Below are 137,011 nucleotides of genomic sequence, written 5' to 3'. Positions count from 1 at the left end.
GGAGTAATAATATCAGAGGATGGAAAGCTAGATCTAGAAATCTCATACAGGGCGAAAAAAGCAAATAATCTATGCACTAAATAAAACAATATTTGGAAAGGAAGAAATAGATAAAGAAATAAAACTGAAGGTATACAATGCAATATCTGTACCAACTTTAACATAAATATGCAAGTGAGATATGGGTAAACAATGCAAAAATAGACAGTACAATAAACGCAGCGGAGATGAAGCAGCTGAGAAAAATAGCAGGAAAAACGAAATTGGACAGAATAAGAAATGAAGATATTAGACAAAGCCCTGAGGGGCATAAGGAGTTTCGAGAAAGAAGAGAAGAAGAATGTGAGTGTTTATTATATCAGGATAAACTAGTTTGGCCTGAAGTGTGTCTATTTATATCAGGATAAACTAGTTTGGCCTAGGACAAAGTAGTTTGGCCTAGGCCATACTAGTTTATCCTAACGTGCTTAGGACAAACTAGTTTGTCCTGAAATCGGGTTTGGCCGGTAACATATACAGGGTGAGTCACCTCTAACGGGACGGAAGATTACAGCGAAATGGTAAAAGGTTTGAAAAAAATTTTAAATTAGTAGTTTGTAAGTTGATAAAATCTACATTTTAAAATTATTTTGAAATATACAGGGTGTCCCAATAAATGGCGGCGTATCAAAGTTATATTTTTTCTTATGGATTACCCTGTATTTTATTACATTTTTTAATTTTCCGCAAAAAATAAGATATAGTTTCATAAGGCTTCCCTATACCTATGTACAGAGTGTTCTGAGTTATGGTGACTTTTCTACAATTGTGAAGGTTTAAAATAAGGCTTATTGTCAAGTTATTTAAGAAATTATGAAAAAAATACTTTTACATCTAAATAGTTGGATATTGGTTAAATGTATTCCATGATTAATTATTACACAATTATTTACAGGGTGTTCAACTTTACAGTTTCATTATTGGATTATTCCATGTGTCATATGATGCTTATTTTAAATAGAACACCATGTATATTAATACACCATTATACTAAACGGAGTCACCTATTTCGAATGGTATATGGATGTCCTATACCTAGGTCTAATAGTTTTTGCGTAATTTACAATTATTTAAATTCTTAATCTGTAAATCGAGTTTAAAACAAAAGATGTATCTCATTGTATGACATCGTCATTTTATGACAGTACGATCCGGTAATTATCAAAAATATAAACATCCATGTATGATATTCAAATTTAATTATTCCTAAAAATGAATAATCACGTTATTTACGAAGGAGTAGACATGGTACTTTGCATTGGGGAGTGTTTGCAAAATTGTATCTTACCTTCTTAAGTTTAGGCTCAAAAGTATCCTGATAGAAGACACCCAAAAAAGGACGTTTTTGAGAGATTTCAATACCCATATTAAGCTGCACCCCCCACCATCGAGAATAAAGTTCGGACTAGGCAAAAAATTTAGTGCTATTTATGTGCTAATTAGTTGCTCTATTCACAATTTTGTTGCTCAAACCGTTTACAAGGAAATCGCGTTGAAAGTGGGGGGGTGCAGGTTAATGTAAAGCTGCACCCACCCACACCGAAAAAAGCTCAAACTTCTTGATTTTTTTTGGTGATAAGTTTAGTGCTATTTATGTGCTAATTAGTTGCTCTATTCCGAAATTTGTTGCTCAAACCGTTTACCAGGAAATCGCGTTGAAAGTGGGGGGGTGCACGTTAATGGCAAACTGCACCCACCCACACCGAAAAAAGCTCAAACTTCTTGATTTTTTTTTTGGTGATGAATTTAGTGCTATTTATGTGCTAATTAGTTGCTCTAATCCGAATTTTGTTGCTCAAACCGTTGACCAAGAAATCGCGTTGAAAGTGGGGGGTGCAAGTTAATGGCAAGTTGCACCCACCCACACCGAAAAAAGCTCAAACTTCTTGATTTTTTTGGTGAAAATTTAGTGCTATTTATGTGCTAATTAGTTCCTCTATTCCGAATTTTGTTGCTCAAACCGTTGACCAGGAAATCGCGTTCAAATTGGGGGGGTCCAGCTTAATGGCAAGCTGCACCCGCTCACACCGAAAAAAGTTCAAACTTATTGATTTTTTCCGCAAAAAATAAGATATAGTTTCATAAGGCTTCCCTATACCTATGTACAGAGTGTTCTGAGTTATGGTGACTTTTCTACAATTGTGAAGGTTTAAAATAAGGCTTATTGTCAAGTTATTTAAGAAATTATGAAAAAAATACTTTTACATCTAAATAGTTGGATATTGGTTAAATGTATTCCATGATTAATTATTACACAATTATTTACAGGGTGTTCAACTTTACAGTTTCATTATTGGATTATTCCATGTGTCATATGATGCTTATTTTAAATAGAACACCATGTATATTAATACACCATTATACTAAACGGAGTCACCTATTTCGAATGGTATATGGATGTCCTATACCTAGGTCTAATAGTTTTTGCGTAATTTACAATTATTTAAATTCTTAATCTGTAAATCGAGTTTAAAACAAAAGATGTATCTCATTGTATGACATCGTCATTTTATGACAGTACGATCCGGTAATTATCAAAAATATAAACATCCATGTATGATATTCAAATTTAATTATTCCTAAAAAAGAATAATCACGTTATTTACGAAGGAGTAGACATGGTACTTTGCATTGGGGAGTGTTTGCAAAATTGTATCTTACCTTCTTAAGTTTAGGCTCAAAAGTATCCTGATAGAAGACACCCAAAAAAGGACGTTTTTGAGAGATTTCAATACCCATATTAAGCTGCACCCCCCACCATCGCGAATAAAGTTCGGACTAGGCAAAAAATTTAGTGCTATTTATGTGCTAATTAGTTGCTCTATTCACAATTTTGTTGCTCAAACCGTTTACAAGGAAATCGCGTTGAAAGTGGGGGGGTGCAGGTTAATGTAAAGCTGCACCCACCCACACCGAAAAAAGCTCAAACTTCTTGATTTTTTTTGGTGATAAGTTTAGTGCTATTTATGTGCTAATTAGTTGCTCTATTCCGAAATTTGTTGCTCAAACCGTTTACCAGGAAATCGCGTTGAAAGTGGGGGGGTGCACGTTAATGGCAAACTGCACCCACCCACACCGAAAAAAGCTCAAACTTCTTGATTTTTTTTGGTGATAAATTTAGTGCTATTTATGTGCTAATTAGTTGCTCTAATCCGAATTTTGTTGCTCAAACCGTTGACCAAGAAATCGCGTTGAAAGTGGGGGGTGCAAGTTAATGGCAAGTTGCACCCACCCACACCGAAAAAAGCTCAAACTTCTTGATTTTTTTAGTGAAAATTTAGTGCTATTTATGTGCTAATTAGTTCCTCTATTCCGAATTTTGTTGCTCAAACCGTTGACCAGGAAATCGCGTTCAAATTGGGGGGGTCCAGCTTAATGGCAAGCTGCACCCGCTCACACCGAAAAAAGTTCAAACTTATTGATTTTTTTTGTGATAAATTTAGTGCTATTTATGTGATAATTAGTTGCTCTAATCCGAATTTTGTTGCTCAAACCGTTGACCAAGAAATCGCGTTGAAAATGGGGGGGGTGCAAGTTAATGGCAAGTTGCACCCACCCACACCGAAAAAAGCTCAAACTTCTTGATTTTTTTGGTGAAAAATTTAGTGCTATTTATGTGCTAATTACTTGCTCTATTCCGAATTTTGTTGCTCAAACCGTTGATCAGGAAATCGCGTTCAAATTGGGGGGGGGGTCCAGCTTAATGGCAAGCTGCACCCGCTCACACCGAAAAAAGTTCAAACTTATTGATTTTTTCTGTGATAAATTTAGTGCTATTTATGTGATAATTAGTTGCTATAATCCGAATTTTGTTGCTCAAACCGTTGACCAAGAAATCGCGTTGAAAGTGGGGCGGTGCAAGTTAATGGCAAGTTGCACCCACCCACACCGAAAAAAGCTCAAACTTCTTGATTTTTTTGGTGAAAAATTTAGTGCTATTTATGTGCTAATTACTTGCTCTATTCCGAATTTTGTTGCTCAAACCGTTGACCAGGAAATCGCGTTCAAAGTGGGGGGTCCAGCTTAATGGCAAGCTGCACCCACTCACACCGAAAAAAGCTCAAACTTCTTGATTTTTTTGGTGAAAAATTTAGTGCTATTTATGTGCTAATTAGTTGCTCTATTCCGAATTTTGTTGCTCAAACCGTTGACCAGGAAATCGCGTTGAAAGTGGGGCGGGGCCAGCTTCTCATTAGATGCACAACGAAACACTTGTATGTTCACTAAAACAATGAGCAATAAAATCAGATAGTGGTATAATTCGATGGTACGTGTTCCCTAAATTATTTTAGTACAAAATAATATGTACGAGTAACTTATTATTTAACATACAACAGAGACACATATAGCATATAGCGCGGAGTAAGGTCGGGTGGGATAAACTAATGAATTTGCAAGTTCTACGGTTAGCAACAAAATCGGATACCGATATATTTCGATAGTACGTATCATCATCATCATCATCCAACCCTTTTCGTTCAATGCTGGACATAGGCCTCCCTCATTTTTGTCCATTGTGCTCTATTTTGAGCACTTTGCATCCAATTTCTTGACATTTTCTTGAGCTCATCAGTCCAATGAGTAGGTGGTCTTCCTCTACTTCTTTTGTCTAATCTCGGCCTCCACTCAAGTAATCTCTTCGTCCACCCCCATCACTGATTCGGGCGACGTGTCCGGCCCAGTTCCATTTCAGGGTGGCAATTCGGGAAATTACATCGGTAACTCCTGTTCTTCGCCTTAAGTCTTCATTTCTAACTCGGTCACGAAGCGATATACTCAGCATTGACCTTTCCATTTTCCTCTGGGCTATTTGCAGCATTTTAGAAGTTGTAGCTGTCAATGTAAAAGTTTCGGCACCATAAGTCATCATAGGCAACACAAATTGGTCAAATGTTTTACGTTTTAGAGAAATTGGTATATCGCTTTTAAAGATTTCTTTTAGATTTCCATAGGCTGCCCATGGTAGGTTTATTCTTCTTCGTAGTTCGCATGTTTGGTTGTCTCTTGTGATCTTTATTTCGTGTCCAAGGTATATGTATTTTTTCACTAGCTCTACATCGTTGTCTCCAGTATTGATATTTTCGCTAGGTACTAGGTTTGTCATGAATTTTGTTTTGGAGATGTTTATTTTAAGACCTACACTGGCATACACTAACTGAAGTTCATGTAGCATTGTACATATCTTCTTGAGGTTGTCAGAGAATAAAACTATGTCGTCTACGAATTGCAAATTTGTTAATCTTCTACCGTCAATATTCAGGTTGTCAGAGAATAAAACTATGTCGTCTACGAATTGCAAATTTGTTAATCTTCTACCGTCAATATTCAGGTCTGGCTCTTCCCAGTTAAGTTTTATTCAAGCCTATTCTAGTACTGCGGTAAACAGTTTAGGCGATAAGTTATCGCCCTGTCAGACTCCTCTGCCGATTAGGATATGGTCCGTGTTTTTATGTAGTTTCACCGACATAGTTGCGTTCTTGTATGTATTGTAAATTAACCTTGTGTATCGGTAGTCAATGCGGCATGCTTGTAGTGCTTTCAGAATTTTGTCAAATTCTACCATGTCAAAGGCTTTATGGAAATCTACAAAAACCAAACGAGTGGTCGATTTTATTCGATAGTCTTTTCTATTACCGTTTTAATGCTCTGTAGGTGATCATTTGTTCCAAATGCGGTACGAAATCCCGCTTGCTCCATTGGCTGGTAGAAATCAAGATTTTCTCTTACCTTATCTTAATGTATACTCGCATTTGTTCTATGTAAACTTTTGAAATTTCTATACATATTCGTCTATAGTTCATTTATTATATTATACTATCATTTATTACATTAACACTTTTTAATCGCATTATTAATTGATGCTGAGCTTGTATTTTGTCCCTAAACTCTTTTTCTGTTAGTCATTTTCATTTTCAGTATTACATATTATTAGTCCATGTGGTGAGACCGCTCCCGTCGGGAATAATTTCTGATTCGGTTTCTTTGTGGATTCCTATTCAAGAATGTCCCCTTTAAACAAATCTGAAGGGTGCCGGGTGGAATTTTTGGGCAGATATTGTTTAAACAATTTAAAATACATACAAAAGATCACGTTTTTTTGCCCTAAAACATATATTTTTAGGTTTTTTGGCTCATTCTAAACAAGAAAGTTATCTTGTAACTTTTCTTAAAAATTGATAGTTTTCGAGCAGCTGCTTCACAAGCAGAGTGAAACTTAGTCTTCAATATCTCACTTCCTTTAATTTTACTGGAAATACTGCGTAATTTTATTATAACTGTACGTAAGGCAGAAATGTTTAGTGCTTATTCTTCATCCTCCTCAGTTTGGTCTTTATGTTCTTCATACTGCTGCTCTCGTCCATGATTGCCAGTTTCACTGTGTAATAAGGTCTTTAATAAATCTTGTACATCAAGGTTCAAAATGTGAGCAAAGCACCTAAAATGTTGATTGTCTGAATCGAAGTGTGGCAGCTGTTTGCCCAATTCATGCATATTTACATTTGGTACTTGCAGTTGCGTTGTCGACCGTGATACGCTGTATTTTATCAATTATAGTCCGTCCGCTATAACTTTTCCCATGCGGTACGATTCATTTTCAATCAAAACAGAAAGTGAAACGTACGCCGATGTGTGTAGTATATAGTATACAGTATACAAAATGTATATACACACCGACGTTCATTTCAATTTATGTTTTAACTTAATTTGATTGAAAATGAATCGTACCGCATGGGAAAAGTTATAGCGGACGGACTATAATTGATAAAATACAGCGTATCACGGTCGACAACGCAACTGCAAGTACCAAATGTAAATATGTATGAATTGGGCAAACAGCTGCCACACTTCGATTCAGACAATCAACATTTTAGGTGCTTTGCTCACATTTTGAACCTTGATGTACAAGATTTAATAAAGACCTTATTACACAGTGAAACTGGCAATCATGGACGAGAACAGCAGTATGAAGAACATAAAGACCAAACTGAGGAGGATGAAGAATAAGCACTAAACATTTCTGCCTTACGTACAGTTATAATAAAATTACGCAGTATTTCCAGTAAAATTAAAGGAACTGAGATATTGAAGACTAAGTTTCACTCTGTTTGTGAAGCAGCTGCTCGAAAACTATCAATTTTTAAGAAAAATTACAAGATAACTTTCTTGTTTAGAATGAGCCAAAAAACCTAAAAATATATGTTTTAGGGCAAAAAAACGTGATCTTTTGTATTTTTTTTAAATTGTTTAAACAATTTCTGCCCAAAAATTCCACCCGGCCCCCTTCAGATTTGTTTAAAGGGGACATTCTTGAATAGGAATCCACAAAGAAACCGAATCAGAAATTATTCCAGACAGGAGCGGTCTCACTACATGGACTAATAATATGTAATACTGAAAATGAAAAGACTAACAGAAAAAGAGTTTAGGGACAAAATACAAGCTCAGCATCAATTAATAATGCGATTAAAAAGTGTTAATGTAATAAATGATAGTATAATATAATAAATGAACTATAGACGAATATGTATAGAAATTTCAAAAGTTTACATAGAACAAATGCGAGTATACATTAAGATAAGGTAAGAGAAAATCTTGATTTCTACCAGCCAATGGAGCAAGCGGGATTTCGTACCGCATTTGGAACAAATGATCACCTACAGAGCATTAAAACGGTAATAGAAAAGACTATCGAATAAAATCGACCACTCGTTTTGGTTTTTGTAGATTTCCATAAAGCCTTTGACACGGTAGAATTTGACAAAATTGTGAAAGCACTACAAGCATGCCGCATTGACTACCGATACACAAGGTTAATTTACAATACATACAAGAATGCAACTATGTCGGTGAAACTACATAAAAACACGGACCATATCCTAATCGGCAGAGGAGTCTGACAGGGCGATAACTTATCGCCTAAACTGTTTACCGCAGTACTAGAATAGGCTTGAATAAAACTTAACTGGGAAGAGCCAGACCTGAATATTGACGGTAGAAGATTAACAAATTTGCAATTCGTAGACGACATAGTTTTATTCTCTGACAACCTCAAGGAGATATGTAAAATGCTACATGAACTTCAGTTAGTGTATGCCAGTGTAGGTCTTAAAATAAACATCTCCAAAACAAAATTCATGACAAACCTAGTACCTAGCGGAAATATCAATACTGGAGACAACGATGTAGAATTAGTGAAAAAATACTTATACCTTGGACACGAAATAAAGATCACAAGAGACAACCAAACATGCGAACTACGAAGAAGAATAAACCTACCATGGGCAGCCTATGGAAATCTAAAAGAAATCTTTAAAAGCAAAATACCAATTTCTCTAAAACGTAAAACATTTGACCAATTTGTGTTGCCTATGATGACTTATGGTGCCGAAACTTTGACATTGACAGCTACAACTTCTAAAATACTGCAAATAGCCCAGAGGAAAATGGAAAGGTCAATGCTGAGTATATCGCTTCGTGACCGAGTTAGAAATGAAGACTTAAGGCGAAGAACAGGAGTTACCGATGTAATTTCCCGAATTGCCACTCTGAAATGGAACTGGGCCGGACACGTCGCCCGAATCAGTGATAGGGGTGGACGAAGAGATTACTTGAATGGAGGCCGAGATTAGACAAAATAAGTAGAGGAAGACCACCTACTCGTTGGACTGATGAGCTCAAGAAAATGTCAAGAAATTGGATGCAAAGTGCTCAAAATAGAGCACAATGGACAAAAATGAGGGAGGCCTATGTCCAGCAGTGAACGAAAATGGTTGGATGATGATGATGATTTTACGTACTATGGAAATATATCGGTATCCGATTTTGTTGCTAACCGTAGAACTTGCAAATGCATTAGTTTATCCCACCCGACCTTACTCCGCGCTATATGTGTCTCTGTTGTATGTTAAATAAATAAGTTACTCGTACATATTATTTTGTACTAAAATAATTTAGGGAACACGTACCATCGAATTATACCGCTATCTGATTTTATTGCTCATTGTTTTAGTGAACATACAAGTGTTTCGTTGTGCGTCTAATGAGAAGCTGGCCCCGCCCCACTTTCAACGCGATTTCCTGGTCAACGGTTTGAGCAACAGAATTTGGAATAGAGCAACTAATTAGCACATAAATAGCACTAAATTTTTCACCAAAAAAATCAAGAAGTTTGAGCTTTTTTCGGTGTGGGTGGGTGCAACTTGCCATTAACTTGCACCCCCCCATTTTCAACACGATTTCTTGGTCAACGGTTTGAGCAACAAAATTCGGATTAGAGCAACTAATTAGCACATAAATAGCACTAAAAAATTTATCATCAAAAGAAATCAATAGGTTTGAACTTTTTTCGGTGTGGGTGGGTGCAGTTTGCCATTTAGCTGGACCCCCCCAATTTGAACGCGATTTCCTGGTAAACGGTTTGAGCAACAAAATTCGGAATAGAGCAACTAATTAGCACATAAATAGCACTAAATTTATCACCAAAAAAATCAAGAAGTTTGAGCTTTTTCGGTGTGGGTGGGTGCAGTTTGTCATTAACCTACACCCCCCCACTTTCAACGCGATTTCCTGGTAAACGGTTTGAGCAACAAAATTCGGAATAGAGCAACTAATTGGCACATAAATAGCACTAAATTTATCACCAAAAAAATCAAGAAGTTTGAGCTTTTTTCGGTGTGGGTGGGTGCAGCTTGCCATTAACCAGCACCCCCCCACTTTCAACGCGATTTCCTGGTAAACGGTTTGAGCAACAAAATTCGGAATAGAGCAACTAATTAGCACGTAAATAGCACTAAATTTATCACCAAAAAAAATCAAGAAGTTTGAGCTTTTCTCGGTGTGGGTGGGTGCAGCTTGCCATTAACCTGCACCCCCCCCCCCCCCCACTTTCAACGCGATTTCCTGATAAACGGTTTGAGCAACAAAATTCGGAATAGAGCAACTAATTAGCACATAAATAGCACTAAATTTATCACCAAAAAAAATCAAGAAGTTTGAGCTTTTTTCGGTGTGGGTGGGTGCAGCTTTACATTAACCTGCACCCCCCACTTTCAACGCGATTTCCTGGTAAACGGTTTGAGCAACAAAATTCGGAATAGAGCAACTAATTAACACATAAATAGCACTAAATTTTTTGCCTAGTCCGAACTTTATTCGCGATGGTGGGGGGTGCAGCTTAATATGGGTGATTTCAATAGATTTCGTGCTACTGGTAATGTTTCATACGGAAAGTTAAATAAAAATAAGCCAGTTATGTCTTGTGATGCGGAATGGGACGTTTCATCGCCGCCGGTTCATCGCCGCCGTTTCGATGCCGCCGGTTCATCGCCAGTCCATTTCATCGCCGGCCGTTTCATCGCCGGTCGTTTCATCGCCGGCCGTTTCATCGCCAGTTAGTCAGTTGATCTTGTATTATGGGAGATGACACGACACGACGTTAAATTCAGTTCAAAACTTATGACAAATAAATAGATAAAGAATATTATTATATTAATTTACTGTTCTATTTCTACTTCCCCTAAATTTGATACTAAACAGTATTAAATTTGTAGTGTTAAATTATATTTTATATTATAAAAGTTTAAAAGTCTATTAAAAGATTAAGTATGGCAACGGAAATGGTCATATCTCGCATTTCCTAGAATTCCTAATTAATACTAAAAATAAATAATAAATGTAACTGTCGAAAATTGGTCGAAAATTCGGAAATATATCAGTTAGCGATTAACTGACTGGCGATGAACCGGCGGCGTCGAAACGGCCGGCGATGAATCGGCCGGCGATGAACTGGCGGCATCGAAACGGCGGCGATGAACTGGCGGCGATGAAACGTCCTAGACCCCTTGTGATGTCCTGCTTTCTGTTACGGAAAACCCAAATACTAGTAAAGAAAAAATTTCGGGTGAATTGTAAATCAGTCAAACGACTGTTAGAATACTTAAGAGAAACCACTATTATCCATATAAAACTCAACGACACCAGTATTAGACCAAACAGGATTATGATAAATATTTAACTTATCGTTTTTGGACTTTAGACTTTATAGAAGATCCTGATTTTTTTAATGTATTGTATACAGACCAATATACCTACTTTTCATAATAATGGTCTAGTTAATAGACATAATTTTCATTTCATTATGATACAGTAAACAAACATTTATTTCGTACAGTTTAAAAATCGAGAGTGACTATAAATATTATTTTTAAAATCAATTTACCGTTTAAAAAAATTGTAAATTACGCAAAAACTATGACTCCTAGTTATAGAACATCCCTATACCATTCTAAAAAGGAACATGTCCTTAGTACAATAATTTATTAATATACATGGTGTTTTATTTTAAATAAGCATCATATGACACATTAAATAATCCAATAATGAAACTGTAAATTTTGAACACCCTGTAAATAAATGTGTAATAATCAATCATGGAATACATTAATTTTAAAATAAAAACCAGACCGTACTGTCATAAGGTGACAATGTCATACAATGCCATTAATTAACTACATCTTTTGTTTTAAAATCGATTTACAGATTAAGAATTTAAATAATTGTAAATTACCCAAAAACTATGAGACATCCATATACCATTCGAAAGAGGTAAAATTGTTTAGTATAATTATTTATTAATATACATGGTGTTCAATTTAAAATAAGAATCATATGACACATTGACTAATCCAATAATGAAACTGTAAATTTTAAACACCCTGTAAATAAATGTGTAATAATTAATCGTGAAATACATTCAGCCAATATACAAATATTTAAGTGTAAAAGTAATTTTTTTATAATTTCTTAAATAACTTGAGAATAAGCCTTCTTTAAAAACTTTACATTTTAAGAAAAGTCAACATAACTCAGAACACTCTGTACATAGGTATAGGGAAGCTTTATGAAACTATGCCTCATTTTTTGCGGACAATTAAAAAATGCAATAAAATATAGGGTGTTCCATAAGAAAAAATATAACTATATTACGCCGCATATTATATATAATATGATACGCCGCCATTTATTGGGACACCCTGTATATTTCAAAATAATTTTAAAATGTAGATTTTATCAACTTACAAACTACTAATTTAAAATTTTTTTCAAATCTTTTACTATTTCGCTGTAATCTTCCGTCCCGTTAGTGGTGACTCACCCTATATATATATATATATATATATATATATATATATATATATATATATATATGAAAGGAAACGGCGATTGCATTTTATTTCACTTCGACCACCACCGATATTCTACACGACGTGTTTCGAGTTCATGTCAAGCTCTCGTCAGGAACGAGTGGATGGTCGAGGTGTAACAAAATGCATTTGGCCTTTCTGGTAATAATAAAATAACCAGACTTCAGTACACTTGGTACGACATCTATATGAATTAAACGAAAAGATTTCTCTGGTATACAGAAGAAATCTTTTCCGTAGCGGACGCGAAAATGTAAATTTCAAAGTCTTCATAAAAGACGATGAACGACAAAAGACACCTCTTTGTGTCACAGATTTGTCTACAAAGCCACGTTATTCGCTACACATTCGTCAATAACGGAGAAACCGTGATATGAAAGGAAACGGCGATTGCATTTTATTTCACTTCGACCACCACCGATATTCTACACAACGTGTTTCGAGCTCAATTTTATTATTACCAGAAAGTCCAAATGCATTTTGTTACACCTCGACCATCAACCTAGATGTTCCTGACGAGAGCTTGACATGAGCTCGAAACACGTCGTGTATAATATCGGTGGTGGTCGAAGTGAAATAAAATGCAATCGCCGTTTCCTTTCATATCACGGTTTCTCCGTTATTGACGAATGTGTAGCGAATAACGTGGCTTTGTAGACAAATCTGTGACACAAAGAGGTGTCTTTTGTCGTTCATCGTCTTTTATGAAGACTTTGAAATTTACATTTTCGCGTCCGCTACGGAAAAGATTTCTTCTGTATACCAGAGAAATCTTTTCGTTTAATTCATATATATATATATATATACATATATATATATATATAGAACTGGATTCGAAATCCGATGTATTTATCGACCGTACAAGTATATTCTATAACACTATAAAACAGTGTTGAAATTATCGGGAATTGCGAATTCAACAGAATTAAATGTAGTTTCAATCTAAGCCACAGACCGCAATTCCCGATAATTTCAACACTGTTTTATAGTTTTATAGAATATCTATATATATATATATATATATATATATATATATATATATATATATATATATATATATATATATAATATATATATATATATATATATATATATATATATATATATAATGATGTTGGATAATCGAGTACAAATATAAAAATAAATAAGCAAAATCATTGGCTAATACTCGTAAAGTGAATGTGAATTTAGTTGGAAATATATAAAATGATGAAGGGTCATCATTCCATACATTTCTGTGCAACTATATAATCCTTTTACAAGTTAACAAACAACTTTTTTAACTTGCTACACTATACTGACGAAGCCCAAATAGGCCGAAACACCGGTGGATATAGTTGCACAGAAATGTATGGAATGATGACCCTTCATCATTTTATATATTTCCAACTAAATTCACATTCACTTTACGAGTATTAGCCAATGATTTTGCTTATTTATTTATATATATATATATATATATATATATATATATATATATATATATATATATATATATATATATATATATATACATCCTTCTTACAAAGTCAGTCCATTAGACAAAACAGTTATCCCGAGCCATCGATTTCTGATAGAGTTAGAGGAGTATATCTTTCAAATTTAAACTTAGGTGATATGTGACGTAATGAATTATGAAATATATACTTGACATAGTTTGCAAATAAAAGATTTGTAGAAAAAAAATATATCACCTAAAAATTTCTAACAATCCTGAGCCGATAGCAGATTCATACAAACCCAGTCCATCTTTATACTACAATAGGTATCCATACGGTAATTCCCGAGCCAGGCAGTGTTGCCGTAATATTAAAACGCGTAAAAAGTGCAGACTTTTAAATCATTTTACATTTGGCCGTTTTCGTCTACAAAATCAACTTCACAGTCTCGTCTACAAATTTCACGCCTAGAAATTTTAAATACAACGTACTTAGTTGAAATGGGAAGTAAAAGTTACGAGATTTAAATTAGAACTTGTTCGAGTTACGAGATTTAAATCATAAATTTACTTTTATATACGGGTCATTCCATTTCAAATCACTCAATTTTGGAGCAAAAAAAATTTTGGACCTCCGATTTGTCTGGAAATTGGTATATAGCTTCTGCGGGACGTAAAAATAAGATATTTAAGGTCAAAAAATCTTCTTCTTTTTTTCTCAAAATGTTATTTTATGCGATTTTACAGTGATTTGATGTTAATTTATACAAATTTGCATTTTTTATCGTAAAGTATCAATGGAAAACATAATATTTTTGATATATTGATTTTCCATATCAATGGAAAACATTATATGGCATTATAACAAGTTACTTTGATTCAAAACAAGCTTTTGATCAAATTTTATAGCGTAGAAAACGTTAAATACCGTTTTTTACATTTTTATCCATTCCCAAAATACATCATAATCGATTTGGCTGAAAATTTGCCAACAGATAGACAAAGCATGAAACTTTAGGTGATGAGAAGGATTTGAATTATATTACAATACCAAAAAAGGCACATGCAATATTATAGTCAAAAATATAGGCTTCTACTGTAAGTACAATTAACTCAAAAATATCGACCTCACGACAAAAATTGTTAAAAAGAAATTGTAATAATTGTAAATACGATTTATTTGGAACAATTTCAGGTCCTCCCATTTTTGTCGAAAAGTTAAAAATGGCGGAGATATTGAGCAAAACAGGTTCTCCTTTAAAATCAAGATGGCGGCTAACGTAACAGAAGAATTCATTCGTGATTTACATTTAGGCTACTATTGACTCTCCTAAAGATCAGAAAAATAAAATTTTGGGCAGCTCGGCATTCAAGGTCAAATGCTATCCCGACTGGACTAATATATACTTTTGAATCTGATATTACTGCATGTAACTTTTTTGGTATTGTAATATAATTCAAATCCTTCTAACCACTTAAAGTCCTATCTTTTGGCTATCCGTGGGCAAATTTTCAGCCAAATCGATGATGATGTATTTTGGGAATGGAGGAAAATGTAAAAACCGGTATTTTAACGTTTTTTACACTATAAAATTTGATCAAAAACTTGTTTTGATTCAAAATAACTTGTTATAATGCCATATAATGACATTTTTGAGTCCTTTCTATTAAAATATTATGTTTTTCATTGATACTTTACGACAGAAAATGCAAATTTGTTTAAATAAACACCAAATCACTGTAAAATCGCATAAAATAACATTTTGAGAAAAAAGAAGAAGAAGATTTTTTGACCTTAAATATCTTATGTTTACGTCCCGCAGAAGCTATATACCAATTTTCAGCCAAATCGGAGATCCAAAATTTTTTGCCTGAGTGATTTGACATGGAATGTACCATACTGATTTTGTGAAGCATACATAGTGTGACCAACTCGAATTCAGTGCAATTCGGGACAAGGCTGAAAAAATACCAGAAATTCGGGACTTTTCAATAAAAATCGGGCCATTTTTTTTGTCAGAACTTCAATATCATCATTTTATTGATTATTTGACATTTTATGTTGTCAATTATATTTTTGATAGGAGCCACAATTGGCTGTAATAATTACATTTTTCTTAGTTTTTTTTTTAAATCCGGAAATCGTTCTCAAAAAAGGAAAGATCAACTGATGTTGAATTTTCATGTAAATAGGTATTATAGCCTTAGGTTAATATAAAAATGTAAGTGTCATACAATTGTGGCTTCTTCTTCTTTTGGTGCCTATCCGTATCAAATATTGGCGATCATTCTGCCTATAATTATTTTATTAACATATGCTTTAAATAGATTAGTTGTTGTGGTAGAGAACCATTTCTTCTGGTTCTTTAACCATGATATTCTTCTTCTCGCTATACCTCGCTTTCCGAATACTTTGCCTTGAAGGATTATTTTCAATAATCTGTATTTATTTCCGTTTCTCATTATGTGTCTGAGATATTCTAACTATCCATTTTTAAATGTAAACATCACTTCTCTTTCTTTCCCCATTCTTCTTAGTATGGTCTCGTTGGTTATCTTGTCCGTCTAAGATATCCTTAGGATTTGCCTGTATAGCCACATCTCAAAGGCTTCAAGTTTTTGATTGTAAATTAATCCCATCAAAATGTAATTGTCAAAAATTCCACAAGAAAACAACTTCAGAACATTTTTGTGTTGATTACTTCTTACTATCATATTTGTCGCACAACTTAATTTGCTTAACAATGAGAAGAAAACCTCTAATTCTTAGAAGAATACATAATGTACTAAAAATTTCAAAATAAAATTATTTTACCAAAACGTTGAAAATTCGGATGGCCCGGAAGCCTTGTCCGGGACGCCGGGACACTACTTCGTAATTCGGGCCATGTCCCGGATTTTTCGGGCTAGTTGGTCACACTAAGCATACATCTATATTCGTTTAAATACATGGTTTTCTTACTTTTTGCAGGAAAAGTACGACTTTGCTCCCTACAATCAGGTCAGAAAAAGTATACTTTCGGTAAAGGTTGAGGGACAATTTTTTTTCATATATTATGTAAAGTTTGCTACCTACTAAATAAACTTAAAAAACACCCTGCTAGTTTTCACAATCATAAACTTGTCAGGATGATAAGTTCCACAATTAAAACTTCTCCTGTTCCAGTGTTCCCATACATCAAAGTTTGTCCGACTAAACACCGTTAAGCTATTAACAAATGTTCAGCATGTTATTAATCAACTTTTTTTTGGCACGCGGGATCCAGGCCTAAAAATTTATTTAAATATAAACAAATACAAGAAAGTCTAACATTGTGGATATTTAAACATCTCGGAAATTATGAAACGTAAGAATAACTGTTTCAATAAATTTTTGTTAATTGTAAATAAGATATGTACCTCCTACCTACAGTTATTTGCTTATTCACATTTTCACAATGGGATTTGTCGGACTGCATTCACTTAAAATTTTACAATAGGTATTATTACCCATGTTTACGATCCCGACTTAGCCATAAAAAATATCGGTACCTATCCTATGAATCACTTCCTTTAGTTTAGTCCTTTAATAATTTCATAGTTGGAATTATTATACATATTGTGTTATTTTGTACCTAAATAGTTTGTTTTTACAATTGGAATAATAAACAAAAGATCAGCATTTCTTATGTTAAATAATGTTAGTATAAGAATACATAAAATACAACCATGAATATCTGAATAAGTCATTCAATAACTTCTAAAAAATTTAATATAATGTGACTAAATATAGTTTTGTCCAATAAATATCTCCCATTATCGTCAAAAGGTACTTTTAAATGTTTTAACTTTATTCTGCGATTTTGCTTCTTCTTCTTTAAGTGCCGTCTACCAATCGGTGCGGTGGTTTTGATATCATCATCATTCTCTTTACTCTATCTACCGCTGCGCTGAAGAGTTCTACAGAACTGCATTTAAACCAGTTCCTTAAAAATTCTTCAACCATGACACTTTCGTTCTTCCAATACTCATTCTGCCTCTTATCTTTTCCTGTAATATCAGTCTTAGCATTTCATATCGCTGTCTCTTCATTACATGTCCCAGATATTATAAATTTCTTATTTTTATTGTGTACATTATTTCGCATTATTTGCCAAATTCTCGCAATACTTCCGTGTTCGTTTTCTTCTGTGTCCATGCTATTCTAGGCATCCTTCTGTAACACCACATTTCAAATGACTGTAGCTTATTTATATGTTCTTGCTTTAATGTTCAACTTTTAAGTCCATATTGCTGTATCGAGAACACGTAGCATCTCAAAGCTCCTACTCTCAGTTCCAATCCAAGGTCTTTGTTGCAGAAAACTGTTTTCATTTTTACAAACGCACTTCTTGCTATTTCTATCCTGGTCCTTATTTCTGTTGTTTGTTGTTTTGTCATTATTCTATAAAATCCAGGTTCCTAGGTATTTGTATGTATCGACCATTTCTTCTTCTTCTAAAAGTGCCTATCTTCTGGAGATGTTGGCGACCACATTGACCCATCGTATTCTATTTACGGCAGCTCGAAATAGATCAGTTGACGTTAGACCAGTCCACTTCCTAAGATTGGCCAGCCAGGATATACGTCTACGTCCAGGGCCTCTCCTGCCCTCAATCTTGCCTTGTAGAATCAACTGCAGCAGTCGGTATTTTTCATTACGCATAATGTGACCGAAGTAAGCCAATTTTCTGTTCTTTACGGTGTTAATTATTTCTTTGTCTTTTCCTAGCCTCTGGAGAATAGTTATATTAGTTGTGTGGTGTATATATGAGACCCTCAACATACGTCGGTAACACCACATTTCAAACGCCTCTAACCGTTTTATGGCATCTTCTGTCAGGCTCCAGCTTTCAACTCCGTATAGGAGGACACTAAAGACGTAACATCTAAGAATTCTTATGCGTATATTGATGTGCCTTTTTCAATACGAGTTTTTATTTCGTAGCTATGATCCCAAGTATCCTTAATGTTGCAGCCCAGGTAGCATATTTTCTGTACTCTCTCTAGGGGTGTATTGTTTACTGTAATTTGGGCGTTTATGTTGGTGTTTTTACTAATGATCATTATTTTTGTCTTCTTACAGTTTAATTTTAGGCCGTATTTGTTACATGCTTCTACAACATTATCCATGATCCTTTGGAGCCCCTGCGCATTATCTGCCAGCAATACTGTATCGTCTGCATATCTAATATTATTTATAAGTTGTCCATTTACTGCAATACCATCTTCTGATTCGTCCAAGGCCTCTCTAAAGATGTTTTCAGAGTATATGTTAAATAATGTTGGTAACAGTATGCAACCCTGTCTGACTCCTTTTTCAACCGTGAAGATTTCGGACAGTTCATTTTCGAATCGAACTGTTGCTTTTTGTTGGAAATATAAGTTTGAAACGAGTCTTATATCCTTACCATCGAGTCGTGATGTTTTTAGGATATCGATTAGTTTTCCATGTGGGACTTTATCAAATGCCTTCTCGAAATCTATGAAACATGCATACACATCGCAATTGACATCCCTGGCTCTCTGTATTAGAACTTGCAAGCTGAAAAGTGCTTCCCTCGTTCCGAGTCCTGATCTGAATCCAAATTGAACTTCACTCAGCTGTTCTTCTAATTTGGTGTATATGCGCGAGTGAATGATACTAAGGAGTACTTTAAGTACAAGGCTCATCAAACTAATTAATCTATGTTCTTCACATTTTCTAGCGTTGGCTTTTTTGGGAAGTGGAATGAATATTGATAGTAGCCAGTCTTTTGGTAAGTAACCAGTCTCGTATATGTTGTTGAATAACTTCGTAAGAGCTGTAATTTGTTGTGCCTCTAATAGCTTTAAAATTCCACCATGCACCTCATCAGGTCCTGGTGATTTCCCATCTTTAATCCGCTTAATGGCCATAGTTACTTCTTCGTTTGTTATTTCTGGGCCGTAGGGATTGTCTATTTTATACGGACCATTTCTATCGGTGCATATCCCAAATGAATGTTTGGTTGTATGTTTTCTTAGTTAGTATCATGTATTTTGTCCTTTTGTATTCATTTTTAGTCCATTTTCTTCACAGAAACTGTTTGTTTTGTTTAGTAGTAGTTGGAGTTGTTCAGCAGAGCTTGCTATGATAATTACAGTATCATCTGCATATCTTATGTTGTTAATAGATCTCCCGTTTGGTATTATTCCTTCACTATGAGAAAGTAATGCTTTTTCAAAAATGGCTTCACTATATACATTAAAGAGTAATGGAGACATAACACATCCCTGCTTAACTTCTCTCCTGATTTCAATTTCTGGACCGGGTTTGTATCTATTACAATTTATGCTCTTTGATTCCTGTAAAGATTTGTTACTATTCGGAAGTCCCTTTGGTCTATGTTTTTTGTCTTTATAATTTGTACTAATTGTTCATGTCTTACTTTTTCAAATGCTTTCTCAAAATCAACGTAACAAACATGCACATCCACATTCATATCTATACATCTTTGAGCTAACACATTAAAAGCAAATAACACCTCTCTGATTCTTAGTCATTATTAGATTATTTATTTTAGATTATTATTTTTAAAAAGACAGCCCTTTATCGAATGTTAATTTGGTTTTACCGACATTTTTGAAAGTAAAAGTAATATCTTGAGTTAAATATGGGTGAGCACAAAAAATACACCCTTGATAAAACTTGCTACTAAAGGTCTCTATATAATTTCTCGTTGGTAGGAACATAAAACTTGAAGCCTTCGAGATGTGGCTATACAGGCGAATCCTAAGGATATCATGGACTGACAAAATAACCAACGAGACCGTATTACGAAGAGTGGGCAAAGAAAGAGAGTTGATGTATACCATTAAAAGGAGAAAGTTAGAATATCTCGGACACATAATGAGAAAGGGCACCAAATACAGATTACTGAAGGTAATCCTTCAAGGTAAAGTATTCGGAAAGCGAGGAATTGGGAGAAAAAGAATATCATGGTTAAAGAACCTGAGGAAATGGTTCTCCACAACAACAACTAATCTTTTTAAAGCATCAGTTAATAAAATAATTAAAGCCAGAATGATTCGAAACGAATAGGCACTAAAAGAAGAAGAAGGAACATAATCCATATAATTATCTACGTATAATTACATAATCGACATAATTATCCGCCAATGAGGAGGCTGAAAAGAATAATGTGGAGAAAATCGACAAATCTGAATTACTGGTTTTTACTCGTATTTTAATTTTGATGTACATTGTAATTTTGTTGTAAGGTTTGTAAATTGTTTATATTAATATTTTAGAAGATGGTGTGTTAATTAAGCATAACATAAGATTCTTAAGTTTAATCCATTTGCAACAACTCTCAATAAATATATTAGCTATTTTCGAGGTGAACATTTTTTACCCACCCTTGGGCATACATGGAACCTAAAAAATGTTGGGCGTTGAAGGGTTAGAGCAAATGCCGTATTGTAGAGTATTGTGTACAAAACGAGCACAGAAACACCCCTCGCATAATATTACACTATCTTCACATTACATATTATAACACAAGGGCTTCACACTATACTGGTTTTGGCCGATAGTAGAAAATACAACGATAGGTATCAAGGAAGACTTTATTAGACTGTAAAATACCGCAAAACAAATAGGCCTCCGAATAAATAAGAATAATACAAAATTTATGGCTATAATACGAACGGAACAGTGAGACAGAATATTAGAGTAAAACGTTACAATGGACCAGTACAACTTTAAAAGGATTCATTATTTTAAACATTTGGGAGCTACGATCAGCTCTGTCAACATCATTACTCATAAACAGATATTAAAGACAAGATACAAAGTGCAAATCGTTGCTGGTTTGCGTTACAAAAAATAATAAAATCCAAAAATGTATCCGGCTGTACAAAATAAGAATCTACCGTTCGGGCCTATAATGACGTATGCCTGTGAAACATGGACAATGACAAAACAATACGAGAACTGCTTAAAAATCACAGAAAGAAGAATTCTTACAGGAATATATGGAGCAGTTAAAGATGACACCAGAGAACTGTACAAAGTGGGAACCTACCAGCACTTATATGACTAACCAGGTATAGTTAAAATAATAAAGTCACAAAGATCGGTCGGACATGACAAGAGACGAGAGCATTGTATCGCCACATTCTCAACATTTTACAAGAATTAATTACTTTTCCAAACTATAATCTACGTTAAAATTAAGACAGCCAATTTGTCTGTAAAAAAGTGACAAAAAACAAAAGAAAATATACCTTATACGACATTATAAAACAAAATAAAAATATCTCAAAATATCTCCACATTAGTTTCTTAATTTTGTTCTCTTTAAAATTTGGAACTCAATTAAAGAATATTGTTCTTTCTACTATAATTTACAATAAATATACATTTTATGAAAATCTGTTATGTATTCCAAATAACCAGAATCCATTTAAACTTAAGAACGACAAATTTATCATTGTATTGTCACTCCCTCGGGTCGACCGTTTCAATAATATCCTTTTTTTACCTGAGGTGACACGAAACGATATTATACTGTATTGATAGTTACAACCAACGCTGTTGCCACTTCTGTTGGTTCGGAATTGCTAATTTTAAGACATATACAGGGTGGTGAATCGGAAAACGGGCCATAGGAAACTCAATGTAAAATTTTAAACTGTTGAATTCCTGCTTCCCTAATTATGTTACATCAAAAGTCATGAGAAGTTATTTGTAGAGGATTGAAATCTGTATTAAAAACAGAAATTACAATTGTTCTACAATTTAAACACATTACAACATTTTGAAAAATGTAATGTATTTACCGCAGTAGGTATGTGTGGGCATGTTAGGCCACACGTTACTATTTAACTGACAGTGAGCACACTATTGACTGACGAAAATATCTTTATTATTAATCCTTTCTTCTTAACTGAGGGTATTTGATCAACTTTATTGTGTTTTAAACAATAAATGATAAAATAAATAAAGAAATTGACAGTTCATATTGTTAATATAATAAATTCATTGTCACCGAATGCAATCTTATACACATTATTGCACTGTGTGTGGCGTAACTTTGGCGTATTTCTCTGAAAATTTTATTATATTTTTACAAAATTTTGAATAATTATTGTTCGTAGAACAATATTAACAGTTGTTTTCAATACAGATTTCAATTCTCTACAAATAGTTTCTTATGACTTTTGATGTAAAATAAATTAGGGAAGCAGGAATTCAACAGTTTAGAATTTTACATTGAGTTTCCTATGGCCCGTGTTCCAATTCACCACCCGGTATACAAATAGATGCAACAGTGCTTGTATATAATTTTAGGCGGAATTAGTTGGAACTAACAAAACAATCCTTCGTACAATGTGGAGCCACTTGACTTCAGTTTTGCCTTGCACTTTTTGACTATATGTGGCTCAAATATAGGCATGTTGGTATCATTTGCAGTAGATAATGCCATACTCTTTCATTTTCTTCCGCAATAGTCAATAAAATATGCAAATTGATGTAGAAAACTGCGAGAAACAATCCGGAGCCACGTATATGGTCTCACATTGTTTCACTGGTCTGACATTGTTCATTCATTTACCTATTACTGGACTGACTTTGTATGGAAGCGGAATATATATATATATATATATATATATATATATATATATATATATATATATATATATATATATATATATATATATATATATATAACTATCATAAAGGAGTACGACCGTCAATTCCAATATAACAAAGGAGCACTCGTAAGTGTAGGGTTTTATCGGTCAAGTGGGTGAAAAAAGAGACAAAGAATTCAGCTACTTCATCTATTTATTGAAGACGTTTCGTCTACTGCTCAGTAGACATCATCAGTTCATCTACAAAAAGAGTGGTATAAGAAACAACATCCAAAAGAGAGGTAAAAAAGCACTAGCGTTACCTTAAAAAGACATGTAGCAAAAGATAAGATGTACATAGTAAAAAAACCTTATCCATGAACCAACGTAATGTAAAAGTATATAACATTTAAGTGTATAGTTAATATTTAAAAAACTTTAGTACAGCCAAAGACAAGACCATGTGGTAACAGTCACATATAAAAAACAAGTGTAAAAAAGCCGGCTTGCTTTTTTAAAGTCAAGAATGAACCAAGAAAAAACCAGATTCACACTTCCAAAAACTTAGTAGTATTTAAACATACTTCATTTTAACTTTAGGTAACATCATTAAATAAGTAGAATGCTAATATGCAACTTTGAAAATTTAAAGTTAAATAGTTACCAGCAGGTCATCCGAGCCCAACTGACACACAAAAGAAAATGGAGTTTGAATTATCAGGTGTAAACTGACATCTCGCCAAGAGGCAGGCAACCTTTAAAAAATTTATAACAAAGAGTGACTGACAACTGCAGTGCAGCGCGGTAAAATTTAAATTGATGTAATTAAAACAGTTATATAAGTGTTTAAAAAGTGAAAGTAATATCAAGAAGTAATCAAGGGATGTACCTTATACCTCGTAGACAAAAATCACAGTTTAATTTAAACAAGTGAGGGCACTTCACACAATTATATGGAAAAGTGCCTACGTTAGTACTGGTAATCCAGTTAACTAACTAATATATTAGATAGTGCAACAGTATAACTCCCATATATCGCAGCTCAAAAAGCAAGAAAAAATATGCAATAATTTAAGAAAATTTATAAATCAGTTTAGCAAAATGTAATTTAAAATTAATATCAATAATGCAAAATTTTATCATATGGAAAATTTTAAATTGTTCAATCTATTAAGTAAACTGTTATTATCAAAAAAAGTGGGAAAAGCTTGAAAAAACCACCAGAAACTTTTTTACAATAAAATAATTTAAGAGTAATAACGTCGACTGATTCCGCAAGATCAATATTAAAGAAGTGGGAAAAGCCTGAAAACCACAAAACTTTTTTACAATATAATAATTTGAGTGTAATAATACCAACTAATTCTGCAAAATCAATGCATGGTATATTTGACTCAAGTTACTGATGTCAGTTCTCTTGTTAAGTACATTAGAGGTTTTTAATATGAAACACATCTCTAAGAACTGTCTTTTCGACAGGTTGCGTTCATTGCAAAGGATCTTGGCTTCATCAAAGTCCACCTTATGTTTTGTATCTATTGCATGTTGGGCTAAGGCACAAGTTGGTTTTTTCAAATTGATATCACTACGGTGTGAAATTAAACGTGATTTTAAAGCTCGCTTTGTCTGCCCTACATAACATGCGTCACATTCAGCACAAGGTATGTGGTAGACCACATTCACTTGTTCCAAAGGGGACAAGGGTGTTTTAGTCTTAGAGAACAAATTTCTGACTGTTCTTGCGTTCTTAATTGCAATCTTAACAGGAATATTATTATTTTTATATAGTTTAATAAGTTTATCAGTAACCTGAGGAAAATAAGGAAGTGAAGAAAACTGGGAAACAGGAGTCCCAAGATTAGTAGTAGGCAGAATTGTGATGTTAACAGTATTATTCGATATTGATCTAAGTTGGTCACCATTGGGTATGTCGTTCAGAGAAGAACCGTAGCTTTGGGAAAAAAGAAATTTATTGATCAGGGAGGAAGGGTAGGAATTATCTACCAATATACTTCTGAGTAGCAGAAGGGATTCCCTTCGATTAACCGGATGTGTCAACCTATGTAGCCTACAGCTTAAAGCTTTAATAAGATTTATTTTATATTTAAAAGGATGACAAGAATGGTAGTTGAGAAACCTATTGGAGGCCATTGGTTTCCTATACCAACTTGTACAAAGTGTGTTATCTCCACTTCTAGTGACACGCATGTCCAAGAAGGGGATACTATGGTTGTTAGGGTCCTCGAGTTCACATGTGAACTGCAAATGAGGATCAAACCCATTAAAGATGGACAAGGTGGCCTGAGTCTTGTCTGGTGGTAAGGCTAGTAATAGGTCGTCCACATAACGTTTAACAAAAGGAACTTGAAAATCTAAATAACCCAGACGGTCAGAAACTAAATCATCCAAAACATAATTCACTAGGATGGGTGAAATCGAGGAACCCATTGGTGTCCCAAAAATTTGTAAATAAAATTTGTCGTTGAAGACCAAAAAATTAGTGTCAAACACTAATTGGAGCAATTCTGCAAACACTTCCCAGGAAACTGGAGAATTAGGTTGGATAATATTCCAATGATTTCTTAGTGAAGTAAGGACACTAGCCAAGGGAAGGTTAGTAAAAAGTGATACTACATCAAAACTCACCAAAATATAACCATGTGGTAGCTTAAAGTCATTAATAAATTCACTAAATTGAAAAGAGTCAACAATGTTGTAATCATTATTGTAATTATAAGATTTTGACAAGATATCAGTCAAAAATTTTGCAATATGTATGTTAGGTGAATTAATTGAGGAAACAATAGGCCTCATGCTCAATGTGGGCTTGTGAATTTTGGGCAGACAATAAAATCTTGGAGCATAACCATCATAATTATGTAATGACTTAGCTAAAGTTTGATCTATGATCTTAATATTTTTTAAGTGAGTAATGAATTTATTAATTTTGTTAGAAAATTTTGAACAGGGGTTTGAAGTAAGAGGTTGGTAGTACCTAACGTCATCTAACAATGATTGACTGAGGCTGATATATTGATCTTTATCCATAAGAACAGTGGCATTGCCTTTGTCACTGGTGAGAACGAGAAGATTAGGGTGGGTTTTTAAAAACGATACCGTTTCCCTATAAATCTTATCAATTTCAGATATGGATTGCCTAGGGCGGTTGGTATAATTCAACAGAATGTTATTAGAAGATGACCTTAGGGAAAGAAGATCAGCATTGTCTGCATGAGACAATATATTTTCTACATCTGCAAGGGTCCTACTGATTGAATAATCTTTGAAGGTAGGTTCCAGACCAAATTTAGGGCCCAATGATAATAGCTTTAGAATATTTTGAGGAACATCCACATTAGAAAGATTCTTTATCCAATTAGGATTAAACGGAATTTTGTGGAAGTCTGGTGCACCCAATTTATCAAGCTTACTCTGTAGATGTAAAATAGTTTTTTTATAAACGAAGTTAAATTTCTTGTGTAAAGAGGTCTCAAACCTATCTAACAAAGATGCAGGTAAAGTGTGATCTAAGAAATCAGTGACATTATTTATTTGACCAAAAATGAATTTAATATCTGAATGAACCTTCGATATATGGAAATTAAGTAATCGTGCCCTCACCTGTCTATTAAGAGCCTGGCTCCTGCGTTGGAGTGTGTGATCGTGGGTTCCTGTGGTAGTAGTAAGTATGTTAGAAGTGGTGTCTGTGATAAATCTTGGAATTTTCTTGGTTCTCCTGCACTCTAGAAGGAAAGTTCTTCTTGCTTCAGCTGTAGCCAGTTTTTCGGTCAGATTGGTCCATCTCTTAAGCTTTTTCACTGGTAGTTCCCCATGGATGCGCCTGGTATTAGCGTAAAAACCCTCTGTAACAGAAGACATCATAAAGGAGTACGACCGTCAATTCCAATATAACAAAGGAGCACTCGTAAGTGTAGGGTTTTATCGGTCAAGTGGGTGAAAAAAGAGACAAAGAATTCAGCTACTTCATCTATTTATTGAAGACGTTTCGTCTACTGCTCAGTAGACATCATCAGTTCATCTACAAAAAGAGTGGTATAAGAAACAACATCCAAAAGAGAGGTAAAAAAGCACTAGCGTTACCTTAAAAAGACATGTAGCAAAAGATAAGATGTACATAGTAAAAAAACCTTATCCATGAACCAACGTAATGTAAAAGTATATAACATTTAAGTGTATAGTTAATATTTAAAAAACTTTAGTACAGCCAAAGACAAGACCATGTGGTAACAGTCACATATAAAAAACAAGTGTAAAAAAGCCGGCTTGCTTTTTTAAAGTCAAGAATGAACCAAGAAAAAACCAGATTCACACTTCCAAAAACTTAGTAGTATTTAAACATACTTCATTTTAACTTTAGGTAACATCATTAAATAAGTAGAATGCTAATATGCAACTTTGAAAATTTAAAGTTAAATAGTTACCAGCAGGTCATCCGAGCCCAACTGACACACAAAAGAAAATGGAGTTTGAATTATCAGGTGTAAACTGACATCTCGCCAAGAGGCAGGCAACCTTTAAAAAATTTATAACAAAGAGTGACTGACAACTGCAGTGCAGCGCGGTAAAATTTAAATTGATGTAATTAAAACAGTTATATAAGTGTTTAAAAAGTGAAAGTAATATCAAGAAGTAATCAAGGGATGTACCTTATACCTCGTAGACAAGAATCACAGTTTAATTTAAACAAGTGAGGGCACTTCACACAATTATATGGAAAAGTGCCTACGTTAGTACTGGTAATCCAGTTAACTAACTAATATATTAGATAGTGCAACAGTATAACTCCCATATATCGCAGCTCAAAAAGCAAGAAAAAATATGCAATAATTTAAGAAAATTTATAAATCAGTTTAGCAAAATGTAATTTAAAATTAATATCAATAATGCAAAATTTTATCATATGGAAAATTTTAAATTGTTCAATCTATTAAGTAAACTGTTATTATCAAAAAAAGTGGGAAAAGCTTGAAAAAACCACCAGAAACTTTTTTACAATAAAATAATTTAAGAGTAATAACGTCGACTGATTCCGCAAGATCAATATTAAAGAAGTGGGAAAAGCCTGAAAACCACAAAACTTTGGGACACCAATGGGTTCCTCGATTTCACCCATCCTAGTGAATTATGTTTTGGATGATTTAGTTTCTGACCGTCTGGGTTATTTAGATTTTCAAGTTCCTTTTGTTAAACGTTATGTGGACGACCTATTACTAGCCTTACCACCAGACAAGACTCAGGCCACCTTGTCCATCTTTAATGGGTTTGATCCTCATTTGCAGTTCACATGTGAACTCGAGGACCCTAACAACCATAGTATCCCCTTCTTGGACATGCGTGTCACTAGAAGTGGAGATAACACACTTTGTACAAGTTGGTATAGGAAACCAATGGCCTCCAATAGGTTTCTCAACTACCATTCTTGTCATCCTTTTAAATATAAAATAAATCTTATTAAAGCTTTAAGCTGTAGGCTACATAGGTTGACACATCCGGTTAATCGAAGGGAATCCCTTCTGCTACTCAGAAGTATATTGGTAGATAATTCCTACCCTTCCTCCCTGATCAATAAATTTCTTTTTTCCCAAAGCTACGGTTCTTCTCTGAACGACATACCCAATGGTGACCAACTTAGATCAATATCGAATAATACTGTTAACATCACAATTCTGCCTACTACTAATCTTGGGACTCCTGTTTCCCAGTTTTCTTCACTTCCTTATTTTCCTCAGGTTACTGATAAACTTATTAAACTATATAAAAATAATAATATTCCTGTTAAGATTGCAATTAAGAACGCAAGAACAGTCAGAAATTTGTTCTCTAAGACTAAAACACCCTTGTCCCCTTTGGAACAAGTGAATGTGGTCTACCACATACCTTGTGCTGAATGTGACGCATGTTATGTAGGGCAGACAAAGCGAGCTTTAAAATCACGTTTAATTTCACACCGTAGTGATATCAATTTGAAAAAACCAACTTGTGCCTTAGCCCAACATGCAATAGATACAAAACATAAGGTGGACTTTGATGAAGCCAAGATCCTTTGCAATGAACGCAACCTGTCGAAAAGACAGTTCTTAGAGATGTGTTTCATATTAAAAACCTCTAATGTACTTAACAAGAGAACTGACATCAGTAACTTGAGTCAAATATACCATGCATTGATTTTGCAGAATTAGTTGGTATTATTACACTCAAATTATTATATTGTAAAAAAGTTTTGTGGTTTTCAGGCTTTTCCCACTTCTTTAATATTGATCTTGCGGAATCAGTCGACGTTATTACTCTTAAATTATTTTATTGTAAAAAAGTTTCTGGTGGTTTTTTCAAGCTTTTCCCACTTTTTTTGATAATAACAGTTTACTTAATAGATTGAACAATTTAAAATTTTCCATATGATAAAATTTTGCATTATTGATATTAATTTTAAATTACATTTTGCTAAACTGATTTATAAATTTTCTTAAATTATTGCATATTTTTTCTTGCTTTTTGAGCTGCGATATATGGGAGTTATACTGTTGCACTATCTAATATATTAGTTAGTTAACTGGATTACCAGTACTAACGTAGGCACTTTTCCATATAATTGTGTGAAGTGCCCTCACTTGTTTAAATTAAACTGTGATTCTTGTCTACGAGGTATAAGGTACATCCCTTGATTACTTCTTGATATTACTTTCACTTTTTAAACACTTATATAACTGTTTTAATTACATCAATTTAAATTTTACCGCGCTGCACTGCAGTTGTCAGTCACTCTATATAACTATCCATATATAATTATTCAACGCGGAGTCAAACCCGGAAAACAACAGAAAGCATATATAATATATATATATATATATATATATATATATATATATATATATATATATATATATATATATATATATATATATATATAAGGTGTCCCAAAAGTAGTGGAACGGTCGAATATTTCGCGAACTAAACATCGTATCGAAAAACTGAAAAATACGTGTTCAATAATTTTCAAAAATCTATCCAATGACACCAAAGACCAGTCCCCATTACACCCCCTGGAAGTGGGGTGGGGGGTAACTTTAAAATCTCAAATGGAAACCCCCAGTTTTTCTTGCAAATTTGGATTCGTTACGTAAAAATAGGCAACTTTTATTCAAGACATTTTTTCGAACTGTGGATAGATGGCGCTATATTTGGGAAAAACGATTTATCCTGATACCATAGGTAAATTATAGAAACGGTCTAATATCTCACGAAATACACTTCCAAATGAGAAACCAAAAAACAGATTTTTAATCTTTCTCGACAACCTCTCGAATAACACCAAACATCACCCTCCAACCCACCCCCTGGAGGTGGGGTGGGGGGTAACTTTAAAATCTTAAATAGCAATCCCCACTTTTTATTGCAGATTCGGATCCATCATAAAAAATTAAGCAACATTTATTCGAAACATTTTTTTAAATTTTTGGATAGATGGCGCTAATAAATCGTATTTTTCCAATTAAAGCGCCATCTATTAACAATTCTAAAAAATGTTTCGAATAAATGTTGCTTAATTTTTCATGACGAATCCGAATCTGTAATAAAAAGTGGGGTTGCTATTTAAGATTTTAAAGTTACCCCCCACCCCACCTCCAGGGGGTGGGTTGGAGGGTCACGTTTGGTGTTATTCGAAAGGTTTTCGAAAAAGATTAAAAATCTGTTTTTTAGTTTCTCATTTGGAAGTGCATTTCGTGAGATACTAGACCGTTTCTATAATTTACCTATGGTATCAGGATAAATCGTTTTTCCCAATTATAGCGCCATCTATCCACAGTTCGAAAAAATGTCTTGAATAAAACTTGCTTACTTTTACGTAACAAATTAAAATCTGTAAGAAAAACTGGGGGTTTCCATTTAAGATTTTAAAGTTACCCCCACCCCAACCCCAGGGGGTGTAGTGGGGGTTGGTATTTGGTGTCATTGGATAGATTTTTGAAAATGATTGAACAGGTATTTTTCAGTTTTTCGATCCGATGTTTAGTTCGCGAAATATTCGATCGTTCCACTACTTTTGGGACACCTTGTATATATTAATGTGATATTCAAAGATCGGTGTGCTCAAAGCACTTGATTAGATAATTAACTAATTAATTAAATTTAATTTTAATGATGCACTTATGATTTAATCACACTATTTAATGCTCTAATCTCAGGGTTTTATATTCTCGTGCTTCAATATCTCCTTTGCTTTACGTATGATAAATAAGGTCAAAGATTAACGGAATAAAACACATATATGGTACAAAAGCATCTATTGAAATAAATTCACCCTCAAAATATCCTCTAAAAATAATATCTCCTATTCTGATTATTGAAATAACCCTACCACTATCTAAAGTACTTATTGAAATTTGCGTTATGAATAATTCTACAAAAAAAATAAAACTGTCTCTCGGATGATGAGTTGTCCAAATTCTTGTCTCTGGTCGCCAACAATTTACTCTTAGCAGCCCCCTATGTAGTCAGCAATCTCGCAACAAATTATTGCAAGCCTATTGTCATTAATGACCCCCTACAGATGCACGTATCTTTCAAAAAACAATGCTAGCCTTTTCTCCTCTCGATAAACTGAATCTATTTCTCGTTCCGGCATGCAACGGTGACTCTTGGAATATAAGTAGAACAATATAACTTACAATGCTTTACGTGATGAGCTTCCGTCAGGACACTTATTTCAACAAACTCACAACTATTCACTTATCTGCCTTACTACTTCAGGAGACTCTTAGAGATCACCACTAGTCGACTTAACGATCATTTAACAACTGACTCTTCTTCCACCCTCTAACATTTCGCTAAACTCCCATTCTTCATACCTAGCCCCTCCTTTTTCCTTCTTCACCAATCCGAGTTCCTCAATTTTATCCCCATCTACCTTTCAGATAACAAACACCAATTTTCCCTACCATTAGAAATTTCCTAAAACTAATTACATGCCAATCGGTTTTTTTTTCCTTTCTTAATATCTAAACAAAGATTACATTCATTTAAATTTCTAAATACAATTGTTCCCTCGCCGCAAAAGTCCATTTGGGAAACCCGGTCTCATTGTCCAAACACATAACCACTTTCTTATCATACTAACTGTACAAAGAAAATACTTAATCCCTATTTAAATTTTGTTTACCTACGGCCATCCAAAGATAATTGACTTTCATTTCTTCGAAATGAATTTTGGTATATTTTTATTATATGTTTTAACTTTTCTAAAATATTAAGATCGAAACCATATTAATTCAAATTTTACATATCTTAACAACTCCCCGCCATTTGATTTGCCGAAAAAATTCTGTTATTTATTTAAATGACACAAGTTTTTTTAGGATCAAATTATTCCATTATGTTACCAAACTCTACTCATGATACTTATAAATGTCGTGAATGTTAAAAATACCCCGTATCTTGCCTGTCTCTATATGCGCTAATTCATAACTATTTACCCCATTTTCCGTATTGACCCTATATGGACCTTCAAATACCGGCATCAATTTAGCACAAATACCATTTTGTAAATTGGACACCCTCAGTGCCCTCACTAAAACTTTATCCCCTTTCTGGAATGTAACCGGCCTTCTTCTTCGGGTCCTCTCTTGCCTTTGGAGATACTTCTCTCCACTTCGTCTCAATCTTCGTTGAACCACCTCGATCACTTCTTCGTATTGTCTGGGGGCGGTGTCTTCCCACGGTCTCGTAGGCATTGTTCCTTTCATTACATATAAAGGCGTCTCCTTGGTAACCGTATTTGGTGCACAGTTCAAATACGTCTCTATTTCAAACACTTTTCTGTCCCAATGTCGATGATGTTCTTCCGCAGCAATTCTTAGAAATTTTGTGACTTCTTGTATAAAACGCTCTGATGGGTTGCTCTGTGGATGTCGGATGCTTACAAATTTTGTATTTATGCCTCTCTCTCTTAATTCCCCTTTAAAACGGTCATTCCTAAAGTATGTCGCATTGTCCAACAAAATATTGTCTGGTCTTCCCACTGTTTCGATAAAATCGTCTATCTTCCGAAGTATTTCAGCTCCTTTCGTGGTTCTACATGGGTACAGTTTTAAATACTTTGAGAAAACATCCACCATAACTAATATGTGTTTATTCCTCTGTGTTGTTGTTATTAAATCGCTCAACATATCAATGGCGACAATATCCAGTTTCTTCCGAGCTATGAAGTTTTTTGTGATGTTTTCGTTTTTGAAATTCTTACTTTTACACTTTTGGCATGTCTCGCAATTTCGAGTCATCTCTTTGGCTATTGTATAGTCCTGTCGACAAATGTAGTTCTCCCTGAACATAAGCCACACCTTCCTGCTTCCAATGTGTCCGTTGTCACAGTGTAATTTTGCTAAAACTTCTTTTGCCATCTGTTCCGTGATTACATATAGTTCTTTACCATCGACCCTCTTAAAATATAAGTTATCTTCTTGTTCGGCCCTTTGCTTTTCTCTTTCATCCAGTTGTTCCTGATTTTCCCTGATCTGAGCCAAAGAAAATAAGCCTGCTTCTTCTCTCAGATGGTTTCTAATTGTTTCTTTGCAGTCGTCAAAATATCTAATATGTTGCAATTTGGTTTTCAAATTTTTAACAAATGGTACTGGGTGTGTTTTTCTAATATCCCCTCCAAATTGTATTTTCGCGTCGCTTGTACCAAGGATAATCATTTCCCTTCTTTCTCCACAATTCTGTTGATTCTTGAGTTCCGCAATTTGTTTTTCGTTTTGCTTAAATTTTTCTTCTATTTCTCGCCTGTCTTCTTGTATTGCATTTTCAAATTTGCTTTCTAACTGTTCTAATTCCATCTTCTGCACAGTCTTAATATTCTTCATTTTAGTTTCTATTTCTTCTCGTTGCATCTTCAGTTTCCTTTCTGTTTCTTCTCTAACTTTTTCTAAACAGGCTTTCACTTCATTTTCATATTTTTCCAAACGCTTTTCCAATTTGCCATCATTCTCTTCCAATTTCTGTTCTATTCTCTGTGATATTTCTCTTTGTGTTTCTTCCATTTTTTGTTGTGTTATTTCCATGGCTCGTTTTGCTTCCTGTTGATTTTTCTCTATTTTTTGTTGTGTTTCTTCCATGGCTCGTTTTGATTCCTGTTGATTTTCTTGCATTGTCCTTTTTGTTTCCTGTTGATTTCTATCCATTTGTTGTGATTGGAGTTGCATCAGTTGCAATAGTTTCTCTATTCCTGTTAATTCCTGTTCTTTTCTCTCCATAATCGTTGTATCTCCTTCATTATCCAATCCTTCTTCAACAATTTTTTCCTCTTCTCTGTTTTCTTGCATTTTGCTTTGCCTCCTTGTGGTCGACATGTTGTTTCTTTTCGTTACTGTTTTCTTTGTCCCCGCCAAATGTGAAATTTTACAACACTCTATAAGTTGCAGAACACGACAAATATTTCTCCCCAAATTTAATAAATTTTCTCCACAAATATCAAATATGCAATCAGTAAATTTCAAAATAAATATCAAATGTACGATTGGTAAAAAAAAATCAAATAATTCAATGGCAGTAAATATCAAATACCTACGATCAATCCATAAATCAAAATTATTTTTACACCTGGAAAAATTGTCAAATTATCTCTGGATCACCTGTAGTTATTCCTTATCTCTTTCCCTACCATCAAATGCAAAGCTGCGATATTTTTAAGCCACCACGTTCTGGGCTCCAGTTAATGTGATATTCAAAGATCGGTGTGCTCAAAGCACTTGATTAGATAATTAACTAATTAATTAAATTTAATTTTAATGATGCACTTATGATTTAATCACACTATTTAATGCTCTAATCTCAGGGTTTTATATTCTCGTGCTTCAATATCTCCTTTGCTTTACATATGATAAATAAGGTCAAAGATTAACGGAATAAAACACATATATGGTACAAAAGCATCTATTGAAATAAATTCACCCTCAAAATATCCTCTAAAAATAATATCTCCTATTCTGATTATTGAAATAACCCTACCACTATCTAAAGTACTTATTGAAATTTGCGTTATGAATAATTCTACAAAAAAAATAAAACTGTCTCTCGGATGATGAGTTGTCCAAATTCTTGTCTCTGGTCGCCAACAATTTACTCTTAGCAGCCCCCTATGTAGTCAGCAATCTCGCAACAAATTATTGCAAGCCTATTGTCATTAATGACCCCCTACAGATGCACGTATCTTTCAAAAAACAATGCTAGCCTTTTCTCCTCTCGATAAACTGAATCTATTTCTCGTTCCGGCATGCAACGGTGACTCTTGGAATATAAGTAGAACAATATAACTTACAATGCTTTACGTGATGAGCTTCCGTCAGGACACTTATTTCAACAAACTCACAACTATTCACTTATCTGCCTTACTACTTCAGGAGACTCTTAGAGATCACCACTAGTCGACTTAACGATCATTTAACAACTGACTCTTCTTCCACCCTCTAACATTTCGCTAAACTCCCATTCTTCATACCTAGCCCCTCCTTTTTCCGTCTTCACCAATCCGAGTTCCTCAATTTTATCCCCATCTACCTTTCAGATAACAAACACCAATTTTCCCTACCATTAGAAATTTCCTAAAACTAATTACATGCCAATCGGTTTTTTTTTCCTTTCTTAATATCTAAACAAAGATTACATTCATTTAAATTTCTAAATACAATTGTTCCCTCGCCGCAAAAGTCCATTTGGGAAACCCGGTCTCATTGTCCAAACACATAACCACTTTCTTATCATACTAACTGTACAAAGAAAATACTTAATCCCTATTTAAATTTTGTTTACCTACGGCCATCCAAAGATAATTGACTTTCATTTCTTCGAAATGAATTTTGGTATATTTTTATTATATGTTTTAACTTTTCTAAAATATTAAGATCGAAACCATATTAATTCAAATTTTACATATCTTAACAATATATATATATACAGGGTGAGTTTTTAGTGCGGGATCGGTCGATAATTCCATTACGGTATAGAATATCGAAAAAAGTTATTTAGAAAAAATGTAGGCAATGATATTCTCCACGCTTGGAAAATATGTCCATTTCTACAGGGTGATCAATAACAGCGTGGTATATCAAACATATATTTTTTTAAATGGGACACCCTATATATTTTTTCATGCTTATATTTCCCTTATAATTCTTGTTCATATAATATAGGGTTTTGCATTATTATACAGAGTATTTAACAAATTATGACCATTTTTATTTCGAAATCCCTATGAGATTAACACCCTGTATATAAAGAAGTAATTCATAGACAATAATTTGTTTTATGTAGTAAGGTAAACAATATACTGTAGTTTTTAAATTAAGTCCAATTGAAATCATTGACGAATGTTTGTATACAGGGTGAACTACAAAACCAAATTACGATTTTCTCTATTTTTTTAAATGGATCACCCTATATTTTATTTTTCAAAAATATTGTATTTATTATACTCTTTCATTTTTATATAGCATTCCCTATATCTAAACTTATTACTTTCGGAGATATTTTTAATTGTCTTCAACTTTCGGGAATACATTCAATTTTTCTAGTAGAAATAAGTTGGTATTGAATGATAATTTAACAAAATTATTTTTATTCAATAAATAACTAACACAAAATATAAACCATAGCAATATGCAATGAATGTATCAATAAATGTGATATTAAGGAATTATCATATTTCCCTAATATACAAGAATCATACAATTCCTACAAAAAAAATAGGTATCTTGTGTATAATAAAATTACAAGCTTATTTTTATTTAATAAACAACTCACACAAAACATAAATCAAAACAATATACAACTAATTTAATAGTTTTTAGATTATTATATCAAAAGCATTCTAAGCCAAGAAGTTTTTAGTAACACATTCCTAATTGCAGATTGTGACCCGCAGTTATTAATAATATAATTTTCATATTAAATTTCATTAATATGCATCAAGAAATCCCTACTTTGTTAACATTCAAACTAGGTGATCTATAAATGTTTAAGGTGATATTGTTAGAGATTATGTGATTGGTCCACATTTTTTGACGGTTGAGGTTTTTATACGACGGTGCTCCAGTTCTTCCAAAATTGATTTTTTTCAAGTGGGGCTATATAAAAAACCTTGTATACCAGAAGCATCCAACAACGCTTGATAATATGAAAAATAGAATAAAAGAAGCTTTTAATAATATTGACTTACAAAAATGTTAGAAATGAGGCTCGGTCATTTGAATATCGGTTACAAAATTGCATAGACGTTGAAAGTGGTCATTTTCAACATTAATTTTAGACTTATATCCTTAACATTACATTAGTTGGTACATTCATTAAATTTTGTTATGGTTTATTATTTTTTTGTTAGTTATTTATTGAATGAAAATATTTGTTATATTATTACATAATACTTATTTGTTAAGTTATTTATATTTTTAAGAATTGAATGTATTCCCGGCAAATGAAGAAAACTAAAAATATCTCAGAAACTAATAAGTTTAGGTATAGGAGAAGCTATATAAAAATGAAAGAGTATTATAAATACAATATTTAAAAAAAATAAAATATAGGGTGATCTATTAAAAAAAATTGAGAAAATCGTAATTTTGTTTTGTAGTTTAAAAGTGCTTATAAAAATTAATGTTCTACTAAAAAATTCTTGGCTTAGAATGCTGTTGATATACCAATCTAAAAACTGTTACATCAGTTGTATATTGTTTTGATTTATGTTTCATGTAAGTTATTTATTCAATAAAAATAATCTTGTTATATTATTATATACAATAAAAAGTTTTTTTTGTAGGAATTTTACGATTCTTTTAAATTAGGGAAATATGATAATTTCTTAATATCACATTTATTGGTATATTCACTGCATATTGCTATGGTTTATATTTTGTGTTAGTTATTTATCTAATAAAAATACTTTTGTTTAATTATCACTCAATACTAACTTATTTCTACAAGAAAAATTGAATGTATTCCCGAAATTTGAAGAAAACTAAAAATATCTCGGAAAGTAATCAGTTTAGATATAGGGAATGCTATATAAAAATGAAAGAGTAAATTAAATACAATAATGTTGAAAAATAAAATATAGGGTGATCCATTTAAAAAAATAGAGAAAATCGTAATTTGGTTTTGTAGTTCACCCTGTATACAAATATTCGTCAATGATGTGAATTGGACTTAATTTAAAAACTACAGTCTATTGTTTATCTTATTACATAAAACAAATTATTGTCTACGAATTACTTCTTTATATACAGGGTATTAATCTCATAGTGATTTCGAAATAAAAATGGTCATAACTTATTAAATACTCTGTATAGTAATGCAAAACCATATATTATATGAACAAGAATTATGAGGGGAATATAAATATGAAAAAATATATAGGGTGTCCCATTTAAAAAATTATATTTTTGATATACCACGCAGTTACTGATCACCCTGTAGAAATGGATATATTTTCCAAGCGTGGAGAATATCATTGCCTACATTTTTTTTAAATAACTTTTCTCGATATTTTATACCATAATGGAGTTATCGACCGATCCCGCACTAAAAACTCACCCTGTATATACATATATATAAATAAGCAAAATCATTGGCTAATACTCGTAAAGTGAATGTGAATTTAGTTGGAAATATATAAAATGATGAAGGGTCATCATTCCATACATTTCTTGTGCAACTATATACACGCCTATTTGGGTCTCGTCAGTATAGTGTAGCAAGTTAAAAAAGTTGTTTGTTAACTTGTAAAAGGATTACTACAGGAGCAAGGTTACCATTTTCGGTCAGATTGTTAGAAGACTCGCAGTCGCAAGGCTACAACTAACATTGCCAAGGAGGTAAGGGTAAGTAACTATGTAACTACGAGGCCCAAATAGGCCGAAACACCGGTGTATATAGTTGCACAAGAAATGTATGGAATGATGACCCTTCATCATTTTATATATTTCTAACTAAATTCACATTCACTTTACGAGTATTAGCCAATGATTTTGCTTATTTATTTTTATATTTGTACTCGATTATCCAAAATCATTATATATATATATATATATATATATATATATATATATATATATATATATATATATATATATATATATATATTATATGTTCACAAAAATATTATCTAAGTACCTAGGTAGCGTACGTGGGGCAGTTCGTAGTCGCTTTTAATCCTACTATAAAACTGAACCCGTTAAAATCTAGGTAGCGTGGGGGAGTTCGTAGTAGCCCAAACAAACTGAATAATTCGAAAAAGGTAAATTTCCAGAGTGCCTAAAGACAGCCATTATTATTCCTCTTCATAAGGGTGGCGAAAAATCTGATGCCTGCAACTATAGACCTATTGCCTTACTACCGGTACTCTCCAAAATTATTGAGAGACTCATTTAAACTCGACTTATGTCCTTTATCGTTGATAACAACATTTTATCACAAAATCAGTTCGGCTTTTTAACAAATAAATGTACCACTGATGCCATGTTTTCTGTACTACATGAGGTTTACCAAGCACTAGACAATAATCTTTATACTGCCACTGTTTTCTGCGACTATGCCAAAGCTTTTGATTGTGTAAATCACGACATCTTGATTACAAAACTAAATTTCTATGGAATTCGAGGTATTTCTTTGAATTGGTTCCAATCCTACTTGAATTATCGGAAACAACTAGTTAGAGCAAATGATACTGACTCTAGTCTCAAAAACATCGTCTGTGGAGTACCACAAGGTTCAGTATTGGGTCCTATACTGTTCCTTATCTTTATAAATGACATTACTAATTTAAAAATCAATGGGAAAATTTTTCTTTTTGCTGATGATACCAGTATCACTTGGAGCAACTCAACTATTGCATCTCTTCATGAAACTATAGCTTCGGATCTACTGACGATAAAGACCTGGTCTGACTCTAATTTACTCTCTTTTAACGTAAATAAAACAGTAGCATTATCCTATAAAGGAGCTCTTCAACCTTTGCCACTTCATAACAGCCAGATCAGTACCGTTGATTCTGTAAAATTTCTTGGTATTTTTTTAGACAGCAACCTCAAATGGTCCCTTCATATCGATTCGTTAAGTAAGAAACTCGCCTCAGCTTGCTATGCAATACGATCTGTCTCAAGGGAACTCAATTTAGCATCTTCTAAAATAACATATTTTTCGTTGTTCGAGTCTCATCTTCGATATGGTCTTCCTTTTTGGGGTTCTAGTACAGCTGCTCAATTTGATGTCATTTTGAGATTGCAAAAAAGAGCAATAAGATATTTGTTTGGCCTCAGAAGATCTACACATTGCAGAAGTTACTTCAGAGATCACGAAATTTTAACACTTCCATCTTTATATATTCTAGAAACGGTTTGTTTAATTCGTAAACACCTTCATGTCTTTCCATCAAGGCCCAATCATCTTTATTCCACCAGAAATTCAATCTTTGATATTTATTTACCGATTCCATCCACTGAGTTAGTAAAGAAATCTATATTATATTCCGCAAAGAAACTGTACAATCATCTTCCGTTACAACTTAAATCTGCAACATCTTTCCCTAAGTTCCGAAAAATGACAAAAGCCTCTCTATCCAAAAGACCATATTATTCAATAGAAGAATTTCTTAATGAATAACTAAGAAAATTGGGTTCCATGCGCAGTAGCATAAACTTGTCAGTTCCTTATGTTGTACCTATTTTATTTTATTTGTTGTATGTTCAATTTGCAATTTATATATGTTTTGCAATAAATTGTTTTTGTCTTGGCTTTTATATCTTATACTGTACATTGTTGACGATTTATCTAATTTTAGTAAATTGTAGTTGTTATTTGTTATTTATATTATGTTTTTCTTTTGACTGTATGTAAGCTTTGTCCATAAAATTGTAAAAATTTTCAGTGGCAATAAAGCATATTTCTATTCTATTCTATTCTATAATTTTAAACGAATTAATGGATCAGTCTCAAATCTCGAGGGTTTGTTAAATATTTCAATGCCCAACTTTGGGTGAAACACCAAAGTTCTAAGTTAGTTTTAGTAAAAGTTATAAACAAACATCAATTTTCACTTAATTTGCAATTTGCGAAACAACAAATTGACTTTTTAACTTTGAAAAATCGGCATTTTGAAGTTTTTTCAATGTTATAAAAAATAAAATTTTGTAATTTTATGTCAACTATTTAGCTTTTTGATGGAGTGCAAAAAATCGAAAAAGTCGCGTTTTTGCACTAAATTCCGAACTCTAGGCAGGAAACTAGTAGGTTTTCTTCTATCTGGATATTTCAGTGTTCTGGGAAAATCCTTATTTCCCCGGACTATACCAAGCAAAATGATTGTTTTATGTGTGGATTTTTCTGTATTTTTCACAGCCTAAAAAGTGTCTTTTGCGGTTTTTAATCACCCACCATTAATTTTTAAATTCACTAACCTGCTAAATTCCCCAACAGAAGCATAAGAACGATTGAATTGTGGTTTAAATACACAATGAATACTGAATACAATCGAAACAGTTCAGTTTGTGAATAATTTGCTTAATAATAATTCCACGCATATAAAAAGATACAATCCTTTATTTAATTTAGATTTCTTATCCCTATGTCAGTTTCTGTTTCATTATCTTCAAAGAATATTCTTTTCCTTCTTCACCCTCTAGCTTGGCCAGTAACATAGCCATTGCTCTACGCTCTACGGCCGCCACTTTTAGAGGATAGGATGTCATTTTTTCAATTCATATTGAAGATAATCGGTAAAATTTATAGAGTTTAAATTAATAGTCTTTGATACTCACCGAAATACATGTTCTCTCTTTGAATTTCTTGTAGTAAAACCCAAGGCACTGAATGATCGAACCATTTTAAACAATTATTATTCTAAACCACAAACTCAAAGCTTAATCAATGTACAGGGTGTTTGGTCGATTTAAGCTAACTTACCTTAGTACAAAAGTTGATAATAACCGAAATACAGGGTGTCAAAGTTAAACTTTTATTTTATTTATTCTTGAATATTTCCTAACAGGTATGGGATAATAACACGAAATTTGATAATCGGGGGTTTTTTGGGAGTAGAAATTTAAATTCACCACCAAAAATGATGTATTGTACAGAGGGCGCCACATACGCCTTTCATCGCTCATTAAATAGGTTCAATTTTTTTATTACCCACTCTACACACATCTTGAATCAAAACTTTTATTCTCTTAATATTTTTACTTAAAAAAGATATACTACATTCATCCCCTTAAACTCAACCGTTTTTGAGATAAACGCAATTTAAATCTGCGGGGCAACATAATTTTTTGCATATTATATCATTGTAGTTACACCCGAAAAATAAATTAAAACCATAAAAATTTTCAAAAATGTATCGCAAATTTCTTCAAATGGAATTTGCAAGAAATTTGCGATGCAATGACATAAATATGAGAACTGGCACAATTATTATGGTTTTCAGTTTATTTTTCGGGTCTAACTACAATGATATTATGCACAAAAATATGTTGTATCGCAGATTTAAAATGCGCTTATCTCGAAAACAGTTGAGTTTAGCGAGATGAATGTAGTATACCTTTTATTAAGTAAAAATATAAAGAGAATAAAAATTTTGATTCATAAAGTATGTATAGAGTGGGGGATAAAAAAACTGAACGTATTAAATGAGCACTGAAAGACGTATATGTGGCGCCCTCTGGGTAATATTGAGTATATATTCTTTATCTATGGGGTAATACATCATTTTTGGTGGCGAATTTAGATTTTTCATTTTCATCCCAAAAAAACCCGCTTACCAAATTTCGTGTTGTTATTCCATGCCTGTCAGAGAAATATTCAAGAATAGATAAAAGTTTAACTTTGACACCGTGTATTTCGGTTATTATCAACTTTTGTCTTTTGTACTAAGGTAAGTTAGCTTTAATCATTGCTTTAATCAAATACTATTGACTGTAATACATCCAACTCCCACAGAAATCTGGAAGCACGTTGCCACTAGCGCCACTGTCGGCTTGAAGTGAAACTACGTTTTGAAAATGTAAAATTTGACGTAAACATTCAAATTTAATTTTATAAATTTTTGAATAACGAGCTAATTTTGCTAAATTAAATTAAAATAAAAATAGTTCAAACACTTATACAAAAACAATAATAAAGCAATTTTATAAATGTAAGGTTAGATTGCTCTGGTTATCACCGCACAACACTAGATGGCGCTATATTGTTTGCTTCCTCAAATGTAATGGGAAATGTCAAGAGCTGTATGTATTACAGCAAATACTATTGACTGTAATACATACAACTCTTGACATTGTCCATTACATTTGAGGAAGCAAACAATATAGCGCCATCTAGTGGTGTGCGGTGATAACCAGAGCGATCTAACCTTACATTTATAAAATTGCTTTATTATTGTTTTTGTATAAGTGTTTGAACTATTTTTATTTTAATTTAATTTAGTAAAATTAGCTCGTTATTAAAAAATTTATAAAATTAAATTTGAACGTTTATGTCAAATTTTACATTTTCAACTTCAAGCCGACTGTGGCGCTAGCGCGCTAGTGGCAACGTGCTTCTAGATTTCTGTGGGGGTTGGATGTATTACAGTCAATAGTATTTTTTAATACCTATTTTAACCTCAGGAATCTAAGGTTAATAAGCTATGGCCCATTCTTTATCAAACACCCAGTATATTACAAAAACTATGTCTTATCTAATTATGATTTAAAAGTACACTCGTATAAGTAAAAATTGTTATTTCTTGCTTAGTTTAAACATTAAAAAATTACTCACAAAATTCAAGGGAAACAACTGAAATTTCAAACTGTTTACATTTTTTGTCCCCTTTATTTGCGCCATCTAGCGGACGACACGCGCACTAAATTTTAAAAAATCCGCTTAAATTATTTTCCTCAAGTTCTTCATCTAATTTATTATTACTACATAAATATATTTTATAGCTTTAACAACATTATATATATATTTTACTGTAAATTATAAACTGGAAAAAGTAGGGTCACGGTCACAGCATAAACCAATAATTATTTTTGCTTTTGCCTTACCACCTTAAGATAAGACCCGTATTATTGGTTGCCTTGCTAGGTTATTGGCTGGTGTTATGAAACCATTTCACCGAATAGGGAGATGTTAATTTTTTTACTTGTATATTATGTTCTCCAATGTTAGTTATTACTTATAAATCAACAAGAAATATATCCAAAGCAAATTATAATTATAATATATGATGTGTCAAAATAATATGACGTGCCACTAATGTCAGAGAAAGCTCACAGACCACAGATTATACAAAATAATCTAAACGTATTTAAACAAAAGTAGAAGAATTTTCCCCCTCTTTTCATGCTTACATCTTTTGGCAAAAAGAGGTGTCCGATTTTACATCAAATTACTTTCTATAATTAATTACTCCTGTTATTAATATACCACCAGAAAACATATAGAGGCAAGGTAGGTCGAAATTTGAAATGCTTCATTCAGAAATCTATTTAAACTGATCACCTGTTGTACATAACCTTAAATAATATTCACGTTTGGTTGATTTTAACAGTGATCCCTTTTTCCAGAAAATGCATCCAGAAGAAGTAAGCAGCGTTTGGTTAAACAGGAGATACTATGAGGATGCCGAAATCGCTCATTATGAAAACTTAACAAAAGTAAGTCGTAAAAACTATTTTTGGTCAAATAGTGACATTTTCTTGTTCATCAAATGTTGGTGCAATCTGAAAAAATTAACAATATGTTCAACATGCCTTTTAATACACTAATTGGTTAGTTATTTTGTACTAATGTCTTTAGATATACTCTTATAGAACTATAGAAGTTACAAAGATAAACAGATGGTAGAATATTCAAGTTGCAGTACCTACATATTGAAGACTATTTCACCTAATCTACAAATAAATTAAACACTTATTATAGATAATTTTGAAAAGTACAAAGTTAAAAATTGCTACGTTTATCCTTTTGCATAATATTCTGAATGATACTGATCATGTAATGACACCAGCTGATTGTAATCAAAGTATGAGCCTTGAATATAATCGAGGCGCTCGGAGCAACAGTGTAGTGATGTTGATTATAGTTACTTTCGAGTATTCATTACAAATCGTTACTTTTGTATAAAGTAATCATTTACAGTATTCGTTACTTTGTTACTTTTGTATTTGAGCCGGTAATCATTTTGTACCAGTAATCATATCGCGAATCGTATTTCTCAGTAGGTAGGTATTTTGTATAGGTATTCTGATATAACAACGACCTTCACCGATCTGTTTAAGGGATCAAAATGATTTGATTACTATGATTACTTTTGTATTTGAGTACCAGTAATCATATCAAGAATCGTATTTCTCAGTAGGTAGATATTTTGTATAGGTATTCCGATATAACGACATTCACCGATCTGTTTAAGGGATAAAAAATTTGATCTTCTTCTTCTTCTTTTGCCCTTTAATTCATCCAATTCTGAACATAGGCTTCCCCCAGTTTCCTCCATTCGCTTCTGTTTAGTGCTTTCTGTTTCCAGCGCGTTCCTCCTATCTTTTTAATGTCGTCTCCCCATCTCATCTGGGGTCATCCTCTTGCTCTCTTTCCTGTCCATGGTCTCCATTGTTGTATCGTGCTATTCCACCTATTGTCCGTTTGTCTAGCGTTATGACCTGCGAAGCTCCATTTTAGCCTGGTTATATGTTGGCCTGCGTCTTTGACTTTTGTTCTATTTTTGACCCAGTTGTTTTGCTTTTTGTCTGTCAATTTTACTCCTAACATTGCTCTCTCCATGGCTCTTTGTGTCTTTATTATTTTATCCATGTTTGCCTTGGTCAAGGTCCATGTTTGGCATGCGATAAAAATTCGATAACACTCGTAAAATACCGGTCCCGTCCATTACTCGCTGGGATACGATTGGTATTTTTTTATAGAAAGTAATCAAGTGTACTGGTTGTAGATACAGTAGTCGTTACTTGCTCTGATACGGTTGAAGTAACGAAGTAATCAAAGTAGATACAATAGTCATTACTCGCTCTGATACGATTGGTATGAAGTAACGAAATAATCAAAGTAGATACAATAGTTGTTACTCGCTCTGATACGATTGGTACGAAGTAATCAGAGTAATCAAAGTAACGATTTGCCTCTCTGTATAGTAATCATTACTTTCGGTATTCGTAAGTAACGAGTACTTTGTAACGAATAGTTACTATTTCAACATCACTACAACAGTGGCCACAATCCACAATTTTATCAAAAGCTTTTATTGCATTAAAGTTATGCCTTATTTAAGTATACAGTAGACTCCCGTAAGTTCGGCCTCGGTTAGTTCGGTCTCCGCTTAGTCCGGCCGGCTCTCTGAGCATTAGTCACACACTTTGCACATCAAAAATCATTAGAAAAGAAAATTCAGAAAAAAATTACTGACTTTTTTAAGTGTTTAAGAAGCCAAACCACCAATGTGCAATAATATTTTTAAATTTATTAGGCCTAGAGTTCTGTAAGTATTGTTTTATAGTATTTTTGTAAGGGTCTATCTTTTCATATATTATGTTAAATATATGTCAGAGTATTCCTCTGTGTTGTCTTCTACTTAATGTACAAGTGTTTTGTTTTTGCTAGATCCATACAAACAATAAATGGGCATATTTTAGATAAGCATCGGTTAGTTCGGCCTAGGGTCCGGTCCCGAGGTGGCCGAACTTACGGGAGTCTACTGTATTGAGATTCAGAGTGAAATATTCAAAAACGCATTAGAAGATGAAGTAGCAGGCATAAAAGTAATTGGCCTACCCATATGTGAAATTAGATATTTTATTTTATTTAGCAACGGGCAAGCCCAATTACAATAATGTTAAACTATAAATTCATAACACTGACTATACCCAGCGCCGGATAAAGGGGCGGGCGAGCCAGGCGACTGCCCGGGGCGCCGAATTTTGAGGGGTGCCGAAATAAAAATAAAATATTTTTTACATTCATTATTTTTTATAACTTTGAGCAATATTCCTAAGACATGATTGAATAATAATTTTAATACAGTAAACTCGCGATTATCAGAGTCTCGGTTATCCGAGCCCCTCGGTTAACCGAGGCAAAAGTCATAACTGATGAGTTACAACTTTCAACCTTAGCGCAACATCGCCTCCTCAAAAAGAGGAATGAAGCTTACGCAAAAATCAATCAAAGACTTTTTTAAACAGTAATATTGATAAGGTAAATGTTTTTATCTTTTATAGACAGTACTGTATTAGTTTTGCCACTAAAATATCCACAGTTATGGTATGGTTATTTATTTACGTGTTTTTCTATCAACACAACCAATCTCAGTGTTAACCGAGTTTTTCCATATCCGAGGTAGTCACGGTCCCAGTTACCTCGGATAATCGCGAGTCTACTGTAATAAGAAAACTATTGCTAGCTATAATCAAAATCAATAACTCAAAAAAAGATTGATAGACAAAAACAAAAATTCTCTTATCAATGTAATGCAACCTAAGAATTTTTATCACCCATACAATATTAATGCAGACTAAAATGTTTTTTACGATCTAAAAAGTTAGTTCAGTTTTTAAAAGGACATTTTTTTCACGTACCTATCACTTATGCTGCCGTGCTTAGCAAAAACGAAGTATCTGCAGAGACATCACATTCGAGTAAAATCGATTTTAGTTTAAGAAGTCGTATACATTTACACAGGATACGGCATAAGACGCAGTGTGTTTAATGTGTTTTCCCTTAACTTAAGTCATTTTTAGTAAGCAAATAAGATAGATATGCACATTTGGGTTAGAAAAAAGTAAAAATTTCATTTTTTCAGATTTTTGCAGTATGGTAACAATTTACATACATACTTAAAACAATTGACAAAGATCAAGTTTATGAATAGTCAGGGATATTATACATAATACTGGCGCTTGTATATTATGTCAGGGCCGGATTTAAGGGGGGGCAGGCTGGGCAGCTGCCCAGGGCCCCCACAAAGCCCCAAACCTAAAAAATCAGCACACTATTCACATAGAATAATTATGTCAATCAATTAACTGTGACATTTCGTTACATGGAAGGTTTCACTCATGTTGAAAGGTTTCTCATATTTTTGCCAAATCACGGCCATAAAGCAGAAGATATATTTAATTATCTAATGACATTCTTGCAAGAAGATGATATTGATTTGAAAAACTGCAGGGGCAATCTTAGGACAACGTGTCAGTTATGAATGGAAAATACAATGGTGTTCAGGCTAAAATTAGATAACATGATATTTTGGCGTTGTTGATTCCGTGTCCGCTTAATCTCTAAATTTAGTTGTAAAAGCTGCACCTGAGTGTTGTCCTGCTGCCATAGCATTCTTTAATTTCTTGGAAGGACTATATGAACTATATGTATTTTTCACTTCCTCTGTATATAGATACAACTTGTTAATCGGATGTTTAAAAGCTGCGTCTTTAAGCGAGAGTAACCCCGGCCGTAGCAGAAATATTATTGTTCCTAAAAGAGTAAATACAACTAGATGGTCATCTAGAATATTGTTTAGAAGCTATTTCTTTGTGGCATTTATGTAATTTACTATTTTAATTGGGAAATAAGCCACAAAGTTGAATTGTGGCTTATTTCCCAATTAGAATAGTAAAAGGTAATCTAGAAGTAACTCCGCAAAAGCACTAGTTAAAGGTTATAATCAAATTAAAGGAGCATTATCCAAAATTTCAGAAGACGATGAGCAACAAGTTAAAACTGGTAGCGATGCAAATGTTTTGTATAATCGAATGTGTTTACTGGAAACAGGAATATTTCAATATTTTGGAATAAAATCTTAGAGGACAAACAGCACAAGTCGTATTCTCCAAGATCCAAATATTGACTTAAATTCAGGAGTGGCGGCACTTAGATCACTTAAAGAATTTATATTATTCTTTTAAGGAATATTTCAGAGACTGAAATAACAACATCAGAGAAATTTAGAAATAAAAAATTGTATCGCTATTATAGATCACTTCATTTTCTCTTTAAGTCAGAAGCTTTCTGCATATTCCATTCATTCCAATTTTGGATTTTTACATTATTTAGAAAATTTAACTCCCAATGAAATTGAAGCTCACTCACTGAAGCTTACCGACATTTATAGCAATGATTTAGATGAAAACCTATGTGTAGAACTGATACAATTTGTAGAATTTTTCAATTCATTTAAAGAGGAAATCGGCTTATCAAATATAAGTAAATAACTTTAAATGTACCGACTGCTAAAAGAAAAGAATCATCCGTTTCCAAACGTTGTGATGACACTTCGTTTATATTTAGTTCTGATGCTAACTGCAGTGAAGAGGGATCATTCTCAAAATTTAAGTGAATTAAAAATCGACTTTGGTCTATGAGGGGACAAGACCGTTTGAATCATCTCTTTATAATGATCATTGAACACTATGTCTTAAAGCAACTAGAACTAGGCATGTCTGACATAATCAAGGAATTTTCATACATTCCATACTTTCAAAAGGGAAAACCCTGTATTTGTCGGTATACCATAGTCATAACAACAATTTTTTAATGGTAGGAGGTAGGGCCTCACACCAATTCTGCCCAGGGGCCCCCTGCCTTAAATTCGGCTCTGGGGGATGTTATATACGCCTCAATGGTTAAGGTTAAATAATTTTGTCTTTCTGTTCTGTACACTGTACACTTTTCGTTAACACGATTGGCGCGTGTCCGTGGGTGTGTTGTGTAATAATTATTAAAGTGAAATAAAGAAAGATTTGTTAGATATTGAGAATTTGTGTTATTGTGGTATTAATTAGGTAATTTTGTTTATTTTTACGTTATATAAATTTCGGTAAGTAGCAACCCACGTAATAAAAAATATAAAATTTATGGTAGGATGATATTAAATTGCACATTGTCAGGAAGTAAACGACGGAAATTTTGAATATTTGAAATGATTTTTTAAAATTACTATTCTCATCCGTGTTAGTAAATAAATTTGCCTATTCTTTCATTGAAAAGTGATTTATTTCTTCTTTTAACAATTTTTTCTGCCAATAAACTAGGTATGAATGAATTAGAGATGACAAGTTCTTTTTCATATGAATACCTATATGTATAGAAACTCATTTCGAATACTTTGTAAGGGATAAGATGTTTTATTTTTTGCATAAAAACGGCGCGTTGCATCCAAAATAAAAAAGAAAGATAGATTTTTGTATCACAAATTGAACGTGGAATTCCAAAATGATTTTTTATTTGAAATATCTCAGTGGCGTACTTTTTTTTTCTTTAAAAAATGCAGACCATTACCCGTATTCGCGCCAATGATAGATATAAAATTCTTAATTTTATGTCAAAAAAATGCGCAATAATTACCTGTTGAAACTCATCAAATTTCATTTGCATATCTCAACCTATTTTAGAGCGCTAAATAAATGTTTGTAGGAAAAATTTCAACAGCCTGTATCTCGGAAACGAAGCATTTGGGGACATACGTTTATAGAAACTGTCATTATTTTTTCATGTAGCCCTTAAACTTTGTCGCACTTATTTAGAAACACCCTGCATATTAGTAGGGATCTAAGCAGTTTTCACTGTATTGTCTTAAATGGACTGCATATTGTAGTATCCATTTTGATAGCTAGTTTGTTATTCTTGTAGACTGCTTTTACTGCTCTTATTAATATTCGTGGAACTTCGATGTCTTCCATTGCTTCCCATAGTTTTGTTCTAAGTATCGAATCATAGCATAGTCCTACTTATTATATGAGATAAGTAATAAAAAATTAATGAATGATTTTTGATTTAATTTAGATGATTGTAAGGCCAAGTATATGACAGTGGCTCTAACATGAATGGAAAAAATAAAGGTGTATGGTTTGTTCAACAGTAATTGGTTTGAGTTCAATTAGTGCGGTCGTAAATATTATTAAATTTATCTGACCTGGCCCATTGTTAAGACCCACCCGGAGCGATAAGCCACCGAGGTAGACAGAGTTGGTCTTTTGCAATTAACACTGACTAGACGGTACTCCCATAATAAAGCCGAAAATAAATTTTACCTGAAACCGGGCCTTTTATACTATTATCGGTTAATCCGGGCTGTTTATAGTGGTAACTAATTGAACTTAACCATTTACTGTTTAACATACCATAGGTACAAGCTCGTATTTGCAAAGAATATCATGGTGCTTTTTTTTTATGCCATACGGATGCCACTCCCTCAATTTAGTCATTGGGGATGCAGCTATATCTTGCGCACAATCAACATCTTTATTGGTATTGTACAACATTATACAAATTTTTTTCTGCTTGTTGACAATGTGCATTTATCTTTATCTTTTACCTCGCTCCTTTGTCGTTTGAACTTTCTTATGCTATGTCATATGTTGGATCAGTTATAGATAATAACTATTTTACTATCTTTTAAATAAATGTATTTTTACATAGTTCTTTTAGTGATTTTTTTTGCCTTTTCTGCTATTTTTTTATATTTGCCGTAAATTTGTAGGTATATTCTTGTATTAAAGGGCGCCAAATTTTATTTTGCCTGGAGCGCTCAAAACCTTAGAACCGGCCCTGACTATATCTACGGTTACAATACAAAACGTTAATCTGTATTATTATACAAAGCAATACAAAAAGTTATTTGTACAAAAAGTTAATCTGTATTATTATACAATGCAATACAAAAAGTTATCTATATCCATTACTCAAGTCAAGAGTACACAAAACCTGACGCAAGAATGACCCAAAGGTTTCAAAGAAATCTATGTTATCATATTGATTGGCTAGTCTGACAGCTCTTGAAATGAAGTTGTTAAATCCATAGTTAGTGCGATGTATAGGGTAATGGAAACTAGCTATATATATGGTAGGTCTAGATGGAACATGTATATTAATTTTATTGAGCAAAGAAGAAGCAGCAGCTCTATCATGCAGAATATTGTAAAAAGTAATAAGATCTCTCTTCTTATGACACATACAGGGTGCGCCAAACCTCTGGTTTTCTTTGATTACGGCTAAACTATGAGATATACAAAAAAAATGTTTATAACAAAACTAATGTGTATCAAAGACGTCTATAATTTAAAATTATTTTCTGTTATCATTTTTGAATATACTATTTAAAAATATGAAAAATTTGTATAATGGCGCGTCCGCATTGGTAAATTTTTCGTGCGTACCAGCTGTTCGTCGCAAATATTTGCGTGCTCGAAGTAAATTGTGCTAGTGTGGACGTGTTCGACGCATAAAACGAACGCAAGAATTTTCGACGCACACAACGCACACGATCCATCGGTTGTCAGTATTCGAGCGAAATCAAATGATTTGCGTCGCATTCGTTTTCCAGTGTGGACGCCGTTCTTGGTACAGTGTGTGTTTTTGTTTGTTTGTTTGTTTACAACATCGATTGAGTTAATCATGTGGGCTTATTATAGACGAGGGCATTTAGCACAAAATAAATAGATTTTTAAATACAGCACCTAGAGACTTGCAGTTTTTTGCATTATGTTCAGGATGACGTCAGGAAAAAAGTCTACTATTCAAAAATGGGTGGAAATCCATAATTGCATTGTAATGTGCATAACATGCATCCAAAATTGCATAAATATAAAAATAAAAGTCAAAATCAGTATACTAAGGAACAAATTTATTATTTGGTGGGTTTTTGGGTCACTGAATACGATCACGCCATCAGAACTGACCCCCTGATCACCTGGTGCCCAAGATCACGGCAAGAAAAGTCATCTTCTGGAGTTTCGATGGTTTTCGGCATTAAATCGATGCAAATGGATTATTCACGGGTCTTAGGGGTCGCTAAATACGAATAGTTAATAGTTAAACACGAATATGCCATCAGAACAGACCTCTGGATCACCTGGTGCCCAAGGTCATTGCAAGGGACGTCATCTTCTCGGCCTTCGGTATTAAATTGGTGCAAACGGATTACTCGGGGGGTTTTTGGGGTCGCCAAACACGAATATGCCATAAGAATAGACCACCGGATTACCTGGTGCCCGAGGTCACTGCAAGAGACGTCATCTTCTGAAGTTTTGAGGGATTTCGGCATTAAATTGATAGAAACGGATTACTCAGCGTTTTTAAAGTCGTTAAACAAGAACATGCGATCAAAACAGACCATCGTAGCAGATGGTGCCCGCGAGGGTGTCAGTGACGTCACTGCAAGGGGCGTCATCCTCTGGGCGAGGTTTTTCGGTACTATATTGACGCAAACCGATTACTTATAGGTTTCTGAGGTAGCAGAATTCGAATATGCCATCAGAGCAGACCACCGGATTACCTGGTGCCCAAGGTCATTGCAAGGGACGTCATCTTCTGGACTTTCGAGGGCTTTCGTTATGAAATTGGTGCAAACGGATTACTCGGGGGTTTTTGAGGTCGCCAAACACGAATATGCCATTAGAATAGACCACTGGATTACCTGGTGCCCAAGGTCATTGCAAGGGACGTCATCTTCTGGACTTTCGAGGGCTTTCGTTATGAAATTGGTGCAAACGGATTACTCGGGGGTTTTTGAGGTCGCCAAACACGAATATGCCATTAGAATAGACCACTGGATTACCTGGTTCCCAAGGTCACTGCAAGGGACGTCATCTTCTGGACTTTCGAGGGCTTTCGGTATTAAATTGGTGCAAACGGATTACTCGGGGATTTTGGGGTCGCCAAACACGAATATCCCATCAGAATAGACCACCGGATTACCTGGTGCCCAAGGTCACTTCAAGGGACGTCATCTTCTGGAGTTTCGAGTGCTTTCGGTATTAAATTGGTGCAAACGTATTACTCGGGGGTTTTTGAGGTCGCCAAACACGAATATGCCATTAGAATAGACCACTGGATTACCTGGTGCCCAAGGTCACTGCAAGGGACGTCATCTTCTGGAGTTTTGAGTGCTTTCGGTATTAAATTGATGCAAACGGATTACTTACGGATTTTTGGGGGCTCTAAAGACGAATATGCCATCAGAATTGAAGTCCGGAGTACCTGGTGCCCAGGGTCACTATTAGGGCACGTCATCTTTTGGGGTTTTGAGGGTTTTCGGCATTTAATTGATGCCAATGGATTATTGGAGGGTTTTTGAGGTCTCTAAACACGAATCTGCCATCAGACACGACCCCCTCTGCACCTGGAGCCCAAGGTAACTGCAATGGACGTCCTCTTCTAGAGTTTTGAGGGATTTCGGTACTAAATTGATAAAAATGAATTACTCGGGGGGTCTTTGAGGTCGATAAACACGAATAAACCATCAGAACAGACCACGAGATCACCTGGTGCCCAAGGTCTGCAAGGGACGGCACCGTCTGGAGTGTCGAGGGCATTCGGTATTAAATTGATGCAAACGGATTACTTACGGGTTTTTGGGGTCGCTGAACACGAATGTGCCATCAGAATTGAATTCCGGAGTACATGGTGTCCAGGACCGCTACTAAGGCACGTTATCTTGTGGAGTTTTGAGTGTCTTCGGCATTAAATTGATGCAAATGTATTACTCAAGGGCTTAAAGTCGCTAAACATGAATACGCAATCAGAACCGAGCTCCAGAGCACCTGGTGACTAAGATCACAGCAAGGGGCGTCTTTTTCTGGAGTTACGAACATATTTGGCATTTAAATAATACAAATGGATTACTGGAAGGTTTTTGAGGTCGCTAAATACGAATATGCCATCAGAACCGACCCCTGGTGCACCCTGTACTAAGGGTCACTACAAGAGGCGTTATCTTCTGGAATTTTGAGTGTCTTAATACTACATTGATGCAAATGGCTTACTCATAGATTTTTGGGGTTGCTGAATACGAATACTCCATCACAACAGACACCGGTGTCTTCTTCTTCTTAAAGTTCCCTCTCCTATCGGAGGTTGGATATCATAATGGCTATGGTCACTTTGTTGGCTGCTGCTCTGAATAGTTGTAATGAACTACAGTTAAACCATTCTCTAAGGTTCCTCAGCCAGGAGATGCGTCTTCTTCCTATGCCTCTTCTTCCTTGGATCCTTCCTTGCATAATAATTCTCAGCAACTCATATTTTTCTCCTCTGGTAATGTGACCCAAATATTCCAGTTTTCTAGTTTTTATACTTTTCATAATTTCTAACTCCTTATTTAAACGTCGTAGCACTTCAACATTGGTAATCCTTTGAACCCACTGAATTTTCAATATTCTTCTGTAACACCACATTTCGAACGCTTCTATTCTTCTTATGTGTTGTCTCTTCAATGTCCAAGCTTCCATTCCGTATAGCAATATAGAAAATATGTAGCATCTTAGAGCCCTCAATCTGAGAGGCAACTGAAGGTCTTTGTTTGTAAGCAGTGTCTTCATTTTTATAAATGCTTGCCTTGCAGTTTCAATTCGGACTTTAATTTCTTTGCTTTGGTCATTTTTGTCATCAACCCAGGTTCCCAGATATTTGTATGTCTTAACTTTTTCTATTTGGGTTTGCTGTATCATTAACCTTTCATTTCCATGTTCTGCTTTTGAGACAATCATAAATTTAGTTTTTTTCTTGTTTATTTTTAGTCCGTATCGAATGCAATAATCGTTAATTCTATTTAGCAATTCTTGTAGTGATTCCAGGGTGTCTGCCATTATAACGGTGTCATCAGCGAATCTTATGTTATTTACTATTGTTCCGTTTATAGAGATTCCATCACTTAGCTCCGCTATCGCTTCCTGAAATATGGCTCCACTGTACAGGTTAAACAGTAGCGGCGACAGAACACAACCCTGTCTTACTCCTCTCTTTATATCAATATTCTCGGACTCCTGTTCTTCTATCTTTATATTGGCCTTTTGATTCCAATACAGATTGATGATAATTCGTAAATCTCGTCTGTCTATATCTCTGTTTTTCAATAATTCTATTAGTTTTTCATGTCGGACCCTGTCGAACGCTTTTTCGAAGTCGATGAAACAGGAGTAAATATCCAGGTTCATATCTAAGCATCTTTGAGAGAGGACATTAAACGCAAACAATGCCTCTCTTGTTCCAAGTCCTTTGCGGAACCCAAATTGGGTATCATCCATATCATATTCTAGCTTTCTGTATAATCTTCCATGAATCACCTTTAGAAATATTTTGAGGGTATGGCTTATTAGTGATATTGTCCTGTAGTCCGAACAATCTTTGGCGTATATTGTTTTTGGTATTGTTACAAAGGTGGACACCAACCATTTCTGAGGGATTTTTCCGGTTTTATATACTTCATTAAACAGATCCAGTAGTACCGGTAGAGTTTCATCGTCTAGACATTTCAGTAATTCCGCAGGTATTTCGTCTGGACCTACAGTTTTTCCGTTTTTTGCGTTTCGTATTGCTTGTTCGATTTCCTCCATTATAATCTCTGGTCCCGTTTCGCTGTCGATTTCTTCCGGTTCTTGTCTATTATCCTCAAACAGATCTGTTATGTATGTCTTCCACTTTTTTAATTTCTCTTTGACTTCTATAATAATTTTTCCATTTATATCTTTAAGAAGGCCATCTCTCTTTTTTCGCTGTGTATTTGTGATTTCCTTAATTTTCTTGTGCATGTTAAAGCTATCATATTTTTTAGAATATTCTTCTATTTCACTACATTGATTTGCCAGCCAGGTGGATTTGGCCTCTTTTATTTTCTTTCTTATTAATCTCTGGATTTCCTTGTATTTTGCCTTACTCCTGCCTTTATGTTTCCTTCTTTCCTCCATTAGCTCTAGGATTTCTGAAGTCATCCATCTCTGTTTTTTTATTATTTTTGTGGATAATATCTTCTTTCCTGCCTCTACTAACGTTTCTTGTATTACGTTCCATTTGTCATTTACATCTGTTGTCTTTATCACTTCTTGTTTGATTTTCTTTAAGTTATCATTTATTTCTGCTTTTAGCCTCTGACGTACAGGTTCTTCTTTTATATTTGAGACATCAAATCGTTGTATATTTGTTTGTTTTTGGATCTTTTTCAGTTTTATCTTCATTACGCCTACTAATGGATTATGATCTGAATTTATGTCAGCTCCGGGGTATGTTCTCACAGACTTTATAGTGTTTTTATATCTGGATTTGATTAAAATGTAATCTATCTGGTTTCTTACAATGTGATCTTCCGAATCCGCCGGTGATATCCAGGTATAAAGTCTTCTTTTAGGTAATTTAAATAAGGTATTCATTACTACCATCTCCTCGCTTTGGCAGAATTCGACAAGTCTGTCCCCCCTTTCATTTCTTTCTCCCAAGCCAAATTCTCCCACACCTCCATCCACTTTTCCTTTTCCAATCTTGGCGTTGAAATCTCCCATCACCAACAATATGTCATCTTTTTTTGTGGATCTTATGATTTCGTTCAATTGCATGTAGAACCTTTCTATCTCGACCTCATCTTTGTCGGCAGTAGGTGCATATATTTGGACAACGTTTATCTTTTTAGAGAATGTTTGTAACTGAATCATCATCAATCTTTCTGAGTAGGGGGTAAAACCAACGACAGATTTATTTGTCTCTTTGTCTACAAGTATGGCAACTCCATATCGATGTCTTGGATCATTGTTACCAATATAATACATTATACCGTTGTTTGTGGTTAGTTTTCCTGAATCGGGCCATTGAACGTCGCTGATACCGAGTATATTTATCTTAAGGCGATCCATTTCAGCTGTTAGGTTATCGAGCTTACCTGGTTGATACAAACTCTTCACGTTCCATGTGGCCAGTCTTAGGGTTCTTCCTTTTTCTATTTTTTCTGAACCAATGGTTTTCTTGGTTTCCTTCTGATTATGAGGGTTTCGTTTGCTGACGACCTGAGAGGCCTCATATTCTTCAAGTGTACCTCTCCTGCCGGATCTTGGTTTCCGACTTCCATGATCAGTAAGGTGTCTTTGGGCTTTCTCAAATGCCATTATGATTGTCTAGGAATGCCATTTTAGACCTTTAATACAGTGGTTTTCCGTTCCCTTCCGTATCCTTATGCCGTTGACCACTTCATTGGTTCATCCGCCTTTAGGGCCAATTTCTTGACCCTAGGACAAAAGAGTGCCCTACCACTTACCAACTCATCCGCCCGAAGCCGTTGGTCAGTAAGTGGGGGATTGCTTATACCGGCAATCATTCGGTGAAGAGTATGTAGTAGAAAGAAATATAGTGACCCGTCTGCCCTCGGAAACCTAATAGCCATTCGGGGTCGGAAGAAACAAGAGTTAGCCAAGAGAGGCTGATAGGAAAGATTAAAGACATTTCACTCAAGACTAGTTGAAAATGAGTAAAATGTGAAGGCTCTTACGATCCGCCAGGTGCGTTTCATAAGCGTATGAGTATTGGTACACTTTGTATTCCCGCTCATACTTCGGGGTGTTGACTACAGGCTGTATGGCTCGTCCAGCATGCCATAGCAGGGAGGATAGGATGTACGCCATTTTACAATGTAGACATCCCAGCTCCATGGCCTGACCACCGGTGTACCAGGTACCAATGGCACGCAATATCTGGAATTTATAGAGTTTTGGTACTAAATCGATGCAAACGGATTACTCTTATGTTTTTAGAGTTGCTGAATACGAATATGACTTAGATGGAAGACTTTGGAGTATCTAGTGACCACGAGGGATCACACTATAAAAATAAAATATAGTAAATCGATTTTGAAATAAATGAAGGAGATATGCTGTCATATATAAATTGAATTTATATTTATAAACAATTAAAAAATTGTATAGCACAACCTAGTTATTTTAATAAACGGTCTAAGTAAAATAGCAAAAAAAAAGTTACCAATTTGAATGATTTCTTTGAACAGCAACTCAGAAAACCTCCGAATACTCGGTGTGTACCAATTTAGTGTCACAATGCCTCAAAATTCTAAAACATGATGTGCATAGCAGCCACTCTGGCCACTAGGAACGCAGGGGGTCGGTTCTCATTTCATATTCGTGTTCAGCAAACCCAAAAACCTATAAGCAATTTGTTTGCATCAAAATTCTCGAAATTCTATAAGATAATATGCTTTATCCACCAGGTGCTCTGGTGTCTGTTCTGATGGTGTATTCGTATTCAGCAACCCCAAAAACCCATGAGTAATTCGTTTGTATTAATTTAGTATCGTAAACTCTCGAAAATCCAGAAGATAACGTGCCTTAGGCTTAGGTGCTTCGATGTCTCTTCTGATGGCGTATTTGTGTTTAGCAATCCCAAGAACCTGTTAGTAACCCGTTTGCATTAACTTAGTACCAAACACTCTCGAACCTTCAGAAGATGACCTGACCTAGGCGCCAGACCCCTGGTGTCTGTTCTGATGGTGCATTCGTATTTAACAACTCCAAAAACCCATGAGTAATCCGTTTGCATCAATTTAATTCCGACACCCCCCGAAACTCCAGAAGATGAGCCGCCTTAGACACCAGGTGCTCCGTGGGTCAGATCTGATGGCGGATTTCTCGTTCAGCCATTCCAAAAACACTCCAATAATCCATTTACAACCATTTAATGCCGAAAACCCTCGAAACTCCAGAAGATGACGTCCCTTGCAGTGACCATGGTCACCAGGTGCTCTGTGGGTCTGCTCTAATGGTATATTCGTATTTGGCGACCTCAAAAACCCCCCGAGTAATTCATTTGTATCTATTTTTATACCAGAAGATGACGTGCCATAGTAGCGATCGTGGACAACAAGTGCTCCGTAATTAAATTATGATGAGATATTTGTGATTAGCGATCTCAAAAACCCGTAAGTGATCCGTTTGCATCAATCTGATACCGAAAGCCCTCGAAACTTTAGAAGATGACGTCCCTTACAGTGGCTTTGGGCACCAGGTGATCCTAAGGTCTGTATTGATGGCATCTTCGGGTTTAACCACCTGAAAAACCCCAGAGTAGTTCAATTACATCAATTTAGTACCTAAATCCCTCGAAACTCCAGATGATGACGTGCCTTTGTAGCGACCCTGGGCACCAGGTAATCCGGAGGTCAATTTTATGGCATATTCGTGTTTAGCGGCCCCAAAAACCCGTAAGTAATCCGTTTGCATCAATTTAATACCGAAAGCACTCGAATTCCAGAAGATGACGTCCCTTGCAGTGTCCTTGGGCACCAGGTAATCCGGTGGTCTATTCTGATGGCATATTCGTGTTTAGCGACCTCAAAAATTCGCAAGTAATCCCTTTGCATCAATTTGATACCGGAAGCCCTCGAAACTCCAGAAGATGACGTCTCTTGAAGTGACCTTGGGCACCAGGTGATCCAGAGATCTATTATGATGACATATTCGTGTTTAACTCCTAAAAAACCCCCCGAATCCAGTAACATCAACTTAGTGCCGAAATCCCTCGAAACTCCAGATGATGACGTGCCTTAGTAGCGACCCTGGGCACCAAGTACTCCGGAGGTCAATTCTGATGGCATATTCGTATTTAGCGACCCGTGAGTAATCCGTTAGCATCGATTTTAGTCTCGAAAACCATCGAAACTCCTGAAGATGACGTATCTTGCCGTGACCTTGGGCACCAGGTGATTCGGGGGTCAGTTCTGATGGCGTAATCGTATTCAGTGACCCCAAAATCCCCAAAATAATAAATTGTGTTCCTTAGTTTACTGATTTTGACTTTATTTTTATATTTTTTTAGTTATTGGATTCATTTTATGCACTTTACAGTGCAGGTATGCATTTCCACCCATTTTTGAATGGTAGACTTTTTTCCTGACGTCATTCTAAACATAATGCAAAAAACTGTAAGTCTGTAGGAGCTGTATTTAAAAATCTATTTATTCGGGTGTTTTTAGTGCTAAATGCCCTGGTCTATTAATCATGAGTAACGATTTAATAATGAAAAGAAAAAGTGTGCAGCAAAATATGAAAATAAAAACGTAATTAAAGATTAAAATAAATCGTATGCTAGTACAATTCAATTGAATTTAATGACTTTAAATTATTTTACAAAAAATATTTTACCATACTAATGAATGCATAAATTAGTTACTAAATTAAATAAACTACCAAATTTTAAATCTACCTTAGTAATTTTTCTACCACAACAACTTTCCTGTAACAAATTAATTGTTAGTTATATTGTATTTACGAGTAAGACTAGTTAAACTTTTAATTTACCTTTTAAATTTACTTACATCTTGAGAACATCATAATTATAAAGTATGCTTTGAAACAAATGAATGTTAAATGTATCAGCCAAATTATTTATTAATATAAATAGTATTTACTGGTGTCACACAAGCTGGTAAACCTTTTGTAGTTGAAATTTTTGTAACATTTTTTTATATTTTAAATTTTAATTTTTCAACCGAACAATTGGTGGATATGACATTTGTGTTGGGCGAAACCATTAGAAATTATTAACAGCTTTTGTGACACGAGTAGGTACATAAATATATACTATTTACTTCTTAATATACTTTTATAACGTTCATTTGTTTCTAAGCATACTTTATACGTTCACAAGATGTAGGTAAATTAAAAAGTTATTAACTGATCTAACTCGTAAATACAATATAACTAACAATTAGTTTGGTACAGGAAATTTGCTGTGGTAGAAAAATTACTAGGGTAGATTTAAAATTTGGTTGTTTATTTAATTTAGTAAATAATAACTAATTTATGCATTCATTAGTATGGTAAAATATTTTTTGTAAAATAATTTGAAGATATTAATAAATTCAATTGAATTGTACTACCATACGATTAATTTTAATCTTTAATTACGTTTTTATTTTCATATTTGATATTTTACTGTATGTTTCTAAAACCAGATTATAATTATTTTTTTTTTGCAAAAAAATGTATAATAAAAAATCCGCAAAAACGTAAAATCTATAGTTTTTTTTTAAATATTTACAAAACGAAACATGCTAGGTACATACAACTTCACACCAAAAGAAAGGTTGTAATATTACAAAATGCAAAACTAATATACAGGGTGTCCCATTTAAAACAAATGAGAAAATTTTGTATTTGCAAAAAGTGATCACACTGTATATTTTATGGCTAAAAGTAAAAGATATTAAATTATTTAAAAATAACACTATAATATAAAAACTTTGACTTATCAGTTAACTTTTTATTACCTTGAAAACATAATCCACAACCATACAAATATTACCATTTTTCTCAAAAAAAATGTAAATATTTCGAAAATTATTAACTTTAGGCCTATAGGACCTTATATAAATTTTTCATATTTTTAAATAGAATATTCAAAAATGATTTAATATATAGGGTGTTCCATTAAAAAAAATGCAACTTTGGTTCATACCGTCGTTCTGACTCACCCTGTATAATAGAAAATAATTTTAAATTATAGACGTCTTTGGTACACATTAGTTTTGTTATAAACATTTTTTTGTATATCTGATAGTTTAGCCGTAATCAAAGAAAACCAGAGGTTTGGCGCACCCTATAGAGATGGGTGGCATATTTAATGTAGCAAGTAAATCTGCATCATTGTAGTTGTCCAAGATGTTTAATTTCAAAGCAATCTGTTTAAGGAATTTATGCTCAACATGACACAAGGTCTCAATATGCACACCATAAAATTATGCTGATATTTATGCTAATGATACAATACTAATAGAAAATATTACAGATCTACAAAAAATTTTAGATAAGGTTGTTGCAACGAGTGAAGAATTTGGTCTGTCACTAAACATAAAGAAAACAAAATTCATAGTTATATCAAAGAAAAATATTAGAAACATCAATTACATGTATGTACATAATAAGACGATAGAACGGGTTCAGAATTATAACTATTTAGGGACAAACATTAATGAAACAAATGATTATACCAAAGAAATCAGATTTAGAACAGAAAAGGCTAGAATAGAAGTGCATTCAGTAATATGAAACAAATATTATGTAGTAGACCTCAGGCTAAATCTTAGAAAACAAGTACTAAAGTGTTATGTATTTTCTGTTCTTTTGTATGGTGTGGAGACATGAACTCTTAATAAACAATGTCTCAATAGATTGCAAGCATTTGCACTCCTGGACAGACAGAATAACTAAGAAGAATAGAGAACAGTAGAGAGGTAGTGAATTCCATCAAAATAAGAAAACTACAATATTTGGGTCATATATAACATGTGGTGATAGATATGAACTCCTAAAATTAATAATGCAGAGAAAGATTCAAGGAAGGTGCAGCAGCATAAGTGGAAGAAAAATGTCCTGGCTGAGAAACCTCAAGAGAATGGTTTGGATGCAGCTCAACTGAACTCTTTGGGCCTGTAGTGTCAAAAGTTAGAATAGCAATGATCATTGCCAACCTTTATCGAGGAGATGGAACGTAAAGAAAAAGATGCAGTTGCTTGAGCCACCAATGCTTTGGTTGCTTGAGCCACTCTGCATCTGAAAATACTTAAATAAGGGATAACTTTAATGTAATAAAAGCGTTTTGGTAAAATAATTGTGGGTTAGGCCACTGTTGCTCTGAGCGCCTCAAATTAAGTAAAAAAATTGTTAAAAAAGTAGTTCGGTTTAATTTTTTAAGATGTAAACAACAAATATCTGTAATTATTTAGTATAATAATGTGTAAAAAAACAATAATTTTTTTATTGGATTTAGCTGAAAAAGTATAAAGAACAATGTTTTGTTTTTGTGCAAACCAGCAAGCTAGAAAGTAACAACAATCTCAAAAAAAGTTTCAGCATATCTGAATATGTAACTGCCTGGATCGTAAAAAAACAAAACAAAAAAAATACCCACCAACCTAAAGGAACCTAATCAAAATTATATACAGGGTGTCCCGAAAATATTGGTCATAAATTATACCACAGATTCTGGGGTCAAAAATAGGTTGATTGAACCTCACTTACCTATATACAATAGTGCACACAAAAAAAGTTACAGCCCTTTGAAGTTACAAAATGAAAATTGATTTTTTTTCATATATCGAAAACTCTTAAAGATTTTTTATTGAAAATGGACATGTGGCATTCTTATGGCAGCAACATCTTAAAAAAAATTAAAGTGAAATTTGTGCACCCCATAAAAATTTTATGGGGGTTTTATTCCCTTAAACCCGCCCAAACTTTTTTGTATGTTCGAATTAAATTAATATTGTCTTACCATTAGTTAAAAACGATGTTTTTAAAACTTTTTTGCCTCTTAGTACTTTTTCGATAAGCTAGTGTTTATCGAGATATTTTGAATATTTGTCGAATCCACCACATATTTGTATATGGTTAAGTACGATTATAGAGACCTGTTAATAATCTGAAAATTTATTTATAATCTACATTTTTATGTATATTTTGAAAAAGAAGCCACATCTCGATAAAAGGTGACTTGTCAAAAAAAGACTAAGAGACAAAAAAGTTTTAAAAACACTGGGTTTAACTAATGGTACCACAATAATAGTTTAATTGGAACGTACACAAACATTTGGGGGGTTTAAAGGAGCAAAACCCACAGAAAATGTTTATGTAAATATATTAAAAAAGAAGCCGCATCTCGATAAAAACTGGCTTATCGAAAAAATACTAAGAGACAAAAAAGTTTTAAAAACGTTGTGTTTAACTAATGGTACCACAATAATGAATTAATTGGGACGTACACAAAAGTTTGGGGGGGTTTAAGGGAACAAAACCCCCATAAAATTTTTATGGGGTGGACCAATTTCACTATAATTTTGTTTTAAGATGTTTCTGACATAAGAATCATACATGTCCGTTTTCAATAAAAAATCTCTAATAGTTTTCGATATATTGAAAAAAATCGATTTTCATTTTGTAACTTCAAAGGGCTGTAACTTTTTTTATGAGCACATTTGTACTAAGGTAAGTTAGGTTCAATCGAACTATTTTTAACCCCAGAATGTGCGGTATAATTTATGACCAATCTTTTCGGGACACCCTGTATAATATTAGTTAATAAAATGGTATTTTTTTGTTGAAAGTATAAAAATTTAGTAGTTCTTGTAATGTCCAGAGTCAGTTCTGATGAAGATACAGTGTACTCTCTCTATAACAAACATGGGTATTATGAGGTAATATAAGGAGGTACATTAGGTGTCTCATGAAATTCCTATTGAACTATAATCCTCTATAACAAGACATATTTGGTTATAACGAGAGAAAATGAGATCGAAGAACATGTTTCTTTACCTGTTTTTCACAATGATGTCTATAAATAAATACCTCAGCTCCTGTTTACAGAAATCCAAAAATCTGTATGCTTATCAAGTCCAGTGAAATAATAAACTCCGCCACATGTTAACTTCTTCCTGTTTATCAGCCAACTCTTTTTCAAAAGCGTCTTTCAAACAATATTTAGCCTTTTATATTGCTCAGATTAGCTACACTATAGGAAGTTACCACGTGCATGCCATCATGTACCACATGTGGTACACAGTGCACTTTATATTTATTCATATTTGAAAACGCTACGGCTGTATAGAAACCCTAGAAAACAAATTACAGCTATATGTAAAGGTGGTACATGACCCGTGGTACATTCGGTTATAAGTCGGATCATTTTTGTATTTATTATCCCATTATTTTGAAGGAACTACTAAAATATTGCAGTTTAGGAATATTTGCAATTTCATTTAATTTAGGCCCGGTCTTTTCACCTCCGAATAACTAGTTATCGGGAAGTTTATCCGACAGGTTATCCGGCAGATCCGCAGATCTGTCAAATAAACCTCCGGATAACTAGTTATTCGTTCATCACCATTCGGTGGCATCTGTGAAAATGGTATTTGGAGGAGGAGGTACAACTACGAGGTATACCACAGATATAAACATATATTTGGTGGTAAAGATGTAGTATCTCTTATAAGAATAGGAAGACTAAGATGGGCAGGACATCTAGCAAGATCACAGCATAACAACCCTCCTAGAAGAATCCTTATGTCACAACCTGTGGGAAGTAGAAATAGGGGTAGACCAAAACTCAGATGGAAGGATGGTGTAGATGAGGATGGGAGAAAAATAGGCGCAGCAAACTGGCAACGGTTGGCAAAGGATAGGACTGACTGGCGTAATAGACTTGGGAAGGTCGAGGCTCTTTCATAGGGCTGTAGCACCATTGATGATGATGATGATGATAATTAGTTATTCAGAGGTGAAAAGACCAGGCCTAAGGCGATTATATTTTGATTGCTATTCATAATTATGGAGAGATAATTAGCAATACACTTACTTTTTACATCGTGGGCACTGGTAGTACACGACGTTCTTGAGCAATAAACTTACTTTTTACAAAGTGGCCACAGGTGGTACTGACTGCCTGTCACGTTTTGACAGTGAATGGTTGACCCTTCCCAAATTCTACGCCACTGGCGGAAATGCCATTTTAGTGCAATTTTTCGATTCTCCAATACTCTCTATGTAAATCACATACACTATTCGCAACGATAAAGTCATTAGTTTTCGAGATATTTGAAGTTAAACATGTAACAGATACCTATTTGATTAATGTATTGTGCCGCTTAATTTTAAACTTCAAATATGTATCTCTAAAATCAATGATTTTATCGTTAAGACTGAAGAGTATATATTATTCATTCATAATGATAAAATCATAAATTTTCGAAATGTTTGAAATTAAAAATTCAGCAGCACAATACATTAATTAAAATATCTGTGCCGTTACCTACTTGTTTAAGTTTGGTTAGGACTGAGGAGTATGTTATTTACATAGTGAGTATATTCTCTATTGAGGAATAGCACTACTTCATCAAAACTAAAATCTCTTTTCGTAACCCTAACAAATAACATGTGTTTGACATACATGTAAACAATACGTATGAGTGCAATTATTAATTCAGACCAAATGCGCGTGGCGCTCGATGCAAACTTATGCGCAATGTACTCAGTTGCGCAGTTTGTCTTATATATTTTTTTATTCCTTACATTGTAATCTTTCATTTAGTGAAGGATTTAATGTGGCACAAGATGGCACAATAAACGTAATACGCTGTCAAACATTAATTTTTTCAAAAATTGTATAGGTTTTTAGACAGCCGATTATATCAAAATCACCTTTTCGTGAAGCTAACTATGCTATTTTAAATCTTTAAAGTATGTACTTTTATCTCAAATAATTACTTTTATATTAGCTATCCACATAAATGAAGTAATAATCAAAGTAAAAGGCAGCCTCTGAGGATTTAAATTTGATGTATAAAATTATATTGAATTTTGTACTTTTGATCATTAATACATCTGGCCCTAACAAACATAAAAAATCAATTTTTGCTGAGAAGTTGCATCATGAGAAGTACAAACAAACCCCTTAATTTCGGCATTCTCAGATTTATTTTTTTTTGTACTTACGATCACGTTTACTTCAGTTTGAAACACTGTGCAACGCAACTCTCGCGTTCTTCATATGATTCATCGAAAGGTATGTATAGATATGCGCGCCGTGTGTACGCTGTGCGTTCTTGGCGCCGACAGAAGTTGAATCGTGTGCGCACAGTCTGTGTGCCACTTGAAAACACGTACTAATCTAACGAAACCCGCCACGAACGTGTACCGCACACACTGCGCGAAGTGTTCGGCGCGCATATCTATACGTACCTTTGTGTCTAATGTTTCGCTGGCATATGGAGAATAACCTCTTATTGTGGGTGGCAGCCAAAAGGTTAAAGAATAGCAGAATCCATAAAATAATAAAATATACTTTTTCAAAGCTGCCTCTGTATATTTGATTCTGACAACATACAGTATAAGGACATGGCAACACAGGCAAATGCAAATATTTTGTTCTGTCATTCATCATTTGTAGCTATCTTCATCAGAACGGACCTTGAGCATTGTCCAATGTATCTGTGTCTTTATGAAAACCTATCATAATTTGCTAATTAACCCCTTAACGTACACACTCTAGTTAACTCAAGCGGGCTAAACTGGCCAAACTGTGCACACTCGAGATAATTCGAGTGGCGTTATACTTTTTGCTTTAATTTTTCACACTCGAATGCAATCGAGAATTGAAAATAATAACGTGAGAGCAAAAAAACAATCGTTTTATTGATATTTATCGTTTACATGGGATTGTAAGCTATAACACTTATTTATTCAAGTAGTATAAAATATAATCCTTTTTCTACGTATCTCTTCCTTGTGAGCCGCTTTCTGACAAATTTGCGTATTTATACTCCTCCTGGCCAATAAACAAAATACGTTCCAACAAAAAAAAATGACCGTTCATCGCATCGTCCTTCCGATTATTCCAACAAAAATTGTGATCGTCCAATGACAGTTTCATGACAATTATTTCAGTAATCGGATAAATGCAAGAACTAATTGGGTGACTTGCGCACTAGGATCACTTTTTACATTAAAAATTAATTGCTTTTTTTTACCGGTCTTTTTCAAAAAAATTGTGCATTAAGGGGTTAAGCTATTTTTTAATTATATATTTATTTGATTGTTTAAAATGTATATCAATAAGTATTTTGATTTTATAATAATATAACATCGTTAAGTATTCAAGGCTTATTTAAAAAAAAAAGTTAGACTTATAACAACCATGAAAACAGGCTGGATTTGATATTGGCATAATGATTGCCATTATTGGCGAAATGAGATTGTATGGTTCGGGAAAACTAGGTAATTTTACTCTTGGAAATAAGAACTAACAAGATGCCATGGAGTTCAATTGCAGAAGATATAAAGTTTGTTCCAACACAATGAAAAACCATCATATAATGTTGGCTGGAACAAAATATGTTCCAGCAAAAATATGATTGTTCATTGCATCGTCCGTCTGAGTGTTTCTGTTTCAGCACTCGACAAATACAATACTCCAGGCTGTGGGTGAAAAAACGTGATATAATTCAGGAATTTTTGAAACCTATCAGGTGTTGTAAAGGACGATGCCAGGAATAACTTCTACTAAAATGTAATCAAAAATATTGTGCGCTTTTTTTTTAATTGCGATTTTCATTTGTTAAATTTGCAATTTTTATTGATTTTTAATTTTGTAGCTTAGGATATTGATTTAGAGAAAAACTTTTTGATAGAAAGTTGTAGTAAATTAAAAAACCTACAATTTGAGCTATGGTAAGTTTAATTTCGTTAATTGGTTATTGCAAAACAGCCTGCGAAAGGTCCAAAATGGCCGTTTTTTACAATTGCATTATTTATTGTACAAATAATTTTTTTTGTTTTTTAAAGCTTTAAAATGAAGATCTTTCAATTCCAAACATAAAAAAAAATTGTAGAGCCAGATTAACGAATTTCTTGCTTAGATATTATAAATTGTTTATCCCAAGAGGTCAAATGTCGAAGGCTATAACTTTTTGAAAAAAAAATCGTAGAAAGTTGGTGAAACATCCAATCTCCTTCTAAAGAGTTATATTTTCATATTCTGATGTAAATAAATGCGTAAAACATTTATAAACCTCTAATTTTTGGATTTGAAAATAAGGGGGCAAATTTCGTTATAAACATTTAGAGCTGAAGCGGCCCTGTACATCCTATGAGTTTTTAACTTACATATTATTGTTGCTGAAGATGAAACGAAGATTTATGAAAAAATAAAAAATTTCTATGACCAACGGAAGCCGAGATAATTTTTGGGTTTGAAAATAAGGGGGCAAATTTCGTTATAAACATTTAGAGCTGAAGCGGCCCTGTATATCCTATGAGTTTCTAACGTACAGATTATTTATTACTTTATTTATAACAATTAAGAAATTATTTTACAGTCATTGACTAAAATACTTATATTATCTTAAAATAAAAATTTAATATAAAATATAATTACATTTAATTATTAAAAATTATTTTTTAAATCGGTGCTTTTGCAAGCGGCCGAATTTTGCAAATCGCCCGGCTCGCTTCAAATCCGCGCGCTCGGAAAATTTTTACGTAACTTGTATTAAATTTTGACAGAAAACATATTACTTATTTACCACTGTATTTGTTTTTCTTGATAAACTTTTATATGTGAAATCCAAAAAGAATAGTCACTACAAGAAGAAAAAGTTTTATATTGTATGTATATTATAGTAAGAAGTAACATTATTATTATTATATTTATATAACAATGAAAAAATTAAAAATATAGTTATATATTTCATATATATGTATCATTTTTGTAATATTTCTTCAGAAATGAAATTTCACATATAAAAGTTTATCAAGAAAAACAAATATAGTGGTAAATAGACTGTATATTATAATGGTAATATTATTAAATTGTTTTCTGTCAAAATTTAATACAAGTTACGTAAAAACTTTCCGACTGCGCGGATTTGAAGCGAGCCGGGCGATTTGCAAAATTCGGCCGCTCGCAAAAGCACCGATTTTAAAAATAATTTTTAATGATTAAATGTAATTATATTTTATAATAATTTTTATTTTAAGCTATATAAGTCTTTCTTTAGTCAATGACTGTAAAATAATTTCTTAATTGTTATAAATAAAGGCACTACGACTTAAAAAAAAAAACAATTATCTCTGCTTCAGTTGGTTGTAGAAAATTTTTATTTTTTTATAAATCTTCGTTTTGTCTTCAGCAACAATAATCTGTAAGTTAGAAACTCATAGGATGTACAGGGCCGCTTCAGCTCTAAATGTTTATAACGAAATTTGCCCCCTTATTTCCAAACCCAAAAATTATCTCGGCTTCAGTTGGTCGTAGAAATTTTTTATTTTTTATAAATCTTTGTTTCATCTTCAGCAACAATAATCTGTAAGTTAAAAACTCATAGGATGTACAGGGCCGCTTCAGCTCTAAATGTTTATAACGAAATTTGCCCCCTTATTTTCAAACCCAAAAATTAGAGGTTTAAAAATTTTTTACGCATTTATTTACATCAGAATATGAAAATATAACTCTTTAGAAGGAGATTAGATGCTTCACCAACTCTCTACGATTTTTTTTTTTCAAAAAGTTATAGCCTTCGACATTTGACCTCTTGGGATAAACAATTTATAATATCTAAGCAACAAATTCGTTAATCTGGCTTTTCAATTTTTTTTATGTTTGGAATTGAAAGATCTTCATTTTAAAGCTTTAAAAAATAAAAAAAAATATTTGTACAATAAATAATGCAATTGTAAAAAACGGCCATTTTGGACCTTTCGCAGGCTGTTTTGCAATAACCAATTAACCAAATTAAACTTACCGTACTTCAAATTGTAGGTTTTTTAATTTACTACAACTTTCTATTAAAAAGTTTTTCTCTAAAATCAATATCCTAAGCTGCAAAATTAAAAATAATTAAAAATTTGCAAATTTAACAAATGAAAATCGCAATTAAAAAAAAGCGCACAATATTTTTGGTTACATTTTAGTAGAAGTTATTCCTGGCATCGTCCTTTACAACACCTGATAGGTTTCAAAAATTCCTGAATTATATCCTGAAATCGACCTATTTGTCACCCACAGCCTGGGGTACAAGTACTTGTTGGGCTGACCTGTCAACTATGGTACAGGTACTGCAAGCGCCAGTTAACTTGGCGAGACGCATTGCACAGTGGCTTATGGGATGATCATCAGTCTCAGTGTCGTTGTGCGTATTCGCTGTCGCCAAGTTAACTGGCGCTTGCAGTACAAATGATGAACATGCACATAAAAAACCGTACAAGCAGTTTCGTAATGATCTCTGGACCTTACAAAAATTGTGTGTTGGGACAAACCTACTACAGGGTGAGTCATGAGGAACTGTACATACTCCTACCTCGTATAGAGGCCCCTATGGGGAATAACAAATGACCATTAAACAGTGTCTGCTCCCATTGTTTAATAATATACAGTGCGAGTTTCTCATTTTGACAGAAATTTATATTCGTCATAATTTTTGAACGCTCGAATCGATGTGTCTCTTATTTTGGTCAATCGTTACACTATTACCACCTAATTAATTGATTTATTCAAACTAGAAAAAAATCAGGTCCGGCGTTAAAAAATTAGTTCGTTTTGGTATTAGAAAAAATTTCACCCTGTATACAAAAAATTTCATCCTGTATACGCTTTTTGAAAACTCTAATATGAATTTTACAAATTAGACAAATAGGCCATTGAAATGGCATATTTATTTTTTCCCCACACGATTACTTAATTTTTTATTAAAAAATCAAATTTCGCAAAATCGCAATTTTACCATAAAAATAAAAAAAATTAAACAACGTTTTTCTTAAAATTAAAAGTTTCACCATTTCTTTTTTCTAAAACACGTCTAGATCTAAAACTCCCCACACATTTCCCTTTGACTCTATAGTTTAACCTAGACGTGATCAAATAGGCAAATTTTAAATTTTTTCACTTCATTTTTGCGATTTAACTTTGCAATTCACGAATCTGTACCGTTTATTTTTAAAAATTCATAACTTTTACGAGAAGAAGACTGAAAGTCTAAAACAATTTTTATAGTCTTCACAATGGTAAGAAATATGTGCTGTAAAAATTTCAGAAAAAAAAATATTAAAATGGAACAGAGTTGTAGCGAGTTACCGTGATTTCATTTTTTTTTTTTTTTCATTTTTAGGTTAAAATTCCGATTTTGACAAATTTGATTTTTTAATAAAAAATTAAGTAATCGTGTGGGGAAAAAATAAATATGCCATTTTAATTGCCTATTTGTCTAATTTGTAAAATTCATATTAGAGTTTTCAAAAAGCGTATACAGGGTGAAATTTTTTCTAATACGAAAACGAACTAATTTTTTAAATCCTGGCCTGATTTTTTTCTAGTTTGAATAAATCAGTTGATTGGGTGGTAACATAAATTAAATATTTGTTAAAAAAAAATTAATTCTTGTAATAAAAATATTTTTTTAAATCTATGGTTCACTTTACCAAACTTTTAATAATTATTCATAGTCAAATTTGATTTTTTTATAAAAAATTAAGTAATCGTGTGGGGAAAAAATAAATATGCCATTTTAATTGCCCATTTGTCTTATTTGTAAAATTCATATTAGACTTTTCAAAAAGTGTATACAGGGGGAAATTTTTTCTAAGACCCAAACGAACTAATTTTTAAAGCCGGACCTGATTTTTTTCTAGTTTAAATAAATCAGTTGATTGGGTGGTAACATAAATTAAATATTTGTTTAAAAAAAATTAATTTTTGTAATAAAAGTTATTTTTTACATCTATGGTTCACTTTACCAAATTTTTAGTTCATAGTTAAATTTGATTTTTTTATAAAAACTAAGTAATCGTGTGGGGAATTTTTTTTTGCCTATTTGTCTAATTTGTAACATTTATATTAGAGTTTTCAAAAAGCGTATACAGGGTGAAATTTTTTCTAAGACACAAACGAACTAATTTTTTTATAGCCGGACCTGATTTTTTTCTAGTTTGACTAAATCAGTTGATTGGGTGGTAATAGTGTAACGATTGACCAAAATAAATAAAATTATGACGAATACAAATTTCTGTCAAAATCCGAAACTCGCCCTGTATATTATTAAACAATGGGAGCAGACACTTTTTAATGGTCATTTGTTATTCCCCATATGAGCCTCTATACGAGGTAGGAGTATGTACAGTTCCTCATGACTCACCCTGTATAGTTAGGCAAAGAATGGAAGGTTTGGATGTTAAAGGAAATATAAATTATTTCTTTGCAATGTTCCTCCAATTTTTTTGCATATTTTATTTATAGTAACTTTATTACTGTTTATTATTGATAAAAATTAAGGTATCACTATTTGTGATTACATCCTTAGCCAAGTGGTCAACCTTTTGATTATCTACTACTATATCTACATGACCTTTTACCCATAAAAATATCACACCTTAACACATTCTGTGCGCATGACTCCGATCGGAGTCAGTGTGATACTTTACTAGATGAGCATGACTCTGATCGGAGACAGTAACCTCTTGATTTTTAAAATGGTATATTTTTGCCTCTCCTGGATAACAACTCTCGAGAATGTGTTAATCAAACAATTTTTAATGTTGCATAAAGTAAAGTCAAGCTTATAGGCAAAATTCAGCAACATGATTGCCTGTTAGTTTTTAAATTGAAGGTTCTACATTTGGAAGTTATTCACCAACATAAAAACTAGGATAGCCAGATTAAGCCTTAACTACACATTCCCCCATTACATAAACATATACAGTAATACAACCTGCCACATCCGGACGGTTCTGCCGTCCGGATCTACCGAGAAAGACAGTTCTGCTGTTAGGCAACGCACCCTCTCATCGCGACCCATAAGAACTAAAAGATGGCGAAATAATGTATTATAAAATCTATAAAACGTGTCTATCGACTAAAGTTATTGACGGCGTCAATACTGGAAAGTATGAAGGAGAAAACGTTTCAGAGACTATACCTATACAGAGAAGTGGTCTTGATATCCGGATTTTTTCATATCCGGATCGGTCTGTCGCCACATTGGATATGGCCGGTTTTAGTGTATTCTGAAAACATCTTTAGATAAGCCCTGGATGAATTAGAAGATGGTATTACAGTAAATGGTCAATTTATAAACAATATTAGATATGCAGATGACACTGTATTGCTGGCATAAAGTGTGCAGGGGCTCCAAAGAATGATCGATAATGTAAACATGTTACAAAAAATATGGTCTAAATCTAAATTGTAAGAAGACAAAAATAATGATCATTAATAAGAACAAGAAATGCCCAAATTACAATAAATTACAAGCTTTTAGAAAGAGTGGAAAAAATATGCTACCTGGGCTGCAATATTTAAGATATCTGGGATGATAGCTGCGAAATAAAAACTCTTTTTGAAAAGGCGAGAAACACGTTTTAACAATCTTAGTAGGCTCCGGGCACAGACATATATTCTGTCTGGTCAATCTTAGGAAAGGGAAGTTCTAACGTTAACTGTTCAATTTCGAGCTGCAGTGAATAAAATTAGATGGGTCAATGAATTCGCCAACATCATAAAAATATGGGCACCTTTAGTAGAAAGATCATTCCCCAGGGGCATATCAAAATTAAAAGTTAACAGAAAGTTATGTACTAAATAAGAAACATTAAAAATGATCTTGCACATGTAATAAGAAATCATTGAAATGAAAGATTCACAGAAATATTCAGGGGTCAGTGATGTGATTGTTATTTTCATATTTGATGTTATTTTCAATTTTCACTTAAATAGTATTTGCATAAAAGTTGTAGAGGTTGGTGTAAAGTTGAGGCAATTTATTATATATTTTATACATGTTTAAAAAATAGTTTTGTTTGATTATAATTGAACTAATTATAGATTCAAGGTGACAAGTAGCTGAAATACTGTTTATTTTAATTTTATGATAATTCAAGAATTCTTTTAACTAAAAAACTAGTAAATCTGTATTTGTATTGCTGTATTTTGAATAAAATAGGGTATTGAAAATATTTTCTTTTGGTGCAGGCAGCTTTAACCCCATTGGCTGGTGAAGTAGCAAAAGCTCGTCAGAGGTTAATCGAAAGTAGGGACACTTTTACAGTGAGTAAAATTACCCTACAGTATGAGTAATAACAAAATAAGCTGTAATTAGGTCATGGAAATATTTTTAGAGAATATATCAATGAACTAAAAGTATTAAAATTAAGACTATATTTTTATGACATTCCCCTAATTGCAGCATCCTATATAGCTGATGATCAGTTCAATTGTTACAAGGTGAACTATAACAGGTATTATTTGACACAACAACTATCTGAAGAAAATTGTTTTTAAAAATTATCATCATCATTATCCAACCAATTCACGTCCACTGCTGGACATAGGTCTCCCCCAATTGTTTCCACACTTCACGGTTTTGTGCTGATTGTTGTCAGTTTTTACTAATTCGCCTGATATCATTTTTCCATCGGGTAGGCGGTCTTCCTCTACTGCGCTTATCTTCCCTCGGTCTCCATTACATCAGCTTTCGTGTCCAACTTGAATCTTTCAGCCTGGCGACGTGTCCTGCCCAGTTCCATTTGAGCCTGCTGATACGTTCTACAACATCTGTAATATTAAAAATTATAAATTTGATTAAATGAAATATTCATCTATCGTATCAAAAGAAGTAGATTCTAGCGAGTTCTGTGAATATGTACCACGTTGTTGCGATTTTCCAGATTATTCAGTGTATGCTGTTTGCATTCTTGACTCTGAGTCACGCAGGAGTTAAGGTCAGAGAAGTATTGATTAGAAATTTGGTCCTAGGTTTCAGTGGATTTCTAGGGGAGCGTGAGTTCCAATTGTGACATCTAGTACACCTTTAAGTTTTCTCAGGAGGTCCTTCTCCATATAAACAGTCCGAGGTTTCAACATTTTATCTCACCAGTAACTATTCAAGTTGTATGATACAGGTGATTGATAATCCAAGATGTTCTCCTTATTTCTTATGCAATGGTTTTATTGTACCTGTATCAATTCACAACGAACCCTCTTGGGTATCAATTTGACCATCAATGTACAAGATGTGAACTATGACTTTTATTTATTTCTTATAAATGCATGCTAGTGTACCAGTAACTTAGCTCATGTTTTTCATCTTATCGTGGATTATTTTCTAGGTCATTTCTTCCAGACTTCTTTGTCACTGTGTTTACCTCCTTCTACAATGGTTTAAACTTACGGCCTCGTGAAATTGAATTAGCGATTTTATGTTCCAAAACAATAGTAATAGCTTCATCTAACAATTTTGGTCTTGTTAACTGTAAAGCTTTTTGTATTTCGCTCTCTCTCTCTCTCTCTCTCTCAAACCATTAACGAAGGTATCTATCACTCTTGTAAATGGGTGTCTCTATAGCGTTTTCCTAATCTGTTGAATAAAATCTGATAACAGTTTTCTTGATAAATTTTACCTACCCTTTTAATATATAATAATCAATTAATATGCATCAATTACAGCAAATTGTTTTTTGAAAATGCATATTTGACATTAATTGTGTGGTGTAGTGACAATTGAAGTGATCCTTTCCTATATAATCGTCCCTACCATTTCCAACTATCGAATGTGAAAAATCGTCGGGTTTTTCAGATTCGATACCTTGCCCTCGCATTATACGTGATATATCTTGTGGCAAATTCTCGTTATTGTAGCTTGATTAGGAGCGCGGGAAACATGCTCTTTAACTCTTAAACCATCGAATATGAACATTTTTTCATTGAGTTGACTGCAAACTGACGAAAATGGTTATATTCGATACTTTTGTTTTGGATAAATATAACTAAAGGTATATTTATACAACGCTTAATGTCGAATGTGTCACATTCGTTAGTTTGTGTTGTAATTTACTCAACAGTTATTCAATTATAATCTCTAAACTGTCGAAAATGCTAAACTGCTGAGACAGGCTTTAAGCCTGATTCTCATTAGACGTGCATGGAACCGAACCGGCAACGGCAAGGCACGGGCAAGGTTTTCGGAGCCAATTCACACTGCGAAAGGCTTGCCGCGGGTTGGTTGCTTTGTGTAGTGAACAGTGTTGAAATTGAACGTTAATAAAAATTGCTATTAGACGAAGAAACAGAAAATGGAAACAAATATTGCAGAAATAGAAAAAGACGTTGTTGGGTGCTTAAAATGCTAAAGAAACGCACAAAAGAAGGAGAATTTGCAATCTTACATTCCGAACTTTTATACGATCAGACAAAATTTCTTAAATATAACCGAATGACAGTGAATGAATTTAACAACTTATGGCTGCATATTGAACCATAATATTGAACCTATTTCTATAGTCACCCATCAAAAAAACCAATGAAACACCAAGACAGTACAAATTACTGCATATGCAGACGATGTAGTTCTACACTTTAACACGACTAACTGAAGCGTTCAAAAACATTGATCCTGAAGCACGAAAAAGAGAGCTTTAAATAAACGAAGCAAAAACGAATGACATGACCGTCAAAAGAACACCTGACAATGATAATTACATCACAATAGATAACTATACTCTTGAACGTGTGGATGCCTTCACATATCTGGGGCACAGAAATCAGAAGAATTTCGTAAGTATCGAAATTAAATGCACGTATTTCCAGAGTGGAATCGTACATACTATGCTATTAAAAGATTGATGACATCGAAATTATTAGACAAAAGAATCAAAATGACTATCTACAGAACATTGATTAGACCCGTATGGTTGTGAAACCTGAGAATGACGAAAAGGGATGAAGCCTAACTCAGTTCATTCGAGAGAAAAATACTGAGAAAAGTATATGGCCCGGTGCAAGCAAAAGACGGCATTTAGAAAATCAGTATAGAAACAACGAGGTTAATGAATTGAATGAAGGTTACGATATTGTACAATTTGTGAAAAGTCAAAGACTATCATGGCTGGGACATGTGCAGAGAAAAGACAATGAATAAACAACAAAGAAAATATTACAATGGAAGCCGATAGGAAGGCGAAAAAAAAAAGAAAGGGCCAGAACAAGAGGCATGGATGATGTGGAAGATGACATGAAAACCATGAACAATGGTTGGAACATTGGAACATCTCCAATGGAGAAAAAGTACACAAGAAAAATCTGAATGGAAGGACATAGCCAGGCAGGCAAAGACCCATCCAGAGTTATGATGCCAAAAGAAGAAGAAAAATTGGCGCATATTGAGGGACCTCTTCAAAAACAAAACACTTCTTTTCTCTATCGTCTTTATAAAACTGATTTTAAATAACCAAGATTGCAGATTGCTTGCCGGTAAGGTATTCACACTGTAGTGACCTTCACGGCACATGCTAGGCAAAGATTGTTTCGAAAAGAACGTCGCATGCAAAGCCCGTCGCTTGCCGGTGCCTGGCACGCATAGTGTAAATTACATCCCGTGAAGTGCATAAGATTTTATGTAAAATGTATCTTGCCGAGCCGATGCCTTGCCCATGCCGAGCACTTGCCTTGCGTGCTAGTGAGAATCAGCCTTAAATGCAAGTGTTTACAATGGACCATGATAGTGTGACGTCAAAACGTCAAAATTTTTCCAAACACGTTGTGTCTAGGGTATACGCTACCGTGTACGCAAATAAAAAAGTTGGTAGAATTAAACGTCATAACAAATATTTTTCTATCAAACAAACACTAAACATATCAAAATAGCGTGTATCAAAATATACAGTCACTGCCCACACTAAATAGTCACTAGCTTGATGAAGTTTAACTTTTTTATTTGCGTACATTTTAGCGTGTACCTAGACACAACGTGTTTAGAAAACTTTTTTTGACGTTTTGACGTCACGACTATCACGGTCTATTTGTGCGAATTTTGTTTCAGTATCGCTTCCAAGAAATTCTTGTGAAGCAGTTGATGATTTCATTTTAACGGATTTTCATTATTTGAGTATACAGTTATTGGCTATTATACATTCGCAACTTTGAATCATCGGACCGAAATAAATCTTTGATTAATACAAAAAGCAAAATAACGAATGTGATTTTTTGGAAAGAAAAAAAATGATAAGCAGTCCAAAATTTGTTATCAATCTAACAAGGATTAAACATTACATACAAAAAAATATAAAAATTTTCCCATTTGTCAATTCGCTGATTTGGGAGTCTCTAAAAGAGTTATTTTGCTCTCCTGAAAAGTACCACTTTTCACATTCGAGAGTTGGAAATGGCAGGGACGATATGTTTAATAATATTTTTTAGTATTAATCAGCATTGTAACACATATGCATCAGTAGTTTATTAATTGAAATAATAATATTGTAGATATTCCTTTTTTACTACTGCTACTAATTCACACTAATAATACTAAGTGACAAAAAGGATGTCAAAAATATATCGAAAAAGTTCTTTGACAGTTTATTAAATCAAGAATTTGGCAGAAGACTAGTTGAGTTCATGGAGACAGTAACAGCAATGGTCACCAAAATAACAAACTATCAATGAGTTGCCCCAGATGATATTCCTGGGGAAGTGTGGAGAGCATTAGGACAGACAGGAATAAATCGTACTAACAGGTTTATTTTAAAGAATTATGGAAGTTGGAGAAATGCCAGACGAATTGAGAAGCAGTATATTAGTACCTGTTTACAAAAATAAGGGTGATATACAACAATGTACAAGCTATAGAAACTACTTAGTCACACTATGAAAATATGGCAAGGAGTGATTGATAGACTGATTTGCGAAGTGACCAAAATATCTGATAATCAGTTTGGCTTTATGCAAGGCAGATCAACAACAGATGCAATTTTCATTATAAGGCAGTTAATGGAAAAATACGGAAGTATCGAAACAAACACTCATGTTATTGATTGATATTGAGAAAACGTATATCTTTGGTTGGCGAAATGATTGGGAAAATTATATAAAACAGCCCTAAGACCAGCTACGATGTATGGAACAAATAGTTGGTCAGTTAAAAAGAAAGCGGAAGAATGAATGCATGTTAAATAATTTTTATTCAAACTTAACAAGATAGCATGAGAAAAATGTGGAAAGAAGAAATGGATAGAGAAATTGTATAGAAACTTACGGAAATAAAAGGCAGATATCGAGCACTGAGTTTTATTAAATCTTGCCTAAGTATACTTTCGCTCCTAGAGCATCCTCAGGGGCATTCCGTCAAAAAAGGAAGGTATCCTCGAATGTCATTAACATTTCTCTGAATGGTGGCAACTTAACATTTAACAAATACTTAACATACACTAGACGAAGGACAAACAGATAAATTTGATTGCCGGTACTTGGGTACTCCTACATTTTGAAGATCATTGTACCTCCATCTTCAAAATGTAGAAGTATCCAAGTACCGGCAATCCAATTATCTGTTTGTCCTTCGTCTAGTGTGTGTTAAGTATTTGTTAAATGTTAAGTTAGTTGCCACCATTCAGAAAAATGTTAATGACATTCGAGGATACCTTCCTTTTTTGACGAAAGTATACTTGGGTAAGACATAATAAAACTCAGTGCTCGATATCTGTCTTTTATTTCCGTAAAATTCATATATTCGAGCATTCAACCACTTCTTATTTTGTATAGAAAACGACTGAATGCGTGGATAGTTATGCTCACATGATGCAGACATAGTTTGGCAAAGCCATAATCTGCTAAAGTAATACCAACATCTGACATATATCGGAAGAAGTTATTTAGTCAACATTATTTCAGTAGACGAACATTCAACCACATTATTTATTCTCGCCAGGAAAATTATAAGTGCTGTCTTACTAACAGTGGTTTACATATTTCACTGTAGTTTCATGTCTATTAAGGACGCATTTGTGAATATTAGTAGTTAATTAGTTGCATGCTTTTAACACATCTATTCTTGCGTTATGTTATATTAAAATTGTTGCAAATACTTGCTTTTTATGACGTGCCGTTCTGCTTCTCACTATTGTCTGTTTTTAAACCAAGAGGAGTAATTCAAATTTCCCGCACCGTAAAACTTGTTTGCAATTGGTCCAACCTCAGGCAAGTTTACTCCACTGTTATCAAATTTTGACACTGATGACATTTATAAAATTTTGACACTATTGGCATTTCATAGGTTAATTAAGTTATATCAGCGATTTGTTGTATTTTCTGCGTTATTCCTTTAATTTTTAGATTTTTAGTCTGTTTTTATATAAACAACGGTTGTTTTTAGAACTCTTTAGTGACGTATTAGTATAATATCATATTTATGGATTACCGTTAAAGGCATGATCAACCAAAAAATATGTATTTGGTGATAATTCTTGTGACTTTCTTGGGTGTGAATCTGTCTTTTTAGTTTACTCCTCTTGGTTTAAAAACAAAGTTTAATAATACTAAATGCAAATAAAAGAACTAATTAATATTCTTGTAATTTTAGTCAAACGTTGATTCCATAGACACTGGAGCCATAAAATTTATGGAGAAGAAAATAGTTGAATATGAAAAAAGTAAGTAACAATGTAATCCTTTGTTTAAATATGATAGAAGAGATAGGAAAAGGTGGAGGCTAGAAAGCGAGAAACACTGAAAAATAAACATTTTTTCTTAGAATTATCGCTATAGCTTTTAATTTTAAAAGAGAACTCCGTAAGTCAAAAAATGGTCACCAAAACAAAAGTAAAAACCTAATTTGTTGCCTCTCAACTCCCAACAAAGTAGTCTTTAGGTTAAGATAGTATGATGTATGACCTCCACGGTTGTTGATTACTGTCCCAGATCTGTTAGGCTAACTCATGATCAGATGGTCAATGTCCTGCTGGGGTATTCTGTTCCACTCCATTGAGAGGCCGTCAAAGAGTTGCTATTAAAAACGCACATTGAACGCAATATTTTGTTGTAAAATACATGTGCCCAATATGTCCCATACATGCTCTATTGGGTTTAAATCTGGCGATTGTGCAGGTCATGGTAAAACCTCAATTTCATTATCTTCGAGGAATATTTGCACGGCCCTGGCAGTATGCGGACGCGCATTGTCATGCATTAATTGAAATTGAGGACCAGCTTTTTGTGCAAATGGTACAACAATAGGTTCGAGAGTATTATCGCGGTAGTCTGTTGCATTTAGAAACCGTTCTAGACAAACTAGATTAGTTCTTCCACCAAGAGTGATGCCACCCTTTACCATTACACTGCTGCCTCGCTGTCTATGAACCTCCTGCACGGTGGTCAATCGTTCAGCATTACCAGATCGTCTCCAAATTCTTGTCCATCATATTATGGTGAAAATCCAAATCGGGACTCACGTGTAACGCAATTTGCTTGTTATTTTGCCCACTGAAGTCGATGAGCGCAATTTCCTCTGGATAACACAGGCACTCTCACAGGTCTTCTAGCATTTATCCCTACTTCATGCAGTCTATTTCTAATGGTTTGGCCACTTACAAACACCTGATGGGTCTTTTGTAGCCTCATTTGTAATTGTGAAGCAGTTACAGTGCGATCCCGTAAAGCCTGCATCCTAATAAAATGGTCTTCAATCTGGTTGGTTATCCTTGTACGTTCAGCAATATCACCAGTTTATTAAAACCTTAACCACAAACGATTAATGACACTTCTGTTCTCGTGGAGGACCTCAGTAACGGCTCTTTGACTTCTGTCAGCTTGAAGCATCTCGATAGCACGCCACTGCGTTTCGCGATTTAAATAATGTCTCCATTATTAGCAATTGCAAATCTAAATAAAAATTCCTAGACATCGAAAATCAAATACCAATAAAGAAATGTTACTTTTTAGTTTATAGACAAAAAACGCACATTGAGAAGAATCGACAAAACAACAAAAAAGATTAAAAACATAAATTTACTTTTTTATTTGCAGGTAACATTGATTTAAAGCTATTAATATAGGTGTCCCCTAGATTATGTTGATGTGTGTATATTTAATTAGATATTGGCATAGAAAACTTTTCACTTGTGATCCATTTTCACTACAAAACAACTGAATTTTCATTGATGTTTATATTTTGAAGGGTTTTTAATTTCGCCTTCGTATTTCATAGAGCAGCTATGATCAGATGTCATATCTAGATTCGATTCGGCTTCAAATTCAGTGCTAATACCTTATGCTATTTAGAAGTCTAGAAGGTCTTGCATTTTGTTAGGGTCCGTGGGCAAATATGTAGGTTTTCTGGTATATTTAAATTTTATGTTCTTTCCTGTGATCTCTGTTAGTAATTCCCATCATTTTGTTGTTATTAGCCGCAATTAGCCCCATAATACTTCAAGCCAGCAACTCCACTCCTAGTAAACAGCTACACCACAATGGCACAAATCTCTAACTCCCTGTCAATCAATAAAACTATACCTATCTACACCGAACCTCCCCATGTTTTCTTTTCAAAACATATAAAAACGTACTACCTGGACCCAAAAGAAAACTTTCTAGAAACCATTAATGGAAGATGGCCTGAACACCAATTCATATATACTGACGGATCCAAGTTGAGTGGAAAAGTAGGCTGTGCTTTTTATGACGCAAGCTCTTCCCAATATTACAAGTTCAAGCTACCAGATGAGTGTTCCATATATACCGCTGAAACAATTGCCATAGCAAAAGCATTTAGATACGTCCGGTCCAGAAACACACAGAATCATGTTATATTCACTGACAGTAAAAGTGCAGTTGACCGAATAACAAACCTGAAATCATCGAAAAACCTTACTAGCATAGAGGCAGAAATGTTAAAACTGAACTTTGAAGCAACAAAACAAAGGAAAGCAATAACTGTAGTGTGGATTAAAGGACACTCAGGAATAAAAGGTAATGATGTAGTAGATACACTAGCCAAATCAGCCACTGACACAGGATACGATCTAACCACCAATATTGTTCCATCTACAGATCTTACCTCCAAGTTTACTTCACATTTAAAACAATTGTGGCAGCAGGAATATAATTCATCAGTGACAGGGCTTAACTATGTCGGCCACCAAAATAACATACCATCAAAAAGCTGGTTTCATGGATTAACAAAAAGAAACTTCATTGTTACAATAAACAGAATTAGATCTAATTATGCTGGATCTAATTATGCATCTAAGGACTGGATGAAAACCCATATTGTCTATGCGGAGAAGTTGGTGATATGAACCATGTAATCCTAGAATGTTCAAGAAATAAGAAGAGCATTGAATCATTTTTCGAAGATATGGAGCTCAAATTCTGTTTGCCAGCCAATCTAAATTGTATAATTTTTAGTAATAATAGTAACATATCAATGTTTGTATAATCATTTAATTCGTTGCAAAATGAAATTGTAAAAAACTAACACCATTGGAAGCAATTCTGCGATACAAAATATTATTGTTCACGAAAAAATTAACAAAAAAAATATGTTAAAAAAGTAAAAAAAATCTTTCAGCAGTTCGACCATGGGCATTTATATCTGGATGGTTAGTAAGGTAGCTGCTATTTAGCTAATTTAGTTGCTACAGCCTGGGGCCGGCAAAACCGGAACAATAGCATAATATCAGTGCTATTGTTGATGATGAAGTATTTTAGGTCATGAATATGTCGACTAAGGCCATTGGCATTCCAGGCTGCTATTTGTATGACTTGTTCCATTAAACCATCTTTGTGACGAGCGTTGTGATTAGATTAATTATTGTATATTCTTCTTTAAGTACTGTCTCCTCTAAGGAGGTTGGTAATCATCACAGCTATTTTCACTTTTAGTATTGCAGCTCTGAACAAGTCGATGGAACTGCAATTATACCACTTTCTCAGATTGTTGAGCCAGGAGATGCGTTACATAATTGTATGCATGTGTGTTATGAGTTCTCGCATCATATTTTTGAGCTCAGTGATTTCATTTGATATGTTGGTTTGGTTGGTGGATTATTCAGGTTCTTGGTGAACTTGTCCAATTTATAATATGTTTATGACACAACCCTGAGAATTTGCCGGGCTGTTTTCTCTACAATTTATGGGCCACAATATGTGGGCCTTCAAATATGATAATATAGTTCATCAGTGTCTTTGTTTTGTAGATATATTTGTTGTTTTCCTTCTGTTTCAAGTCTACAAAAATAGATGTAGTGGTTTATTTGTTTTGATTTTCTTAGTGTGGTAAATATTTACTACTTCGTGGCCCAGTTCAATGGCGTACTGATAGATCAGCGGGCCCTGGTTCCAGTTGGGATGCGGGCCCGCCTGCCCAATAAAACCACACATTGTATATCAAAAGTTTTTAATAAACATTGAATATCAAAAGTTTTTAATAAACATTGAATATAAATCATCATATATCATAAAATGTATCATACATTTTTTATAAAAACTCAACCTACTCAACTTACTCACGGTTGTTGCTCCAAATTTTAGAGAACCGTTTGGATTGACATGAAATTTGGCATAAACATAGCTAACATGTCAAAGAAAAAAGGTGATATTGTGCCGATGTGTGATTTTGTCCAGGGGGTGAGTTTCTTCCCTTCTCGGGGGTGAAAAAATAACGTTCAAGATAAGTCCGGAATTTGATAAACTAACTAATTCTAAGCAACTTTAGTTCCATAGATTGTTTTCACTAAGTCAATACTTTTTGAGTTATTTGCGAGTGAATATGTTCATTTTTCAACAAAAAAAAACTACGTTTCTAGAGGGTTTTTCGGAAATAACTCAAAAAGTTCTCTGTATACCCAGTACGAGCGCAGTCGTAGTTAATGAAAAATAGGTTCTTATTCGTCAAATTCCAAATCGAATATTTTAACTCATCACACCTTTTTTAAAGTGAATTTCTGTTTTTCTTTAAAAGTTTCTAGCACCAAAAGAAAACAAGGTACGCTCAAAACAAAGTTGGTCATTTTTCTTGGTAAAAAAAAAATCGTAAAAATCACCACCTAATTAGCATCTCAAATGAAACTAATCGTTACCGCTTCACAAGTTATTTGACTTACCTATGTATTGTTTATATAATCTGTAAGTTTTATCGGTTCAAAGTTCTCATTTTTGAAAAAAATTGGTTGAGTAAAAATTGTTTTTTAATTATGAAAAAATTTTTTTTAAATAACTTAAAAATTATTGGTGATACTAAAAATCTCAAGTAGTAAAAAAATATGCTATTGGAAATATTTTGGACTTTTTGTTTTCTTGAAAAAAATTGGTTAAGGTATGGCTATTCAAAATTTGTATATACACTCGTGATTAGTGACTCGTTTAGCCCATTTAACTACAGCCTTTTCAGAAATAAGCACTATGAACCAATGAATCTTACAGATCTTATAAAAAATACATAAGTAAAGTAATTTGTGAAGCGGTAACGATTAATTTCATTTCGCATTTTTCAATTTTTCGATCAACATTATTTTGATCGCAACTTACTTACTTTTCATGTTAGAAACTTTTTTAACCTTTAAGTACTAACACCCCGTCTCTCAGACGGCATCGCTTGTCGAAAGTGGGTTATTTCCCTTCCTAGAAAATTTTGAAGGTCGCCCGTTTATGACTTTTCAAGTTGGGTTGTTCTTTAGTAGTATTGAATTCGGCAATCTGCGGCAGGTTGTTATTCGAAAGATATTTAGGCTCAAAATGTGATTTCCGTCTAATAGACGGGGTGTTAGTGTTTGTGCCCAGTTTGTCATTACACATAATGTGCCCCAGTTCGTCAAAAAACATCAAACAATTGAATAAAGACCCTGAGGAAACTCTTTTGAAATGGTTTGATGTGGTAGAAGACGACATAAGCGAAGTGGAATCAATTTGTGATGAAAATGTTGCCACTGACTACTATTGCTACATTGTACTAACTATAGTACCCGTCAGTTTTTTTTATTTTAACATTTTTTAAAAACCTTTTTATTTTCATTTTTCTTACTCTTTGTTAACTCGGTTATAAATTTTTATTAAGATTCTTTATTTTGTTTAATTTTTATCACACTTTTTTTCTGGAGTAAAAAGGTACACCAACAATCCTTTCATTCTTGTTAAGATGTTTTTTATTTTAATAAATACAGAAAAACTAGATTAATTACTGTGTTTTTTAGATAAACAATACTTTCAGTAAGTCATCGAGATATTTTTTTGCATTAAAATATTTAACAAAAACAAAAATTACTACTAAAATATTAAACCCGTCTGTCAGGCGGTTAGTTTGTGTTTACGTCATTGACTTAAGATGTTAGTACTTAAGGGTTAAAAAAGAAAAACAAAGTTTTTTTTATTTTAAAAAAGTCGAAATCAATCTTCCCGCGAAAATTGCTTGATTTTTTGGTTATTTGGTAGAACTTACTTTTTATTAGCTGTAACTCTGCTGCTATATACTGGTCTACAGACTTTATATATACTCCACTTTTTTATCAGCTATATTTTTGCTAATAGTATTTTTTTAATAAAATACTTAAAATAAAGTTAAAAGTATTGACTTAGTGAAAAAACAATATAGAAAAAAAGTTGATTAGAATTAGTTAGTTCATCCAATTCAGGACTTATTTTAAACGTATATTTTTTTTTCTCGTTTTGTTCTTTGACATTATTAGCTATGTGTATGCCAAATTTCATGTCTATTCAAGCCGTTCTTTAAATTTTTTTGGTTTGAAGGTTTTGCAATATTTTACCGTGAGTGAATGGACTATTAAAGCAGTAAATTAATATTAATTATATCGTTTTTCATACTGACATGACTGATCACTTTACGCCAGTAGTTTTTATAAATAATAAAATTAAAAAATTTTCTACATCAGTCGTAATAAATTAAAAACCAATATCGGAAAACTACTACAGCTTTTAAAAAATGAACATTTAAATGAAATTTATATAAAAAAAATAGATTTTCAAATTGCATATTATGATACATTTATTAATAAGTTAAATAATTACATACAAATCTCTAGGGAAATAAAACCCTTAAATAATCAAAAAAAAAACTTGGATCGGTGAGGTTGATATCAAACGACGAGATTTTCTTAAAAATAAATTAGTGTCTATATTTTATCCTTATTATCGTTACCACTTAATACCACTATAAATAATTGTCTATATTTATGCAGTGTTATGATGAGGGTGCTATAAATCCAAACAAAAGGAGCATTGAGCGTCTTGGAATTATTTTTATGGCGGTATAAAACAGTATACAACTTGCATTGAATATCTATCTATTTTAATCTATCTGTTTCCGAATTTGCAGTTTTACAACTTCGTGCTAATATAACAAATAGTATAAAAGTGTTTGTGTTAGCACGTGTATAATCAAACAACGGCGGTTATTCTTTAAACAAGAAGTGTTGAGACAAGGGCTTTGTTTAGCAGGTAAAATGAAGGAACCTAAAGGGTCGTTTAAACACAGCGATAAATCAAACAACTTATCAAGGTCAATCGAGTTGTTGCAACTTATCATTGTGTGTAAACGGTGCATCGCACAACTTATCAAAGTTGGAGTTGGGTTGAAGGTGGTATCGCATTGAATCGCAGCGTCTAAACAGCGTTTCAACTTGTCATCACAACTAGTTGCTGTGACTTGTCGTTTTGTTTAAACGACGCTTAAACGGTGCATCGCACAACTTATCAAAGTTGGAGTTGGGTTGAAGGTGGTATCGCATTGAATCGCAGCGTCTAAACAGCGTTTCAACTTGTCATCACAACTAGTTGCTGTGACTTATCGTTGTGTTTAAACGACGCTTTACAATAAACAACGTTCTCTGTGTTACTTAATAAACTTGGTTTTCAAATTTTTGAATGAATAGGTATTTTTTGTTTTTATTTATAAATACCTGCTTACACAAAAATTAAAATGTATTAAGCAGTTACATTTCGTAGTGTGTACTTGTGTAGTTCAAAATGTCCCAAACAAATTAGAAACAAAAGAAGCAAAAAGCGGATTAAAGAGGGCCCCTGCGGGGCCCGGCCCTGGTTCCGCGGAACCATGTTTAGTACGCCACTGGCCCAGTTGTTTGATGTTTTCTTCTTTAATGTCTTCTATATCTATTGAGTATTGAGTGATGAATATTCTTTAAAACAACCCGGAAATGTTTATCTTAGTGTGGTTGCTAGGTATGCAATTCTGTTTTTTTTTTTTGTTGACAAGTGATTACAGTATAAGCTTCTACCGATTTAGGCTTAACTTTCATTATTTGGTCTTTTCCTAGTGCTTTAATTTGATACAAATCTTTACCTATATTGTTTAATAGCTTAATTAGCAGGTGTATGTTTTGTATGCTAGCAATAAAAATTGTAGATGGTTTTGGTTTGTTTTTTCTTTATTTTGTTCATCTTATATGTCTCATATTTCATAAGAAAACGTATTTTATACTATAACTATGGCAACACTGTTAGAATTACCCTTCTTGAGCTTATGAATCAGTTGTCATTAGTGTAATTTTTTGTTGTTTCATGGTATATAATGGCGGTGGCTTTTATAAACAAGACATATTTTAAATGGCAATTACATGAAAAATAATGTTTGTCCCCAATAAAGATCTATGGTACGTATTGTATTGTATGTGTATCAGTGAAATAGAATTCATTGATGTAAATTTCACATCCCTAAACAGTACCCTTTACGGTACGGAACTAGTACCCATTGTTTGTGTTTACCTTTTAATAACCTCAATCTTAAATGTTCAAGTGATGAAATTTAAAGGTAAAAAATACACTGACCTATTGTTACAGTTTTAAAATCCTTTAAAATGTTTTCCCATTTAATTTAATATAAATTACAATAATTATTGTATGAAATAAACAAGTTTAAGTAATTTTATTTGCAGTATATATGTATATATGACTCACGGTTATTAGACTTTATTACGGTTGTCTTGTCCGACGGTGGTGGGGAGACTTATATTTTTGACTTTACGTCACAAGAGTTTACATTCCCATATTTTTAAATGATTTTCTATCATTGAATGTGTGTTTTGTGTATATATGTGTATTATTTGTGTTATTATGAAATAATTAGACAAATAGTACACATTTTATCTTATACCGGGTGGTGAATCGTAAAAAGGGCCATAGGAAACTCAATGTAAAATTCTGAATTGTTGAATTTCTGCTTCCCTAATTATTTTACATCAAAAGTCATGAGAGAATACTTGTAGAGAATTAAAATCTGTATTAAAACCAAAAGTTAAAATTGTTCTACGATTTAAATGCATTCCAAAATTTTGAAAAATATGATACATTTGCCACAATAGGTATGCGTGTAAAAGTAAGGCCACACGTTACTATTTAACTGACAGTGCTCACACCATTGACTGAATAAAAAAATCTTTATTATTAATCCTTTCTCCGCAACTGAGGGTATCTTATCAACTGTATTGTTTTTAAACAATAGATGATAAAATAAAAATATTGACAGTTCAAAAATGTGAACATTATTGCATTGCGTGTGGCCTAAGTTTGGGCTGAAAACTAAAATGTATTACATTTTTACAAAATTTTGGAATATGTTTAATTACGTAGACCAATTTTAACAAAATTGGAAAGAAATCCTTTGTAAAAGGTATAAAAATTTTTTTATTAAAAATCCCTTAAAAGGGCTACATCACAACAAGTAAAAACCCTTTACATATAATATAGATGCCTTAAAAGTGCATACTTCGATAAAAAGGCCTGTGATGGTCACATGGCAAACAGGATAATGCCCTAAGGTAAGGTATACAGGTTTCCCCACACGTGGGATCCAAATTGAGTTGATCACATTTCAATGACTTAATGGCAAGAGTTGCCATTAAGTCATTGAAATGTGATCAACTCAATTTGGATCCCACGTGTTGGGAAACCTGTATACCTTACCTTAGGGCATTATCATGTTTGCCATGTGACCATCACAGGCCTTTTTATCGAAGTATGCACTTTTAAGGCATCTATATTATATGTAAAGGGTTTTTACCCAGATATTTTCTTTTGTGGCTCAGCTAGCATCCAGTTTATCGAACACTAATGATGATTTTTTATAAAAATCGAAAACGTTTTGTTGTGATGTAGCCCTTTTAAGGGATTTTTAATAAAAAAATTTTATACCTTTTACAAAGGATTTCTTTCCAATTTTGTGATTGATGGTATACAGCCAACTACAGGAAAACCTTTTCTTTTCCTTGTCAATTTTAACAGTTATTTGCAATACAGATTTCAATCCTGTACAAATAGTTTCTAATGTCTTTTGATGTACAATAATTATTAGGGAAGCTGGAATTCAACAGTTCAGAATTTTACATTGAGTTAATGCAAAATTTTGACGCATGTCAAAATTCTCAATGTGTTTTAATTGTATTCATTTTTTTCGAATCCTGAGAAAACTAATAAATATTTTTGAAAAATTTTAACTCAGAATGAAAGACTACATTATTACCGAGGGCTGAAAATCTCTGAAAACTTCTATAATGTTTATTTTAATAAGTTACAGGGCTGAAAATAAAAGAGAAGTGTAATATTTAATTTCAAATATTTTATTCAATAGAATCTGCTTGTTTATTCTAAGGGGCTTTCCGCCCTCGGTAATAATGTAATCTTGCATCCTGCGTTTAAATTTTTCTAAAATACTTGGTTTTCTCAGGATTCGAAAAAAATCATATTACGATTCAAATGACAGTAAACTCTCGTGACGTAATCTCACCCTTAATGTTCATTGGTTAGTCGATTTAGGCAACCGTAGTAATGTCTAAGAACCGTGTATATGACTAATAAAAGTGGCATGCACCACTTGGACCCAACTTCAAACCTGTGAGTAATGAACTACACACAACCAAACTTATATGGAATCATCTGATATTTCTTACTATTTCGTGCGAATTTAAAAAAACGAAGACACGAAGTCAAACACAATTTATTTTAAAGCAATTTAATTACAAATACGTAACAATTAAATAAAACAATAAAGTATTTAACAAACAAATTGAAACTAGTTGTTTTAAAGTCAATAGAATAAAAAATTTCAATGTAAAACTAATAATGTTTAAATTGTTTTTATTATTTTTTTTTTTTTTTGTAGTCAGTGTTATTACCTCTAGTCCTATGCAAGCTTCAGTTTGCGTGGGCACGCTCCTAATCAAATTTCAACATTTTGTTGTGGTAGGTTGCTCCATTCTTCAAGAGCAGCTTATACTAGTCGTGCGGTGTTTTGTGGATTATCCCGGCGAGCTCTAATTTTTTTAAGCATATCCCACAAATACTCTATAGGGTTAAGCTCGGGAGAGCAAGCAGTCCACTCCAAACAAGGGATACCTTCTGCTTCAATGATGTCTCTAGTCACTCTAATGGTATGTGGAGGTCCATTATCATGCATGAAAATTAAATTTTCTCCTGTTGCATATCTACAGAGCCTAACTACAGGTTATCAACATACCTGTGAGCAGTTAAAGTTGATTGGATGAAAATTAAAGGAGTTTTTTTACGGATCACAATTCCTCTCCAGAACATTATACTTCCCCTTGTATATTTGTGAATAGATCTGACAGTTTTCGTTCTTGCTTGTCTTCTTCAACCTCTAAGTACACGATTTCGCGGGTCATCAGATTTTACACCAATCCTGACTTTTTCTGAAAATAGCACATTTTGTCAATTCCCAATGTTCCAGTTTTGGTGATGAAGACACCAATTTAGGCGATCAATTTTGTGCTGCCTAGATAACTCGGAACTCATAACTGTCTCCTGCTGTATACTTCTTGGCATGAACTCTTCTTATCGTTTCAACTGAAAAAGTTACACCAGTAGCTTCCAAAAGCTGCCTTTGAAGCTGCAGGTGAGAAATGGTTGGGTGTTTTCCAGCTGATTGGACAATTAAACGATCGTGGCGAGCCGTTATTACTTTTTGGCGACTTTCCCTTGCTTTATTTTTAAGCTTTCCTAGTTCCTGTTACCTAGCATAGGTTTTGGACAGAACGCCCTGTGTTACGCATAGCTCTACAGCCATGTCCCTCTGAGAACATTACTTTCTCCACAAGACCAATATCTTTCCCCGTTGTAAGTTCTATAACCCCACATGATATTTTCGTTTTTGGACGGAAAAGTTAGTTTATTTATTTTCGTTCAATTTGTAACTCAAGCTTCATACCGTACCAAGCTGTACTATCTGATTGTCTTATCGATTTGTTTATTTTCAATAAAAACATTTATTCTTCGCAACAACAAGTTTTTTCAAAAGAAATAAATATTGCTTTGAAATACATGGTGACTCCATATAAGTTTGGTTGTGTGTATTACTTACGGGTAAAGTAAGGGGTGTTACTATCTATTCAAAAATAGTGAATAATGAGCATGTTATTAAACAGTCGTAGAAAATGATACTTATTAATGGCTTTGTTAAACTTTCACTTAAAACCAGTAGCTTTTTAATGTCCAAGGTATCACAAAAAAAAACATCTAAATAATCTATTTTCTTCTTTTTTAGCCATTACATCTCTTGTTACACAATTGAAAGCCTTGGAACTAAGAGTAGCTGCTTTGGAAAAAACAGACAGTCAGACCAAACCTGTACACCAAATCAACATACAGTCAGTACCTTCAGCGAAACCTGCCGTTAATGATGATGACGACGACGACGTCGATCTTTTTGGTTCAGATTCTGATGAAGATGATGAAGCAGCAGCCAAAGTTAGAGAAGATAGACTCAAAGCATATGAAGCAAAAAAATCAAAAAGTAACAAATAAAATAATATTAGAAAATATTGATCTACATTAAATATTTTTAGAACCTGTATTGATTGCCAAATCCAATGTCATCTTGGACGTGAAGCCTTGGGATGATGAGACCGACATGAAATTAATGGAACAACATGTTAGAAAGGTTGAAGCTGATGGACTTTTATGGGGTGCTGCTAAACTAGTCCCTCTAGCTTATGGAATTCACAAATTACAAATCTCATGCGTTGTAGAAGATGATAAAGTTTCTATTGATTGGTTAACAGAGCAGCTGCTAGAAATAGAAGATTTTGTAAGTGTCCATTGTGAAGTTACTTGTTTTGGGATAAGTTGAGAAAATGATGTTTTACGTTAGAACCTTATTATTTAAGAATATTGCTGTAATAATGTTGTTTAGCCATTGCTATCCCTAATTTTTCATTATTTCTGTCCCAATGTCCTTGGTCACAAGCTAATTCTTTTCTTCTTCATGTGCAGTGCTCGATTATCTAGCGTTGGCTATACTAATTTTGTTGACGGCAGCCAGGAAAAAATATGCAGAGGATCTGTTGATCCTAATTCTTTTGCTGTCACTATCTGCTGTAGTTTCATGTTAGATTCTCAATGTTTAAACTGTATTGGAAGTCCAACAAATAAATTGCATTGCAGCAAATGTATCCAAATGTATCTTCTTCTAATGTCGCTACAACCCTTTGTGTGCTTAACAATGTTCTTCCATTCTGTCCTGTCGGATACTTTCTTTCACTACTGCCTTATGTTCATGGTTTTAATACCTTCCTCTACGTCATCTATTCATCTTTTACGGGGCTTTCCTCTTGTTCTATTTCCTTGGGGCTTCATTCTCCGGATTACTTTTACAGCTCGATTATCTGGCATTATTTCTAAGTGACCAAGCCAGTTTAGTCTTTGTGACTTTACAAATCTAACAATATCTGCGCTCTGCTTTAGTTCTTCCAGCTCATAGTTCATTTTAATTCTCCACGAACCATCACTGCAATGGGTTGGTCCAAATATCTTTCTTAGTATTTTGCGCTCAAATATTCTCGTTGATTTTCATCAGTGGTTAAGAAGGTTCACATTTCACATCCATATGTGACCACTGGTCTAATGTTTTGTAGATGCTAAGCTTAGACTCACGATTCAGTAACTTTTTGATTGAGTCTTTCTATGCATAAAAGCAGTTATTACCGCTAAGAATCCGTGCTTATAATTCTTGACTGGCGTTGTTGTCATTTATTATTGAGCCTGGGCAGGGAAAAGTGGAGGCATATACGTAGGTATGGTTGTCTACCTTCAGATTCTAATGTTTATTCGACTTTGTGCACTCCATATATTTTGTTTTATTTTATTTTCATATCCAATTTTCTAACAACAGCTTCAAAAATTAAATTAAAAAGTGTTGTTGATAAGGCATCACTTTGCTTAACTCCATTTTGAATATCAAATGCCTCGGTCATATCTCTATCCATTCTCACCATGGCTTTGGAGCCCTCCAAAGTCATTCGTATAAGTTTATTTAACTTATTGGGTATTCCTAACATTGATAGTTGATTTAACATATTTTGTCTATCTACTTCATCAATCGCCAGTTTGAAATCGATATACAAGTTGTAAATGGGTATGTTACATTCAACACGTTTTCATGTAACATTTTTTTTTATTAACCCCGCCTTTATTACAATCTATCTATACAATCTATAGACAATAAGTAATACGGCTGACAATTAGGAATGACATGTAGGGAGGCATCCAGTGATGCACCCCTTTTTTAAAGCTTAGTCTACAATAATGACTATATCTAACATAAACTTATACACATTAGTTTAGTACCTATTATTCGATTAACTCTAACGGAACTTTTCGTTTTAACCTACGAACAGTACGCGGTTTATTCACTAAACTTTTTGCGAACACGTTTGGATGCACTTTAGTTTGGATTAGTTTTCCGTATGTTTTTTCGCGCACTTTTTGATATGTCATCTTTGACGTATGGTAGTCCGGCGTCCCGATGAATGGTTTCATTGGTTATAAACCATGGAACTCCTAGTATTGATCTCAGAATTTTGGACTGAAAACTTTGTATGATTTAAATGTTGGAATGTGCGGCGGTTCCCCATAATTCTAGCCCATAAGTCCACACACTGGTTTTAGGATGGATTTGTAGATTAGTATTTTATTGTCAGTTGATAGTTTTGATTTTTTGCCCAATAGCCAATATATGGTTCTTAACTTATGACCCAGTTGTTTTCGCTTAGTAAATATATGCTTCCTCCAGTTTAATCTTGTGTCCAAGTACATACCTAGATATTTAACTTCATCTCCTTGTCGGATTCCTTTACCGTTTAAGTATACAGCCGGACATGTTTCCCTACGCGTGGTAAATGTTAGGTGTAGTGATTTGTTTTCATTTATTTTGACTCTCCATTTTGTTATCCATTGTTGTGTTTTATTTAGGTTATTTTTGTAGGATTTCTGAGGCTATTTTGGGATTTTTGTTCGATGATAGTATTGCCGTATCATCCGCAAATATGGCTGTAGTGATATGTGTATCTGTCGGTAGGTCAGCAGTGAATATAAGCTATAATATAGGTCGTAGTACACTTCCTTGGGGCACCCCAGCAAGAATTTGTTGTATGTTTATGAATTCATTCTCATACTTTACCTGGAAGTTTCTGTTGGTGATATAGGACTTTAAGAGTATATAGTAATTTGTAGGTAAATTTTGTTTTAGTTTACATAATAGACCTTTATGCCAGACTTTATCAAATGCCTGAATTACGTCCAGAAATACCGCCGAGCAGTACCTATTATTTTCAAAATCCTCATTGATTCTCTCCACAATTCTATGTACCTGTTGTATTGTTGAATGTTGTTTTATAAACCCAAATTGGTGTGGTGGTATTAGTTTTTTGTTTTCTAGTATAGGCATTAGCCTAGTAAGTATCAGCTTTTCAAAGACTTTGGATACCACTGGAAGAAGACTAATAGGACGGTAGGACTGTACACTTTCTGTTTCTTTTCCAGTCTTTAGTATCATTGTTATTTGTGCCAGTTTCCATTGTGATGGGAAATGGCCTAATCTCATTACAGAGTTGAATAATTTTGTCAGAAATTGTAAGCCTTTCTCTGGGAGTTGCTGAAGAGATTTTCCAGTAATCAGGTCGTATCCTGGAGCCTTTTGATCGATGTTGTGTTGTATAATATTTTTTACCTCATTTTTTGTGAATCTTTTTTCAGGAAATTCTAGTTGATCAGGTTTTGTGAGTATTGAAATAATTTCTTCTTCAGTTTGTAGTGAGTAATTTCCGTCATTTGGTGTAAAAACTTTTTTAAGGTGTGTTGCATATGTTTCGGCTTTTTCTAGTGGACTTTTCGCTCATTGTCCTGTTTGTGTTCTTACTGGTAGGATTGTATAGTTCTGCCTTCATAAAGTCCTTGTAGCCTTCTATAACGAGTAGTCAGTGGCTTGGGTTGCATCTAGTTTTTGTAAGTATTCCTGAAAGCTTTAATTTTTTTCTGCTATTATCAATTTTTTTAGGTCTTTTTGTGCTTTATTGAGGTCTGTTTTACTCTGAGGTGATCTTGATAATTGCCATTGTTTTCTGAGTCTTCGCTTCTCAATTAGTTTTTCATGTATTGTATTGGAACAGTTTTTGTTCATATATCGATTTGTAGGTAATGGTGTTGAGTTCCATGCTGCTTCCTGTAAAACTGTGTTAAAATGTTCTATTGCGTGTTCGATTTATTTATCCGTCTTTAGTGGGATGTCTAAATTGATTTGATTATGTACTTAATATCGAAAATAACTCCAATTTGTTTTTTTGTTGTGTAATATACAGCTCCTTTCTATTTTTGTTATGTTTTTGCTTACAGTTATGATAACAGGTGAATGGTCAGAGGATAAAACTCTAGAGCCCCACATTAGATGTTTTGAATTGGTAGTCTCCGCCACAAATACACCTAAGTCCAAGTAAAAATGTTTTAAATTCTGGTTGTTTAATTGAATGTTTTGGTGGACAATATACAGCTGAAAAAGTTATAGGTCCTGTCCAGTCTTCTTCAACTACATTTGTAGCTTGAATATGTGCTTTTTGATAGTGAGTTGTCTGGTAATGTTTGATGTTGTTTCTTGTAATGATTGCTGTCCCACCATGTGCAGTTCCATCTGGATGTGTTGTGTGATATATTTTATAGTTGTAAAATTTTATGAAACCTTTTTTCGTGAAGTGTGTTTCTGAGATCAGTATTATGTCTAATTGATGATTAACTATAAATGCATACAACTCATGTTTGTGTTGTGTCAAGCCATTAGCATTCCATATTGCAAATTTTAGTGTATTAGCCATTAGTTCATTTTTGAGATAAGTGTTGTTAATAAGTTTAGCATGGTGCTCATTTGTTCCATAAGCCCTTTCATCATATTCTTTAACTCCTGTATGTCATTTGTCTGAGTAACCATTGGAATATCTTGTTGGTTGGTATTTACCATTTGAGCATATGTAGGTCGTTGTGTTGTACTTATATTATTTGTTGTAGCCACTGGTAGCTGTTGGTTTTGTAGTTGATTCGATGACTCTTTCTTAATGTTGGAATTCTTGCAGTTGTTTATGTACACTGCACCCTCTGTAATTCGCTGGGTGGTTATTACCGCAAAGTACACACTTTACTAGATCAGATCGAATTTTCTTAGGGCAGTCGTCTGTTCGGTGATTTAAAGCACATTTTACACACCTCTATTGATGATAGCAGAAATTTTTTGTGTGACCATATCTTTGACATCTGGTACATTGTACTAAGTCTCTTTTTAGTCTGGTGGCTTCGACATCAATTTTTGCGTTGAGTAAATATTCCATCTTATAAATTTCTTTATTATTTTCTTGCATTTTTAAGTCCACAAAAAATAGTGGCAGGGGTTTTTTTGTAATTCTTTGTAGTATATTTATTATTTGTACAACTATATGTCCTTGGCTCTCTATTTCTTTTTTGATTTCTTGTATATCCACCTCTTAACATAATATATACATATTTGGTCTATAGTTGATCTCTTTTGAAACCACATTGATGTTCACCAATCATTTCTTCCAAAAATGATTCCAGACGGCTGTATAATTCCTGATAATATCTTGTAGACGACATTTAAAACTGTTATACCCCTACAATTTTCGCAGAGTCTTGATCCCCCCCCCCTTCTTGTACATAGGAAGTATGCTTCCTACTTTCCAATCTGGGATGACTTCTAGCATATATATTTTCTATAATATTATGTTCAACCACATTTTATAGACAGACAACTCAAAGCAAAATTGTTGCTGATTGCCGATCTAAAACTTTCACTCACATTTAAAAGCATAAAGGCGCGTCCGCATTGGTCAATTTTTCGTACGTATTGAACTAATGGTTCGTATGGTTCGTAATGGTGTCAGCAATAGGGAAATAAGGCTACTCAATTCACCCTACACCCTATTCTGCTCTGTAGCTGGATGTGCGGTTTTACGCAGGTAATCCAGCTACTTTTCTAAGTTCTTTCGGTCGAACTATACATCGTCGTGAACTGCAGACTCGTAGAGGAGAAGCATTTGGCTGGTTCTGACAAGAACACAGCCAAAGCTCTCACTTTCTTACATTTGAATTCAATTTCTTACATATTGAAATGTGTTGCCCCCTTACTAAGGGGGCAAAACTCAGGAGCAAAGGTGGTAGAAATAGAACAATGGTTTAGGTAGAACTAAAACCAACCCCAGAGTCAATGTACTGGGGCAGAGCCCCAGTCCTGGAGCACCTAAGCTCACTAGAGCTAGGCAGGAACTGAGAGCGAACAGCGAACCGAGAAATTTCATCGCTTTTATGGATTTTTCTCGGCTGCGCTGTGGATGTCGAAGTGGGCGCGGGCTGTGTGAGAGCAGAGAGGCGGAGCCTGTGTCAAAGCAGAGTGCGGTCTGATGAACGACTGATAGCCTCTGACGTCACCCCCCCCCCTTCTTTGAGACTCTGGAGCTGCAGAATTTATTTAAAACAATTCAAAGATAACAGAGGCTTAGAAAAAAAAAGGTAGAGTTAGGATATAAAAATAGCAAAAAATGTTTGTCAAAGTTCAAAAATACACATCACAACACTTACTCGTTCTCTGGGAGGCGGTAGCGGCGTGGTCATCTCCATCCACTGCAGAACCCATTACCATCCGGTGAAACAGCTCTCTGCGCGGCTTTCGTCTTCCTCTCAGTTTTTTGTGCTCCTTCTGCTATCCTGCAGCTTCATGTAGGCTGAGTGTGCCCGAGGCCTCCGTGATAGACGCGGATCACATATAGGAGGGCAGGCAGTGACTTGGTGGCTACTTTGAGGACATCCATGCATCCAGAGGCAACGTTACTTCGAGAAATTCTAGGCCGTCGAGAGGACTGCTACACCGACGGCACTAGGTCTGCAGGCAAATCTCGGTGACGACGGCAACCGTCGTGGATCTCCAGAGGTGATGGTTGGAGGCAAGTGTCTTGTCGAGCTGGGTCGTAGATCCATAACTGTTGGGCGCCATGTCAGCAATAGGGAAATAAGGCTACTCAATTCACCCTACACCCTATTTTGCTCTGTAGCTGGATGTGCGGTTTTACGCAGGGAATCCAGCTACTTTTCTAAGTTCTTTCGGTCGAACTATACATCGTCGTGAACTGCAGACTCGTAGAGGAGAAGCATTTGGCTGGTTCTGACAAGAGCACAGCCAAAGCTCTCACTTTCTTACATTTGAATTCAATTTCTTACATATTGAAATGTGTTGCCCTCTTACTAAGGGGGCAAAACTCAGGAGCAAAGGTGGTAGAAATAAAACAATGGTTTAGGTAGAACTAAAACCAACCCCAGAGTCTATGCACTGGGGCAAGCAAGCAAGCAAGCAATTTGATTCAACCCGACCTGTGGGATGTGTCCACCCTATCGAAAAAGTACATTCGGGTGTAACAATTCATTGGAGCGAGGTGTTTTGACCCGAGTATGAACAGGGATCACCCCACCTCGCTCCAATGCCCCAGGCCATCCCTTTCCCCCCCATAGCACGCTGATGCGCGATGGGGGCACAACTATCGTAGCCAAGTGCTCTTCACAATGGAATCCTGGGTAATAAGATTCCACGTGGTACCCTAATCGAATGCAAAAAACTAGGCCAGCGTGAAGCGCTCTATGCCTTTATCTTCTTACTTACTTATCCGCGGAAACTAAAATTGCTTGCTTGGGCCCCAAGTCATTGTACCGAGCCCCATTGAGCTCTGTCCAATGACTTGTTGCTCGAGTTTTTTTGAGTGTTTTTTGGTTTTTTATTTTTTTTGGGGGCTTACGCCTTTTTTGTATTTTATATATTTTTTTGGGGGCTTACGCCCTTCTGTAATTTTCTATTACTGTCTTACCTTGAGGTGATCGTGGTATTGAACCTACGTGTGTTACGTTATCTTCGGCACTTGTTGTTTTCGAGCTACGAACCGTTCACTGTTTTCACTATTTTTCCCATTTCACAATATTTGCTGTTTTGGACGTTTGTGTTTCCATCGGTGGAACGCATCGTACCCTAGCATCTCTCGCAGTATGTGACTTGGGTGGTGCTCCAGTTCCGCGAATTTGACCCTTGCCTTGTCTGTCATCATTTCGGTGACTCTCACCTGTTGAAGTTCTCTGAACAGGAATCTTTCTGCTACGTATCTTGGGACTCTGGCTGCTTCTCTTAAGCTGCTGTTATGGACCGCTTGTATCTTCTTTTTGTGGGTGTTACATACTTGTCCCCATGCGAGAGATGCGTATGTTAATACCGGTAATATTATGCTGTTTATTAATCTTAACCTTGTTTTTAGTCTTAGTTTACTTTTTCTTCCTGTGAGTCCTCTTAATGTTGCTCTCGCTATGTTGGCCTTCTGGACTGTGGCTTCTACATGTTTTTGGAAGGTTAATCCTTTGTCCATGATGACACCTAGGTATTTAGCTTCATTTTTCCACTCGATGGGGGTGTTCTGCACTGTCAGCTGTTCTTCTGGCTGTTGTCTTCCCTTCTTGTATAGTACGCTTGCGTCTTTTCTGAGTTTATGGCTATCTTCCATTTTATACTCCATTCCTCGATGTCTTCTAACGCTGTTTGCAGGTTGGTCACTGCTATGTCTACATTTCTGTGTTTGGCCGCTATCGCTGTATCATCGGCGTAGAGGCTCATTAGGGTCCCTGGTGTTCTAGGTACGTCAGCGGTGTATATTGTGTATAGCAGAGGTGACAGGACCGCTCCCTGTGGCACTCCAGCTTCCGGGCTCCCGAGCTCGGACAGGACTTGTCCTATCCGAACCCTGAAACTCCGGTCGCCCAAGTACGAAGAGATCAGTCTCGTCATCGCCCCGCTGTACCCATATCCTCGCATTTTATAAATGAGCCCCTTATGCCATACTCTGTCGAAAGCTTTGCTTACGTCCAGGAATGCCGCTCCAGTGTACTGCTTATCATTGAAACCAGCTGCTATGTACTCAGTTAGTCTGAGTACTTGTAGCTCACTGGAGTGCTCTGCTCTAAATCCAAATTGAGCTTCAGGGATTATCTCTAATCTATTTGTTTCCGCTTGCAGTCTGCTGAGGATGATTCTTTCCACTATCTTGCTGATAGCTGGGAGTAAGCTGATTGGCCTGTAGTTCTGCGGGAACGTGTGGTTTTTGCCAGGTTTTGGGATCATGATGACATGGGCCTCTTTCCATCTGTTTGGGAATCTTTTATATCTGAGTATAGCGTTCACTATGTTTGTAAAATACACTATAGCTTTTCTGGGAAGGTATTTCAGAGCTCTATTTGATATTTGGTCTAGACCAGGCGCTTTTCTCGGAGAACTGTTTCTTATATGTTCGTTAATTTCTTCCGGTGATGTTGGGGGAATAATGTCTTCCGGATCCTCTGGTACCTCTTCTTGCTCTTCTACTACTTCCAAGAAGTCATCGTCTTCGTCTACATGGAAGTTTAGCCTGCATTCACTTTCGAGTGTGGACCTCATCGCCTCAGCTTTTTCTTCTATGGAGTATACTATGCCGTTTACTCCGTGTAATGGGGGGATGGGTTTTCTATCGCTTTTTAGCATTTTCTGAAGCTTCCAGACGTTTTTCATGTTTGAGTCTGTTTCTTCCATCTCTTGTACGTAGTTTTCCCATTTTTTGCTGCGGTGTAGTCGAAGAGCCGTCTTCACCTCTCTATTTAGTGTATTTGCCCAGGTTTTGTCTACTCTGTTTCTCGTTCTTCTGGCTATTTGCTTCGCTCTGTTCTTTTCCCTTATAAGATCTTTTATTTCTTGTGTTATGTCTTTGAACCTTCCCGTGTGGATCTCGACTTCTTCTTCCGTTGTGCTGTTTCTAATTGCTTCTTGTATGGTGTTTTCTAATTCTAGGACTTTTTCTTCTATTTGTTCTGGGTCGGTTAGAATTGGTACTATATTTATTCTTTCACTAACTAGTCTTTTGTAATTTGTCCACTTTATTTTCTTTTTAGTTCTCTTCGGTTTGTTTGTTTCTTCCCATGTTCCTATTTCTAGTAGAATGGGGTTGTGATCTGTGGTTCCTTCATTTAGTGTGATTAATTCTGTTTGGAGTCCTAGGTTTTTAGCAACAACGATGTCTATGTGGGTGGGAAGTCCATTTCCTGGGAAGTGTGTTGGATCTTCTGGGCCCATTGCCACTGTATCTTCGTTGTTTTCTATGTAACTGTTTAATAATCTTCCGTTTCGGTTCGTAGCTCTATCATTCCAGTTGGGGGATCTTGCATTAAGGTCTCCTATTATTATTGATGGTTCTGGGATGTTTAGGAACGCCTCTAGATCTTCGTCCATTAATGGGTCTTGCGGTCTTACGTAGGCTGATGTTATTCTGACTGCGCCGTACGTCATTTTCACTTCTACCGTTGTTGCCTCCATGTTTACTAGTGGTGGAGTCGTGAATCTTGTGTGTTTAATTCCCTTCTTGACTAGTATGGCCGTTCCTCCTGATCTTCTTGTGTGGTCGTTCCTGTAAACATCGTACCCAGGAAACTTTAGGTTGAAGTTGTTAGTGAGCTTGGTTTCCTGTATTGCTACGATGTCCATCTCGTATCTATTGACGAGTTCATCTAGGATGTTTTGGTTGGTTGAAATACCGCCTGGATTCCAGGAACCTATCCTCAAGTATCCCCTTTCTGTCACCATTACTTCTGTGCCTCCCTGGTGCCCAATATCACCTCTCTGACTACCCTAGTCACTATTCTGACTATGTAGTCTTCGTCTGGGATCGCTGTGGTGTTTTGCGCGTTTTGTGTGGCCTGGGCGTAGGAAACCCCGGCTGCTTGTGGTCGTCTTTGTTGTTGTGCTTGTTGGTGTTGTGGCCTCCTTGGCGGTGGTCTTCCCCATATTGGGCACCTAGGGCATCCTCTGTAGCTGGCTGGATGGCTGCCTTTGCAGTTTGCGCAAGTTGCTTTGACATCTCTGACACGTTTGCACTCTTTTGTTTGGTGGTCTTCACCGCACTTAACACACTTTGGGTCTTTGTGGCAAGCGTTTTGGGCATGATGGAAGCCCTGGCAGTTAAAGCACTGCGTTGGTCCGTTTGCCTTTCGTAGGTCCTCTACCACGACCTTCATATGGCACAGGTTGGTTATCCGCTTTGCACCCTCAACGTCTTCGTGGTCCAGAGTCAGGACGAACATCGGAAGCTGTCTCTTGGGACCGGCTCTGGTGGACATGTTTTTCGCCGAATGGCAGACAATGTTATATTGTGCTGCCATTTCGTCTTTTATTGTCTCTTCTGTGGTGTTCGTTGGTAACCCTCTTAAAACCACTCTGGGTTTTCTATCCTCGTCTAACGGGAAGGCTATCCATTGTAGCCTTTTGGTTTTTTCTTTTGCGTCGTATGCTTTTGCATAGTCTTCCACTATCCTGACCATGCTTCTGTAATCTTCGGGGCTTTTTGCTTGAATGAGGGTTTCCCTACCGCTCCTGGAGATTTTGTTTATCGTGATTATTTTTTTCTTTTGGGCGATGCTGAGGATGGCCCCTGTCTCGCTCACGCTCTGTAATTTTATTACAGGCGGTTTTCGGTGATGTGTTACCTGTTGTTCAGGCAACACAGCGGTGTCTTCGTCTTCGTTTGTTTCCATCCGACTTTCTGACTCTGAGACGTCTCGGGGCAGGCGTGTCGCCACCTGCGCTCGTAGCTGGATGGATTGGGGAAACTGATCCTTGGGGCAGGTTGGGGGTGTCTTGCATCTGGGGAGACTTTGCCCTCATAGCGTTGCCTGCTTGGAGTTCCCATGCCGTCGCCTCTTCCTTTGAAATCGGTGATTTCAGCGCTGGGAAATCTTTGTTTTTTGGTTTAGCTTCGTTTCGGATATTTTTTAATCTCTCTTCAGCAGTTGGTTTTTGCTTTTTATCTTCAGGGCTTGGCTGTGGCTTCTTCAAGTCAGAGGCTGGCTGTGGCTTCGGTTTAATCTGCTGTAGCTGTTGTTGCATCTGTTCCATGAGTTTTCTTGTTTCTTTCTGTTCTGTCAACAGGTCGTCCAATCGGTTTGTCATCTTCCGGAGTTCAGCTCTTAGTCGCTCGTTTTCTTCTTCTTTCTTTGCCATTTGTTCTTCGGCATTTTGAACCTGGCCCTCATCGTTTCTATTATTTCTTCTAGGATTGCTACTTTGTCTCTCGGTTCATCTTCGCTCTCGGATTTTGATGTCCGTGCTCTTTTGGTCGTACCTCTGCCTGCCTCATCGGGAACTTCTTCCTCCATGGCCTCTACTTCCGAGCTTTTCTTTTCTTTCTTGTCGCTCTCTTTCTTTTTCTCCTCTTTCTTTATTTTTGACTTTTCCTTCTTTATCTCGCTCTTGGGGAGTTTAAAACCATCGGTTTTTGCGTTCTCGTCCACGGACGAGTATCCATCATTTTCTTCCGAACCTAATCTCTGAAACACGTTTGAACCCACTTTACGTGTGTCCTCATAAGTTGGCGGGGTAGGCGCCATGGAACGGGGGGGTGATCGAGATCTAGCTCGATTCATCTGGGGTTTGGGGACGGATTTATCTAATTTTGATGAAGCCTTTTTGTCTGCCGACTGGTCCGACACCACGTCGGCTTCAGGGTTGGCTCCCTGCACAGTGGCGCGGTTGTTCACGTACTCAGACAGAACTGAGTACGGGATCGTCTTGCTGTTCTCGTTCTACTGACCTAGGGGCCGGGGCTGCCCGATGTAGATTCCAAAGAACTACACCTTGCAGTGTCGATACCCTTACGGAGGCACAGTAGAAATCCCGTGACGGGCTCAAGTAGTCTTGCTTTTTCCGCTAACCGTTGTCTAGCTACGGCGTCTCAGAGAATCCAATAAAATCAAATTCCCTAAGTTTCACCGCATCCAGTCAATCGGCCTTTGCCTCTCCTTCTCGCCTCGGAGAGTGAGTATCGCTCAACTGGTGTTGCGCTTACATCCGCAACTGGACTGAGAAGTCCACAGTCAAGCTACCCCCACCTCGTTCGGCTGCTCTTCGCTGTTGCACCGCTCCGCTGGCACGTCTTTACTGTTCAGCGTCCGACGCTGAACTACTATGCACTGAGGCAGTGCCCCAGTCTTGGAGCACCTAAGCTCACTAGAGCTAGGCAGGAACTGAGAGCGAACAGCGAACCGAGAAATTTCATCGCTTTTATGGATTTTTCTCGGCTGCGCTGTGGATGTCGAAGTGGGCGGGGGCTGTGTGAGAGCAGAGAGGCGGAGCCTGTGTCAGAGCAGAGTGCGGTCTGATGAACGACTGATCGCCTCTGACGTCAATGGTTACCAGAATAACAAACGAGGAAGTGGCTCCAGCGCTTCAAAAAATAAAGAATGGAAAAGCAGTCGGACCAGATGATATTCCTGGGGAAGTATGGAGAGCATTGGGAGAGACAGGAATAATTTGGCTAGCAGCTCTATTTAATAGAATTATGGAAGTTGGACAAACGCCAGACGAATGGAGAAGCAGTATATTAGTACCTGTCTACAAAAACAAGGGAGACGTACAACAATGTACAAACTACAGGGCTATAAAACTACTTAGCCACACCATGAAAATATGGGAAAGAGTGATTGAACGACAGATACGTGAAGAAACCGAAATATCCGATAATCAATTTGGCTTTATGCAGGGCAGATCAACAACAGATGCAATTTTCATTGTAAGGCAACTGATGGAAAAATACAGGAATAAAGAGACCAACGCTCATATGGTATTCATTGATCTTGAGAAAGCATATGATAGAGTTCCTCGAAAGATTCTGTGGTGGCCACTCAATAAGAAAGGAGTCCCTGGCGAATATGTAAAGATTGTGAGAGATATGTATGAGGGAGTAACGACTAGTGTTAGGGCAGGTGTGGGAAAGACTGATAAATTTCAGGTGAAAGTAGGATTGCACCAAGGCTCGGTGCTTAGTCCTTATTTATTCTCATTAGTTTTGGACGAGATAACAGCGAAACTACAGGGTAGCATTCCATGGTGCCTAATGTATGCTGATGATGTAGTGTTAATAGGAAATAGTGAAAGAGACTTGGAACAAAAACTGGAACAGTGGAGAAAACTGGAACTCTGGAGGAAAAAGGTTTAAAACTTAGTAGGACAAAAACACAGTATTTGGAATGTTCATTTAAAGATGGAGTTACTACAAATAAAATGGTATCTTTGGATGGTGAAATGATTGTGAAAAGTAATAGTTTTAAGTACCTAGGATCTGTATTACAGAGTAATGGAGAAATAGATGGAGATGCATGCAGTAGAATTAGGGCTGGATGGATGAAGTGGAAAGAAGCGAGTGGTGTGTTGTGTGACAGAAAAATTCCAATGAAGCTGAAGGGAAAATTTTATAAAACAGCCATAAGACCGGCTATGATGTACGGAACTGAATGTTGGGCAGTGAAAAAGAAAGAGGAACAACGAATGCATGTGGTGGAAATGAGAATGCTTAGATGGATGAGTGGAGTGACAAAGAAGGATAAAATTATAGAAATGAGTATATTAGGGGAAGTCTAGGTGTAGCACCGATTGATGCCAAAATGAGAGAGCATAGGTATGATGATGATGAACTAATGGTTCGTTGCAAGAATTTTCATCGCAAATTTTTACCAATGAGGACGCGGTGCTCAAATCATTTGATCTTCGCTCGAAAACGATAACCGATTGAGCGTGTGCGTCGAAAATTCTTGCGTCCGATTTATGCGACGAACACGTCCACACTAGCACAATTTACTTCGAACACGCAAATATTGTAAATATCCAATGTAAACTTCTTCACCTTGCGACTTTATTTTTAGCTTATTAGCTTTTATTGTCCATTCTTATGCGTCATAAGTATATAACTCTCTCAGTATTTTTCCTTCTCACATCTCTATATTTATCTTTTCTTATCAAGCTTTCGTATTTAACTTGTTTTCTTTCCATTATCTTCTTGTATCGTAATGTTGGAGATATAAATCTCTTTTTGGTAGTGTGGGATCTTCTCTGTTAATTCTAAACCCTTAAGGGGGTAGGCACAAAATCTTGGTCCAATCCTATTTAAATGAATTCATTTTTTTTCGAATCCTGAGAAAACTAATGCCTAAATATTTCTAAAAAAAGGATATGTATGTACTTTGTACGCACGTAATTTTAACTAAATACGTATTATCTGAAAAATAAATTATATAATAATATACTTACAATAATAAAATGTATAAAAAAATAAAAGTTTGTATTGGGGATTGAACCCTCGTAGATTGGCGCGGTTAGTTTTGAAAGTCAAGCATGTTTAGATCTTGGCTAAGAAGACATATTATGCATCATGTTGGAAAGAGACCAACTGAACATTTTAAACTTTTGACAGTTCTGAATTTACCAAATTAGTTTGATTTTTGTGGAATAGAAATATTAAAATACAACAAAACATAGAGTAAGAAAACAATATTAGATGAATATTTGTAGAAATTTTGTTGGTAATCAAATTATGTAAATCAAAGCATTACATACTAGGTAAGTTTATTTTACATATGTAATTTTATTACGATACTGAAACATTTACAATTAAGTACATACCTGTTGCTTTTAAGAACTATTTAAAAGTCACTACAATTATAATCTTGCTTTTTTCTCTGCCCTCACAACAATAAAAACTAATATACACAACATTTGTTTACCCATAACCGACATATTGAACAATTATTGACAGGTCATTGTAATTACCCAATCAGAGCACGTTTAACGTTTCATCTGCGCCCAGGACCAAGACTTTTGATGAATTCGCGCACATATAAATTTAAACGCAGAATGAAAGATTACATTATTACTGATGTCCCTTAGAATAAACAAAAAGTTTTTTTTGAATGAAATATGTATTTGAAATTAAAAATCACACTAAATTTTCTCTTTTTTCACCCCTGTAACTTATTAAAATAAACATTATAGAAGTTTTCAGGGACTTTCGGCCGTCGATAATAATGTAATCTTTCATTCTGCGTTTAAATTTTTCAAAAATCCTTATTAGTGTTCTCAGGATTCGAACAAAATTAAGTTGATGGTATGTAGTGCTCTGTGTTTTATTGCATATCCTTGTTTTGTGTGGTTGAGTGTTTGTGAAAGTACGTTTAGACACATGCAAAACCACAGCCCACTCAACCTATTATTATTAATAATAATATTATTGTACTGATGACCAATTTTTTTTAGATCCAAAGTGTCGACATTGCAGCATTCAACAAGATCTAAAATGTGAAGTTCTCTATTATGAAATTTATATCGATTATGTTTAATTGATTTAATAAATTAATTAATTACACTCATACTCATACTAGTATTTCATTCCTTACTTCCCACTGTGTTTTTGCTTCAAATATTGTCGATTTATATAAATGCTACAGTTTTAACGTATATTTAAAATATAATTCTCTATTAACCTTTTATTAAACACATATAAACAAGATGACTATAGAGATTTCGAAGCAGAGGAGCAAGCTGGGCGGTCCACAGTAGACCTCTTGTACTCAATTACGCAAGTTATTGAGAAAAAACAGCCGTCAATAAAGAAATTCACCTGGTGTACATATACTCATGATACTCTAAATAACAAGTTAATATATTGCGCATCTCGAAGAGAAGGGAGTCATGACGTAACTGGAGACCCAAGTTCGTAATGGTTCGTAATGTTTGAATGATTTCCGATTAGTTTGAATTGCTCGCGGTTGTATAGTCCAGGCTGTATGTTCGCCCCCGTTAGGTAAATTATTCCGATTCGATTTTTTTGCACAAACTTACTAAAAAAGAGTTCCTTATAATAAATCCACAGGGTGCTGGGAGGTGCCGCGGTCAGAAAATTGTTTAAACAAATTCAAAAAATTTATTTTTTCAATTCGTTTAATTTTCTTGGATTTTTGGGTCATTATAAGCAAAAAAGGTCTCTTTGTTTCTCTAGATTCTAGATTTTTCTCGAAAATTTATGTTTGTCGCGTTATACGCGATTTAATATTTGAAAATCGTCATTTTCAAGGCTTAATAACTCAGTTAAAAATTATTACTATGAAAGTTAGAAAGTGACCAAATCAAAGTTTAAAGTCCACCCTACAAGCTCCTGAAGAAATTTTTGTAATTATTTTATTACTAAGCTGTTATTTTTAATTACATATTAACAATGAGCGCTAACTGCATACAGGTGGCCGTCAACAGTGAGTGCGAAAGAGATGCACCATTCCGGCCATCTAATGGTGCATCTCACTTGCACTCGCATTGACGGCCGCCTCACTTAGCGCTCATGGTTAACAATTAAAAATAACAGATCAGTAATAAAATAATGACAAAATTTCTTCAGGATCCTGTAGGGGGGACTTTCAACTTTGATTCAGTCACTTTTGACTTTCATAATAATAATGTTTAACCGAGTTCTTAAGCCTTGAATGGCCATTTTCGCGTTTTTCAAATTTTAAATCGAGTATAACTCGACAACAGGCAATTTTAGAGAAAAATTACAGGAGACCTTTTTGGCTCATAATGACCCAAAGAATCTAAAAAAATATACGAAGTGAAAAAATTGATTTTTTGAATTTGTTTAAAAAAATTGTTTAAACAATTTTCCGACAGCGGCACTCTGTGTATTTGTTATAAGGAACTCTTTTTAAGTGAGTGTGCAACAAAATCGAATCGGAATATGTTACCTAACGGGGGCAACGATACAGCCTGAACTATAAGCTAACAAGAATTCAAATTCCTATCTCCAGTTACGTCATGCGATGCGCGAATTCGGACGTATTTGCGCTACGGGAAGATACTATCTTGTTATTTACAGTATCATGCATATGTTATAGTCAAAGCCCGAATTTCAGACACTCCTAGGTTTGACTAGGCAATCCTCAGGTCTGACTGACGGTCTTAGTCAAAGCCCGAAATAAATTACAGTTTCGGCCTTTGACTAGTCAAACCTAGGAGAGACTAAGTTGGTCAGGCAAAGGTCGAAATTTAATTTTATGAAATCGGGGTTTGACTAGTCAAACCCCGATCAGCTATTAAAATGTCGTAATTTACTATATTAGGTTTAATAAAACGTCATTTTTTAGTTTTAATGTTTATTATTTTTATATTGTCGTAATTAAAATAAAAAACTTTAGTGTTTATTCTGACATGTTGAGACATTATGGCATTTAGAGTTACACAATACGTTAGACCTTTTACACTTACATAATTTTGAAGAGCATTTCTTATTGCAATAGCATTTTATAAAGCCTTGTCCTCCAAATTTAGAATCATTTGTACTAATTTCTCTTAGAGACAGCTTAACGTCTGGAACATCTCCGAAATTAAGAAAATTCTCTTTGCATTCCTTTATATTTGATTTCTTGAAAAAAGTGTGTTATTCACTTAACTGTTTCATAGCATTAGCCTGGGCATAAAGACCTTAAATCGCCTTTCCTTTATTTATTTTAATCTTTTCTGTCTGTGCACAACGCATGCATGTAACTTTTCTTTCGAAACCTTTATAGTATGCACCAAGTGTGCTGTCAGCGCACACAACATGTACCACCTGATTACAAATTATGAACGTATGTGCGTCAGAGCTCTCTTTTTGGCATATACAACAAACCACATCTGAAGAAGTATTCTGAATTGTTTGACAATTATTATTTTCTTCCTCTCCTAGTGACGACGGCCCAGGAGCTTCATTAGTATTTTGGTGATCCTTAGTTTTTTCTCCGATTGCAATATCTTCTTTCACAGTTGACGATGACATTCCCATTCCATCTGTTTGTGCTAAAATAAAATTCATACACTTAGGGCCGGTACTTTATGCCTCGATTAACAGCCCGTTAGTTAACGGAGGTTTAATCGGGACCTCTTTAGGGTCTCTTGCCTTGTAATAAATGCAATTATAATTATTATTATACTTATTTTAATTATTATAATACTTGTAATACTGTAATTGCATTTATTACAACGCAAGAGACCCTAAAGAGGTCCCGGAGGTAACTAACGGGCTGTTAATCGAGGCATAAAGTACCGGCCCTTAGTCAAACCAAATGACGTGTAAATAATAATCAAACTCCGTTCTCTCAACTTAGACGCATTTTGACAGATTCAGAGTAGGAAACGTACAACACAAAATTTCCTACCTCACAATATTAACAGCTCAAATAAAGTTTCATTAAAAGAAGAAGAATTATTGGAAATATGGAAATATTTTGGGTATCATACAAGATAAAACAATTGACGGTCTATATAGAGTTGGTACGAAATACGGAACAATAAACACACTTTTTTTTTCAAGAAATCAAATAAGAGAATGCAAAGAGAATTTTCTTAATTTCTAAGATGTTCCAGACGTTAAGCTGTCTCTAAGAGAAATTAATTTAAAAGATTCTAAATTTGGAGGACAAGGCTTTATAAAATGCTACTGCAATAAGAATAAGAAATGCTCTTCAAAATTATGTAAGTGTAAAAGGTCTAACGTATTGTGCAACTATAAATGCCATAATAACTCGAAATGTGAGAAAAACACTAATTTTGTTATTTTAATTATTACAATTTAAAAATAATAAACATTAATAAAGTTAAAAAATGATGTTTTATTAAATCTAATCTAACAAATTACATTTTAATAGCTGATCGGGGTTTGACTAGTCAAACCCCGATTTCATAAAATTAAATTTCGACCTTTGCCTGACCAACTTAGTGGTATTAGTAATGTATTTCGGGCTTTGACTAAGACCGTCAGTCAGACCTGAGGATTGCCTAGTCAAACCTAGGAGTGTCTGAAATTCGGGCTTTGACTATAACACATATACTTACAAAATGCATATACATACCCCTCAGCAAACCAACATTAAACATGGTCACAGTATATAGAGGTTCCACAGTAAAACCACTCCTCTGTCGGCGCTTTGATCTCAAGAAGTAATACCGGCAGTACGCAATTGGTAATTCACCAGTGGTGGATGCGGGTTTTCCCTGTTAAAATCCGTACGTTTCTATGCGACTAGCAATGCGAGAGTGGGGCAAAAGCGACTAAGAACACTGCGTGGTCGCCATGCGCGACTACAGATTTTACTTCCAATTGTTCGGAGAGTGGTTCTACTGTCCCTCTTTATACTGTGACATGGTCTTACCAAAGCAGTCCAAAGTCCAACTAATGGATTGCAAAAATTAAAACTGGATCAAGGATGTCGGAGGGATTTAAGGTCACAAAACGACTAAATTTCGCCTACAGTTTTCACAATTTATCTGGAACGAGCACTCAAGCTGTGTAAAAGAAAATGTAATGGCATGGGAATCCCTCTCAGTGATGAGACAACACCATACACTTTATGTTTCGCTGATGGTCCAATTCTGATTGCTCAGAATCATGACGACTTGAGTTATATGATGCGGAAGCTAATAGAAGAATGTCACAAAATGGGGTCTCGAAGTCAACATTAAGAAAAGAGAAGCCATGTGTATTGGAGGGACAAAGCAGTTCATTACACTAGACGATGGGTTACAAATTAAACACTGTGATGAATACAAGTACCCGGGCATGAAGATAACTCAAGATGGAACACTCAATACTGCTATAAAAGACAGAAACATACAGAATAGAAAAGCCATATCCATGATGAACGGCATTCTGTGGGACCAAACTATATCTAAAGCGAACAAACAGCGCAGATACAATACCATACTTAAAAGTGTAATCACATATTCTCTGATGTTTGGCAGAAAGGGCGTAAGTCATAAAATCAAAGTTTACAGGGGGAATACTTGAATGTTTAAAAAATTGTTATAAATCGTACATGTTACCTTTAACCAATTTAGTACAATAGTACCATTCAATCACATTATCGAGTGATGTGTGATAGCGAGTAGACGTGCTTTGCCCGTGCTCCCAACAATTTAACAGTGAAATCAGTTGAAGTCATATTAGTATTACAGTTTGGTCATTTGTAAATCATCGAATTTAATTTCTATATAAAATGGTTGTAACTAGAGAAATGAAAGAAGAAATTGAAAAAGCAGTTCAAGCAGCAGTAATTAGTGCTTTCAAATCTGAATCATTTTTAAAAATTATTACTACAAATGTGACCGAGGCAACCATAAAAACGATAAATGAGCTTGAAAAAACTGTAAACAGCTTAAGTGATAAGATAAAAATAATGGAAAGTGAACATCAAAATTCTATAAAGCAGGTTAACCAAGAGTTATCGGATATGATAACGGATAATCATAATTTGAAAGGAAAAATTAATATATTGGATCAAGCAAATAGAAAATTTAATCTCAGAATCTTTAATTTAAAAGAAAAATCAAATGAGAAGGTAGAAGACGAAATTATTAAGCTTTTAAAATCAAAAATAAATATCGATATAACTAATTATATTGAAGTATGCTACAGGGTTGGACAAAAACAACAGAATAAGGATAGAGGAATTTTCCTCAAGTTAACAACGTATGAAATGAAAAAGAGAATTTATGCAGGAAAAAAATTATTTAAGGGTACCGGCATCGTTGTTAGAGAAGGTCTAAGTGCTACGAACATGCAATTATTAAACCAGGCAATAAATAAAGTGGGCGCAAAAAACGTTTGGACTATGGATGGAAAAATATACATACAAAAAGATAATAAAATTATTAGTTTAAAAGACTACTCATCTGGAAATAGCTATTTGTATAACAAGGGAGGAAAGTGCTACTTTTCCTCCCGAGAATGAAGTTTACTGCCCGACGCGTAGCGGAGGGCAGTAATCATTCAAGGGAGGAAAAGGCACTTTACTCCCATGTTATACATATGGTTTTTCCACCTTCCTCAAATAACAAGTCATTTTTTCATTTTTACTTAATTTATTTATGTAACTAACCAACAAAACTTATTAGAACTAAAACTAACAAGTACGTACAATATAACTGTCAACTGTCAAATATAAGTCAAATTAATAATGTAAACATTGTTAAATCAAAATAACAATTTACTGTTTTTTACCATTCTGCAAAATACAGAGTGTTTTATAAATAAACGTTAAAATGTATAGAAACTTACGTAATAGAAAATAGATATTGTACAGGGCGTCAATAAGTTACATTTCATGAATGAAATACCATGACGTCACTTTTACTTTTCCTCCCTAGGGAGGAAAAATATTTTCCTCCCTAGGGAGGAAAAGTACAACTTTGCTCCCTACAATCAGGTCCGGAAAAGTATACTTTCGGTAGAGGTAGGTGGAAATAGCTATTTGTATAACAAGGGAGGAAAGTGCTACTTTTCCTCCCGAGAATGAAGTTTACTGCCCGACGCGTAGCGGAGGGCAGTAATCATTCAAGGGAGGAAAAGGTACTTTACTCCCATGTTATACATATGGTTTTTCCACCTTCCTCAAATAACAAGTCATTTTTTTCATTTTTACTTAATTTATTTATGTAACTAACCAACAAAATTTATTAGAACTAAAACAAACAAGTAGGTACAATATAACTGTCAACTGTCAAATATAAGTCAATTATTAATGTAAACATTGTTAAATCAGAATAACAATTTACTGTTTTTTACCATTCTGCAAAATACAGAGTGTTTTTAAATAAACGTTAAAATGTATAGATACTTACGTAATAAAAAATAGATATCGTACAGGGCGTCAATAAGTTATATTTGATGAATGAAACACCATGACCTCACTTTTACTTTTCCTCCCTAGGGAGGAAAAATATTTTCCTCCCTAGGGAGGAAAAGTACAACTTTGCTCCCTACAATCAGGTCCGGAAAAGTATACTTTCGGTAGAGGTAGGTGGAAAAAGTATTTACGTAGTAATTGTTGTTGAGTTTGTTATGGTGGTTCACTAGAAGTTATGTAATTTATGTTAAAGAGTAATATTTGTTTTAGGTTTTTAGTTACAATATAATATATTATGAATAATTAAGGCTTCTTGTCTAAATTCATTATAGGTTGGCCGAGCTGGAGGTAATTAAGCATGCCATCAAAACAAATTCTATGATTGAATTCCTTAATCTACTAGATAACAATTTAACAATTGATACAAATATTATTAGTAATATGGAACAGTTTGTTGGTGAGAGAGACACGGACAATCTATCAGGTATGGGTATTGTTCATTTTAATATTCGTGGGCTCAGAAAACATCTTGATGAATTAACCATATATGTAGCTACTATGGAAAAATATTTTGATTTAATTGTTCTCTCTGAAACGAGAAATCTTTTTGAGGTAAGCAATTACAATATTCCTGGATATAATCTGTTTTATAATGATTCTAAAAAAATATATGTGATGGTGTTGCCATCTACATAAAAAATTCAATTAATGCAGACGTTAAAGTAATATCAATAAATGATAACAAATTTCTTAGAGTTACATATTTATTAAATTCTACTTATTCTAAGTATTCATTTGGTGTAACAGCTTCATACCGATCACCTTCTAGTAAAATTGATACTTATATTAATGATTTAGAATCATATTTCTCGCAAATTCAAATGATGTATATTGAAATACATCTAGGTGATATCAATATTGACTTACAAAATCAAAACTCTCCCGAAACAGTTATATATTTAAATATGCTAAATATGTTTGGCTATACTTCTTATATTAATAAACCTACAAGAGTAACTAAAAAATCAAGTACTACGTTAGACCATATATTTATTAGACAGAATAGCGCAATACAAAATTCGTTTAGAATTGATCCTGTAATTTTTACTACTGATATGACAGATCATTATACACCGTTTGTATATTTTAATACTGAAAATGATAAACCGCTGTCCAATTTAAACGATACCACCCAGATAATAGATTATAAACAATTAAACGTAAAATTGTCCGGTGAATCATGGAATGACTTATATTCAAGTAATACAACGCAAATTGTTTATGATGAGTTTATAAATAAGTTAAATAATTTCATCATAAACTCAACAAAAACTATAAAAAGAAAAAATAAAGAACAATGTAAAAAAATTAAACCCTGGATTAGTTCTGGTTTAATAGTGTCTATTAAAACTAGAGACAATCTAAAGCGAAAACTATTAAAAACCACTCTATTGAACTAGACAAAGAATATAAAACTTATCGAAATCACTTAAGTAATCTAATTAAAAAGACAAAAAATGATTTTTATAAAGCTAAAATTAATGAAACAAACGGTGACTATAAAAAAATGTGGTCTATTATAAATGAAATTTCAGGTTGCAAAAGTAAACAAAACAATCAACTTGAAAATATTCCGTTGATTAATACACAAGGAACTCAAATAACTAATAATATTGAGAAATCAAATATGTTTAATAATTATTTTACAAGTATTGGGCAAAAAATGGCTGATAGTATTACAAAAACTACATTACCACCGGGTTTTGAAAGAGACTTAGAATTACAATCATCAATTTTTTTGGAACCTGTAAATATAAATGAAATTATTTTACTAATATCAAATTTAAAAAATAATAGTGCGCCAGGACCAGACGGAATTACTTCGAAATTAGTTAAAAATATTCATGTGCACATTGCTTCTCCATTAGTTCATATCATTAATCTCTGTTATACAACAGGAAAAATCCCAACACAATGGAAAGAATCATACTTGTAACACCTGTTTTCAAAGCCGGTAATCAAAAACAAGTCGACAATTACCGTCCTATATCAGTCATTAATAGTTTTTCGAAAATTTTTGAACAATCTCTCAAAAAGAGACTAATTACATTCTTTGATAAATATAAAATTATAACCGAAAGGCAATTTGGATTTGTGAAAAAAGCTAACACAGAGAAAGCTATAATCGATCTTGTTGATCAAACAGTACAATGTCTAGAAGAATCAAATAAATGTCTAGCAATTTTTCTGGATCTCGCTAAAGCTTTTGATACTATATCACATGAGATTCTTCTAAACAAATTATATAAAAATGGGGTAAGAGGTATAGCTTTAAATCTTATTAGTAATTATTTATCTCAAAGAACACAAAAAGTTAAAATAGGTAATTGTATTAGCTCAACTAAAGAGATTACTGTTGGGGTACCCCAAGGAACAGTACTAGGTCCGATTCTATTTATACTGTACATTAATAGTATAACCGAAATTCATGGGTTTTCAGGGCGAATTTTATGCTATGCTGATGACACAGTCTTAGTATTTAAAGATTCAACATGGGACCGCGTATGTAAAACAGCTGAATCTGGCATAAGTAAGATACAGTTATGGCTTAACCACAATCTGTTCAGTCTGAATATAAAAAAAACTAAATTTATTACTTTTTATCCCACTATGTCTGATCAGCCAACTAATATTAGTTTAAAAATTCATAGTTCAGATTGCAACAGTGTGCAGGCATGTCCATTATGTCCCTCTTTAGAAAAAACTAAATCTATTAAATATTTAGGAGTTATAATTGATCAGCATCTGAGATGGCGTGAGCATGTGCACACGTTGCAAAAAGAATTAGATCCTTAATGCCTAAATTTTACTTATTAAGAGACATTCTCTCAAAAAAAACCTTGAGTATCCTATATAACTCTTGGATTGAATCTATAATACGATATTGTATTGTTGTTTGGGGTGGTACATTTAGTAATACCTTACATATTTTACAGACAGCTCAAAATACACTTCTTAAAATAATATTTAAAAAAAGTAAACTTTTTTCCACATCACTTTTATATAAAGAGCTAAAACAAATGAGTGTCCGATCTATTTATATACAGCAATCATTAATTTGGGTATTTTCCAATTCAAGTAAGTTAAAAATAAATCAACATCAAAAGTATACAAGGACAACTCAACAACTTTTGGTTAAAGTACCATTTTTCAGCAAGACAATTACAAAACGATCATTATTTTCTTATGGTCCAACTCTATTTAATTTATTGCCAAAAAATATAAAAACAATAATAAATTATAAACAGTTTAAAAGAACCATAAAAAATATGATATTAACTAAAACAATTGAATTCAACATTTTCTAAAAATTAATTTTCTAGCCAAACTGTCTTCTAGTAAATATAGTTGCGCCATGCCGATTAGGTCTTCTCTCCTCTCACTTTCAATTGTATTTTGTCAATCATAGAGTATGTAAATTATACCAGCCACAAGTACTTACTGTTTAAAATTGTACAATTGGATTGTACACCTTCAGGGATTAAGGTTACAATACAGGTATTAAGTTGCCTAGTGTGCTTTTTCCCTGAAGTGGGTGCATTATATTAAATATAATATTATTGTTAATTACAATGTACAAAATTCTTCTTTGGAAATAAAATTGAATTGAATTGAATGTAACATAATAAAATTATAGCAAGAAGACGATTTTCGTAGATTTTTAATATTTTAAATGCACTTAAGACATATAGATCTTACTATTTACTGACTTAAGACCTACTGACCGCAACTTTTCTATATCTATATTTTTGTGTATCTACCATTGAAAGTGATAGTCGGAGAGATAGAATCGGATTTTGTGCGTGATAAGTGATATGGAAAAACTATACGGGGATATGTTGAATTAGTTGTATACATGACTTTACCCAACGGGCGGAAACCAGAGTGGGTCACGAGAGTAGTTATAAGGGGTCAAAGTCGGGTTTTTATTATTTTTTTGTGACGCTCATGATCGAGATAGTGCAACAAAATTTGGGAATAAGTAGACCATGACATAACTAAGTAAAATCCCAGAGGCGAAAACCAGAGTGGGGTACGAGGGTAGTTATAAGGGGTCAAAGTCGCGGGTTTTATTATTTTTTTTGTGACGCTCATGATCGAGACAGTGCACCAAAATTTGATAATAAGTAGGTCATGACACAACTAAGTAAAATCTCCAGGGGCGGAACGCTGTGTGGCCGACAAAGGGGTGGGGGCAGGGGTAAATATAAAAATTATAAGGGAATTTTTGTGACGTTCGTGATCGAGATATTGGGGATGAGGGTAGTTTTAAGGGGTCAAAGTCGCAGTTTGTATTTTTTTTGTGACGTATCACAACATTTGTCCCCCACGCAGCTTTCCGCCACTGGAGATTTTACTTAGTTATGTCATGGTATACTTATTTTGCCAATACAACTAAAATAAAAAAGTGCTGTGCTAGAAAATAGATAACTATTTAGTAAGTAATTAAAATATAACTAATGTCAATATTGTTATTTATTAGTAGCCAAACCTTTTATTTTTGGGTGTATACACAATATTTTTATAAAAACATTTACCTATTGATCAAACAACCGAAAATAATTAAGATCAGCAAGGCTTATGTCAAGACATAATATGCCTTCTAGATCATAGCAGTTATTCTCCAATATATAGTACAAGAGACGTAAATTGACTTAAGTCATATTGCACAATCATGTTTGTGACCTTCATATCATCGTGAATAACTTTGAATTATAATGTGGAGACTTAAACCGCTTGTACCAATAAAAAGAGCTGATTTTTTTGGTCCAGAAGGCATCAAAAAAAAATTTTGCGAAATTCTGACTTAAGCCCTTTTTAACAAACATCGGAGAATGGCAGTGAAGTTTGGCAAATGAAACAGAGAAAATGTTACTAGTAACAGAAATGGACTTCTGGAGAAGAGCAGTAGGCAAATCAAGAAGAGATCGGATACCAAATGAGAGAATACGAAAAATGATGGGAGTCACGAATACAGTAATATTGATGACATAAAAACAAAACAGCTAATAGGTATGGTACGGCCATGTACAGAGAATGCCAGATGACAGTATTCCCAAACAGTTTTGACATGGACACCACAAGAGAGAAGAGGAAGGCTGGTAAGAAGCTGGAGGGAGGGAATTAAAAAAGAACTAGAGGAAAGAGAAATTTCTCCAGATCTATGACTAAACAGAGAAGAATGGCGTTTAGGAGTCAAAGAACGCTCTAAACCGATTGTAGTAATATAAAGAGAAACGATATTGTCACTTCCGGATCTGAACACTGACTGGATCCCCACCCACTCTTCTATGGACTGGATGAATTACCTACCAGACGTTTGTTTATTTTAGAACTATAAATAGGCCAGTAATGAAAAAATCTTATACATGTTTTGAAGGTTCTAAAAGGTGTAGGTATGATGGATAGCTGATGCATGACAAATCCTTGAGCAGTAAATGTTAATAACTTTGTTTTTTGCATAATGACAAGTAATATAATTTCTTGAAATTAATTATGGTCATTAACGAGTTATTGAAGTGCGTTAAATCTCAGTCACATCGACCAAATAGTTTGTGAGTTTCTCAATTTATTTATCCCAGAAAATGATTATTTAAATAACTGTACATGTATTTGCAGATTGCAATCGATTATTTGAGGTTTCAGTTTTAAGATGTATTTTGTTTTATTGACCAATGCCGAAGGAGTGTCCATTTTATGGAGCAAGACCAATCAGAATAGAAAAGGCTAGAGCAAATTCCAACGAAATGAGAAGAGAGCTCTACACAAAAGATTTAAAGTTGGACTTAAGAGTCAGGCTGTTGACGTGTTACGTTTTCTCGACTTCGGAATGGAAGCTTGGACCTCGAATGCGGCATCAATAAAAAAATGGAATTATTTAAGTTGTGGATGTATAGAAGAATTTTAAAATACTGTTGACAGAACACGTCACAAACAAAGAGGTTCTGAGAAGGATGAATAAAGAAATGGAAGTCATAAATACAATCAAAACAAAAATGGAATATCTTGGACATATTATACACATGGAGAAAGATACAACTTGCTCCAACTGATTATGCAGGGAAAGATTCAAGGAAAAGAAGCATAGGGAGACGCAGAATATCATGGCTGCGCAACGTGAGAGAATGGTATGGATGTACAATGTACCGGGTGTCCCAATAAGAATGGCTCTCGGCAATATCTCAGGAACCGTTTATAGTAGAGCTTTGAGAAAAAAATTATTATAACAAAAGTTGCCTCGGGAAAAGCCTGGAAATTATTTTCATAAATGTACGTTCACCGCTAGAGGGCGTAATTGAATATCAAAATTTTACAAAATTTACTTAATGAAAGGGCACTGGAAATCCAATCATCGTATTCTTCATAAAATTCTGCGCATATTTGATTTCACAAGTTTAAGTCTACCTTTGCAAATAAGAGGTGGGGTGAGTGGGAACCTTCTTATGAAAAAATGGCTGAAGTCCGGTTCTGCTAACTCGAATTTTGCCTACTTGGTCTTGTTGAAAACAGCTCTTTTTCGTCAATGTAAGAGTCTTATTTTCGAAATAGCCTTATAAGTAATATGCAAGCTAGGATGCGATATTTAATTATTTTCAGAAATCTAGTTTTTTTTTGCAAAATATTAAATATAAGTATGCATTTTTAATCCTGTATTACAAAATTAGACCAAATTAGCAACATAATACCGAAAACCGCATGTCGATACCTTTTTTCTATCTCGAGATATCTTGAGCAGTAATGTAAATCTTGAAATGTGTAAATTTTAAACATAACTGTTAAGGCTGTATGACACTATGCATTTTCTTGTATCGTTTCTGATATCGTTTCTGATATGTCAAAAAAATGCATAGTGTCATACACAGATACAAGAAACGATATCAGAAACGATACAAGAATTTGAGTCAGACACAGATTCTTATACAAGAACTGCGCCAATTTCTGCGCAAAGAGCAAAAACGTAAAACCTGCTGGTAAAACATCTAAAATGTCATAATATTTACTTACTCATAATGGCGGGTGAAATGAAAATGGGATAATGTATTGATGAATTTATTTGTGTTTTTGTAGGTATTATTTATAAATCTTTTATTGATACTTAATATACCAAAATGTATCGTTTGGTATGGACTCTGTTCTACTAATAACCATATATTTAGCTCAGTAAAGTTCAAACTATAAATTTAGGTTTCATGGTGCATAATTTGTTAATAGACGAAAATACAATAGTTCCTAATTTGGATCAAACTGAAGATAATTCTAATGCAAATATTTTAGCACAAATATCAAAACAAAATAAAAACACAAATAATCAACTTCAGTCAACGTAAAATTCTGGTTAACATTAACATGTTAATTATATAAAAGTTTATAAATTTTATAAAATATTTAAAATCAGCTGTGTCTGTAGATGCAGTACTACCATAACGTGACACAGGGTGACAAACAAAATTTCGACCAATCACGTGCCGAATTTCATACAATTTTCGATACAAGAACTTGCATAGTGTCATACAGGGCACAAATGTACGTACAAGAAAATGTATACAAGAAACGATATCAGAAACGATATTAGAAATGATACAAGAAAATGCATAGTGTCATACAGCCTTTACTGTCACCGGTAAACAAGGTTAAGGAAAAATAGTGTGCTATGGAAAAAACTAATAAACATTTTCCAGGTGTAAACGTATATAATTAATTAAAACAACAATAAAGGCCGCGTCCCACCATCAAATAATTTGAGCAAACTGAAAGTGACAGTTAGTGACGTCACATCCTGAGTGTTCATTGTGGATAATAATGAAAAATTTTAATTTTAAATAAAGTACAAACAAGTTAGACAACTCAATACAAAAAATTTGATCAAACTAAACTGATAGTGAGAGCACAGATTTTTAGAATTTCAAAAAAACTGCAATTGTGACGTCACTTTGACGTACTTCCGGAGTTTGCTCAAACTGTTTGATCAAATTATTTGATGGTGAGACGCGGCCTTAAGACAAATAACACTATAAAATATAGCAAAGTAGTAAAAGCAACTACTTACTTAGTCTTAGTGGCTGCCTAAATGTTCAAATTATTGTCCATCATTTTAGATGCAAGCAAAGAGTTCAAGAGTAGATTGATTAGCAACAGATTTAACTGTTTTAGACTTATTTATGAGGACGGATTTAAAGACCTTGTTTTTGCCGCTAGGCCCACTACGCGAGAAAACATGATCTAGAAACTAAAGAATACGAAACGCCATTCAAAGCATTGCGAAAGCAGAAATTGAGACTGCTGTTCAATCTACTATTGAAAGAGTACATGCTTGCATCGAAAATGATGGGCAACAATATTTGAACATTTAGGTCGTCACTAAGTAAGTAGTTGCTTTTATATCTTTGTTATATTTTATAGTGTTGTTTGTCTTATTATTGTTTTAATTAATTATATACGTTTACATCTGGAAAATGTGTATTTGTTTTTTCCATAGCACACTACTTTTCCTTAACCTCGTTTACCGGTGAAAGTAACAGTTATGTTTAAAATTTACACATTTCTTAAGATATCTCGAGATAGAAAAAAGGTATTGACATGCGGTTTTCGATATTATGTTGCTAATTTGGTCTAATTTTGTAATACAGGATTAAAAATGCATACTTGTATTTAATATTTTCCAAAGAAAACTAGATTTCTGAAAATAATTAAATAACGTCTCCTAGCTTGCATATTACTTATTAGGCTATTTCTAAAACAAGACAATTACCTACATCGACGAAAAAGAGCTGTTTTCAACAAGACCAAGTATGCAAAAATTCGATTTAGCAGAACCGGACTTACAGTCATTTTTTCACCCCCACCTCTTATTTGCAAAGGTAGACTTAACTTGTAAAATTAAATACGCGCAAAATTTTATGAAGAATACGAGGATTGGATTTCCAGTGCCCTGTCATTAAGTAAATTTTGTAAAATGTTGTTTTTTTAATTTTTGATATTCAATTACGCCCTCTAGCGGTGGACCTACAATTATAAAAATAATTTCCAGGCTTTTCCTGAGGCAACTTTTGTTATAAATATTTTTTTCTCAAAGCTGTACTATAAACGGTTATTCCTGAGATATGGCCGAGAGCCATTATTATTGGGACACACGGTACATAAAATTAACTTTACAGAATTAGCCAAAGTCTGAATAACTATGATGATTGTCGCGGAGATGGCACTTTGAAAAGAAGATGCTTTTTCCTCCAATGTTTTATATTTCTTTAGTGGTTATCTCTTGTTTCTTCGTCGTTAATTATTTTTTGTCGAAAGATTGAGCTCTATATATTTTAAATATAATTTCCATTGCGTACCTAAGTGCCCAAGTAGCAATTTTACGACCTGCAACTAATTTTGTCCTAATGGGACGTTAAATTTAAGGACAAAATTGGTTCACAATAAGCCTTAACCAAGGACAACGTCTGTTTTTCCTATGGACCAACGTTGCTGCTAATAAGTAATATAATCTGATGACCAACCGACATCGGGAATAACGACGTCAATTATTAGGATAAGGTTTGACGTTAAGCTGACGTCGGTCTTAACCTATCTGTAGTATAAGTGGCAACTAAGTGGCATACATCAACGACTACTCAACGTCGGGAATTACAACGTATTTTTTAGGATAGATGCCAACGTTCAGAGGACGTTGGTGTTTTATCGAGTATGGTAGACGTATTTTTCGGGAAGACGACAACGACAATCCAACGTTGAGAATACCAACGTTAATTATTAGGTTAAGGTTTAACGTTAAGCTGACGTCGGCAGGGCCGCCGCTAAAATGTTGGCCGCCCGTGTGCAACTTAATATTTGCCGCCCCCCTTCCATAACACTTTAATCGTTTTAACATAAGAACTAGTATCTAAAGAAATGTGCAGGAGACCGTAACGCGTATATTAATAATAATAATTGCTCTGATCTCGTCGTTACCTTTAGACCTGGATCCCGCGTACCAAAAAAAGTTATTATTATGTCAATAATACTATACAGAAATGCAATATTGTACTAATACCTACATGTGTAAGTTTTGTTTACAAGACTACTTACAACATTCGGCATGCTTAATTGTTTACTAATATATTTAAATATATGGGCTTGGATCCCGCGTACCAAAAAAAGGTTGATTAATAGCAAGCTGAAAATTTGTTAATAGCTTAACGGTGTCTAGTCGGACAAACTTTGATGTATGAGAATACTGGAACAGGGGAAGTTTAAACTGTGGAACAGGTTAAAAATTTGGAACGTCAGACTACGAAATCGTTCCATGTATTTTGTCGGACATATCTTCCAATGATTTGTTACCATTTCATTAAACTCTCATGCAAATATCAGACTGGTGTTTATCACCAAATGGGCATTTTAATGAGTGGAACACGAAGAATGTTAAATGACAGGAATCAAGTTGGTTAGTAATAAGAGTCTGATTTTTGCACTAGTTTAATGAAAGGGTAACAAATCAATTGGATGTTCTGTCCGACAAAATACATGGGGCGTTTTCGTAATCTGACGTTCCAAATTTTTAAACTGTTCCACAATTAAATCTTCACCTGTTCCAGTGTTCCCGTACATCAAAGTTTGCCAGACTAGATATCGTTAAGCTATTAACAAATTTTCAGCTTGCTATTAATCAACTTTTTTTGGTACGCGGGATCCAGGCCTATTTGAAATACAGTAGTGTGCAAAAGAAACGGTCACACTACTATAATATAATAGTGTAATATATTATAGTGTAATATATTATATTACAAACAAAATCATTTATCAAAAGCGTGTCTAAAATCATTAAATTCTCAACTTAGACTGAACTATAACCCATCTATAACCATACAGACATAAGCATAAAGGAACAATATTATAGCTCGAGTAATAAAAAAGATATTTTTATACCATCGAGTAATAAAAACGACTTTTTTATTACTCAATGAAAGCAACTTAACAAGCACTTATCTTAAATTCTCGGAAAGTATCCTATTGTCGTATCGTACTCTCTTAACCAATCATACATGTTCAGAATTTGAAAAAATCGCATAAGGACCAAGTAGATAAAAATAGTAAGTCCGAAAGCCGCCAGCCACTTTGAATTAAAAAGCATTCCCGGAACTACTTTATGACTACAGCTGCAAAAGGGCAGTTCATATAATAAATAACATTTTCTGGCATTTTTGTTTAGATTGTTTGAAATATTAGAGTTTATAGAAATATCTGGATCATTACTATTTAATTTTTTGAAATTATTTTCATTTGAAAAAAAGTATTATCATCAGTGACCTGCTTTTGGCCGCCCCTATAATCGGCCGCCCGTGTGCGATGCACACTTTGCACACATGGTAGCGGCGGCCCTGGACGTCGGGTATAACCTCTATACTACAATGTAATCTACTGGAAGACATTTAACGACTGCTCAACGGGGGGGATTACAGAGTATTTATTAGTATCGAACCCAACGTTCAGGAGACGTCGGGTGTTTTCTCAGTAGGTATATGGTAGATTGCTGCGTGTACTTGCGGGAAGGTGAGAACGACAATACAACGTAGGTAATAACAACGTAGTACTTAAGTAAAGTTGTATACGTTAACCTGACGTCAAAGTTTTTTTTATAAGATATCTGTAATTTACTAAAAAATGTCGACGACTATCCAACGTCGTAAAGTAAATTTTGGACAATTGGTTGTTTAGTTTCCAACTACAAAACGACGTAAAAATTTGCTGATTAGGGCCTATCTGACTTAACTCATCTTGACTTATATGACTATAATATGACAGATATTACATTGCATAACATAACCTTACTTTTTTACACTTGGTTTTTCTAGTTTTTCTATAAACAGTATATTAACAATAACAATTTATTGAATGAAAAACCTATATAATTAAAAAATATATAGTTGTTCTTTGAGAAAAACAATGTCTCCAAATTAAGGGGAAATGCATAGAAAAAAGAAATCAAAAGCTTTTAGACATGCAACATCTTTTTACAGACAAAAAGCTAAACTTTTGAAAATGGCACATACAGAACCTGAAGAGCTAATTACTCAAAATGGGACTAAAGATTTTCATGAGGTAAACATATATGCAACAAATAAAAATAACCAACTATGTATAAGTAAATTAATAAATCGTCCACCAGATTAAGGCGTGTTCACGACGACGACCGGTCGTCGGGAGTCTGTCGTCAAGACCAGGTTGTTTGAGCTACTTTAGGACGTATTAGGTATAGACCATTCCAGGGTGACGTCATTTGACAGCGACTGGTGGGCAAAATATTGTAAACAAACTAGGTTAAGTGTAGAAAACCATTGTTTAATTTAAGAATATGATTAAAATACCAGCGTTTTGTTCAGTTTGAAAGTGTTCCAGTAAAGGTAAAAGAGATAAAGTAAGTTTTTTTATAATAGCAGCCGCATTTACAGACCGAAATGTTTTAAATCACTATAATCACAATACACTGTAAACAGAACGACGATATGGGCCAAGAAAACTGATTTTCTGATTATACCGGGTTTTTGCATTCCTACGAGGGTATCCTATATCCAATATTTGAAATTTTTATAGTTAAAACCACAGATTTTTTATAATAAAGCGAGAAAATAGCAAAAAATAACACCAAAAACACAATTTTTGCCCCTCAGCAACGGTGTCGAAAGTCACGTGGCCTGGAATGGTCAATACCAATAGGTAAATTCGAGGTGTGCAAGGTAAAAATAGGTTATACTAAAGGTCGGCAGGGGGTGTCCTTGTCCAAATCAGTTAAAATGTAGTGCAATTTAGGTCGCGAGTCAAATCCGCCATTAATGAAAGATCGCCATGGTTCAGCCATTTTTTGAAACATAATGTTTGGCAATTTTTTTGCTAGATTTTAATGAATATTTGATTTTAATTAACGAATTTTGTTTATATATAATTCAAGGATAATTTTGTATGGGTCTAGACATAATAATATGTTTTTTTAATTACGATGGTTATTTCTATTTTTACCGTTTTGTTCGATTTAACCTGTAAATTTCTGAGGCGCTTTCAGTTTTTAGCAATTTTTATACCTAGTTTAACAGTACACTTCCTTGCGTTTGTAAATTTTCGACCGCATTATGCAATGAGGCAGATGATTAATAAAATAATTATACAAGTCACTTAGGTATACATATTCTGAATAGAGTAGGAACGTACTTAAATAAGTATCAACAGGCCGTCATGCATCTTAGTTTCTGATGATTTAATATCCTCCAAGATTATTAACCTATTTGGTAAAAATGAAGTGTGTCGGCCGTACTTTTGTGGTAGAGAATTTTATACTATTACTTTACAAGACCAAAGTCCTAAAAACTAATGTAATTTGACGATAAAATATCTCGAGCTAAGAAGTCGAGAGGGGGACGTCGAGGCAACCCGTATTTCTATTCCCCACTTAGGTGTAAATAGCGGTTTCCTGACCGTCGTCGCAACGTCGCGTATTAACGTTGGGGCATTTATTCCAACGTTAAGACGTCGTAATATTACGTCCAATTGCTTCTTGGGTGGTTTCTGGTCTGATCAATTTTGTTCTCATTTTTGTTGCCTAGCTAATATTTTTGGATTTTAGTTATTATTGTTCTTTCCTAAAAATATTGGTTACCTTTATGAATTCTGTCATTACTCTTTATTGACATTCATAGGTAGTTAATGTCAGTTATACAGGGTGTCCCGAAAAGATTGGTCATAAATTATACCACACATTCTGTGGTCAAAAATAGTTCGATTGAACCTAACTTACAACTTACCTTAGTAAAAATGTGCCCATAAAAAAAGTTACAGCCCTTTGAAGTTGCAAAATGAAATCAATTTTTTCCAATATGTGTATCGAAAACTATTAAAGATTTTTTATTGAAAATGGACATGTAGGTATTATTCTTATGGGAGGGTGATCTTAAAACAAAATTATAGTGAAGTTTGTTCACCGCATAAAAAATTTATGGGGGTTTTGTTCCCTTAAACCCCTCCAAACATTGAAAATGGACATGTATTATTCTTATGGGAGGGTATGATCTTAAAGCAAAATTATAGTGAAGTTTGTTCACCGCATAAAAATTTTATGGGGGTTTTGTTCCCTTAAACCCCCCAAACTTTTGTGTACGTTCCAATTAATTCATTATTGTGGTACCATTAATTAGACACAACGTTTTAAAACTTTTTGCCTCGTAGTATTTTTTCGATAAACCAGTTTTTATCTAGAAGCGGCTTCTTTTTTAATATATTTACATACAATTTTTATGGGGGTTTTGTTCTTTTAAACCCGCCAAATGTTTGTGTAGGTTCCAACTAAACTATTATTGTGGTACCATTAGTTAAACACAGTGTTTTTAAAACTTTTTTGCCTCTTAGTATTTTTTTGACAAGTCACCTTTTATCGAGATGTGGCTTCTTTTTCAAAATATACCTAAAAATGTAAATTATAAATAAATTTTCAGATTATTATAACAGGTCTCTACAATTGTACTTGACCATATACAAATATGTGGTGGATTCGACAAATATTCAAAATATGTCGATAAACACTGGCTAATCGAAAAAGTACTAAGAGGCAAAAAAGTTTTAAAAACATCGTTTTAAAAACTAATGGTGCCACAATAATAATTTAATTGGAACGTACACAAAACTTTGGGGGTGGGGGAGTTTAAAGGAACCCCCATAAAATTTTTATGGGGTGCACAAATTTCACTTAAATTTTTTTTAAGATGTTGCTGCCATATTAATGCCTCATGTCTATTTTCAATAAAAAATCTCTAAGAGTTTTCGATATATAAAAAAAATCAATTTTTATTTTGTAACTTCAAAGAGCTATAACTTTTTTTGTGTGCACTATTGTATATAGGTAAGTGAGGTTCAATCAACCTATTTTCGACTCCAGAATCTGTGGTATAATTTATGACCAATCTTTTCGGGACACCCTGTATATCCTTCTTCAAATTTGTAATCTCCAGTTATATTAGTAATCCCCTTCCTCTTTCCCCAAATAATCGCATGTATGTATTATTTAGTTTTGCTTTATTACTAATCCCACTTGTCCTGTTTTAATATCGAGTTTGTTAATGAGTTTTCTTAACTCTTTTCCTTTTTCTGCAATTGCGTTAGATTGTTAGATCATCTGCATAAGCATTTGTTTGAAGAATACGCAAGTTTCCTGTAGTTCTAATAATTTATTTAGGAAGTAATAAATCTCATATGGAAATTCTTCAAACTTATAATATGATTTCTCCTACCAAGAATTTCTTCTGCAATTTTGTCTTCTGCTATTTCTGATATGTTTTGGGCTTGTATATTCTTTGATATTGCATGTTCCATCCCAACTTTAGGTAGGTATCTAAAACATTTTTGAGCAAGTCACGTTGCATAAAAGAATTTTATAAATAATAAAGTCTTGCTATATTTACCGCCTAAAGAATTCACATTGTAAGGCATGAATGAATCAAATATGTAGCACCTGCTGGGTGGGGTATTCTTTGGTCAGACGCTGTAGTTTTGACCATCTACTATGTACCATCCCTACAATCCATGGTTGTCACCAGATTCGCCGAGAGGCCGGTGACGGTAGAGCTCTTTATTTATACGTCCATGGTAGAGCCTGTAGATTGTACCGGGGCCGGGAACCAGCGTCCACCCACAGGGCCGTCTTTCACCTATTAGGTCATTAGGTAGCTTGTCTGGTCTGGTATAGGAATAATAAAGCACTATTTTGTTAGAATAGAAAAAGAACATACATAAATGTGAAAAGTTTTAGCTTTATTTTTATTCCTTTACAGTAACTTTAGGTACCTATATAATTATGTACCTAGGTATTATGAATAGATAATTGAAGACCAGGGCCCCCGTAACCGGGCGTGCAACGCGTGCGGCGCACGCGGGCGCAATGCCAAATGGGCGCCAAACCGAAGGTTTGTTAAATAAGAAATATTTATTTATATTATTTATAAAATAAGATAATCATTCTTTATACAATTTTAATTTTAATATTTTCATGAACACCTAGAGAAATCTCAAAAATCAAATATTGTATTATTACTGAAAAAATAATTTAAATCTTATATACATATTTGGTGTTAAAAATTACTACTATTATTGTATTTTTTAAACAATATAATATCAGAACACCTATTTTGAAATATTCGTAATGAATAGAATCAATGTCTTCTATTATTCAATAATTATGGACTGTACCCTGTACCCCATATCAAGTCATACAAAGCAAATAAGCCTAATTTGGCTTATGTAGTATTAAACGATAATTATTCTAAAAAAGTTCAAATACAAGAGAGTTTTTTAGCTTTTCACCTAATATTTGACACTACAGGGGAAGGACTATTTAATTTTGTAGTTGAACTATTATAAAATTTAAATATAAAAGACATTAGAGGTCAAGGGTATGATAACGGTGCCAATTTGCGTGTATGATAAGGGTAGGATAACCCTCGAGGTTTTTTGTTCCACGCGCTGCAGATAGCTTAAATTTAATAGTGAATGATGCGGCCAATATGTCAAATGAAATATGTAGTAAATATTTTTAACATTGTACAAGAACTTCATGTATTTTTCTCTTCCTCCACAAAAGATGGGATATTTTAAAACTACATGTTCCTGAGTTAAATCTAAAACCCTCTAAGTGATACATGATGGTCGAGGAGGATAGGAGCTATAAAGCCATTCAAATTTCATATAATTAAAATTTATGAGAAAGTAGACAGTATTATTATAATTGATCAAATATTAAGTTCGTTAAATAGTAGATTTGATATACATACATAATATCTGGTTATGATAATGTTTTTGGTTTTTTAATTATATTTTTACATTAAGTGGGTAGGCGAAAAATCTTGGTCCACTGCTAATTCAATGCATTCATTTTTTTTAGAATCCTTAAAAAACTAATATCTAAATATATTTGAAAAATGTAAACGCAGAATGAAAGATTACATTATTGCCGAGGGCCGAAAGTCCCTGAAAGCTTCTATGTTTATTTTAATAAATTAGAGGGGTGAAAAAATAGAAAATTTAGTGTGATTTTTAATTTCAAATATTTCGTTTAAAAAACCTTTTTGTTTATTCTAAGGGACGTTCGGCCCTCGGTAATAATGTAATCTTTCATTCTGCGTTTAAATTTTTCAAAAATATTTATTAGTTTTCTCAGGATTCGAAAAGAATGAATGCATTTAAATAGCATTGGACCATGATTTTGAGCCTACCCCCTTCCTTAAGTGACGATAATGTTTTAACAAAAGCTAACTGGTCCAGTAAAAACGGAGGGGGATGTTGATGCAACTAGTTTATTTAGTGAGATTTGAGTTAAGATTTTGAGTATTTAGTGAGTGCGCTCTAAAATTATTTTCATTACTTTTAATCCTCTTAATAATCTTCGATATTATATTTGAAAATATCTAGTTACGTATTTACCAAATATCACTATTTCATTAAGAATCCTCCTTACTTTAACTGTGTCTGGTGCTCCTGGTATTTAAGAGATCATTTTCAAAATTAAAGTGAATTAAAGATTATTTGAGGTGTATTATTACGGTCGAGGAAAGATTATCTGGTTTGGTACCTAATATAGCTATATAGCAAGAGCCCATCAATAAGATACTTTGCTCTTTGAAGATATTATAAAAGGACTTGCTGCAGTCAAATCTAGAAAAACAACCATTTAATTCAATTTAGATTTAAAGTATCAATTTCTAGATTTAACCTTGATTAATAAATATAAAGAGTATATTATGGTATATTGATCAGTCAACGATTCAACTAATATATTAATTTTTATTGTTTTGTGCCATCATCAGAAAATCAGCAAGAAAAATAAAGTTTGAATTCTTGCAATTTCTGTTGTTTTATTACAAGCAGAAAATAAAAAAAAAATTGTAGATTTATTTCATAAATGGATATAGTAGGCTTAAAGGGCGCTAAAATAAGTGCTGCACGCGGGCGCCGCTCAGCCTTGCGGGGGCCCTGTTGAAGACCTAAGTGGAAGAAGGGGGTATGTTACAAAGCCTACCTGTTGAGATATGGGCAGTTATTAAAGTTTTTATTCCTCTACTTTTATCATGAAAATATTGTTTGTGTTATTTGGTTTTATTTATATTGCTATAAGCATTCCTTTACATATAATGTTGATAGTTTGTTTTTATTTTTAGCATTTTTTCTAAAAATGAAGAAAAACTGTACATACCGCCTTTTCCATAATTTTAGTTTGTATAACTATCCTTTATCTGAATGGATGAAGGGGGTATGTACTGTATGAAATAATACTCTATAATCAGCTTTATAGAAATTTATGTAATTGAACTGAAAATAATCTTCTTCTTCATGTGCCGTCCTCGATTATCGAGCGTTGACTATCAAATTGGCTATAATACACATAGTTTCAAAAGTTATGTATTACCTCTCGTATTCACGATGTTTACGCTTTTATGAATCCGTATCTTTAGAACATATTTAATGGGCCTTTTTTTATAAAAAATATACCTTTTTTGGTTTTTTATTTTATTTGATTACCCATTTAATTGACCTGGTTTTGCCAAGGTGTAAACATTTGAAAAATTTATTCTGGTGAAATTTTTGAAAACGTGATTAAAAAATAATCGTACTTTAATTTCTGAGTTGGACCGTATCAGAATTATCGATTTAGCTGAAGAAGGCCATTCACAGCGGTTCGTGGAGGAAAGAGTGGGTGTTTCTCAGAGTGATGCCTCACGGATATGCAATAGGTTCCTGGAGACAAACTCGATACGGAATAGAGCTCGGTCTGGTAGACCCCGAGTTACCAATGTTCGACAGAATAGGTATATCAGAATTTCCATCCACAGAAATTCTTCTATGTCTGTACTAGCCCTCCAAAGAGAATTCAGGCATGCTACATGAGTCAGAGTATCGTTGTCTACAATAAGAAGAACAATTTTAGACTCAGGTTTGAGGAGTCGTCGACCAATAAGAGTTCCTCAGCTACAACCTAGACATATTTTGGACCGCCTCCAGTGGGCTCAAGAACACATACAGCTCCCCCAACAGTTTTGGAATTTTGTGCTTTTTTCAGACGAGACCAGAATCTGTTTGAATATTGATAACCGGCTATAGTTGTGCAGCTCTTGTTGGCTGCCGCCACACACAAATTCGCCGGTTATCACTATTTAAACAGATTCTGGTCTCGTCTGAAAAAAGCACAACATTCCAAAACTGTTGGGGGAGCTGTATGTGTTCTTGAGCCCACTGGAGGCGGTCCAAAACATGTCTAGGTTGTAGCTGAAGAATTCTTATCGGTTGACGACTCCTCAAACCTGAGTCCAAAATTAATCTTCTTATTGTAGCCAGCGATACTCTGACTCTGTGAATGGCCTTCTTCAACTAAATCGATAATTCTTATACGGTCCAACTCAGAAATTAAAGTATGATTCATTTATAATCACTTTTTCAAAAATTTGACCAGAATAAACTTTTCAAACCACCTTGGAAAAACCAGGTCAATTAAATGGGTAATCAAATAAAATAAAAAACCAAAAATGGTATATTTTTTATAAAAAAAAGCTCATTAAATAATAATATGTGAGAAAGATACAGATTTATAAAAGCGTAAACATCGTGAATACAAGGGGTGATGCATAACTTTTGAAACTATGTGTAGTTTTGTTTATGGTAGTTTGGAAAAGGGATGCAGAGGATCTGTTAAACCATTCTCACAGGTTTCTAAGCCATGACGGTCTTCTTCGACCTGGTCCTTCTTCTTCTGTCTACCTTGCTTTGTATTATTAAATGGAGTATACAGTGATGAGCGCGCTAATAACCGGCAAAATAGCACAAAAGATAGAAAACGTATTAGTTTGTGAGATAAAAAGAAATGAAACTAGTCGAGCTGGGAAATTTAGATATATTGACTTATAAATTTACATTATATTGATTGTTTCCCACCTTTAGACGTATCGGACGAGTTTGGCAACTACTACTGTCACAGTGACAGTTTTAGTTAATATACTCCTCTGATACGTGTAAAGGTGGAAAACAATCAATATAATGTAAATTTATAAGTTAATATCGCTAAATTTCCCAGCTCGACTAGTTTCATTTCTTTTTATCTCACAACTTAATAGGTACGTTTTCCATTTTTTTAGCTATTTTGCCGGTTATTAGCATGCTCATCACTGTATTATACAGAGTGACTTTTATGTATGAAAAGCCTTAATTATCTCGGAAACAGCTTGCACGATTTTTTTATGGATTTTGGTAAGTAAGGGTTTTCTAATGCGGACGACATTCTGGTAATACTATATATTATTTATCTATGGACAAATTATCGTGATAATTACATTGCTGTCAGATCTTCCGTTTTTTGGGAATCTAATGAACTTTCTAATTTCAAATGGAACACCCTGTATATTTTTTGCGTTTTGAAGTTCTTAAGAAATGCTGATTATTTTTCGTGTTATATTCCCTATACCTAAATGCCACAATTTCGGAGTTATTGCTACATTTATTTAAAAAAAAATTTAAACAAAATTATAAAAATCCATTTATGTTCCTTCATCCACTAGAACAGGGGTCACCAATTAGTTTCCCTGAGGGTCCGTTTCGAAAACCTATGACACTTTCGGGGTCCGGATTTATGCTGTCTGTTCTGATTCGGTTTCTTTGTGGATTCTTGTTAAAAAATATCCCCTATAAACAAATCAGAAGG

The 137,011-nt window shown here is 34.1% G+C and overlaps 1 protein-coding gene across 4 annotated transcripts; it reads left to right on the top strand.

Annotated features, from left to right (window-relative positions):
* Window positions 1-44,499: 44,499 nt before the first annotated feature.
* LOC126893459 (probable elongation factor 1-delta) lies at window positions 44,500-109,970 on the top strand. Of its 4 annotated transcripts, none has more exons than XM_050663668.1 (7): window positions 44,500-44,787; window positions 44,904-44,993; window positions 75,619-75,693; window positions 81,995-82,064; window positions 93,935-94,183; window positions 94,236-94,477; window positions 109,856-109,970. In XM_050663668.1, the coding sequence occupies exons 2-7, from the start codon at window positions 44,907-44,909 to the stop codon at window positions 109,892-109,894; spliced, it is 762 nt and encodes a 253-aa protein (XP_050519625.1). In that variant the 5' UTR covers window positions 44,500-44,787; window positions 44,904-44,906; the 3' UTR covers window positions 109,895-109,970. The 4 variants fall into 4 exon arrangements, with proteins under 4 accessions (XP_050519625.1, XP_050519626.1, XP_050519627.1 ...); XM_050663669.1 differs by having other exon boundaries at window positions 44,888-44,993; XM_050663670.1 differs by lacking the exon at window positions 75,619-75,693.
* The last annotated feature ends 27,041 nt before the right edge of the window (window positions 109,971-137,011 follow it).

The sequence above is a fragment of the Diabrotica virgifera genome, chromosome 10, assembly GCF_917563875.1.
Source record: "Diabrotica virgifera virgifera chromosome 10, PGI_DIABVI_V3a".
In the NCBI taxonomy this organism is placed as follows: domain Eukaryota; kingdom Metazoa; phylum Arthropoda; class Insecta; order Coleoptera; family Chrysomelidae; genus Diabrotica; species Diabrotica virgifera.
The sequence above is the reverse complement of the archived record's forward strand: the minus strand, read 5'-3'. Positions and strand labels throughout refer to the sequence as shown.

Bases quoted from the DNA above. Each gene is read 5' to 3' on its own strand.
- LOC126893459 (XM_050663668.1), top strand. From the start codon at position 44,907: ATGCATCCAGAAGAAGTAAGCAGCGTTTGGTTAAACAGGAGATACTAT. The intron at 44,994-75,618 runs GTAAGTCGTAAA...CTTTTGGTGCAG, and splicing joins ATTATGAAAACTTAACAAAA to GCAGCTTTAACCCCATTGGC. The intron at 82,065-93,934 runs GTAAGTAACAAT...CTTCTTTTTTAG, and splicing joins AATAGTTGAATATGAAAAAA to CCATTACATCTCTTGTTACA.